The 144,179-nt window shown below is 39.9% G+C and overlaps 5 protein-coding genes across 5 annotated transcripts; 2 read left to right on the forward strand and 3 right to left on the reverse strand.

Annotated features, from left to right (window-relative positions):
• Positions 1-9,399: 9,399 nt before the first annotated feature.
• Positions 9,400-35,888, forward strand: cabp7a (calcium binding protein 7a). Its single transcript, XM_075468948.1, has 5 exons — positions 9,400-10,300; positions 25,364-25,507; positions 25,660-25,772; positions 28,827-28,977; positions 33,258-35,888. The coding sequence occupies exons 1-5, from the start codon at positions 10,192-10,194 to the stop codon at positions 33,386-33,388; spliced, it is 648 nt and encodes a 215-aa protein (XP_075325063.1). The 5' UTR covers positions 9,400-10,191; the 3' UTR covers positions 33,389-35,888.
• Positions 35,889-53,841: 17,953 nt separating this feature from the next.
• Positions 53,842-64,013, reverse strand: LOC142382827 (transmembrane protein 17A). The gene is made up of 4 exons (XM_075468949.1): positions 63,887-64,013; positions 55,122-55,228; positions 54,478-54,591; positions 53,842-54,193 (listed from the first exon to the last, which is right to left on the reverse strand). Exons 1-4 carry the CDS (start codon positions 64,011-64,013, stop codon positions 53,873-53,875), a joined length of 669 nt encoding a protein of 222 aa, XP_075325064.1. The 3' UTR covers positions 53,842-53,872.
• Positions 64,014-64,642: 629 nt separating this feature from the next.
• Positions 64,643-66,432, reverse strand: selenoe (selenoprotein e). The gene is made up of 4 exons (XM_075468950.1): positions 66,323-66,432; positions 65,976-66,052; positions 65,625-65,703; positions 64,643-65,104 (listed from the first exon to the last, which is right to left on the reverse strand). The coding sequence occupies exons 1-4, from the start codon at positions 66,428-66,430 to the stop codon at positions 64,961-64,963; spliced, it is 408 nt and encodes a 135-aa protein (XP_075325065.1). The 5' UTR covers positions 66,431-66,432; the 3' UTR covers positions 64,643-64,960.
• A 7,636-nt stretch (positions 66,433-74,068) lies between these two features.
• On the reverse strand, positions 74,069-92,881 carry scarf2 (scavenger receptor class F, member 2). Its single transcript, XM_075467411.1, has 11 exons — positions 92,216-92,881; positions 89,980-90,038; positions 89,784-89,885; positions 88,095-88,614; positions 87,388-87,606; positions 87,134-87,262; positions 86,667-86,770; positions 85,478-85,592; positions 85,100-85,197; positions 80,246-80,401; positions 74,069-79,175 (listed from the first exon to the last, which is right to left on the reverse strand). The coding sequence occupies exons 1-11, from the start codon at positions 92,323-92,325 to the stop codon at positions 77,941-77,943; spliced, it is 2,847 nt and encodes a 948-aa protein (XP_075323526.1). The 5' UTR covers positions 92,326-92,881; the 3' UTR covers positions 74,069-77,940.
• Positions 92,882-95,783: 2,902 nt separating this feature from the next.
• Positions 95,784-114,045, forward strand: prodhb (proline dehydrogenase (oxidase) 1b). The gene is made up of 14 exons (XM_075467412.1): positions 95,784-96,216; positions 97,049-97,257; positions 98,913-98,947; positions 99,036-99,179; positions 99,359-99,423; positions 99,545-99,661; positions 101,166-101,239; positions 101,401-101,482; positions 102,891-102,983; positions 103,254-103,400; positions 104,006-104,181; positions 109,800-109,898; positions 109,999-110,087; positions 110,972-114,045. The coding sequence occupies exons 1-14, from the start codon at positions 95,851-95,853 to the stop codon at positions 111,160-111,162; spliced, it is 1,887 nt and encodes a 628-aa protein (XP_075323527.1). The 5' UTR covers positions 95,784-95,850; the 3' UTR covers positions 111,163-114,045.
• The last annotated feature ends 30,134 nt before the right edge of the window (positions 114,046-144,179 follow it).

Consider the following 144,179-nt stretch of genomic DNA (forward strand, 5'->3'; position numbering starts at 1 on the left):
CAGTGGGCCTCTGTCACGGAGGAGATGGAGGAGGCAGGGAGTGTTCGCCCAGATACACTCTTCGTCTTGAATGTTACATTATGCTAAAGAGTTTATCCCGAACCTCACACACACACACACACACACACACTTTGAGTCATTTTAAAGAGCTGCCAGGGACTGCACATCCCTGGAGATGACTGTGAGTAATTGATTTTAACCAGGGAGAAGTTAGGATATTTTCTATTTCCATACAAAAAAAAGAGGTTTCAGAGAGTGATTCAATAGTTGACTTATACTTGCAACACTTGCAAGTTTGGGGAAGTATAATTTGTTGGCCTGGATGTGTCCTGATGTTGGAAAATAATAAGTTTTATTGAGATTACACCAATATCTAAAGGAACACGATACTAGAACGGAACTAATAGTTATTTAAAAAAAAATAGCCCCCACTCTTGAAGGATGTTTGTTGACCTATTTTATCTGACAGCTGAACATTCTGGCTTCTTAGACATACCTCAAAAATATTTGAAAAAACTGTTTCAGATTAATCTGAGAAAATAAATCATGGAATGATTCAGTCATTCGGAAAGAATGATAAAGATACTCATGAAATCACAAACGCAAGAAGACGAAAAAACCTTGAGAAAAGGTTGAATTCTTTGATGTCTTCATCAGTCAGGTTCAATCCTCCTTGTGTAGAAGTTGAGAGATCAGATTACTGCGATGGAGCCCTGTCACGGGCCTATTCTTTTCCTTTTGGACATCCAAGATAAATTTTCATTGGGATTCAGACTGTCGTTGAACTGAAATCTCTTTTCCTGTTCTGTGGCAAAATGCACAATCATCCTGAAAAACTGCCCTCATCGTCCATTATTATATATAGAATGAGAAGTGTCCGAAATTTTAAAACCCACCTGTGCATTTATTGTAGAGGCAATGACTGCCCATGTCCTTTATCTGACATCAACCACATGTTCAAAGATTGTGCTTGTTTGCCTCAGGTAGTCAGCTTCATATGTTTCATTGGACCTGCAACAAACTAAAGTTACGGCATTGTGTCCTTGTCCAATGCAGATTGGTGACTTTATCACAGATTAACATTTCATCATCACCCACAGTCCATGACAGCTTCTCTTTAGCTTGCTGTAACCTTGTTTTCTTCTGTTTAGGTGTTAGTTGTTTTACTGGATGGAAATTACGCTCTCTTCATCAGTTTTTTTTTTTTTTTTTTTTTTACATTTGACTCCTGTTTCTACTGATTTAATTCTATATTTTTAGTTGTGTAATGATGTGTTGACGTCTCTCTGGGTCGACTTGTATGTGTCCCTTTTACAACCTTTCCATTTTGTTTGCACTTGCTCCAATGTTTAGACACAGCTGACTGGGAACAACCAATACCTTTTGCTACATGCCAAGCAGAATAACTTAAGACGCGTTTTATAATCCCTTTTCATTGTTTCTACTGACAGCTCTCTTTTTGGAATCATATTTCCTGCCAATCAGCCAGATGCAACAGCTGCTTAAGGGCTTTAAGCACCCAACTGCAGAATAATTTATAATATTTAGACTCGAGCAGATAAAGCATTTGTTTTAGAATTACAAATTTAAGTATGATTCCATAATTTCTTGAATTGAAGAAAATTGTTATAAGACAAAAATTGACATTATGATTCATTTATTTTCTAACAAAATGGCTGAATAAACATTTTCCAAGAGCAGGTTTCATATTTTTTTAACCAGGGGTTGCATAACTAGGCCGTTTGCCAGGAATATACCACACCAGAAAAATGTTCGAAACCATGTAAAGAGCTCCAAAAGAGCATTATTTATTGAATCATACATTTTTTTTCATTGATTAATTGGCTGCATGGGAGCAAACCCTAAACATACATTAATTGATAAAAAGAGTGAAGAACAGTCTCACCAGAGTCATGGTTATCTAGACAGCTCTCACCTTGCTCCTATAGTGAACTTAAAGTTTGCTGAACTTTTTATTTTTATTCCAAAAGAAGGCTCGATTCCCACGTGGTTTCGCTTTCCACTGCCTGATGTGCTGGTTTTCATTTCTGGGTTATGAGAAGGGAAACAGACTAAGGCGTTTTGATGTGTCGAAGAAAAGGTGCCTCAACACATGCAGCTCACTCAGGAGGTAAACATGACAAAGCTTTTCTTAACCTAGTTTCCCCAACTTTGATGTTTAAGAGATGAAATTAGCATTCCGGAGGGAGAGTCGGCTTAGTGCTGTGTTTTTCTGATAACTCGGAACTTCAGAGCTTTAAGTGGAGAAATCTACCAGGAATTCCTAAGCACTTCTCGGATTGCTCTATTGACGTTCAAATGCCTCCGGCTGTCGGTAACAAGGTCAGTCTGACAGGCCCAAAACTCTACGCCAAATGTGAGATGGCTTTTTAAAAAAGTTATGTCTCGTGTGTCTATTCAGGAACATTTCACCCGGAGTGGTCTCATTGCTGGTGTCCCATTAGGAGTAATGACCATTAAAATGATTAAAAATCTGATTGATGCCTGATATTAATGGAAAATTAAGTTTAATAAAATGGCTGGGGGATAGCAGCACGGGGCACCTGATTTTAATGAGTAGTGTTCTGGGTGATAAAATGTAAGCGCAGTCTTATCTTTGCATTTAACTGCTAAGATGGTGCTATTGCACTTGGCATTGGTTAATTTGCTCATTCAGCTCTGAATGGTTATTAGTACAAAAACTAATACATTTGAAGGTGATAAAATATTGGAACTTGATAAGTGATAAGTGATGGTTTCAACATGGTAAGGTTATAAATAAAACACCTGGACTCTTTTTGACTAACTGGCCCAAAAAACTAAACCCAATACAAAACCAAACTAAGAATTAAGATGGTTTACTCTTCCAGTATATAATATTTGGGTGGGAAATCAGTTTATTAAACAAACTATTTCTGATAATGATTAGATATGTGGGAGGATAACCATTTTCAGCTTGTTAGTATTGGACTTGGACTGAAATAAACAAACAATTCAGCTAATACAATGAATACGATGTCAAATAGTGAATTGAACAGCTTGACAGATCTCCACATTTAGTAAGTGATCCATAATAAAGAACATATGGAGGCTAAATTTATTTTGTGATCATTCTCTGCTGTTACCAGCTCTTTTTTCTTCCATGTATCTGAGCCAGTTTGAGTCCAATTGAACATATACACACAGAAATATTTAAACTCCAAACTGCATTATCTGCTTGTCTTAGTTTGACTTATTACAATTTAGTAAACTTCAGTCAGATATGCTTACTTATATTCAAGTCCAGTTTGAGCCAGACTAACACAAAAATACAATTTCTAATGTCATGTAAAGTTTGAACCATAACATTGACCGCAACACAAACTCTGGCCCTCCACACATTTAGCATTTACAGGAAAGTCTCGCATAAACATAATTCCCAAGGAATATTTATCATGTCAGAAAACAAAAGCAACCGTCAAATCTGTGAGTTGCCGCTTGATGCAAGCTTTGCATTTGTAAGTGTAAGTGTTTTATGTCAGAATGTCAGAACTAAACAGTTAAAAGAAGTAGACACATACAGATGAAGCCACAGGGAAGAAGTTAACCCCGAAACTAAAATCAGAGAAGGATGGCACTATATACAGCTGATTAGCTTTATGATAGGCTGATGAAGGACTACAGATATTCAGCTTAGCAACAGAATGATATGGGCGACTTTTATATCAATGTTCCATCCAGCTTCACTCAGACATCTCTGAAAGATTAACAAAGACACCATAGCACAAGTGCAATATTTGTCAGTTGCACAAGACTGAACAGTTCATTAATGAGGTATAATGCCACTATCCGTTTTCCTTACAACAACGGGATATTTTGCCATTATTGTGCAAAAAACTGTCAGAAATAACTTTTTTTTTCACCATTTAAACTTTTGAACCGTTTCAACAGCACATGCAAGAAAGAAGTCTGTGGATTTGTTAGGTATTTTTTTTTTTTTTAGTGTAACTGTTATCTGCTCTAGTAATACATTCACCAGGGTTCATTATCTCTGTCATCGACTCTGTGCTGTCCACTGTAAAACTGGAAACCACAGAAATAAAAGAAACAAGCACGACCTCATACCCCAGACATAGTAGAGAGACCAATTCAGCAGACTTTTTTTCCCTATTCATTTGGCTCAAGTGCGGTGAAAAAAAGCTAAGATGCTGCTCCAAATAACTACAGAAAAACTACACAGCAAGACATCTTACTGAGTGAGTTCCTATATAACAATGCTGCTTGCCAAACTGGAGAGCACCTTCACAAACAGCTGTGGACTTGGTTCACTTGCAGTGTTTGTCCAGTATGGACAGACCAGAACTGTTTACGGTCGTGCACTCACAGTTGGTAGTGACTCACATTGTTAAAGGACAGTACCAATCAAAGAACATGATTCTGGCATAACAAAGCATACCTAATAAAATTACATACCGTACAGAAATAGTTAATACAAACTGGCACCATTCAAAGCAGAAAAAGACATTTGGAATGATGGAATATGCTTCCTCCCTCCCTCCTCCTTCCCTCACAACAGTACTGCCAAAGTCGGACTCCTGCAAAATTATTGTATGATTTCATTTGAACGATCAAGAACCTGTCATTGCAGGGAGGTTCCAGGATGCATTTGTTTGTCACCAGGGGTTGCTATTTTTTTTATTTCCACAAATAAAGAGGTTTTCTTTGCTTCCAAAGCCAATTTTTTCCACCTACACCTACCCTGAGCAGAGACTCCCCAAATAGCAAAGCAGCACTTCAAACAGACAACAACAGCCTTTGAAAACCATTGACAGCTCCGAGACTGGGGCTGTCCGGTAAGGAGAGGAGGAAGGAAAGAGGGGATCATTTGGAGATAAATACAGACTGAAACTCCTGAGGAGTACTTGTTTTGGCAGCTTATGTTGATCCTGCGGCTTCATTCAGAGGCGGATTCAACCCGGGCGCCCACTGACAGTCATAATTCCCGTCTAAAGTGGAACTCCTCTTCCCACAGAAAGTTTAAAGAAATGGCAGCACCAGCCAGACATATTTGGTACAGAACAGAGGAAGCCAGCTCTCATCCTACGAATAGAGGATGTGTGGATGCTGGAATGATCATGTCAGGGCCTGATGTCAAATTTGGAAAGTGCATCACTTAACAACATTAACCAGTTGTAATGCAGAGACTCAGTAGCTTGAGTCTGTTACAGGGATTCTGAAATGACTACATCTGTCTTTCCAGTTTCTCCAAAACTGTAGGGAATAGCTTTCCCCTCCATCTGTCCCCTTTAGTCTCAAGCCCTCTGGCTCCATGCTAATAATCCTGGAGCAGCTCAATGGGCTTGCAGTATGAGCCATTATTCACTCCAGTACTTTTCCTCTGTGCTGGTCAATAGCCAAGGACATAGTCAGAATTGAAAAGGTTTATTTGTTCCACAGGTCGAGATGAATTTGACCATGGAGGCAGTTCCACATAAGCCACATCTTATGGACTCTCTTGTTTTCTTTCTATAATAATGAAACAGGACATGGCCACATTTTCCACATATATGTTTATTTCTTTATATTTTTGATAAAGATTAGTTTAAAAACTGTGAAACCAAGTTGGTTAAGTTTAATTTCATAGGTAGAAAATGATCAGCAGCTGTTTTCAAAAGCATCTATGAAACTCATTAGCAGGATATATATTTCATTGTCGAGTGACTTTAATCAGCATAATAAAGATGTTTACAATTACCATCACAGTTACCCCCAGTTTTACCTTTTTATCTATTTGTTTTTTTTTAAATGAGTATCTTTCCAGTTTCTTTCTTGACATTTTGAAATCCTTTGAGTTCTTTGAAAACTCAAAGGAGCGGCTGTAGCTCAGGAGGAAAAGGTTTGACTCCGGCTTCCCCGGGTCACATGTCGAAGCGTCCACTGAACCTCACGTTGCCTACTGATGCATCCATCGGTGTATGAATGTGTGTAAATGAGTAGGAAGCACGTAGTTATACAGACTAAGACATGCTGTATGAGAATGGGTGAATGTGGCAAGTAGTGTTAGAAGTGCTTTGAGTGGTCAGCTAGACTAGAAAAGCGCTATACAAGTACAGCCATTTGACAGAGCTGGAAATTTAGGCATATGTCATGGCAACACGGACATTCATTTCTTCCAAAGTCTGCCGCTCTGGTTGAAGCTAATCATATGCTGACATCTTGTCAAGAACGCAGTGACATTCTTTGGTGGTCTCATAGTAATTTTGGTCTGCCTGCTGAGCTTGATCCTACTGAAAACAACAAGACATCTGAAAACCCACATGTTATGCACAACTCACTTACAAGGGTCATCACAGAGCAGATGTGAGCAAAGAAGGTTTCTTTTTACGTGAGAACTCAGCATTTAGGATCAGTTTGGGATAGTTACGTCTTTCCCCTCCATTTTTCAGAGTAGATTCATTTATTTCAGACACATGTGTCCGTATCAGGAAATGAAAAAGAAACAAAAAAGGTACCATGTCATTAATGATTCCCAAATAATGTCGATGTTGTGTAAGGGGTTGATTTTTTGCAATAAAGACACTGAATCACAACATATTTCACTAAATTTTGTGTTCAAATAAACACTGAACAAAAGGTTTAGGCTTATATTTAAAACCTCTAGTCTTGGATAGAGGAATTTATATTAAGATTAATGCGAGAAGACTCCTCCACAGTCTGCTGCAGGGTGATACGTTGTGAATGAGTGACATCTCTGACTTAATGAGGGAGAAACTGGACCTTTGACTCCACCAAGAAATAATTTGGCTTCAAAAGACTAAGATTATTCTGCTGGACGCTTGGGGTAATTTGCTGGTCATTTTATAGACTATTGAAGTAGTCTATTCCACTTTAGCGGATTGAAATTTGTACTTGTTGTGTTAATGTGGACATTTAAAGTTGGATTTTTCACTAAATGTTCTTGCTTTTTATTTCTTTATCACAAGACTGATTCAAACACAATTTGAGTCAGTAATATACAGTGTTACGCCCCCTAATGGCTCGGAGTGGGAAGGCGCAACATAAGGCAACAGGTTTGGGTAGGTGAGGGTGTAGTCACACAAAACCAGGAAACGTATCAACAATTAAAGAAAGTATTTATTTACAAATGGTAACACAGGGAACAACGAGGACTACAGTGGCACCAAAGAAATGAAAAGAACATAACCCCACCCCCCTTTTACAGGTGCTGAGCACCCAAAAAGTACAGCGGGTGGTGCTCACTCTTACCTAGGGTTTCTAACAAAAGGTAAACTTACGTGGATATAATATGTAGACCCCAGGGTATCTTACCTATCCTCGAAGTCCCTGTGCACCCAACAAAAGAATTAACAAGAGACAAAAAGAACTAAAGTAGGCTGTTTAACATAAACGGACAAAACCAGACCTAACTTGAGCTCTACCACAGCTCACAACACAACACCACTCCTCACAGGAAACAAACAAGGGACTATATAAAGGGGACTGGCTGATTGAAGATCTGGATCAGGTGTGGTTGAATGATTGGATAATTGAAACCAGGTGTGCACATCTGTGAAGTGAGAGAATTGAAACAGGAGGGGGAGACAAAACAGCAACACAAACCAACACCACAAAACAGAACACAATACAATACATACCACAAGACATGTACAACATACATACATAAAAGACATACAGAACACTGTACGTAACATACAGCATGTAGTACTTTGCAAAGAGAAAAGAGAAATCAATACAGTGTGACAAACTTCACCTTCAAAACAGCACCAGTTCTCACCTGCAGGTATTTAGGCACTTGGCAGGTGGACTTTTCCAAGCATCTTGGTAAACTTGCTACAATTCATTTGTGGATTTAGACTGTTGCTTTATATAATCCCAAACAGCTTTTAAAATGAGATCAGGGCTCAAGGGAAACCGTACCATCTGTTGCTGGAGTGCTTGTTTTTTTTCCACTGAAGATGGTTCCTTATAACTCTGGCTGTGTGTGGGGTCAAACTACAGAATTATTTTTGGACTGATTAGCCTTACTGATGCATTACATGATGAATACAAATGTAAAATGTACTTTCTCTACATCATGTTAACTTAGATTTTCTAACATGCCATATCATCTGCAGTTACGGCTGCAGTGGGTTTGCAGGATCAGCTAAGAGAAGGTCACAAACACGGTATGTCCATGTCTAGAATTCAAAAGACCTTAGACGTTAGGAGGTGATCATGAAACATTTTCAGTGACAAAAGAGCCGCGTGATGTTTTGAAATCTAAAAACTGTGGCTGTTGGGTATAAAAGTAGTCTGACCTTCAAAGTTTCCGCCTGGTGAGAATTCTGTACGTTGAGCATTTTTCAGATATTAAAAAGGTGCTATATTTCACCCAAGGCCACAAAGTTAGGGGTGCCCTTTTGTGTCTAGCCAGGGGTAGCTGGAGACTGCTGACACAATCAGACTGACCAATGGAGTGTTGAACATTAGAAAGTGCGAGGCAGTAAAGTGGATTATAATGTGTGGATTTTGAAAAAGTTAAAATTTTTATAACCCCATAAGGGTTGTAAGAACCAATTTAGCCATTTATGAATGATTATGACTGAGTAGGTCAAGAGTAAGGACTGGCTTCAGTGGCTGCTATATGCTTCACCCTGTTAATCGGTTTATTACTTACTTTCTCAGTTGCTCTGTTCTTGTGGGCTTTAGAACTTCTCTCTATGAAAACAGATGCCTGCTGTAGCTGAAAACAATATTGTTTATTGATCTATTATTGGAAGTAGCAGCCATGGTGGACTGACACTCAATGGAGTTCAGTAAAATGATTGTTCAATGGTTTGTCACCATACATGAGTAATTCCATATCGCCATGATACCGCATCTGAAAAACCTTGTTCAAAGCAACTTTAACTTTTGCTGGCTAGATAATGAGACAGAAAGCAGACAGCAGGAGAGACTTTTACCTTTCCCCTTATTTTGTTTCTCTATCTTACACTATAAAATACCTCTTTTGTGCAGTCCTTAAGGGTAATTTTGTAGTCTCCTCAGTAGATTTTAGTTTGGCGTCATAGCAAAAGTTCAAATGGACTACATCAGTGTCTGATCGACGCCACTTTCTGGAAATAGCGTTACGAGGCATTCATTTGCAATTATTTCTTTTAAATATTTTATTTATTTATTCTTTTTTTTTTTACCGGAAACCAACGACACACTTTTCTATGCACCGTCATCAGTCACACTTTAATCTTTTATTGCAACGTTGGCGACAAACCGGAATGCGCACAGATAGGTAGTGATTGAATATAGACAGAGAGGGGAGGGAGCGTGGCTGTTTGTGTGCTACAGCGGGGAAATGCCTACACCCATACGGTGTGTTTGTGTGTGTACATATGTAGCTTATGTGAGACAGCGAGACGAGAGAGAGGAGACTGAGAACATTTCTGAACCGCACCGAAATTCATTTCACAACAAACACTCCAGGACTCAACATCTGGATCAAAATGCGCTCCCATGCATAGGACCAATTAAGAACGAGCGTGTAATTACTGTTTCTGAGGATCCTGAAGCGTGTTGATATATCATCTAATTAAGACTGGAAACGGCAAATTTAGATTTTTATTTATTTTTAAATAAGCCTTTTCAGCACGCCGTTTCTGTGGATTCCATGAGGGTGTTTGGAGCTTAAGAAGCAGTGCGTAAGTGAGCGCACGTACAGTATCCAACAAGTGGATTCATGAATCTGTCTGCAGCAGACAATCCCCGGGACCAAAAATACACGCAATCAGTGGACTCCTAACTAACAATTTTGAAACGACTGGCCGGTTTACACCAGAGACTAATAACCCTCCACTAATCAGCTCAGATGTGGAGCTTGTCTGAGCTTATGGCGATGTAGCAGTTATTGCATTTGTGCGCATTGTCTCGGTCTTAGGTCGAATCAGTGTCTTTTTTCTTTTGTTTTGTTTCCAAAGCATAAACTTAAATACTGCAATGAGGTAGGACACCCGCCTCAATTCTCCTGTTTTCTATTCACTGACCAACAAGAAGATTAAGGCGGACGCGCTGCGGAATCTACCGCTTCCCACCTCACTCGTCTTTTCTCATCCATGGACTCGCTTCTCCATTCCCTCGGTGACCGTGGGGGGAACTAAGAACCTCTCTTTTGACATTTATTTATGACAAGGGTGCAGGTGGCAACTAAAGGTCGCAGTCATGCCGATGCATCCAGTAACCTCCACTCTGATGTACCGGGGCATCTGCACCATCCCCGACATCCTCTCCTACAGCCCCCCGGTGAACCTGCCGGAAGACGAAGTTGAAGGTGAGAATACACCTGTTCATACAGATCTGAAGGTTATACAGACTTGTGAGTACACAGGGGTTGTTAGTTGGTGACAAGTTCATGCAGCGGCAGCCGATGTTGTCAGCTCCTGCACCGGAGCTCCGTCAAAGAGACGCGCGGTCAGGACCTTGGACAGCGCTCAGAGAGCTTGAGTGACTTGAATTTCAAAGAGAGGTTTTTGATTTTTCTTTGCGATCTTTATACACGAAATTGAATGTGCAAAGTAAATCCACTTTATCAACAATGTTACTCAAATATCAGCTTACTTCCCTGCCATTCCTTGAAGTTATACATGTGGATTTGTAGCCAATTCAGAGAATCTCATTCCCCCTAACTGTGAAGCTGATTTTGTTCCAACAAAATGCATTCTTGTCATGAAGTGTTTTCTCTGAGGTCAGCGCTGATACATTAGCTCCAGAACCAGAGCCTGGTGGGTGTGAATAAGGTTTATGGAAGCTTGACTTCACTGGTCCATTCAGCCTGGCAACATACACCTTCTAGAGGTCTAAAAATGTTTCCTCTTGTCTGAATTTTTTTTTAACCGAGCTATGATCCAACCAACATGTGCAACGAATGCTATACTAATTTTTAAAGAAAGTTATCAGAATTATTAGTATGTGCATTCGATCGCTAGCAGCTGGGATTTAGAAAAGTAATTTATAGATTTTGAGAAATGATATTGCACAACTGGTTGTGCAATATTATTTGGCATCCTCAGAAGATTCGTGGCTGGAGTGCTTGTGATATAAACCTGCAACATCTGCATATTATCATCCAACAGCCCCTGAGACTCTGAAGTCCCAGTCACAAACACTTAGACTTACTAAACCTTTCATCCTTGTGACCTTAAACTGAACACTTTGATGTGGAAACAAGGAGCAGAGACATTTTTTGACAGTTTTGACTGCCTCACTGGAAAGATTCGGATATTAATGTGCACAGCAGGTTTGAAAAGTAACGCCTCCTTGAAAAGGTTATGACTAAAGTGTACACGTGTTCTTTGTTTTTTTTCCTTGAAACCCCTTGTCTGTGGGTGGTGGTGCAGAATTTCCACGCAAACAACTGGAAATGAATTGTTATTACTACCTGCAGCTTCACATGTTTGCATTGACATCTACACGTTCACGTTCTCGCTCATAGTGGTTTGCTTGTACACTACCAACAGAGAAACACACGCAATCTGGATGCCAACGAAATCCTGTTCTGTGTTGTGGTCAACATCAATTCAAAAGCTAAGTGGAGGAGACCAAATATGAATTGGCTTGACTCTCAAAAGATGTTCTAACATGTTTTACACAACAGCAGTTTCTGAAAACAAAGCTCAAAGACAACTAGAAACAAATAGCAGAAGATACATCGAGCTGCTTTCTGGTGTCACCCTGTATTTTATAGCCATATTGTATGTTTTTCTATTTGACATCCAACAAACTGAGTCTGTGATAAAATAGGAATTGGGATGTTTATTGTATTTGCACTTTATTATTAAACATGGCATTCTGCTTAAAGAGATATTGTGCACATAGATGTGTAAAAAAGAGGACTGTCTCATATTTCATTCATTAAGACGGGGGTCTTGAGAATAAAGAGTCTCAGTTTCCTCTTCACCCCTCTAGTTTTGAGTGCATTAAGCAGACGACATTTCATTCTAACTTTAATTAAATCAAAGCCTCTTCTGCCAGCTGCTTACATGCTGTCATGAGACGAAGTGAGCCATTTGGGCTTCACAGTTCAACCTATAGTGGAAGTTTGACTGGAGAGGCTTTGGAACGCTTTGCAGAGAGCGTATGAGAGTCTGGGGTAATACCCATTTAACAGAGGCTGTTTCAGCTGTTGGAGAGCAGTAGTGATCTGGTATTGACATGGCTCACAAGCTGTGAAAGAGGGAGACTTTAAAAGCAGTTCCAGAGGAGACTGAACATTGTTACTGTTGTCGTCAAGGGTGTAGCTGAGATTTTTCATGCTATTCCTGCTAGAAAGCACAACATGGGAGTGATATAAAACTCATAAAGCAGACTGTTTGAATGAGGAACAACTCAAAGAGGTCAATACATTGACGTGTATGTGTCAAGATTGAGGCTTTGAAAACTCTTTGCTTTTAGCTTTTGCAGACAAAAGCCCCGCTGCAGCAGGGATTTGAACACATTTTCTCCCCTGCATAACTCTGTTGAATATGCTGGATGTTTAGTTTGGATCTTTGTTCTGTTTGATTAACTCACTAAACCAAAGCAACTTTTAAGGGACAACTAGAAAACTGCTCTTCATTAGCTTGCCACTTAATGATCCACCCAGCTTTATGTGAGTTACTCATAAAGATTGTGTGAAGCTGATTGTATCTTTCAGAAGTGTGCTCCTAAATCTGACACAATATTTGCTGCTGACTGTATGCTTTACTCAGCATTACCCTCTGAAATTCCAAATAAGCTATTAGTATTTAGAAAGAAGTGTAGATATCCTTAAATTTCAAGGGGACCTCAAAAGTTATTTGGACAATCAAATTATATGCATAACTTGATTAGAATATGGCCATGGTTGGGTTTAAACAAAGTCAACATCAAACTGTTAAAATAGGGTGTGGAACTGAGGCTGAAGGCATTTGTTTGCAACTCAATTGGTTTTGTGGTTCTTAAACTAAATTTGGGCATATAGGTTGAATCAAACTAGTTATCTGTTTTTATTTGGGGCCTGCCTGACAAAGGCATAAGTAACATCGCAATACTGGAGAAAACATATGAATTTTTTTCCATTTCAACATCATAAATCATCATATATTTGTCTGCAATCCACAGAAAAAGTAAAATCTTAAACATTTCCTTTTTTTGGTTCAGTTTTGATGCTTTGTTGAGATATATCTATCTTTTATCACCATCAGAAATGTGTGTCTAAAGAAAGTCTAAAGAAACACACATACCTTATACGAAATGGTTAGAAAACAGAAAAAAAAGACTCAATTAAATTATTATTGTAATTTTCACAAATGCAGACGTGGGTTTCAAAGGACTCCAAACGCTGAGCAGGTATTCTAAAGAAAACACAAAGGTTACAGTTTTTGTGGTTTCTGGAGTGTTATTACCGCAAACAGTAATTAGTGTTAAATTCTAATGTCTACTGAGCAACGTTTAGTTCCTTTTGATTAGATTTTGACACCAGTGACACTAGTAGTTTCACAAATGACCTCTTGATGAGAAACTTGCTGCTCGAGTGACAGTGCCTTGTCACCACTCTCATCTCCTGAGGGACGGACGAGAATTGGCTGGAACACTGAGGTGTCACATACATCAGCTTGGCCATCAGGGATATGGAGCTTTGTCACGCAAAGAAATTGTACATTAGTGAATATGTGTGTGTGTGAGTGCATGTATAGGGACAGGAGGCTCAAGCCCTATTGGCACGCATAGCCGTAGACTTGATTTTCAATTACTGCCATGGACACTCCTGGGAATGGACCACTAGCGCCGTACTTTGCAGTTGAGATGGCTGTCACAGCTATAATTGGAACAAAACTTTTTTTAGATGCTCAATAAATGTGTGCGCATGTGTGTGTATGTGCATGTGGGAGGGTTGGGGCTGGGGTAGTTGCTGCTGGAGGGTGGTAGCAAGTACCTTAATGTCCAGTGCTGTGAGCATAAACTGAGCTGGACTCTATGTTCTCTATTTCCCCTCCTACACAAGAGGGAAAAACAATTGGTCGTATTATGGCAGCTCAGTATAGTTTAGACCTCCTTCACCACCATTTACACACATGCACACGCACGCACGCACACACACACACACGCTCGTTGTCAATATATCGCTTCAGGTGGAATTAAGTGGGAAGCCCATTTTCATACTGCCTAACAACAGCCCTATGGGACGATGCTCCAAAATAGTCCCAGGCCTGGGCTTAAAGCAGTTGCAACATTCCCCACAGCGACGCTCAAGTAAACAGGTGCCAGGAGTTTCCTGTAGACACAAACTGAATTTAAGGGCAGTGGCAGAGTCTTTAGGTCTTTTCAACAAGGTCATAATCAGTAATTTCAAGTTTAAATCTGCTCTGACTTTTCTCTCATTGTCTCTCACTCACACAGGAGACATCTACTGACACAAATGTTCCATGTCAACTGAATATGTGTCAATATTCTCAGCCTTTTGTTCAAAATCTTAGTTTGATATTTTTTTCTCTTCTCCCTTTGCAAAAAAAGAACAAAAACATCTTTAAAGTTGGATGGGAGCTGTGATTTACCACAATTTCATAAATTATGTCCAAATTCCTTCTGTAGCTGAGAGACTCTCAAGAGTTTTGCACCAAAAACCTCAAAAACACCTTTATTAGTTTAGGACCGATGTGTAAGATGTTTCGTTTTCTTATATAGTCAATACATTTTGACATTAAGAGAAGGTCTGTTTGAGAATAACTTTGCAGTATAGAGAAACCTAATGCACATTTCTATGAATCGCTTTCATGTAAGCAACCTAAATGTCGACATATTTGTCTGATACCCGCAAAAGCTTGGACCCTTTATTAATTTGGGACCAGGCTGAAAAACTAATTTTATTCATGCCTATTTGATAAATTGCAACACTAATTAATTAGTTAATTTATTTGATATACATTGGCAAACTGCTGGAAAAAGTTGAACGAAAAGATAATTCGCCAATGGTTTAATGACTGAATTTTACGTGTAAAAACAAGAGCATTGTGACTGCAATTCATTGAAGATGAAAATGAAATTATAAAGAAATATCAAATTATTGCCATACTATAATCATTTGCACACTATAGCCTTTCCTCTTGGAAACTAAATGTCAATACAGATTAGTCGTGGCTATGTTTCATGCTTGCAGGCATTATTCATCTGCACATACAGCAGAAATTAAAAGGGGAAATACAACCACACATTGGAAGTTATTCAATGTGAATGGTATTAAATGTCACATCTGATGGATATTATATGTGGAGCAACAGCCCCTATTATGTAGATACAATCTGAGGAATATCAAATGGTGCCTGAAATGAAATATCATAAAAAAAAACGTTTTGTTCAATATCCATAACGTGCAATACACTTTTTCTCATTCAATTACCTCCACTTCCAGAGTGTTTATTTTGATGTGAAAAACTTCTCTTATTAGCATGAAAGTGTATCCAGAACCAAAGCTGTCACAGAGGCCCAGCAGGGACAAATATCCCAAGGTGCAGTTTCAACTCCCAGAGTAACTGTCAGCAGGAGTCAAAATCAACGCAGCTTACAAAGTTATCTCCCTGTGTTTATACTCAAGATCAAACGCAGATAGCTTCCCCACAAGGACGGAGGACTGCTGCAAACAGGAAATGGTAGAAATAATGGGGCCAAAGCCGGATTTAGAGTAACTGCATCTACACCTTTATATTTACTTTGTTATATCACACAAAGTGGTGGCAAGAACTATCTTATCACACTGAATATTTCTGGTTGGATTACTTATAACAGCATGCAAATCTCCAAAACCTGTTATCCCTTGATAACAGATTGGATTAGTATGATTTTTGCCAGAGAAAAAGGTAACAGGCGCTTTAATGATGAAACTCTGAAAGTCAGAGCTTATGGACTGTGGACATGACTAAATAAGGAGCTTGTTTTCCTCTCGCGTCATCTTGAGTCATAAAAATGCACTTTGGATTATTTTCTGAAGATAATCAGACCTCCTTCTGTTTTTGCAAATAGTTTTGCTTTCCCTGGTTTAACACATGTTGATATAGCCTATTTTAGCTGCAGTGTTGTTGTTCCCTTGGCAGAGGTTTTGCAATGGTAAATGGCTTTGACTGACAGCTGCTCAAAGAAACACTGACACCACCGTGCTCCTAATGGCATAAACTGCCTGTGAGGCGTTGTTGATGTTTCTGCTCGACTCCTCCAGTTGTGGCAGCCGCAACATTGACTCATTTCTTCGCCCTGAGGCCGACGGTTGACTTCCATTCCTTTGGAAATACTTGCATCGACACAAATGAAGCTATTTAAAGACATCATCTGCATTTGTTCGGAAAGAAGAGAATCATGAATATAAGGTATATCGGTGCAGAATCAGTGGGCGATGTGTGGGTGTATTTCTGAGGGGTCAGCTGAGACTATTAATACCGTACACTGCTAAGATTTAGACAACAATACATAGCGAAATGACCAGTTGTGATGGAAGAGGACATGCTGGTGCATTTTCAGGAATGTAGAGTGTTCACATCAACCAGATGTGTTTACCAAAGCCAGACACTTATTTTTCTCATCTGTTCACCTCAGCTATTGACTGCTATTAGCAGGACTCTCTACCAGGGAGTCTGAATTAGATAAATTATTATTCTCTTACTGAGAATAGGGTTACTCTTCAACTGGATTCCATAAACAAAGTGCTCTGTCTCGGATTTTCTTCCTTTTTTTTAACATTCTCTCTCATTGAGCATAAAAATATAGCAAAAACTGAATCAAGATTCCCACTGTCAGCATCATTACACATTCCCTCACAATCCACACCTTATCACAATGCTGCAAGTCTGACAAATAACATTATATAACTCAGGCGGCTTTTGTTATTGATTAACAAAGAAGAAAGACATGCAGCATCAGCCATGCTCACTGCTGCACATGTTTAATAACTCCAAAGACATAAATATAAAGCAACATTTTGTGGGTTCATTGTGGAAAGCTAGTCAGATTTGTGGAGTTTGGAGCAAAGGTTTCAGACCTGTATTGAAATAATCTTAGTTTGTTGTTTTTGAAACTGTCAAAGGGGAGAGAAATGAAAATGAACTTCATTCATCTGAGGAAAGGCCACAGTTTGTGACATTATGGGTGTGTGGCAAGGTGGTCAGCCATAAAAGCAGCATGAATGAGAATAATAAATCTCACTTTGTTCGTCTCCCCATCACTCTGCTCAGATCTCAGCTGTTGCTCTCTTTCTCTGCCTGATGGAGGATTGCCTCATGCAACCTGCCTGACAGACAGACAGAAACGGATTTCAAAAGGGCTTTTTCGAACGATTCACCCACCTGGATGTGACGTATGAAAAGGCTCTATCTGACATCGATGGAAATAGACGTGAGCATAAATGAGCCGTTTTTCAGGGGTTGATGTGAGACAGCAGCACAGCTGGTGAGCCACAAGTTGTGAAACCACTTTCGGAAGGGTGTAAAAAGTGATTGAGAAAAACGTGTCGCATTGTGTCACATACCGCTTTAAATCGACTGAAAACTAAAATATTCCAGAGATAATCATTCAAACATTTTTTTTTCCATTGAACTGTTTGAATTTGTTGAGTAAGTGTTACAATTACCGCTGTGTGTTGACATAAACAGCCTTTTGCTCTTTGGAGAGAGATCACTTAGACCCATCCATCATTGGCACTCTAAATATCAAGCTAACATAGGCGAAAAAGAGGGGAAAGCAGCTATCTCTGTCTGGAGGTATAAAAGAAAAAAAAAGGAAAACACACCACCTCTGACGCTATAATGAGCTGTAATGGGCTGAAGTGAAGGACCTCTATACAAGATGAAATAGGTGGAAGGCAAGCAGCTGTCAGAACCAAAAGCTTTGTTGAAATAACTAAAAGTGCTGCCAAAGCTGGGAATATAAAGGCTGAACATCAAACTAACAGAAAATGGAAGGCAGACTGGGAAGGGGTGCCAGGTGACAAAGATCTGGCACTGAACAAAAGAAATCCTGGAGATAATGACAACAAGGTGCAGGTGTGGCAATCAGTAACCGAAACCCTGGTGGGAAACAAGAACAGGAAGTAAACACAACTGGCGCATCTCTACAAAATAAACAGGAAGCAAGATAACTGCATGAAGTTAACTGATGAGAAAAAAATAAGCCGAAGCCATGTCTAAGCCATCGCCAATACAATCCTTATTTAACATACTCACAATGTGTGGTTTTAAAACCCTAACAGCTCATTAATGTCTACAGTTACATTTCTGGTTGGTTGAGTGTTCCCTGCATCTCACTTCTGTCTCAGTCATCTTACATTTAACCTCCCCGTTGCGTTTCAAATCTGTCATCTTGAAATTTTACTGCAGGAGTAATTGTTTTGCCGTTTGTAAACACAACACGCAAACTCAAACATTCAGTCAGCTGGTGAGAGACAGTGCTACACCATGAGCTGTGGTGGAGGAGTGAACGTGGCAATGAATTGGCAGAGAGAATGACAACAGAGACAAACAAATTAAACATTCATCTCTGTTTCACAGAGCTTAGGCTCCAAGGCACAAATAAAAACCCAGAACCCTGCAGAAATACTTGAATAAATGCAGGTGAAGCGCACTTCCTCATTTCACGGTGTTGTGTGTCTGCAGCAACCACGAGGAGATGTTTGACACTTCAACGGTGTCAACTTGCCTAATCTAGCCCATATTTTTGATCTCAGTGGAAATGCAGCAGCGTAATCTTTTGGTAGGTAGGGGGTGTTTTAGTTGTGGGGGCTTTAAATTGATAATGCCCTCTGTCATGTAATTTTTCATCCACTAAATGTGCCGACACCCATTAAAAAGCATAAAGAGAGACAGCTAAGCTTTGTCCAAAACAAACAACTACAGACCCACAGATTGTGATTCCTACATCATGATTTCTAAAAAAAAAAAAAGACTTTGGATTTACATATTACACCTATTACTTAGCTGGTCCCTGCAGGACAGCTTCATGACTGAAACAGAGAAAATGCAAACAAATGTTAGCTTGCATATTACGAGAAATAGAATCAGTGCAATCTTGAGTAAGGCGTTTGTTCTTTCCCTTCCACGTGATGTAGTTTGAACAGATGACATTTTGATTGCGTCAGCAAGCACGGTCTCATAGAAATTCTCAGTTAATCAATCGATGCAATCTGGTATGCGATCCAACCTTTCCAAAATGGGGTTTGATGGAGAACAGGAGGCGCAGATTAGCGTGGAATATCATGAAATGCTGTGATCACGGCTGTCGGGTAGGTTGAACTAAAGTCATTTATTTCCATTTTGATTGACTGCCATGAAGGAGTGGATCCAGCAGACTTTATTACCTGTGAAATGAACTGTGATGAGTTTTGGAAGGTGAAGTGCTTTTCTCTTGCGGTTAATATTTCCTCCCTTTGATGAACAATGCGGCAAAGTCTCCAGCACACAGTAATAGTGGTAGAAAAACAGCATCCGTAAGTGAGAGGATACCATTAACTTGGCGGAACTGATGAGGGAGTGTTGGATAAGCTGTGATGCATAGTAGAGGCTTTTGATAACTTACATCTGACCTTTGTTTGAGGTGCTTCTTTTGGGCTTTTGCTTTGTGGGTATCGGCTCCGGCTCAGCTTGGTTTAGGCTCTGATGATGAAAACTTACAGATCAGAAAACGTAAGAGTGAAGGAAGGAAAAAAAACTGAGACGGATCGCTGGTTCTTCTTCCCCTCTGGAAAAGAGAAATGAAACAGTAATGGGCTAAAATGTTCCATCATTCGAGGTCAAGTGGGGCTTAAGAAGATGGCTGAGGTTTTTTTTCCCTCATAGAGCATAAAGCACCTCAACCTTTAAACCATTTTTTTTCCTATTTCATTTGTGCACTGGTGAAGTTAATGTGCTATATATTTCATGATGTTGGGAGGAGTTTCAATTCAAACGCATAAATGGGATTTTCCCTTAACACACAGTCAGTTTAAGCTTAGATTTTGCCATATACTCTTTTTGAATTCTTTGGAGACTTGTTAGAGGCCTGTTATGGTAATGTAAAACCTTCTGGGTGTCCAAGTCAGCCCTTATGCAGCTAAAGGCGTATTAAGGTTGCCATGGGTGTTTAAAAATAGTCGCCCAGGTTCACACAAACAGCAAAGCACAGTGTTTTTTTCATCCTGATAAGGTCTTACATAAAGAGTGGGTGCACTGGAATTACAATCCAAAGCAGCCCTATCAGATGCAGGTCTGAGTGCGGCAAACGAGGATCTCTGACTCTGGAAAAAGAAGCCCTGGATTACGTTCATGGACAGTTCACGGTTGGAAAAGCTCTGGGGTTAGCCTGTTCTCCTCAAAGCGCACCATGTGTAATAGGCTAAATTTTTCAATGATCATTGTATTTATCCTGAAAAAGAGAAAAGCTCTGCTCAAGGCATGCCCTGAAAAGTAAATATTGCCCATATTTTGTGTCTTTGAGTTTGATCTCTACGTATCATTTTCTCCATTCCATTTTCTGATGACTTATCATTTTATGATGTGAGCATCATAGCAAGAGTTCTTAAGATATTGTCTAGTTTTTAGAAATATCTAGTGATGAAGCCACACCACCTGTGTCATATTCTGTGCTGTTCACAGACTGTTAATTCTCTCTCTGCTGCTACAAGTACTGCTCCACATTGTTATACGGCAGTGTGCAGGGAGTGCTCTGCACCTTTCGCTTGTGGGAGTTCAACATCAGATACTTGGCTCTCGGATCTCGGTCTTAACTTAGGCTTTTCATCCTGTGTCAGATCACACTGCAGGGGATGGCTTGCCCTTGCATCTCTGAAGGCCACCAAGCACCTCTGTACATCAAAGCAAATACCACACACTTTCAACCAAAAATACTCACACCTCCCTGGTGGAGCTGCAGCCCCAGACACCACATGGAAGAAACAACAGGAACAGCTTCTAATTCTGTAGAAAAATCATACATATTAAGTAGCTAAAACAGTAGAATTAAACAAAGCCCAGAGTGAGATAATATGGAATTTAGGCCACAAGGGATGATATGACCTGCAGTAAAGATGGAGACTATTAAAAGTTGCACTTCAAAGGAAATTATGTCATGATTATTTTTCTTGCTTTTGGCTTTTAAAACACTTGAAAAAAGGTTCATCTTGACAATAACAAACATGGAAATGTATTTTTATGTCATGCTTCATTCCTTTAAAAAGCACTTTGTGTAATTACTGTCATGAAATGCTTTGACTGTATTTCAAATTTAAAAAAAAAAAGACATGCAACAGTTTGCACCAAAATTGCACTACTTTGGGAACAGAAAACTATATGCAATGTGGAAGTGCCAGCTTGTAGGACAAACCATTGCAAAGAACAGCAGCCTGACTCAGCAGCTTTCACGAGTTGTTACTGTTTTGGTTCTTTCATCTCGTCCATTTCCAATCGCTCTGGAAAACTTCTATGACTTGATAAACCCACTGCACGCCTCCCACCAGCAATTCAAATCCCTAGCAAAAAATGTTCTGTTTTATAACAAGGAAAATGCATTGTGGCTTTGGACTGTTATTGGACATACACAATTTGAATGAGTCACAATGGTTTGCAGGACGTTTTTAATCTCCATTACACAGAATGATTCCGGCCATCTCTGCAAGCAAAGATCAATATCACAGAAATTCAGATAAGATTGAACTGTTCTGACAGAGGCGTGTGATTCTGGCTCATCTGGGGCTCTTAGAATTAATAAGAGATGAGATAATATAGTTATCTTTCCTTAGGACATTTTAGACTTCAATTAATCTTCTTTTTGTAATCATATCAGTGAGTACTATGTACGGTATGCTTTACTTCAAAGATTTAATTTTGATTTATTTGAAGTCAAGTAGTTTTATTTATATATTCATAATGGATCCAGAATCCAGTTGTAAGATTGTTTATCATTTCAGACTTAAGCCTTTTTTTTTTTCATTCTGGCCTAGAAAACAAATTTCTTTTTTTTTTATATATCTAATTTGTTAACGCCACTCATCTTTTGTTAGTTTTTGCTCACCTCAGACTGTAATCAATAAAGAGAGCCATTTTAACATAGCATTTGCTAAATCTGTTTTGGCACTGTATTTAGGGGCTTCTGCAAGGCAGCAACATGTTTTCTCAGAAAGTGTGTGAAAGCCCCTCTTTCTAAAGTAAACAGATGGAGCAAGGACCTCAGGTGGATACTGAGGTATTGTTATTCTATAAACAATAAGATCTTGCTCAGGGAAGATAAAAAAACACAGGTGGAGGCTATTAATGATACAGAGTATACCTGCAGGAAAACATCTTGTAAGAAAAACAATGTGAAAAATAGCTACTGTGACTGTCACTTTGCTTGGTTTTATAAATTGCATGCTCAGATGTAATCCATTGTAATACATGATTGCTACGCATCCCTCTCCCTGTGGCGCAGTTTCTATTCCATGGACGTGCGCTCTGTTACAAGAAACTATTTCCCTGAATTCTGCCCGAATGAGACACTGTTTCCTGCCATCATTGATATTTTAAGGTTGTTTTCCAGCTGAAATATTTGTCAAACTGACATGCTGGGTTTTTCTTTGGCTTGAGGCTTAGCCATTTGTTGTGGTTCTGACACACTGGTAAATCATTGGAGCAGCAAATCCCATTCACACAACTCTCAGTATTGAGGTTGATTGCAAAATTTCCGTCTAGAGCTACGCCTTATAAACTCAACGGTGGCTAATTACCTGCAAACTGAGGAGAAAAGATATCTTAGAAAAGTATTTTGATAAAAGATTAGGGGATTCAGTGTCTAATGGCAAGAAAACAACAAGATAATTGGGGTAAGTATGCAGTGTTTCTAGCAGGAGAAATAAATAAAAATTTTCCAATTGTTTTTGTGAAAGCGCTGCAAAATTAAAAGATGATCTTCTCTTTAAAACTGCAAACCCCAGAGTTAAAATTTTACTTGGTTGTGTGACATGTTTTCACTGAATTTGACTTTGCTAAGTTGAAGGTCTTGTAGATGATGTCTTTACAAGTTTGGTGCCTCCAGTTCTTCTTTTTATCTGAAAGTAACTGGTGTTACTAACTCCAGTTTCTTACTGTTAAGCAGTGTTGTTGGGCTTTTTGAGTGTTGATGTGTCACATTTCCATGAAAATTGGGGAATCTAAGGAAACAATGTGCAACGGTCAAAATCAGTGCTGCAGAGGTGGAGATATTGTTTATACCTACCTATTGTTCATTTCAGTGTGTGGTGAACCATTGCTAAAGGGAGCGAGGATGAAAGTATGAAATTTGCATTAAGTGGACAATGTAAATGTAGTCTAACATTACAGATTACGGTGGCCGACACGTGCAAACGCGCTGCAAACAGCGAAACAAATCCAACAATAAAATGCTGCAACAGAAAAATGCGGCAATAACAAAAACGACCGGAGCACACGCGCTGTAAACATCAAAACACATGCAAGACAGAAACGCTGCATACATCAAAACACATGCAAGAGAGAAACGCTGCATACATCAAAACACATGCAAGAGAGAAACGCTGCATACATCAAAACACATGCAAGAGAGAAACGCTGCATACATCAAAACACATGCAAGAGAGAAACGCTGCAAACTTCAAAACACAACGGAAGTTCGCCAGGCCAGTAGGGGGTCTCGACCTGTGGGATAGGGGATCGACTATGGGAGATCTAACATATTAATGAAAGAGAAGAAAGTCAAAAGGTAGTTGTCATTTATGTCCCTTTTAAACACTTGGCCGTAATCTTTTACTTTATTATAGAAGAGCAGCGGAGTTATGTCGCTATTATAAGGTAAAAGATTACGGCCAAGTGTTTAAAAAAGACATAAATGACAACGTACCTTTTGACTTTCCTCTCTTTCGTTTCTGTCTTGCATGTGTTATGAAGTTTGCAGCGCATTTTTTTCTGGCATGTGTTTTGATGTATGCAGCGTTTCTGTCTTGCATGTGTTTTGATGTTTGCAGCGTTTCTGTTTTGCATGTGTTTTGATGTTTGCTGTGCGTTTCTGTCTTGCATGTGTTTTGATGTTTGCAGCGCGTGCGCTCCGGTCGTGTTTGTGATTGCCGCATTTTTCTCTTGCAGCATTTTATTGTTGGATTTGTTTCGCCGTTTGCAGCGCGTTTGCACATGTCGGCCACCGTAACAGATGCATATAGTATGAATCAGAACCAATACAAAGCAATAGTCAGCCCACACTTAGAATCCATGTGTTTCTCTGTGTAGTGAATGAACTCTGTATGTGAATGTAACATATAGACTGTGTTATTTTTTCAATGCACAAAACTTAAAGGATAACTGCGGTATTTTCAACATTAAGCCTCTTTTATGAGTTGTCTGCAATGTTTTAGAACCCCCCTCACCGCTTCTTTAAATTTTACTGCTGTATCCGGTATTTGCCTAATTTTGATTCATCTCAACCTGCTTCAGAATGGCATGTCATGTGCATGTCCAAAAAGGTCCGTAAAAGCACCATAAACGTCCGTTTTCAAAATCATCAACTCACCGGAGTGGTTACTGGTGTGCACTGGTAATCCATATCAAATTTCGTTGCGAAAAGTTGCTTCTGTCGTGTTTTATTTGACATTTTGTACTGGATGTTCGTTGATATTACTCCGCCACCGCTAAGAAAATAGTTCGAGAATGAACGAGCTGCCAAATAAAACACGACAGAAGCAACTTTTCGCAACGAAATTTGATATGGATTACCAGTGCACACCAGTAACCACTCCGGTGAGTTGATGATTTTGAAAACGGACGTTTGTTGTGCTTTTACGGACCTTTTTGTATATGCACAAGACTTGCCATTCTGAAGCAGGTTGAGATGAATCAAAATTAGGCAAATACCGAAGACAGCAGTAAAATTAAAAAAAGCGGTGAGGGGGGTTCTAAAACATTGCAGACGACTCAGAAAAGAGGCTTAATGTCGAAAATACAGCAGTTCTCCTTTAAATGCTTCATGAATGCAGCAAAGTAAAAGCTTGTTTAAATTGAATGGATTGTTGATTGCTAAAAACTGAAACTATGATGACTTGACTTTATGCAAATATTGCTTTGATAACTTTTTCCCAAATTAAAACATAAAATTTATTGGAATTATGTCATGCATGCAGAATTCCCCACTTTTCCAATCATCTATGGGAGCACAAGTTATTTTGAAATCAAACAGGTTTGATTCACCCCCATAAGTCAATGTTCTGCCCTTACATGTCCCGATCTTCTCTGATTATTTCCTTTAGGCTCTTTTTTGCCTGTTTAGTGGTGGAATTTGTTCTCCATTGATATGATATAGGAAATGTGTCTTTGGTGCGTGGAACAGTTACTACCCTATCCCGATTCGCATTAGGACCTCAGTTTGTGTTTGTGTGTTTCTTCTGTAGAGATCCGTGAGGCCTTTAAAGTGTTTGATCGCGATGGGAATGGGTTCATTTCAAAGCAAGAGCTGGGCATGGCCATGCGCTCCCTGGGCTACATGCCAAATGAGGTGGAACTGGAAGTCATCATACAGAGACTGGACATGGACGGTCAGGCCAATGCACAGCTTGTATTTTTATCTTTAGCTTGTCTTTGACTGTAAAAACACAGCAGCTTTGCTTGCTGTTTACCCACAAATGTTAACCACAGGAGGCAACAAACCCAGCAACAATAAATACCAACTGTTCTTCTTTTTTCGCAGGCGATGGCCAGGTGGACTTCGAGGAGTTTGTTACTCTTCTGGGTCCAAAGCTGACGGCAGCTGGGTTGCCAGACAAGTTCCACGGCACTGACTTTGACTCAGTTTTTTGGAAGGTGCTCATTATTCAGACATTATTTCCAGCTTATTAAACAGGCAGTAGACAGAAGTCACAGGTGAAGCACATTTTTCAGCGAAGAATCATTATAACGTCACCGAAACCAATTTTTTAATTGTCATTTCCACTTATTTGCTCATGGGAGGCCTAACTACTGTTGTGACAGTCCTGGTACTTAGAGCATTAGCGTCAATTTCGATGTAAAGCAGATGTTAAGACATTTACAGACATCTCATTAGTTAATGAACTTTTTATTTTGACAGTGGGATGGAAATTGGTGGGATGGAACTCTCGTCAAAATGGCCTTTGTCGTAGTTGCACGATAACAGCACAGCAGCACCTGTCAGATGGTGGGGCTTCAAATCGTGTGTAAATGAGGGGATTTGTGGGAATTCTTGGTGCACCCCGTAAATGGGAAAAAAAAAACCCTGTTTGGGAAGTCACGAAGTTGAAAGTTTCAAAGACTGAATAGCTTCACATAAGATTATGTAGTGTAGGAGACGTTATAGTAGTATCGATCATGTGCTGCTGGACTGATCCCACAGAGCCTCCGGTCACACAGACGAGCTCGGCTCAGGCTGAGCTGGAAATGAGTAACGTACATGAGCTGTCCAAGCAGCCACAGATCCTGGAGGGATATTCTAGCTGGGCTTTTGTTTTTTTTGTTTTGGTCTTAGTCATTCGCACGACATCTATTGAACCTTTTTTTTTTTAATTTTTATGTCATTAGAATTTTATAGATCACCAATGGAGGGATGTTAAAAAAGTATTATTTTCACTCCATTATATATATATTGGCTTTGGAGAGTTAAGGGTTTTTTCTTTTTTGCTTTAAATAAGCACTCTGAACTTCATTGCATGGGGTAATAGCGGGTTGGTGGGACTGATTTGCATATTCAATGATCCACAAATTTTTCACGACATTGATTTATTTAGCAGACCCTTTTATCCAAAGCAACTAACAAGTGCGTAAAACATTGGGAGGGCGCTGTGGGGATCAGTATCCCACAACCACTTGACCACTTTACTTCCTAAATTACAGCTGCCCGAGCCTAATACTAAAGACGCAACTTCATAGACTTTCATCTAAACCTTTTCAAGCCATAAAGGGATTATTCTCAAAATATGAATATGCAGTTCGATTAAGCAAATATTAGTTCATAAGGGTTTTAAAACTTTAAGCAAATAAATGATTTTACTTCACCAGTGAAAACAAGCTCAGTGAAAATATAATCTGATTATGTACTGTGTTATTGTGAGACTTATATTAGCAGACCCTATCTTGCCCACTTTTATTGCATTTCATGTATGATGCTCATACTCATTACTGTGATAAGATATTAACTGCCAAACTGAAATGGCTTCAGACCTGCATACAGTTGTTTTGTTTAACTGTAGTAAAAAAAAGCCTTTTCTTTTGTAATTCTATATAAAAGACAGTCGATCATTATAACCCAATTCTGAAAAAGTTGGTCTGCTGTTCAGAATGTAAATAAAAGCAGAATGCAATGATTTGCAAATGTCATTAACCAATACTGATTTCACAATAGACCATAGAAAACAATCAAATGTTCCTTTGATGTAAAATGACAAAGACTTCGAATATTCAATCATCTACTGTATATAAATATTGTATATATATATATATCATCAAAATATTCAGATAATCTGAGGACATTTCTTATTGCACAAGGGGATACAGCAGAAAATCAATTTTGGATAATTCTGTGATTTTTGGGCCCTCGGGCAGCACTCCGTTGATAACGGGCATAACTTTCACATGAAAATCCTTGTATTGGCTCAAGAATACCAGAACTTCAGAAATCATCGTCTGTCGACACATTTCACCGTACCGTCCTCAAATACAGGTTTAAGCTCATAATGTAAAGAAGAAGCCATATATGTAAGGTTAGGGTTAAGGTTGGACTCAGTGGAAAACTGTTCTGTGGTCAGTAGAATGAATTTTAAATTCATTTTAGAAATCATGGATGCAGCATCTTCTGGGCTCAATAGGAGAGAGAGCTTCTGGCTTGTTATGAGCACTCCTTTTAAAAGCCTGTATCTCTGATAGTATGGGGGTGAATTAGTGCCTTTAATACTGGCAACTTGCACAACTGCAAAGGCACCATCAATACTGAAAGATATATGCAGGTTTTAGCCCATCATGTGCTCCCATTAAGTTGATGTCTTTTAAGGGAGGGCCTTAGATTTCTGCAAGAAGGTGTAAAACCTCATACTGCATCTATTACAACAGCATGGCTTCCTAGTAAAAGAGTCGAGGTGATCTGCCTGCAGTCCAGCCCTTTCACCAATTGAAAGGGTTTGGTAAATTATGAAACAAACTATTTAAAAGAATTGCTGTTGAGCAGCTCGAGTCCTACGTCAGACAGGAATGAGACAACATTCCTCCGTCAAAAGTCCAGAAAATGATCTTCTCACTTCTCAGACATTTACAACATTTACTGTTGTTGAACGGAAAAGAAAGAAAAGAAAAACACATTTTTTGGGCAAACTTTTTTAAGACATGTTGCCAACAAATTCAAGATAAAGTAATACTTTTCATAAAATAGTGAAATGTCACTTTCGACGTTTTAATGTTTTCTATGCTCTACTCTAATATATATAAATATAGATTCATGAGATTGGGAAATCATTGCATTCCATTTTTATATTTCCATTTTACACAGCATCACAACTATTTTTGGAATTGGGTTTGCATATTCAATATTACAAGTGGACAAAGAAACTGACAATGTTATAATGTAAATAAAAAATTACATTAATTAAGAAGATTTCACACGGGAAAGTTTATATATTTTGACTGGATGTTGCCTTGGTGAGAAATGTGACATTCTCTCGTTGCCTGACAGCACTACAATTTCTAACGTCTTCTGCATATTTGTGTGTGTGTGCACATGTATATAGATATATGTGCACGTTTGTGCCTTGCACAATGTGTCTGTTAACGTCCGTCTTTTCATTTGTGTGCATTGGTTTCCTGTGCCCGCCAGCCCATGTTCGTGTTAATATTCAGTTGTGTGTGTATCTCCAGTGTGACATGCAGAAGTTGACGGTGGAGGAGCTGAAGAGGCTTCTGTATGACACCTTCTGTGATCATCTTTCCATGAAAGACATTGAGAACATCATTATGACAGAGGAGAATCACATAGAGAACCCAGGGGAGTGCCAAGTGGATATTGACAGTAAGGAAAACCTCCTTATATTTTAGCACCTCACTGCATTTATTCCTGTGTTTTACTTTTCCGGAATAATTTTTGCTTATTCGATGTGATCAGATCCTTCAAAATTATTATTTGACATATTGATTATCAGATTTACAAAACTGTACATTTTGTGAGCCACAATTCTTCATATATTGCTAGGAAAACAGAAAATTGGTTCAGTAATTTATTGAAGCATGTGCAAGTATCAATGGAAACGCAGTATATTAGGCAATTATAATATATTATAACAATTTTGCACAATTGTAAACACGATTTACAATTGTGTTGTCAATTCAAAGATCTTAAAGATCTACAATTCTAAAGAGCTTAAAGGTCCACATTTAGTATTAGCACTTTTATTTTCTAACACAGCCTGAACCCTTTTGGACTTTCTTGTCATTTCTTTAAGTAGTCTTCAGGAATAGTTCTCCAGGCTTCTTGAAGGACATCTCAAAGCTCTTCTTTGGATGTTGGCTGCCTTTTGTTCCGTTCTCTGTCAACATGATCCCACACTGCTTCAATAATGTTGAGGTCCGGGCTCTGAGGAGGATTCATCCCTCCATAAGACCTGTTTCCACTGATTTTCAGTCCACATCTTATGTCTTTTGGCATAACTTAGCTTCCTTAAGAATGGCTTACTGACAGCCACCCTTCATTGGAGACCATTTTTGAGGCTTCAGTGAATGGTAGATGGATCGACTGAAGGTCCAGATGCATCTGACAGGTCCTGTGTCATGTCTTTGCTGACTGAGATACTGTCTATCTGCTGTAGATAGTTTTTTTAGGCCCGCTACTACTTCTGTCTTCAAATTGTTTAGTTTTCTGTCTTTTTTGGGACATGCTGCATATTATGTTGAGTTATGCTAAGTTGTCGGCTAATAGCTTCATGCTAATAATCTTGTAGGTGCAAAAATGTTATTTTTGACATTTCTTTGTAGATGCAACTAAAGAAACAGGAACACACTGCATGTCTTTGCAACAGGCTGCATGCAGCAAAGATATAATTCAGAATAGATTATTTGCCAAGTTGTCCGTTTGTGTAGACACAATACTGGTACATCCCTAGAGTTAGATGCCTATTTCATGTTTTAGTCATCGGCCAGTATTAAGTGGTACCTGAAAACAGTCAGATACAAGAACTGGACTGAAAATGAGTGAAAAAGCAGCCAACATCTAAAGAAAAACTTAGAAAGACCTTCAGAAAGCCTGGACATTTATTGCTCAAGACCACTTTAAAGACTGAAAGAAATTCTGGTTCTTGGATGCAAAATGTAACGATACGATGGATGAAACAATAACTGTATGTCCATAAAAAACATCCTGGTTTTCCACTGGTAGTAGGTTTAACGACATTATTCAATTGAAAATGGCATTTATTAGTAAGACCCAGATTTGAACATATAACATGCATCAGCAAAATCTCCCAGATAATACAGCTTCTCATGATGAAAGTGGAGATGCTTCTGGAAGTTTGTTACCAAAAAGTTGAAATTGCTGATAACAGATAGGTGAGCAAGGTCTGTTATCTTTTCCTTAGTATGGGTTGCCATATGACATTTCTTTTGATAAGTCCTAAAATGATTTATTCATTAATTACATTTTTATCTACTCAGGAAAACTGAAATCTTGAAATTCAAAATCTCTTTTGCACGTTTCCTGTCCAAGACAGACAGCAGCTCTATGGGCACAACAACAACAACAACAACAACAACAAAAGCATAACAAATGCTTATACAGTATGGATAAACCACATAGTCAACAGCAGACATATGCATCAAAACTAAAGAACATAAAAAAAGCCATATATAAAGGTTGTCATCAGTAATACAGATCAAAGATGGGCAATTACAGTAAAGTCATCCGTATTATTTACAGTCAGATGTTTCTGCTTCCAAACTGTCAACATTTGTTTTGAAGTTGTTTAGCTAATTCCAAGCAGTGGGAGTAGCATACTTAAACACCCTTTTCCCCAGTTCATTATGGGCTTTAGGGATAGATAGAAGAAATAAATCTTGAGTGACAACAGTAACATGTTTAAGTGATACAGCTCAGAAGATAGGGTGGAAACAATAGCTTTTTTAAAAATAATTTATTTTTATTTTTAAGTAGGGTTGGGCAACGATTAAAATGTTTAATCTAATTAATCACATGATTTCCCATTTGTACGCATTTGTACGCAAAATCTAAAAATGAATTCAAAAGTAGTGTATAGCTTTTAGCATTTAATTTTATTTTAAATGTACTGCCATAACATTTGTTGTGCAAACACACTTTTAACATCAGCATTTTTATGTAGAAGCCTCGCTCCACTGTCTGTTTCCTTGAATGACTTGCTGGTATCAGTTGTGTGTTTTGCCTTTAAGTGATATTTTAGACTGGAACTAGCGGTGATAAGACAATTCAACTTGGCAGTGTTTACAGATGACTTTGGTTCTGTCGACTCCACCGTCTGGAAGAACTTTAAAATGAAAATGGGCGAGTAAAAGTTCCGTACCCTTCTCCATGTTTGGTGGATCCGCCGATTACTTTCTTTTCCGGTTCTGCAGCAGAAAGCAACAGACTTTTACAAAATAAAAGCCTGTGAGCAACAGACTTTTACATTAATGAAATAAATAATAAAACTTGCATAATTAAGAAGTTAAAGCGATAATAACGAGTTAACTCACCCAGCCCTATTTTTAAGTCTATAGGAGGTAAAATCAGACCATCCAACCTACGTTTACAATGTAAGATGTTTAAGGGTTTTAAGGTTTGTGATTAACCTTAGAGCTCCATGGCAGACTGTATCCAAGCATGTAAACACTGTAAAGCATGTATGTAAACAACTTCTCCATGATCCAGCACAGACACAAAAGTTGTGGCAGGAAAGACGAGACTTATTTCTAAAAAAAAGGAGAAAAAAAAACCCGTTGCAATTGTTGCAGTTGTAAATTAACATGACAGGATAATTTGGATGATAAGTTGACCTGAAAAGCAACATACAGATGCATACATTCTAACATTACCAAAGCAACGGAAGGATTTGTGACGATGACTGGACAACTTAGAAGTATGATTAATCAAAAGCAATTGCTTAAAATCTGAATTGAGGAACAACCAGAGAAGACTCTTTCTGATACTGACACTTAATAAAAATCAGTGTTGTTTGATTGTTCCCTCTTCAGGACAGTTTTAATCTATTAATTTAGAATGAATTAGTTTCAAAATCCCTCAGTTCCTCAATTGTACTCTACTGAAATGTCTCTTTAATCACTTAAAAACATGTATAATGTTCCTTAAGATTAATGATTTCATTGTAAAAATGTCCTCACTACCAGAGCTTTACTAAGTCTCATGATTTTTGCACTGAAGAGGTGCAATCACACAAGGTGAAGTCCTGTCATCATCCTCTGCAGATAGTAATCAGCTTCAGCCAGTCATCAGCCGTGTACAGAATACTGTGCCCTCTTAATATGAGAAATCATGGCATTGTTTCGTCTCCTCAGGTTCTTAGTCCTCACTCATAAAAGTTACCTCATGAGTGCAGCAGCACCATCTTCTTACACAGACTGTTCCCTGTTGGGCTCATTTGAAATGCAGGAAATCCCCAACTGGAAAAGAAGTTGATGCAGGTGGAGGGAAAATGGCTGCAGCAAAACATAATAACAACTCTCCGTAGCAAGTACGCCTTTATGGGCAAATTTACAGAAGGATGTATTCAGTGCCCTTTTCTGATTTCCAAACTGAAAATCTATTCGTTGGTGGGAGAAAAAGAAAACACTTAAACATGTGGGGTATTTTCCTCCCAGAAAACCTCCAGGGGATATAAAGAATTATGGGGAGTATAAACTGGTTCTTTTTTAAAAAGCCAGATCATTCCAATCAGAAGACATTTAATGTCTACTTTTGATGAAAATAAAGTATAGTAGATATACACATTCATATTCAAACTGTTTATTTTCATTCAACTGCTTTGAGATTACACTGAAGGCATATTTATTATTTGACATGCCAGTCAGGTCCTAATCCGTTTGTTTTCTGTTTCAAACCTCCAATCAGCATTTGAATCCAGATGTAATTACCCACAAATTTTCTTGGCATTGTTCATCCCTTATTATTGTATTCATCTAATCTCACGGTTTTGTGATGAGCTCTTTCATTTGGAAATTACAATCAGATATCTGTCAAGCATAAATAAATAATATCCAATTCAGTGGACCCTCAGGTTTATTTTTCGTCTCTCTGCTCCCTCCTACCTCTTCTTCTACTTTTTATTCCAGGCTCCAGCCCAACGCAGCAAGTCAAGCAAACCTGTGTGCGTAAGAGCCTGATATGCGCCTTCGCCATCGCTTTCATCATCAGCGTCATGCTCATCGCGGCCAATCAGGTGCTGCGAAGCGGCATGAAATAGAAGCTGTGGCAATTTTTGTGGCTTTAACCTCCACCTGAAGGCTACTTTAGCTACCAGAAAAATGACTGGGGAGACTGAGCTACAGAAAAAAAACAACAACAACAAAAAAAACCCAGATAAAACAGACAATAGCACAGCTGCAAAACAGAAAACAGGTGACTGCAGAGGAACTGGAGCCACCAAGGACACAACACATGCAGGGGTTTGTCTTGGTGACAGAGACAAACTGATGGTTTCAAGAACAACAGAACAACAGGACCTCACTTATAAAGAGACAGCTGTGTGTTTATAGTGGACAGCTGACTATACATATCAATCTTCGTAATAAACAACCTTGAGTATTCATTAGCTATGTGCATTGAGCAGTGTTGAATATATTTTGGTGGCAGCTATAGAGACAAGTGTAGTGACTGTCCAGTTTTGTATTTGTTCAATTTACCCTGTGGTTTATTATAAAACAGTACAGAGAATCAGTGGGATATTGTGGAAGTGTTGGAGGAAATGCATTACCGAGGTTGTAAAGTGTATTATGTGTGGGGTTTGGAGAGCACGGTGTTGCACTGTGCAATGCTGTTCGAAAAACCACTTGGAAATAACAATAGCCTCGTATGAAACGGAGATAATGGGGAGGGTTTGCAGGTAGATGGCTGTGACTGTGTGCATGCTTTCACTCATTCACAGTCTGCAAGACTTCAATCTGAGTAGGACGGAGTGGGGTGAAGGAGGTTAACAGTTCTCAGGAGGAGCGAGCCGAGATCTGAATGAACAGGTAACTGGCTGGAGAGTGGCTGGACATGCAGTAATCTGTCGACTCTCCCTGCTTTGCAGGTCTCGGAGGATGACCATCATCTATGCATGAAGTGCATGGAATTAAGCTGTCGTCTTGACACATTTGTAATAGTTCTTATCAATGTAGTAATCATTATGACTGTGTAACAGAACTGTTTTCAATCACTTAATGACAACTGTGAGCAAAATATGCGGCTCGGCGTTTGAGCAGTCATAACAAACGTATACAGCCGCATGAAAAAGAAGGGCTGCAGTAGGACATGCTCTAAAAACACTTTTCAGGATTGCTAAGCTATGGATGTCTCGCCTTGCAGGGTACTTGATGATTATCTCTCACTATCACAAAATAGCAAATATATTCAAGATCTGTCACTCAACCATTTAGAGAATATGCATTAAAACTGATCTAGTTGATAGTGGGGATGCAAAAGTGAAGGAGTGCACTTTGTTCTTTATTTCCCCCTCTGGATACGTTGCTGTAGAGCAATAACTTTATGCGAAACAAACATCAGAGCAATCTTTAACTGTTAATGAACCTTCTAATTGTTGACAGCAGCAAATTTTCTATTGTACTTGCAAATAAGAGTTTTGGCAATAGGACATATTTTAATGCTCTGCTGTTCAACAGTGGACAAAATTCAGTTTGAAAGGGGCCCAATTGGTGTAAACCACTGCAATAACATATAAATATCTGTCAGGCACCACATAAATATGATTGGATTCATGTGCATGCATCTGGATGACGTCTGTCACTATCAATGTCTATTGTCCACATATTCTAACATTACCAAAGCGACGGAAGGATCTGTGAGATAACTGGACATCTTAGATGTAGGATTAGTCAAAAGCAATTGCTTGAAAACTGAACTGAGGCAAAACCAGAGAAGACTCTTTCTAACACGTACTAAAAATCTCAGTGATTGTTCCCTCTTCAGGAGAGATTTAATTCTACTATGTCTATTATCTATTCTATTAATCTAGAATGAATTTGTTTTAAAATTAGGCAGATTTGTATGAAAACGCCAAAATATATAAGTAAATAAAAACTCCGTACAAAGTTCTTCATATAAAAACACTGCAACGCTAATAACTAAATTATTCACATTTTACATTTGCTGTTGGCAGCTTCATGAACTTGGTGCCAGCAATGATAGTAGGCTATCCTTTGGCCCAGATCCAGGCCGGATGAGGATTATCTGATGACCCTCAGCAACACACTCGTAAAAATAAAGAAAAAAATATGACCATTTCTTAACAAATACCTTTGTTTCTATTTTGCACTTTAAGGTGTGCTGCAGAGCACAACAACAACTCACCTCCATGATTGTTTCCAGAAATCTTTTAGACATGAAGGATGTATTTGTTTTTGTGATAAGAATAATAAATAAATAGAATAATAATGGATGGCAAATTAAACAGATTTGTTTTCTGTATGAGGAAAAATTTCAATCTGGAATGAAGTTATGATAATTTGCTTTGTTGCCTTATTGTTTGAGACACTTTGACATTGTGTATACACATGAAAAATGGCCAGAAATGTTCATCATATGTCACCAGAGCAAAAATACAGAACTATATTTATTTTCTCTTACAGATGGAAAACTGTACAAATGTGCTGATAGTCTGCTGAATGTTTTCTTTTCATTGTACTGTACTCTGATACGTGTCCTTGGGAAAAATGTTTATTGAACACGTGATCTCTGTTCATGATGTCACCTCTGTCTGTGGAATGGTATTTCACATTAATAAAAACCATTTAACAATTGTGTCTTTGTTAGCTGTCTCTGGAGATGATTCTATGAGATGCTGAGGATCGGTTTCACGGTACTGATTGACGTCTTGACATTTTCGATTGAAATCCACGGAAAGTGATGGATTTTTCAAGGTTCACTGGATCTATGGATTGCTTTTTCCTATTTCTAAACACTTTAAGCAAAGCTTTTGGCCCCCACCTGACCTGTCACATATATCCAAACGAAATAACCTCTGATATCTATTATGTTCGCTGGCATTGTTCAGGCTGCTATTCTCTGGCAGTCTGAAGCAGGCTGCTGGATAATGGTTGCAGTAATGCACTGAGAACTTCAGGTTTGTATGTTAAGCCACCGTAATGGTCTGACTTACCTAGAAAATCACTTTTATGAACTAAAAGACTCCAAAATAAGACCTTTGTGAACTTGAAACTTGAAATTATGCATTACAAAGTACAGACTGGATTATTTCAGTAGCAGTCTGTAATGGCCTGTGATGCAAGGCAGCTAAAATCCTGAGAGATTTTGTAAGTCAACAAACTGCATGTACACTTGTTAAAATTCGTATTGTCCTTTGATGTTAACTGTTTGAAAGTCTTGATCCAAAGTTTTACTTTGTTCTGATGGTGATCTGTATAAACTTGTTTCTCATTTATTTTGTAATCTTTCGCGTAACAGCTTTGAAATTCTTAAAATCACTTATCATCTATATCATCCAGTTTATTGTATCTTAAAAGCAGTCTCATCACTTTTAAGATGCAAATAGGACATGATAAAGGGCCATTGTTGCTTTCCTGAATTATCAGCTTCTTGTACCAAGCTGATAATAATTTACATTATACACTCAAATAATAGTCTTACCCCACAAAACCTCTGTACTATATACTATCAAGGATATTTTCTGTATATTTCGGTTGAATTATTTTTGTAAATGTGTATTTAAATTGATTAATTGTCCTCTGGCTGATTCTCGGACATCACCGATAAATTCAGATGAACGAAAAGGTTGTTCAGCTGATCATCAGCAAGTTATCCAAAATAGCTCAGACATGCATCCAATGATCTTTACCTTGGCAGGCATATACAGATACAGTGTAACCCCGTGTTTCAGTTTCTAACGGCAGAAGAACAACAAGGAAATGCACAGGCTATGTGGTAAAAGGGTATAAAGTCAAAACAAAGGAAAAGGAGGAGGAGGAGGCCAAGACCATGGCAACACATTCCCAACGAAATGAGGCTGAAGCAGTTGGACTGTGGAGCAGAAGGATCTGTGAGCAATCCTATCCACATTAAAAACAGTGCGAACAGTAAAATCTGAACCCTGATTTAATTGGTGACTTGCCCAAAATATTCACACATAAAGAATGTGAAAGTTTGTGCATGTAAACCGTATCCACAAAAACTGTGTTGCAAATGTTGGGGGTAATGCTTGTGTACCAAATCACCAACAAACAACAAGAAATCAAAACAGAAACAAAACTTATAAATGTAGCATTTTGAGATTTTAATAACTGATATTGGTCATTTCTTATGACAACATTGTCTCATCACCATTAGATTCATCACCTTTCCCTTATTTGTGTTGTAATGTACTTTTACATTTTTGAAACATGTGGCAGTGATATCTTTAAAGAGTCAATTCTTTTGAACTTATTTACAATAAATAATCATTTGTGTGAGACAGCGACTATAACATCCCCCTGGAACTAAACATTGGTGTGATAATTGATATTGTATCATTCTGACACCTAAAATGGCCAAAATAACAAGACCTAAGCACTTCTGAAAAGTGCAGAGAAATGTGCATTGCATGTGCATTGAAATAGCAACTTGAGACATATTTTGGATATATAGAGAAGGGAAAAAAATGCTGTTGCAAAACATTGTAGCATTGAACGAACCTGTCATGGTGTAGACCGTGCATTTCCATGCATTAATGTAGACCATCAGGATCAATGATAAAGATTACTCTGTGTGTCCTTACACATATTTTCTGCTTTATTGTTCTAAGTCAACAAATGGCAGCACAAGCCTTTGCCAAAGTGAGTTACTAATTCATTATTCCCAGAGAAAAAGTGTCATGGAGTGTGTCGACGTGGAGATGAAGCGGCTGCCCACCGCTCCAGTGTATGGCATCTCTCTCCATGAGTGTGTGACCTTGTGCATGTGCTGTTGTGTGTCAACAGGTGCCAACCTGGATGGGTTAAAAGCACAGGACAAATTTTGTGTGTATGCATGTATGCATGACAATATATCTGATCTTAATCTTAAAGGACCCCGAATGCAGATTTATAAATGAAACTGGATTTATTCCAAAGAAACTATAACACAAAATGCAGCCGAGCCAGAATAACAAAAAACTTAAACTGACAAAACAAAACCTTATGAATGAAGAAAAACCTAACCACGACGGACAAAAAAACAACTTGACTTGAATCCTAACAACAACCCTGACAAGAAACAATCGCAACGGCATAGATGACAAGGACAAACCTGATTTCAACATAAGTGACAGTGAGGATCTGACAATGAGCATGAACAAACCGGGAGACTATACAGAGGAGGGTGATTAGTGAGTGAAGGCAGCTGAGGGAAGAAACACAGGTGACGTGAGTGGAGCTGACGAAAGTGAGCTGAAAGTGTGTTTAAATGGCAAGACTAAAACACAAAACACAGATGGGACAAAAACACAAGATGTAGATCGTGACAAAAAGAAAGCAGGAAAACATTTCATTTCATTTGTCTCAAATTGTATCAGATGCTGAATGCCCAAGGGTGAGCATCAAAAGAAAACAGCTGGTATGATATTAATCTGAGAGAAACAATAAAACACTATTGGTGACTAGAGCTCAAAAAATGAAGTTCCACAATAGCTCAGGAATCACAATGGGAAAAGAATGCATCATCTGAATGATGAAGGAGTGCTGAAGTCAGGAGCCTTTTTTTGTTCAGAAGAGAAGGCAGATTTATCCCAGATCCCAGTGGGATCAGTGACTCAGGGTAACTTTATTACTCAACCACAGCGCAGAAAGAGCACTATTGGATCACTCTGCAAGGGGCTTTATGACTAGCGTCTTTGTTGAACCCAGGCGCTGTCTCACTTCACGCCAAAGCTTAAAGGATTTCATTTAAAAAATGTCTTGATCCATCCATCCATCCATTATCTTCCGCTGGTCCGGGGATCGGGTCGCGGGGGCAGCAGCTTAAGCAAAGAGACCCAGACGTCCCTGTCCCCGGCCACTTCCTCCAGCTCTTCTGGGGGGACCCCGAGGCGTTCCCAGGCCAGCCGAGAAACATAGTCTCTCCAACGTGTCCTGGGTCTTCCCCGGGGTCTCCTCCCAGTGGGACGGGCCCGGAACACCTCACCGGGGAGGCGTCCAGGAGGCATCCTAACCAGATGCCCGAGCTACCTCATCTGACTCCTCTCGATGCGGAGGAGCAGCGGTTCTACTCCGAGCCCCTCCCGGATGACCGAGCTTCTCACCCTATCTCTAAGGGAGAGCCCAGACACCCTGCGGAGGAAACTCATTTCGGCCGCTTGTATTCGCGATCTCGTTCTTTCGGTCACTACCCACAGCTCGTGACCATAGGTGAGGGTAGGAACATAGATTGACCGGTAAATCGAGAGCTTCGCCTTCTGGCTCAGGTCCTTCTTCACCACGACGGGCCGGTGCAGAGCCCGCATCACTGCAGACGCCGCACCGATCCGTCTGTCAATCTCCTGTTCCATTCGTCCCTCACTCGTGAACAAGACCCCGAGATACTTGAACTCCTCCACTTGGGGAAGGATCTCATTCCCGACCCGGAGAGAGCATTCCACCCTTTTCCGGCCTGTCTTGATGCTGTTTCTAAAAAAAAAAACAAGGCACGGTTTGACAGGATTTTTAGCGCAATTTCAAAACCAAGAGTTGCCATGAGCCCCATGGGAAGTAAAGGAACAACATGAAAACAAGCTGTGTGAACCCCGACAGGAAGTCATTTGAAATTGTGAAATGCCCCAAAAAAATGGGTAAATCAGCATGATTTGGTCTCTAGACTACCTAAAGAAGCACAAGAGTTAAGCCGATTAAGTGCACTACCACTTATAATCAGATATATGGAAACAGAAATTAACTGGAGAGTATGGAATAGTTTATTCTGGGGATCTCCCATTTATGCTCACAGAGGATTAAAAAATATATATCAAGAGAGAAAACACCACTAAAGCTAATTGTTTGCCAGTCAAACATGTGATTGACATTTGTGTGCAGGCAGCAAATGCTCATGCAAATCTTTGCAAAGCAAATGCTGAAAGTGTTCCTCAATGCAAGAAATCAAACCTGCACTTTCATGTTTCACTCGGTTCTTACTTTCATCCATACTCTGCCGGGCACTTCAGCACAACAGATCCATTATCTCATCCCAGTACGGTTCTAAAAACATTTGCACTGTTCAACCCATTATATCGTCAGGAGACATCTGTGGTGTTTACCAATCATCATAAATTTGGACTGCTCCTGCTGCATTCACATATCTGCTTTGTGATATATGCAGCAAACTCTCTGAGAGCGGAGCACTGTAATTCATATCTGTGCATTTCGGCGCATCTGATCACATTGTTTTTCTGGGGGGGGGGGGCACATCAGCCTGCAGTATTTTCCCACGGTGAGCAAGTGATCAAAAGAGCTGCTTCTCACAGCAGAAGCAGTAAAAAAAAGTTGAGACTTTTCTTATCCGTTACTGATGAGACCGTTTAGCCTCAATTGATGAAAACAGGGATCAGGGCTTTGGACTGAATTTTCTTTCATTTTTCAAAGCGGAGTTGAACGTTTTTGAATACTTTTTTAAAAATAATTTAATAATCAACAGCAGGCAATTGTAGGCAGCAGTCCAGAGGACCAAAGCTATTGACGAGCGTTCAAGATGATAATTCTGAGTCATGAATGAACATGCTGCTTTGTAAAATATATCCACTTTTCTTACTTTGTGTATGACTGCTCCACCTATTTAAAAGCAGTTAAACTGCGATAATGCTTGTGACGTCAATACAGTTTCATAACCGTTTATACTGAGGAGATTATGCCACTGTAGTGTAGGAATATAACTTGATGAAGTCATACAGGAAGTATATTATGGATATACAAATATAATTCCATTATTCTTCCCAACAGCTCTTCAAATGTGTCACTTGTTCAGGTCATGGCAGTTTATAAAAATAAGGAGAGGCACAACTGGCAAGCGATTGGGAATTCCTTTTTAATGCATGCCACCATTTGTAAGCAAGTATAAAATTCGCAAGACACCTCTGCCTCCCATAAATGTATGTTGCCAATCAAACATTGTCTTGCGTCTTTTCAGTGATAAAAATGCTAAAAGGCTTTAAGCGGCTTTAGGCACAAACCACATCAGTGATTTGGCATCGTGCTGGCAAGGGACAACATTTAATCCAGGCATGATACAGAGAGAGACTAATTTCCCAATGAATGCAAAAGAATATAGTAAAACTACAATGAACACATACAATACTGTGCCTAATATATAGAATAAAAACCACTTGTCTCCAGTCAGTCTCCAATAAGAAACTACTGATCACACATCAGTCACACTCAAGCTGGCACTCCCTCCCGGCTTATGTATCCTCCAGCACATTCACAACTCAAGAGATGCAGAGTTATCAGCAAACTTCCAGGAAATCGAACAATGATCAATTTCATTCCAAAAAATATATATGTCATTGAAGTTGACCTCGAGGTCAAGACCAGTCTGACTGTGTGAGGGAGGATGGTTGAACCTCGTTGATGCCATCACTGCTAAATTTGATGGGAGCAGATGGAGCACGCGGCACATTTTCTGGCCAGGTGCAGCTGCAGCTGCCAGAGGTTTTCACTTAATGTTCTTATCAACCTACTATCATAAATATAGGGGATGACTTTCACTGCTGGGTTCATTCCGTTGTATTGTGACACATCCTTAATGAATGTCGGTAATCTAATTGGATCAAAAATTTCCAAACACATTTGTAAGACACATCATAGATTTGTTGTGTTATGACATTTGAGAAAACTTCAACTTTGCAAATGAGTCAAGTCCAAGATCATTCCAAGACCTTATACAGTGAGGGGTTGTAGTTTTATCCATCCTTCACTGCTACAATAGTGACAATTTAGCTCTGAGCGCTGTTTGCTGAAGGGCAGTTGTTTGTGTTTTTCTTTGTCGCAGTAGAGTGCCAGATTTCGCTCTGTGGCAGTTGTGGGGAAATATTTTGGCTGACACTGACTGCCTTTAGACTAGTTTTAAGGTTGCACAGTTTCATTCAGCTTGAAAACTAATGTTTCTTGAAACATTTTTGTTCAGTGAGCAAGAAGACCATGGGGAACTTACCAAAGAAAATACCCTGGAAAGAGAATAAGAAGGCCTCACAAACAAATATTGTGTGGGTACTTCAAATAAAGCATAGTATTAAAGTGTAAGGCGCATCAAATATGTGCAAATCATCGAAAATGTGGTAGAACAAATGATTAATGAGTGATCTGTTATACATTATGAATAAACTACAAATGATTCACGTAAGCACCCCAATAAAGCATCATCATATAGAATTGGAATGATAAATTGTGGGATATTCTAACGATTCTTTGTAAACCCTGAGCATTGATGTACTATAAGTTTCCATTAACACAGAAGGCTGAGAGGTGTTGTTCTGCTGAATTAAAATAAGTCTGATCATTTCACCTTTAACAAAGCTCTTAATTGAAAGCTTAAGGTCAGAGCAATCGTACGAAGTCCAGATCTCAACATTTAAGGACCTGACCCTCTCCCAGCCATCAGCTCCAGTCAAATCCCTCAGCAGGGAATCAGGGATGGATAATACCCTGCAGTGTCAGACATTCAGAGACTTTGTGCTGAGGAGGAGCTGCAGGAGATGTGACAAACGCCTCTTTGTATTCTGTTTGCTTACTCCAAACATGTAAGTACACTAAATACTTCTCAGCCTATGTCCTCAGCAATGTTGGTTAAGAAAACCATAAAAAGTAACTTGTGATGTTACAGTGTTCCCCACAGAGAGAAGGAAAGTGGAAAGTTGCCAGTGTGTGCAACTGCAAGTTTAAGGTTAGGTAACACAGTTCTTTGGTTAGGCATATTAGGTTATACACTTTGAGAACGTGGTTACTCTGACAAATCAGAACTGCCTGGTTAAAGTAAGAAAAATATCCTGGTTTAGGAAAAAATTTTTCACTACACTATCATTAAATTACATTGTTGAAATGTTGATCTTTGACTTTTGCAGTCCATTTGTCAAAAGTTACCCACATTGCCCTCAATGCTTTCATTGGTGTGTGAGTGAGTATGACAGAAAAAGCACTACATACGTGTAATAACTGTGTAGACTAAGAAGTGCTGTGTGATTGTGGTCGAGTGTGGCTTGTAATTTAAAGAACTTTTAGAGGTCAACAAGACTTGTTGGTTGTCTTGGAGGCAAATAAAGATAAGTATTCATTATATGAGCCAGTAGGCATGTAACCACATATATAACCACTGCCACTGCATCTCACTGGTTATTCTTCAGCTAAAGGATAATGGATGTTTTCAGTCGAGTTTGTGATGCCCCCGAAGGTTAACTTAACACATCATAATGTTATGAAGAAAACTCCTGTTTTGCCATTATTTTATAGCATAATTCATTAACTGAGAAGTAGATTGTAATCTTACTTTCCATCTGGTAACACTGTTATGAAACTGACCCATGTGGTGATTGTACAGATCTCCTGCTGGGTGGATGGTGTGTGTGAGAAGCATCCATATTTAAGAATTTGAGTTAATAACTTCCACATTTGTGCCACGGTTTAAACTGTGACAATGTGAATATTTCAGCAATTGGACTCAATTTTTTGTTTTTTCTCAGTGAGCTTGCTCACCTGTACAAAAATCTGGAACAGCCTTCCAGAAGATGTGAGACAGGCCTCAACTCTGATAATGTTTACATCCAGGCTGAAAACAGTTCTATTTAGCTGTGCATATGACACCTGAAAGTATTTTGTCTGCACTCTTCACTTTTAAAGTAAATAATTAATGATTATTTTTAATGTTTTTTATTTGTTTATTATTATTTATTTATTTATTTTTAATGATTTTATTGCCTTCTTGTGATTTTATGTAGCTGTAAAGCACTTTGAATTACCTTGTGTACTAATGGTGCTCTATGAATAAAATTGCCTTGCCTTGCCTTACAATGAGATTTGTGTATAAAACTTTGGAAAAAGTAAAAAATAGGAAATGTGATCCATTTCATTCACTCTTTCTTGCTTGTTGGACTTATCCTCTGCTTCCCTGCCATTTTCTTCTTGTTCACTCCCTTAAACCCTTAAAACTTTGATTTTGACATCAATGCTTTGGTCCAATGGTCCTCCTGCTTCTTTTCTCACCCAGCCAGTCAGTCTCTTTCCCGTCCTTTTAAATCATTCTTCTGCTGTCAGTCTCATTCTAGATCCCGGGTCACTCATGGCACCTCCACCCCTACTCCAACTGCTCCACTGATGGAGCCTCAACAGAAGCACCACCACCGGCATCAAGACTTCATCCATCTTGTCATGTTTGCAGCACCGGATGTCTAACCACCAAACTTTATTCCTTTTCTTTGAAAAAACAACTTTTATTACAATTATTTCTACACCAATACATTTATGTCAACCTTTCATTTGATCTGAATCAATATGTTTGGAATCAATATGTTTAGAAAAAAAAAGCAAACTAAGGACAACTTCAAAAATTAAATACAATATTTTGTCCGTTTAATGGTTAGATTAAGGCTGCAAAGCAAAAATCCAATTTGTTATTATTCATTAAAATATTACTCCAATTATGTTTCGTTATTGTGTATATCTATATTCTATATCAGTGCCTCCCCTCAAGTATTATACTGCCACCTGCCACAGTCAGGATAAACTCTTTAAATATTTTGCCATATTGGATAACTCTCTGGGTTCACCTATAAACACCAAACAGGAAATAACCCACCTCCCCTCTCTTGGAGACTCTTACCTTCTGCCTGGACATCCTCCCCGATCCTTAGCCTCACCCTAAACTATTGTTTGAAATAAACTCATTTTTACACAAATCTGCTTCCTTGGTGTTCGGTTTTAAAGTCCTCCTCTTTGTGGCTCTACGAGCCATGACAATAGTAAATAACATTTCAATCATTGATACCTTTTTCTTTATACCATGAGTTAATTTTATGCGTCCGTTCTCAGCCAGAGTGACAGAGCAGAGCAGCGTCCGGGGAAGCTTTATTTCCTTCCAAAACCATCCTTCCAGCATTCAAACTAAAACATTTCTGCAATCTTGAGACATCTGATCATAAAGCTGCGGTGACTTAGAAATAAGCTTGGTCTCTGTTTAATTCATCCAGGTGATTAAATTTACATCACTCCTCTGCCCGCCAGGTTCTAGGGTGTCATGTTCTGTCTGTCTTGTGCAATTGTCTACAGTGGCATTATCATTCACGTCATGCTTATGGACTTGAGCCAAGACTTTGATTGGATCATGAGTCCCAGAACTTCGAGTTTTAATTGAATTGTCTCCCCCGGAGTCTACCAGTGGCCCGTGGGTAGAAAATACTAAGCAGAGCATTAACAATATGCATGAGACGGGTAAGGGTGCATTAACTTGAGGCTTTAAAGAGGTTAATAGCTTGTAAATATCAAAATATAATTTTTCTTCTTTGACTCTGTGATCTGAATACATCCAGCATGATTCCAGACAGTGCAAAAATCCAAATGTGTCATTACTCACAAGGGTATAAGCATGCATAACAATTTCATGAACTGGGCGATGATAGATGTGACCGTATGAAATGTAATTTGTGCCCTCCTGATCATGCATTTTCATTTCTATATGTTGTCAGACATTATCTTTCACTATGATGTACTTGACTTCAGTTGAAGAATCGTCAGACAGGAAGGGAGCTTATACATTTATTTATCATTCTTGCAAGGTTTTCTAACAACTGTTTGTCAGCTTGGAAGCCGCTCAATCATCCATCACAGTTAAAGCAGGTTTTCCCATAAGCGCCAGTGGAGAATTCTCAGAAACTCTGTGCCTTCTTCAGCTGTCGCTGTCCCCTGACAAAAATACGCAGCCAGAAAATGCAGAACACAGTTCACAAACAAGTGCTTGTGGGAGAACTGTGGGTAATAAATCATGTTTCCTGAATAGATTATTGTTGTTCAGAATTTGATTGCAATTGTTGCTCACACATATTTCTGCAAACATACATTTCAGATAACATTACATTGACTTGTTGTGGTGCCCATTCGGTGACATTGATTGAAAAGCTCTCATTGAATGGCCATGAGATATCAAATCGCAGGAATGACTAAATACGTATCAGCTATGAATTCATATTGCATGAATATGAATTCATGTTGGTAAGTTATCAGCTAAACAGTGTTATAAATAATAAGTAAAATACAAACTTTCAACAGCCTTGTCTCAAGATGATATCTTGATTTTTTTTAAATGTGTCATCCATTCGTGTACAATGAGGGGATTGCACCGTGCCCTGTTATTTTGTTGTCATAAAAAGACATTCATAGAGCTTGAGATTCACCTAAATTAAACACAAAATCTACCTGAGGTGGCAAAGCAATGTCAAGAGCATTTCAGTTTCAAACTCAAAATTTGGACAGCAGTTAAGATGGTCTTTGTGTTGTACAATCTAATAAATCTCAGTAAGGTGTCGCCACATCCTAATGATCTCATTCCCATATATTAATAACCCATGGCAACGTCTCATTGCCCCACCTTAATATCTCGTGGCCATCCAAAAAGATATTATCTTCCAAATCAACCAGATGGACCAGATTCTGTATCTAATACTTCCCTAAATTCTACTCTTTTATCTAATCTTATTCTAAAATATGTCTTTGTCATTAAAAATAATTAACTATTATGTGCATGTGCTTACAGTCTCCATGAGGCCGACAATATCCCGATGATATGACATTATAAGAAGTCCACAACACAAAATAAAGCAGTTTGGCATTCCATTATAATGTCATTCATCATCTGTTTGGGCAGCAGCTTCAGAGCTAATCACTCTTAGAAACTGGACAAACTGATAAAGAAGGTTGCTTTATAAGGCAGCTTGGGACTGCTCTGGAGCCCCTGGAAATGATGTAATGTGCAAAACACATTGTTGTTTGTTGCTTAACATAATAGACAAAGTTAGGGTTTCACAACCCTAGTTAGGTTAGTTAGTGATTAAAGCAGTGTGTTCAGTCAGAGGCTTCTGCAACTCTGTTGCTACAAAGAATGGCAAACAGCCAAACTCAGTAACTGATGATCTAATGATTATTATCTGTTTATTTACCTTTTGGAGATCAATAAGGTATCATTCTATGTTGCATGAATGCTCCCTTACACACAAAAACTAAAGTAAAAATAAAATACTTTTTGAAATTAATAAGTAAAATGTTACCATGTCAAAATGTCTTTGCTATAACAAACTTTCTGACCAGTGGGCAAATGTGCACATCTTGTGAGGCTGAGCTGCCCAAAGAGGTAACAAAAGTAAGCACACACACACTTAAACCCAGCCGATCAATTAGCTTAACTGCTTTTATCGTCTCAGAGTTTCACCGACCAAAGTGTACTACTTTTGTCAGAACACACCCCCAAGGGATATCAGAGTCCAGCTTGAATCAAATGCCAGCAGGACTGTGAGTGCTTCATCCCTGCATTAGAAATGGAAGTCTGTTGCCCTGCTGTGTGATAGAAGGGCTGGAATGAGCCCTCAAAATTTTGATTCATGATCATGGAAATGTCTTTTGTAATTGAGCGAAAAAAAATGAAAGAATCAAAAGCCATTAACTGCATGATGTTTAATTGAAAATGTCCTGCTTCACCCAGCGTATTCAAGCTTTGCTGAAATGAAAAGAGTTACCTGTGCAACATGCATCTACACAATTAAAAATCTACGTGAAACCGATTCATACTGGTTTTGATCCATTAGGCAGCCCATATGAAAAATACTTAAATAAACTGCAGCATTTTTAGTTGAGATGAGGTGAGCTGATCTGGTATGTGACGCAGATGTGATTGTTCTTGTCTGCCCCCAAAACTCTGGGGTCATCCAATCAGCTTGAATATTCATCCAAAGCTCTGATACTGTTCCCAAGTCCTGTAGCACAGAATCACACATCGTCAAACCTCTTAAAAGCACACATCTGTGTCTTTGTAAGTACTGGTCTGCTGCAGGGATATTTCTACGGTAATGATACAATGATAGTTCATGTTTTCAGTTTGAAGCAGCCAAAGTTACTGAAGATCTATTTTGATAATACTCTCATTTTAAGGAAAATTCTGCAACACCAAGAACTGTCCTTCAACAACCACAGACCAACCAGATGTTGTTGACCAGTGTAATGAGGAAGAATACATAAAAAAAAAAAAACTAGAGCTTATAAATGTTTAACAATGTTTTCTTGAGAGGAGATAACTTGCTCTAAATTTTACTGTCTACATGTTGCGTTTGTCCTTAAACCTTCATCGGGTAAAAGCGGAGCTACATCATACCTGGTCGCCAACATTTCTCTGTAAAGTTAAAACCCAGTGATTATATCAAAGTAGACACACATTTCATTGTCCCAGAGTAAAAATGAAAGAAAAGCATAAAGTTGGAAATACTGGGGCAAATACTGTGTTAGAATACCCTGAAACAGAGAACCTAAAAAATGTTGTGCCAGTGACATGAATTCTTGATTTCTTCATTTTAAAAAGGCAGGAGTGTTTAGTTGTTAGTCAGTATTTGAGATTGTATCTTACCTTCAAATTGTGGTAATGTCACTAAACATGTGTGGGAGAAGGATGTCATGACATTCTCATGACTTCTGGCCTAGTTACATCGTGTGCCTTGCTGACTGGTTCAGAATATTGTTGATAGTTAGAATGAGTTGTTTAACATTAGGCACCTCCAGAGAGTGCCACGTACGCTTGTTTTGATAAAGACCAGCATAAAGAGAGATCACAGAAGGAAGACGGCGGACATTTTGTACATTCTGAATGCATATTTGCTGTGACAGTTTGTTCAATAAACTCCCCAATGGACGGCTGACCAACGCGTGATTTGACTCTAATTTCTCCACAACACATGCCAACATTGTATACTTTATTTACTTATGTGCCTTGTGAGATTTATCTATAGAGATATTTTGGAGACCAGTTCAACACAATTTAACCTTTTATTTTCTGTCTTCCACTCAACATCTTTATTTTCAAATGTTATCACAGTCATGAACTAAAAGTTGAAAATCTCTATTTTGCTGCGGGCTGGCAGTAACTGCTGCAACTATGAACTTCTTATTCCTGCAAAGCAAGACTAAGCTTTAAAAATACAAATTCGATTCCTTGCTCTCAGAGTGAAATAAACTTCCCTATATTATGAGCAAACTCAGGCAACATTCAAGTGTTTGTTTGTTTTTCTAGATCCCTTCAAATTATAGCTAAATGCTCCCCCACCTTAAAGCAAATATCAAAACATCATTTTGTGATTTTCACACGAGATGATTTTGTGTCATCAAGCTCAGCAGATTTAATACAGATAAAATTGTATTTCTGCATTGTACATTGAGTTCCCATTTAAACCACTGGGAGAAGTGGATAGCCTTTCCTTTCCCCCTCAAAAGGTAATCAGACCCAAATTGAAAATATCCTACTGCCAATTTCAGTCAGGCTTACAATATTCCCTGCCTGCCAGTATGATGTCAAATTTTCTGCTGGCTTTAAAGGTGGAGACAATATGAGTGGCTTTTGAATGAGATTTGAATTCCATCACCCAACATCAATTTGGGTTTGTAATTTGCAATATGTGTTCCGTAAAGGCACTTGTGCTTATACTGATTTGAATAGTATGAGCAGCTGAGTCAAAGGTATGGTATCAAATAATAGAACCATATATGTTTCCTGTCAACTATCATATTTACACTTCTTTGCAGATGCACCACCAAACACTTCTGGGTGAGTAAGACAGATTGAAGAATGTCCCAAAGGATTTAGCAGTAGACTCAGAGCTTCTCCTAGCAGGCCCTACAGGTTCAAGATGTACTCTTGAAAGTCTTTTCCTTCGGTTGCTAATGGAAACAGGTTATAGAGGGTTTAGCAGAGGGCTGCAGAGATGGGTCAGCTGTCAATGTGTTGCTTGTTAAATGACTTTTCTTCCCAGTATGGCATATTCACTATGAACTGATTGACCAATTTTCGATGTCTTTAGACAATCAAAACATTGTAAATGATATTAAATGAAGAAAAATACTGTTACAATCAAAATCAATCAGCTAGTTTTTCTGAATGGATTTAAGTGTGTTGTTGTGGTCATGAACTTAGTGTAGAAAGGCTTGAAGGCTTAAAAACCTTCAGATGTTTTTTTTTATTTATGATTTTGTTTCTGCTCTCACTCCAAAAGAACCCCTGGCATCAGAAATCAGTCAGTAAATAAGCCGTGAAATGGTGTCTGAAACTTACACGGATATATGTTTGCATAGAAAAAATAAATACTGATCATAAGCACAGAAAATGATGCTTAACTTCTCCACACTTATCCTTTAATGATTATGCTGTGAAACAGCAACGCTTCGTTCCAGTTTATGAATGAAGGTGAACTACAATAGGGTTAATGCTCATTGTTTAACCACCTTGGATGAAGGGAACATTTCCAGGTGCCTTGGCAGCACCGGCGAGCTCTCCACCATGAAGGATCAATGAAATAAGGCATGAAGATGTCCCTGTGATGTCTTGGATATTGCTTCTCATCCGTGCTTACGAAACCTCATCAGTCACATTTTGTGATTACCTCTGAGCTGTACTCGTTCTTAATTAAGTGATGAAATGCTTTCTAATGCCCAGCTGATGAAGATCCATGCTGCTGTGTTACGGACAAGAGACGACTAAATAAGTGAATGAATAAATAGGTATGCAAAAGAAAGCATAAAAAGCACCAAGGAAACCATATGTTTAGTGCATTCAAAGAATGTGTCCTCAATCTACCCAAGGCTATGATTTACCAGACACTAAAGAAAGGCAATTTGATAAGGGGAAGATATGAGAGGAGCTGCTACAGACTTGAGTGCTGCATCTCCAGGGGGAATTTATATTCCCCCTTTTTTTTTAACCACCACCAGCTGGTTAATCTTCTTCAGCACCAAAACGAGTTCCTATGTATTAATACAAGAAAAGCTGAATGGGAGAACATTTAGTACTCTGGAGAGAGGAGGGTGTGAAAGAAAAGCTGGAACACAGATCGCCTGTCATACCTATGGCAGTTTTGGAGGAAAATTACACAGGCGCTGTTATGTCTCTATGTAATATGATCCCCATTTTTGTTTGAATTATGTTGGTTTGTAACAAGGACAGAGGAAATTTGGTGAATGCTCAAAGAAGTATCTGAAATATACCAAGTATTAGTTGAGCCACTGATGTGTGAAGTTTTGTCAGAGCAAACGCCTCTCTGGCTTGCCTCCTTTCCCTGTATTTTTCATGCAATAATTAGGACTGATATATATTTTCTGCCTAGAAAAACTAAAGTTCCTGTTGTTACATGGTGTGTTAGGGTGACCCCCCCCCCCCTTTTCTTGTTGCTGCTGCTGTTTTTCTCCATCTCTCTGCAGGAGGGTTGTTAGTGGGATGGGCCACACCTGGGCCCGGTGTGCTCTACCCTTGGAATAGCTGCCTCAGCTTGCGGTCGGGGGGGCTCTCTTGTTGCTGTCACCGAGACAGACAGCACCTCAGCAGCATGAGCTCGTCTTATAGTTTATTTGTTTCTTTTGCACATACACCACCACATGCGCCCATACATACATTACACCACTGAATCACTGATTTTCAGATGTTCTGTTAATTTACTTGCGTTTTCTTTCAAATAAATTAAGTTTTCTAGCCCGCCACCTTGTGTCCGTCTCCCTCTGTTGCAGCCAGTGAGCCAGGCTGTAACAGTTAGTAATAGAGTAAATTCCCTGAAATATACAAAAAGCATCAGAGATATCAGGACCAGCTCCTATTCATGTTTATTACACACTGACCAACCAAATCCGCAATGGATTTTTATTTTCTTATTTGATAAAGGTAATGAGTGAGTGGAAATGAATCAGCCTTTGCTGGCAGGTCAAAGAGAAAACACAAAGAGGACAGAAATGATAGTTGTCAGGAAGCCTCCTGACAAATCAATTTGTGTGAACTTTCAGGAAAAAAACCCTGAAAAATATCTTCAAAACTTGGGAATGATCCACTTGAACGCTCCATATTATGTGCAAATCTGTATACTCTCAGGTTTATGCATAAATATGTCCATAAATCTATAGCATGTAAATCCTTCTGAGTGATGACTGTTGGCATGTTGTAGAAAATATCATACTTCTGCTGTTCATGTCAGATATTCACAAGATAATACATCAAACATAACAAATCACTGAAAGAGCTGTTCTCGTCCACATTCTCTGAATTGTTTTCTTCGTTTTGTCATTGAACAATAAGCACAACATCCACAACTTCATGTCTTTATAGGAATGTATGTGTTAGACGCATAAGTTCTTGAGATATTGTGATCGCGACAGACCTTTGATATGTTTGGTGTAGTTTTTTTCTTACTAATTCAGGGTGTTCTTGTTTTGAACCATTTCAGGATTTGGGTCTTAAGAAAAATCGTTAACATAAAAACATATGTTCTTCAGATTTCTTCTTTGCAGCAATATTGTATGGGATCATAAGTTTTGGCTATCTTTTAAGCATCTCCCTTCTCACCTCCCTCTGAGATGGTTTTTCTGTTCTCGATGAACAGCGTAGCGGCCACTGCGGCTTGTTGTTTCTTGAATGTAAAGTGGAGCAGAATAAGGATTTTGTTTCGCAGAAAATGTGCCTCTCAAGTAACCATCTTGTTGATTATTTATAATAATAAATACTAAGGCACCAAGTACTGCCTCTCGGCTAGCAAAACAAGTGCAACTCCTAAACTAACAACAATCTGTGTTCAAGCAAGGTGGAAAAAAAACCTAGTTGACAAAATATGCAATTGATTTTTATGTACGCACAACCTGGAGTTATATATATCATCAAATAATACATCACGTTCATCTGTTGACAGGCCTAACCTTTATTCCTCTGCGAGAGGCTTTCCTGATCGGGACGTGCTGCATGATAATCTGTCCTCATTGGACTTTGCAGCACTGTCAAACACTCACCAGCCCTCTTTTGATCACTGACTGCCACTCTGTGGTCATAAATATTTAACATGGTTCTACTGCAGTTAGATTTACCCTCTTTCACTTTTAAAGACCAGTATGAGTTAAATTTCTGCATCTCGTTCATCAAACGTTAAGGTTAATATTATATATTGTAGGAACGACAGTCATAGAGTGGAAAGAAAATCTATTTAAGCATCACAAGATTTCCTCCTGAAATGAAAGCGTGCTTTGCTTTAAATCTGCGAAACACTAATCTTGCCTAGTGGACTAAAAGAAATTGGATCTACTTCAGCGAAACAATTCTGTTAGGATAACACTTCAGCTTCCATCATCCATTGAGATGAAATAAGCGACGGAAAAAGAAAGAAAACCCCATATCTTTGTTTGATAATGGCAGCTTCTGGCAATGTTCTGTTGCTGATGCTGTATTTTTCCCATTTCCCCTTTAAAGTGAAGTCATTTCATGACAGTTTGGTTGACACGGCATGAGGCTCTGACATTCGGAAGTAGGCTAAAACTGTTTTGTTCCCTTTAAAACACATCTGTCATGGTGCATCATTGTCAGAAGCCATACAGATAGATGTACAACACACATGTCTGTGCAACAGTGCACCCAGAGGACCAGCATGTAATGCAGCAGCGTTGTGAATAACATAAGACATTTATTATTTAAAAAAAGATAAAAAAAGTTTGTTTACATCTTTGGAATGGTAAAATTTAGTGAAAGTAACATTGCTTTAATGGTACATGTCATGGGTGGATGAAATGGGCAGCACACTGCGGCGGTAGGGGATCCCGTAGATGGGGCTCATCCCCGTGTGACGGAGGGTCTCCACCTTTCCAAACTGGCGCAGATGGAAGAGAAGAGTCAGCTTCCGTGTCATAGTCCTGAGTGCCAAGAAAGATGCCAGAATCTCAGCAAGCAGGAAGACGAGGTAGAGTGAGTGGACGGCTCTCTCCAGGGGCAGGATGATAATTCTTTCATCGGTCACGAAGAACAGCAACACAGGCAGCTGGAACGTGATAGACAGGAGCCAGAAGGCTGCCAGCTCTGGCACCTGAAGGCAGGGAAGGAAGGAGGGAGAATTTGGGCTGGTGCAGACAATGTAGAGATAGAGCAGTAAGCCATCAAGTGATTTGATTGCAGCCACATGGAAGTATACAGATACACATGCAGCTGCAGGCCCAAACACACACACAACAGCTCAATGGCCAGTTATAGCCAAGAAAATAGCTGTTTATACAACCAGGTAGAATACTTAAGCAGCTATTTCCTCGACTGTGTTATTCTATAAAAGAGCTTTGTTTTTGAGGTTTAAGAATATATGTGGGTTCGATTTACCTTTTCTTTTAGGTTGCCGATGTAGGCCAGATAAAGCCGGATGACTTCAATTACTGTGACCAGGACCATCCCGGTTATGAGCAGAGCCTGGTAGTACCCAGGAAGATAGTAGTACTGAAACAGAAACAGAGATGTAACGTGAGTCAGTCAGTGCTCTTGCTCATCACAACGTTTTGCTTACATCTGAGGGGGTTACCTGGAGGTGTTTTGCTATACCACTAGAGGGTGCCACAATCTAAGCTTTCTAATTGAACTTCTGATTTAATATCTGCAACTTTTGAGTACAAACTCACAAAATGTTTGGCTCTGTTCACATTTGTTTTATTGACCTCATGGTGATTGTACTATTTGGATCTTTTCTATATGCAGGGTCAGTAAACTACATCTTGTAAAGGCTCCATCTTCATTTTTCACAACTAAAAATCTAACAATCAAAAGCTGTTTTATGTAACTTGTCCTTTTTTGCAGCAAGGGATCCTTTTAAGATGTAAAAGACATGAATTACTTAGTCTATCAAACCATTTTATGAGCATAATTTATTCAAGTGAATACTGTTTTTTTTTTTTAAACAAAATTCTTAATTTTGCTCAGTGAATTTATTAATAATGTCTGCAGTTAACTCTTTTTCCCTCTGCACAACTAACCTTTACTTCCAACATGAACACAGCAGAGAACCACCAACAAGGAAAGTAAAACACGTTGAAGTACAGGAGCATTTGGAGGGGCAGGTGAGACACCAGCTCATTGACCACTGAAATGCAAAAAAAGAAATCAAATTCAGTTACAAACATCGGCAAGAGCCAAAAGTTGATGTAGACATAATAAACTAGTGTAATATTTTATCATATGACAGCAGGGGATACTTGAAGCTTTTGAAGCTCAACCTCTTAAAATAGTCATGTAGGCGTAGTTTGAAGTCCAATCATGGCAAATAGTAGGTACTTAGTTTGGTAAATACTGCAGGAAATAATGAATAATACAATTATAAAACATCCAGAATAAATGAACAATGTGAAAGATATGAATAAGCTGTTTACAAACTAAAATTTACTCGACCTGGTTGACATGCTACATACATGTTTTGGGTCTGTAATAAGAAACTGGAGCACCTGAAGAATGCCAGAACAGTCTCACCAGAGAAAAAATATAATATACGTTTTTCTGTGAGATGGTTAAGTTGTAACCAATTAGATTAATTAACTTCTATTAACTTCTAACTTTGTATTACGTTTCAAATCGACCAATCCATGTACATTATTGCTAACCCTAACCATACTGTACCTTTAATGCTTAATCCTAACCATTCACTGTTGGGAGCGCAGCATCAAAGTAAGGAATCAGGAGTGGGCGGGAAGTAGAAACATGCAATGATTGTGGAAAATGTTACATAGAATGAGTCTCCAGCTAGTGATCTATTGTAAGAGGGTTTATAGATTAGCACCATGTTGATACTTACAGACAACTGTGGCCAAATAAACACAAGGAAAATAGTTGATGTCACAATGATAAAACAAACAACATTGATTTGCTGACAAAATGCAAGCTGCATCTGTGCAGGAAAGACAGAAAAATGTCGTAGCTGTGTTGTTTTTGAGCTTTTCTTTTGAAAAGCACAGTGGACAGGGGACTTATGTTACTGTCACATTCTCTTATAAGATCAAGTTGAGAAAGCTCCTGTTAGCTCTGGGAAAATGTCAGGGGTGTGGCTTGGCATGAATCATAAAAGACTTTGTTTGACATTGTAGACTGTTTTATGTTACTATGATTTCAAATCCCGCACTACCTGCTCGGTAAACTCTTATATAAGATGATACTAGGGCACGTGCCAAAGTAAAAAGTGTCAATGGAGGATGTGCAAACTCCATTGCGCCTTTGTGCTGCCCACTCAGAGGAATGTTTTGCCAAAAGAATGAAAGATTATGGAAAATTTCATATTTCCTATAGTGTGCCGTGTATCACTGTTCAATTTTATCATTCGAATTTAAAAACGTCGGGATTCTTCGTGTAACTTTCTGATTTGCAGTAGCACGGGGGGTGGCCTGTTTACACACTGCATGAGAAAGGTTTGACCCGGAGTGGGTGTAATGCTAAACTGATGAAAGATAAAACCATCCAAACCATACAGAACCACATGAGATGTCAACAAAAGATGTTGCCTGCAGGACAACAAGAAACAAAACAAAACAAAACAAAACAAAAAAAAACAGACAAAAAAACCCCCAAAACAATAACCAATGCGGACTGGTCAGAGATCCAATGGTTATAGTGGCAACACAGCGTCCAAGTAAAGCAGATCAGGTCCAAAGTGGTTGCCCATTTAGGTCTCCATTGCATTCAACTCCCATTGCTTCCAGAGGTTTCCTCCAAGTGTCTATAAATAACTGAGTTTTGCCATCAATAAAGTGTCCAAGTTTCAGCATGGTCATAAGGTCGACAATCAAGGACTTCCATACAGAAATAGATGGAGGGTCTTCCCCCACCCACTTTAACATTATACTTTTCCTAGCTAGCATTAATAGTGATTGAACCACTTTCTCATTTTTTTCAATTGAAACAGGGATGTGACCAAGCAAACACATAATTGGATTTTCAATCACTTGTTGTCCTATTGCTTTACTTATATCAGAGCACACTTTGTTCCAAAATTTCTGAATGTAAACACATTCCCAAAGACAATGGTACCTTGTACCCACGTGAACTTTACATTTTTGACAATTTGGTGACATACCCACATTATATTTACTGAAAATGTTTGGAGAAATGTAAACATTATGCATAATATTGTACTGCGATTCTTTAAACTTGTTGCAAATTGAGATGTTAGATGGTAAAGCAAGAATTCTGTCCCAAACCTGTACACTTATTTCACATTTAAATAGCACTCCCCACTATTTCCTCAACCAAGAAAGTTTGTCCACACTGAGGGAGTATATTTCTGAATAAAATTTAGAAATAAAGTGTTTATGTTCTTTATTATTGATCAGGAAAATTTCTAAGTGATATGAATCTGGTGTAAACTTAAGAGATTTATTTTTTTGTTGTACATAATGCTTTATCTGCAAATATTTATAAAAATCCTTATTTGGCAAAGAATATTGTTCCTTGAGAGATTCAAAAGATTTTAACTCTCCTTGTTTGAATAAGTCAAAAACTCTATGGATCCCGGCCGAGTGCCAGTCTGCAAAACTTGTTCCTAAAGTTTGTGGAGGGCAATTTAGGTTACCCACCAGTGTGGACAAAATTGGAAATGATCGATTGCCTTTAAAGAGTTTTCTAAGTTTATCCCATGCCTGTAATACATTGCCTAATTAAAAAATATTTTTAATTCTACTTGATAGTGCATTTATTTTGGTGCCAATTAAGTTGACAGGTGATGATGGTTTACAAAGCACTAGTTCAATATTAAGCCATGGTGAGTCTGAATTTTCATGTATCTACGCACTTAATATCCTAGCTTGTAATGAAAGAACATAATATTCTACATTGGGTAGGTTCCATCCACCCAATTCTTTAGGCAATTGAAGTGTCTCCAATTTGATTTTTGGTTTTCTTCCTGCCCATATAAAGTCTGCCATAGCTTTATTAATATTTTTAATGTCCTCAGATTTTAATATAACAAACAACATTGATATAGGATATAGTATCTTAGGTAGAATAACCATTTTTATAAGATTAATTCGGCCTAGAAAAGATATTGGAAGAGCCTTCCACCTTGTCATTCTTTCACAAACACCCTTGATCGTCCCATTTATATTTTCTGTGTATAACTGATTTAACTGTGGGGAAACTCTTACTCCCAGATATGTAAATCCCAGTGGTTCCCAACGGAAGGGCTTCACATATAAAGGTTCTACATTTCCCGTGTCAGATAAGGTCATAATAACTGACTTTTCAAAATTCACTTTGTAACCAGATATTAGACCAAAATCCCTAATGCATCCAATCAGGACCGGTAAAGAATTAGAAGGCTCTGTCAATGTTAACAATATATCATTGGCGTATAGTAGTATTTTATGTTCTATCTCCCCAATCCTAACACCATGAATGTTTGGATTTTGCCTGATAGCCATGGCCAGTGGTTCGATGGCCAGGGCGAACAACAATGGCGACAGGGGGCTGCCCTGAGCTGGACCCCTGCCCAGCTTGATAGGACAGGAGAGCAGACCGTTAGTAAAGACATATGCTGTTGGAGATTTCTATAATAATTTGATCCAACCCACAAAATTGTGACCGAAACCAAATCTTCCCAATATTTCAAACATGTACTCCCATTCAATTCTATCAAACGTCTTTTCAGCATCCATTGAAACCACTGCCCCTGGCGTTTCATTACACTTTAAAAAATGAATAATATTAAACAGACGTCTGGTGTTGTGATTAGAATTACGACCCTTAATGAAGCCGGTCTGGTCAGCTTCCACTACTGAGCACACTACTTTCTCCAATCTAAGGGCTAATATTTTTTAAAGTATTTTGTTATCTACACCAAGTAGACTGATAGGTCTGTATGATGAGCATAGTTCCGAATTTTTGCCCTTTTTAGCAATTAGTGTTATATTGGCCTGGTACATAGAATTTGGGAGCCTGGCTTCTTCAAAGGATCTATTGTAAAAGACTGCTAATTTTCCCTTTCGTAGTCTTAAAAAATTCTACAGATAACCGTCTGGGCCAGGACTTTTCGCAGATTGAAAAGAAGCAATTGCAATGTCAATCTCTAACTGGCATATAGGAGACTCCAAAAAATTAGCTTGAGCCTCAGACAATTTGGGAAATTTCAGATCATTCAGAAGGAAGCCAGAATTAAGTTTTAAAATGTCCATCTCGGAGCTGTAAAGATTTGAATAGAATTCCCTAAAATTATTATTAATTTCTCGATTTCCTATATGCCTTAATTATTGTGGTCCTTAATGGCAGTTATATATGTATTTGAGGGGGCATTTTTTGCATCCATCCATCCATCCATCATCTTCCGCTGGTCCGGGGATTGGGTCGCGGGGGCAGCAGCTTGAGCAAAGAGACCCAGACGTCCCTGTCCCTGGCCACTTCCTCCAGCTCTTCCGGGGGGACCCCGAGGCATTCCCAGGCCAGCCGAGAAACATAGTCTCTCCAACGTGTCCTGGGTCTTCCCCGGGGCCTCCTCCCAGTGGGACGGGCCCGGAACACCTCACCGGGGAGGCATCCAGGAGGCATCCTAACCAGATGCCCGAGCCACCTCATCTGACTCCTCTCGATGCGGAGGAGCAGCGGTTCTACTCCGAGCCCCTCCCGGATGACCGAGCTTCTCACCCTATCTCTAAGGGAGAGCCCAGACACCCTGCGGAAGAAACTCATTTCGGCCGCTTGTATTCGCGATCTCGTTCTTTCGGTCACTACCCACAGCTTGTGACCATAGGTGAGGATAGGAACATAGATTGACCGGTAAATTGAGAGCTTCGCCTTCTGGCTCAGCTCCTTCTTCACCACGACGGGCCGGTGCAGAGCCCGCATCACTGCAGACGCCGCACCGATCCGTCTGTCAATCTCCTGCTCCATTCGTCCCTCACTCGTGAACAAGACCCCGAGATACTTGAACTCCTCCACTTGGGGAAGGATCTCATTCCCGACCCGGAGAGAACATCCAGAGCCTTGAGAAACTCAGGACGGACCTCATCCACCCCCGGGGCCTTGCCACCAAGGAGTTTTTTGACCACCTCGGCGACCTCAGCCCCAGAGATGGGAGGTCCCACGTCCGAGCTCCCCAACTCTGCTTCCTCATCGGAAGGCGTGTCGGTAGGATTGAGGAGGCCCTCAAAGTATTCCCCCCACCGACTCACGACGTCCCTAGTAGAAGTAAGCAGAGCCCCGCCCTCACCATACACGGTGTTGACGGTGCACCGCTTTCCCCCCCTGAGTCGCCGGATGGTGGACCAGAATCTCCTCGAGGCCGTCCGGAAGTTGTTCTTCATGGCCTCCCCGAACTCCTCCCAAGCCCGAGTTTTTGCCTCAGCAACCGCCGAGGCCGCGTTCCGCTTGGCCTGTCGGTACCCATCAGCTGCTTCGAGAGTCCCACTGGCCAAAAAGGCCAGATAGGTCTCCTTCTTCAGCTTGAAGGCTTCCCTCACCACTGGTGTCCACCAGCGGGTTCAGGGATTGCCGCCACGACAGGCACCGACCACCTTACGGCCACAGCTCCGGTTGGCCGCCTCAACAATGGAGGCACGGAACATGGCCCATTTGGGCTCAATGACCCCCACCTCCCTCGGGACATGGTTGAAGCTCTGCTGGAGGTGGGAGTTGAAACTCCTCCTTACAGGGGATTCCGCCAGCCGTCCCCAACAGACCCTCACAATACGTTTGGGCCTGCCAGGTCTGACCGGCTTCCTCCCCCACCAGCGGAGCCAACTCACCACCAGGTGGTGATCAGTTGACAGCTCCGCCCCTCTCTTCACCCGAGTGTCCAGGACATACAACCACAAAGTCGATCATCGAGCTGCGGCCTAGGGTGTCCTGGTGCCAAGTGCACATATGGACACCCTTATGCCTGAACATGGTGTTCTTTGTAGACAGTCCGTGACGAGCACAGAAGTCCAACAACAAAACACCACTCTGATTCAGATCGGGGGGGCCGTTCCTCCCAATCACGCCCCTCCAGGTCTCACTGTCATTGCCCACGTGAGCATTGAAGTCCCCCAGCAGGATGAGGGAGTCTCCCGGAGGAGCACTCTCCAGTGCCTCCTCCAGGGACTCCAAAAAGGGTGGGTACTCTGAACTGCCGTTTGGCATAGGCACAAACAACAGTCAGGACCCGTCCCCCAACCCTAAGGCGGAGGGAGGCTACCCTCTCGTCTACCGGGGTGAACCCCAATGTACAGGCGCACAGCCGGGGGGCAATAAGTATGCCCACACCTGCTCTACGCCTCTCACCGCGGGCAACTCCAGAGTGGAAGAGAGTCCAACCCCTCTCGAGGAGGCTGGTTCCAGAGCCCAAGCCATGCGTCGAGGTGAGTCCGACTATATCTAGCCGGAACCGCTCAGCCTCGCGCACCAGCTCAGGCTTCGTCCCCAGCAGAGAGGTGACGTTCCACGTCCCAAGAGCTTCAGCAACCGAGGATCAGACCGCCAAGGTCTCCGCCTTCGGCTGCCGCCCAGCTCATACTGCACCCGACCCCCATGGCCCCTCCCACGGGTGGTGAGCCTGTTGGAAGGGGGATCTGTGTCATTTCTTCGGGCTGTGCCCGACTGAGCCCCACGGGCACAGACCCGGCCAAGAGGCGCTCGCCAGCGGGCCCCACCCCTGGGCCTGGCTCCAGGGGGGGGCCCCGGTGACCCGCGTCCGGGCAAGGGAACACGGTGTCCAAACATAGTGTTCATCATAGGGGTTTTGTGAGCTGTTCTTTGTCTAGTCCCTCATCTAGGATCTGTTTGCCATGGGTGACCCTACCAGGGGCTTAAAGCCCCAGACAACATAGCTCCCAGACTCATTGGGGCACGCAAACCCCCCCACCACGGTAAGGTGACAGCTCACGGGGAGGCATGTCCTTCTGCATTTTTTGCAATTTTGGCCAAAAATCTGTTGGGTTTATTGGCTAATTCAAAGAGCCTTTGTTTGGCAAATAAAACATCCTTTTCAGCTTTACGTTGTACCAAGTTATTTAAAACTGTTCTAGTACCTTTGAGCTCAGTTAATGTCTCAGGTGATTGTGTTTTATAATAATGTTTCTCCAACTTTTTTATGTTATTTTCCAGTTCTGATTGCTGTGCAAGCTTTTGCTTTTCCTTATAAGCTGTAAATGAAATGATTATACCTCTCATGAAAGCCTTATAGCAATCCCATAAGATTCTTGGGTCACTGTCTTCAGTGTCATTAATCTCTAAAAATAATGTTGTTTGCTCTACTAAAAGATTAATAAATTTATCGTCCAAGAGAAGCAATGTGCTCATTCTCCAGGATCTAGAGCGCTCAATAGCCTGTAAGGGATGCATACTGAGAGATACTGGAGCATGATCTGAGAGACTTATAATACCTATGTTTACCTGTGTAATCAGCTGACAAATATGTTTAGACATAAAGATGTAGTCTATACGGGATGCAGAAAGATGAGGATTTGAAAAAAAAGTAAAATGTTTCACCAGTGGATTGTGAAGGCGCCAAGTATCTACTAAATCAACATCCGCAAGTATCTGCAACAATAATTTAGAATTTTTGGTCAAAACTGATTGTGGGGGGAGTCTATCGGATTCTGGACAAACTGTACAATTAAAATCCCCTGCCAATATCACATTATCACACTCCATGTTTACCAGTTCTGTTAGCAGCGTTGTATAAAATTCCTCATCCTGCACGTTTAGAGCATACATTTCCGAGAAGGACATTTTCGCCATGCAACACCCCTTTGACTAGTATATATCTCCCTTCTTTGTCCTTATGGGAGGAGATAGCAGTAAATGGGATATTTTTGTGTATTAGAATTATAACCCCTCTTTTATTTGTAGAATAAGAGGAATAAATTACTTGCCCCACCCATTCTCTACAGTATTTCTTATGCTCTTCATCAGTTAAATGAGAAACTGTACTAGGTGCACTCTGCGCTCAAGCACAACTAAAGGAGAGTCCCGAATGTTGCCCCCCCACTGAATTAACTTAAATATGAACACAGTGGCTCACTAATATTCAAATTGTGTCATGTCAGCATTTCTAAAAAGCCTGATGAGTCCTAAACAAAGACATAGCTTCACAGCCCATACCAGGCCTAATGCTACCCATCCCCTGAACACACTTAACGTTTTAGCTCTGGAACCACGTTGCTAATTGCAAGCATTGCAAGAGAAGTGATACATGAAAACCACAGTGAATACGAAACCCTTGCTTGCACAAATATCCAGCCTTGCCACCTGAATCATCCCTTTTACAATGCTTGCTTCTGTGTAATGTAAACACTCAGAGTGTTTCACAACAGTAATTATACAGGAGATATGTAGGAAAAGAAAGGAAAATAACCACCTTATCAAACTTGTCTTAAACTGTCATATTGCAGAAGAGTAATTATAATGCAACAAAGTTTTGTAGCAGTAGGCAGCAATCAAGTATCGGTATTTAGAGGAGCTGAAAACAGCACATTTAAGACTGACATAAATAAATAAATTAGACAAAAAGGAAAAACAAAACACTTGAAGAGCAACTAAGTTCCAGGGAAAGTATTTGTAAGATATTCTAGATGAAGTATTTTTGAAAATAACTCTCAACTACTTACAGCATGCAAGTGATTTACTTGAGAAAATGCAGAATAGCTGTGATTGCCTCTGTTTTTTCTAACCCCTGTTATCAAATTTAATCTGTTTCAGTTGTATCTACTTATATGTACTCTATGTTCTTACTCTACTTTATCTAAATGGATTCTACAATGCACTGTACCAAAATAGTCTCACAGACCAGATGCATCCTCCTGCTCCCTGGTGAAGTCACTGTCCGCTGTCCTGTTGTTTGTGAACACAGAGCCTCCCATATAGGCCAGGCCCATCTGCAGGTTCTCTGGTACGGGCGAGTAAAACACAGGCATTGTGGGTAGAGCTGGTGACCATGACCGAGTCAAAAGGTCAGGAAGTGTGATGGTCCAAAAAATGTGTTTGTGTTTTAGTGTCAGCTACTAATCCTTGTTGTCCTCGGTCACACAAATGCACAGTTGCAGACACACAGAGACACTAGTGGATATACAAAGATAAACGCTAGCAGACACTCTAGTGCTAATCAGATTACAGTGAGGGAGGCGGGCTAAGGATTAGGTTCAAACAGCAGCATGGCAGTTTGCCGTGCATGATTGTGATGGCTGCATCTACAGCCACACAAATGCAGTAATGTACATCAAACATCACAACTGCCATACAGTATAATATAGAATGTTACACTTGTATATTCTTAAAATTTAGGATTTGATTTACAGAGCAATGCACAATTGGTTTCGGTTTGGAATTTATTTATTTACACGGACATGACACTGTATACTAAAATTTGGTTACTTTGACCTTTTTTATGGGATTTTCTTGTTGTTACTTTGTATACTTTGAGTTTGATTATTTTTGGTTTAAATAAAACACACTTGTTCGACTTTAACCCGTGCTTTATTGTCCTTCCACTGCTCTCTCCATCACAATGATGCACATTGAAACTACTGCTTAGTAAACTATTTATTCTTTAGAGATGGAATAGGGACAAAACATGTAATGCTGAGTTAGCTTTCAAAAGAAAACAATTCCTGGTAATTAGTAGCTTACATTCAACAGGCATATCAAATTGATAGATTTACATAATATTTTGTGTGTTTTTTTTAAGGTACTTTATTGAAACATAGAAAGTAAGTAATATGGCACATGAATGACTAACACCCTGAACACTGCAGCCAATCAGCGGGTTTTCAGAATGGTGCCTGGCTCATTGCTTTGGCCTTGAAGCACCATTCGTCATGAATGAGACTGAGTTGCAGCGGCAGGGTATGGCCACAAGGTGTCATCATAACTCATCCCTGGGGGCGTGCAGGGGGAAGTGCTGGAACTCCTCTGGCACCTCTTCCCCTTTCTGGGACCTCTTGTAGAAACCGAGTGAGTCCAACAGGCTGCCGATCTCGTCTGCCTTCATTTTCTTCACTGGGACAGTCTGATGTTTCAGAAAGCACACACAAGAGTCCAGACATGTTATCACCAGGTCACAAGGGCAGGAAGTTTGTGTTGCACATTAGTTTAACAAGACATTAAATCATCAAAATTAGAAAAGAAAAAACGTTAAAACTATTCAAGTGTGAGAGGGTTTTATTCATACAGAGAAATAGTGGTTCTTTGTGGATTTAGGCCAGCACTAAATCAATTCCTTCTAAATGGTTTCAGTGGAAGTTTTTATTGTCTCATTCTGGGATGATAACAAGTAATGGAGCTTTGCCACAGCAACAGTGAATAGCAATTTCAGGGCAAACTCTGTTCCAAGTCATATCAGCATTCTTATCAACTGCCATGTTTCAGAAAGAAAACATCGCTTTGCTTGCAGAAATGCTTTATCTCGCTCCTTGAAAGCTGTCTGCCTGTGTTACTTGGTATCTGTTCACTACATCTATCTGCCCTGAAATTCTGGCACTCCCCGTCTCAGGGTAGATGAGTGAAAGATGCACGAGCTCACAACTCACCTTTACAACTTCGTCCTTCTCATTATAGAATATCAGTCGGGGATTCTTCTCCTCCGATGAGTCATATTCCAAGTTGTGGCTGCACAGGAAAGAGGAAGATGAAAGGAAACAACAGATAGGCAGTGGAGGGAAGAATAAAATATAGCCATCTGTTCTGCTTATTTTTAGACTCACTTTAAAGTATTTCAACTTGAGAGACCAGAGACTTGGAAAGCTCACAAAGCTGGCACTGGACTTGAAAGGAGCACAGTTTTGTTTATAACATCCTGTATGAGAAAATCATAGCTGTTTTTGTAGATGGGTCAGGTGTCATCAAGAAGGCTGAGGAACATGACAGGAGCAAAAGGATACTATAAAGCATAGCGCTCCATCAGAAAGTGATGGAGTTCGGGCAATTTCTTTATGCCTCATCCGACCACACTGGGAGCCTGCAGGGAGGACAACAGACAGCCTTTTAACAGCATTGTGCGCGCAAGAGTTTGGTGTTATCAGAAGTGTCAGAAATGGGTTTCATATCTCAGCAGAATGCAAACTGACATGTCGGTAAACAACTCATGACTCTCTCACTCATTTTGCTCGCTGAAAGCCATTTCTGTCTCCTGTCCTTTTGTCATGTGTACGTTTACTGTAGACATGACAAGCCGTCTAGATGACATTTGAAAGTTATCCGTGTTGGACAGATTTCTGTCTGAACTCACCAGTAGTTTCCCTCGGGCTATAACCGGCGTTTCCTCAACCGCTGTGTCATTGTTGGTTTCAGATGCCCAAACGGCAAGTGCAAGAGTGAGCACCAAGAAGGCCCACATATTTTTAATCATATATTTGTATCCTTGAGTGCTTTTGCCTGCAGTATAAGCAAAAATAGGTAACCCTTTAAGCCACTTGGCCAGGTTCTCAGGGTGGACAAGACCAATAAACATTCACATGGGGGAGTTTTGCTTACCTGAGCTGAGTTACTTTACTTATTTTTGTAAGTTTTGTGTCAAAAATGCTTTAAAGAACTGGGCTGCTGGTTTTGCCACTTGCTGCTCATAAATGGAGTGTTGCAACTAAAGTCTTGGTTATTAGTCTGTTTTTGATTTTTGCAAAGGCCGTGCAAAGGCTCCTGCCTTTGGAAATTTATAGTCTCTTCCACATTAGATGTCACTGGGAGTCCACAGAATCCACAGAACATCTGCGCTCTTATCATCATTTCCCATACAGAATATTTTCACCACTGGGAACCAGCCACATGCTGAAAACCAAACATAAGTTACAGCCTATTTGAACTGTAGATATCTTCATTTCTTCCTTTTCCTGAATTAAATTGAAAACAGTGTTTGGAAAGTAAACTTAAAAGAAGGGGATTTGGGATTTATGAACCCCAATTTAAACTCATAAGTTTATCAATCTTACTGGGATTTTATCTTATTTATTTATCTATCTTTACTGTTATAAAAAAAAATCACCTCAAATGGTGTAATTAAACCATTTTAATGAGCTTATCATTGGATAATGCTGTTTACCTTAGGCTGTTTTTGTCAAATTTTAACACCTAGTAAGGATTTTCTTTTTGTCCTGATACATTAAACCTTAGAAATGAAAGAGAGTGCTCTTTCTTTTTCACATTCACATAATAGCATATTAGCACCTTTTGATTTGACATAGCAAATCACTTAAAGCAGCCCCAACAACGTTGGTGCACATCGGTTAGAAATGTTGTAAAGTGGCATCCATCTTTGGAATGCGAGTCTAGTATAGACTCATCTATTATCTCTGATTACTTCCATTTTTATGTGCTAAGCTAAACTAATGTTTATATCTTTTCGCTTCAACAAATTTCTTGTTTTAAGAGACATTTTATATATTCACTCTATTTATCTGTCTATAAATTTTGACGTCCAAAGCACTGGCTTCATCTAGATATAAACAAACGATGATAAGCTACCAGTCTTTCTTTTAATTTCCCTCTTTTATGTCTTTGCCATCCTGCTGCAGTTTCGTGAGAAATCGTGTTTAACTGCAATAAGTTCTCTCTATGAAGTCAGACCTTGTGACAGCATAGCACATTTGCTCCGTGTCAACACCCTGGAAGGAGAAAACACCTCTCCCCTCCTTTATTGAAACGCTCTGTGTTGTCAAAGAGCAAATTCATTAGGTCACCACAAGAGGGTGGTAACAACCGCATGTAAACTTCCTGGCAGTTTGGCGGGTAAAATGTACGTCCAATTTCTAGCCACAGACAGTTATGTGTCCAACAAAAATAAACCATTCCTGCCTGGAATGCTGAAGCAAAACCATCTTGCTATCTCTATCTTTTCCAGACACAGAGCTTTACGGTTTGGGAGTCCTAAACTCTGCATGTACTGTTTGGGATTATGTGTCAAAAGGCTGTAAAATAGTCCCCCTTTTTAAAAGGGTTTCCTTCCCTCGGCAGCCGTTGTAAATCTGTAGGCTTGTCCTCTTCCCTTTCTGGACTTTCACGTTTACATCTTTGTCTTTTTATGTTCCTCTCCTCTTGCTCGCAATGCAAGTTCAGCGTAAAACAATTTACATAGTTGATGTAGAAAAGAAGAAGCTGACGGTATGAGAGAGCAGAAAACACAATGAGCTGTGGGGGTGGGGTGAGTTTATATGTGTGGATGCATGCCATATGTGTTCACAATCAGCATGTTTCAGCTTACATCATGTGACATCTGCCAAAAAGGGGATGTTGTTATTATTAATGTGCTGACAAAGGGAAAACACAGCCATTTATAACCAGACGGCTCAGAAGTTGAAACACAGATGATGAAAAACTTCACAAAGTTTGTACTGAGACACTTTTTCCAGCAGGAGTTTAGTAAATTGCAACACTTGCAGCTGGAAAAAGATCAAACGCTTAAACACTTCACTTAGATCCTGCTTGCTTTAGAGAGCTTGTTATAAAGAGACACACTTCCTGTTTCTCCAAAGCACCGGATGCTGCCCACCAGCCAGCGGGATGTTAGTTTGTGTGGCTCTTTTACTGTGATATGTTTTGTGAGTGTTTTTGAAAAAAAAAAAAATTCAACTGTATCTACTGCTGTGTCTGAGGGCTGGCTTTTAATTGTATGATCAAGCATAAACAGCAAAAAGAAATAGAAAAATGTACTTTCAGTTAGCTGCAGGTTTTTCTATGTGTGTGTGGGTGTGGGGGGGGGGGGGGGGGGCTGTCTGGATCCTCTGGATCTGGATCTGTCTGGATCCTCAGGGCAGCTGGTAGGAAACCCTACTGCATGTCTGCCTGCTGTTCTGCAGTCTGCTAATAAAAAAAGAGGCAGGGCTGAAGTAAGCGGCTACATTGAGGACTCTCAATAAGATCAAAATGTCTCAGTATACTGTACAATAAATGGATATTACCATGGCAAAGTTTAGGTTTGACATGCACAATAATTGCTCTTCTTGGACATTATATTATTCATTCAGGCCAGAATTAATTATACTTGAAAAATATACAAACTCTTGAGCAGCTGCATGTGAATTTCAAAAACAGCACACATGGAGGTATGGTCGTGTTGTAACAACAATGTATTTTAGTCCTAACCTTGATGTTTTCCAACCCCAAATAAGTGAAAACATTGGCTAAACCCAAGCAGGAAGTGATTAACTTTTGTTGGAACATTTTGTATTTGTATGAAAACCAGCAAAATGGTATCAACAGGGGCGACAGTGGTGTTATGAAAGGACATTTTTGCTTTGATCGTGACCTTTTTTTAACCCTAACCAATTGATGACATTGCCTAAATCCAATCATTAAATGACAGATGTTTCAATAAAAGTGTGGTCTTGTCATTAACCAAACATAACTCAGAACATAAGTCTCCTTATTAGATTTCTTTAAAGCAAAGACTTTTGAGACTGACCTCTGCTCTAACGGGAAGATGCTCATTTGAGTCGCATTTCCCTCCTGTCACTTATAGAGGTAGTGCTTCACAGGATGGCATTATGGGCTGTATTTAAAGGTATGAACAAATTTATGTTACCTTTATGATTGTTTCAGCTGAGGGACTTGTGACAGTGTTGGTTTTGCCTGTGGTAAGCTATGGAACCCATGACTTAGAATAAGTGGCTCCAGGGGTGCAAAAGGCTGCTGGACTTGGCAGAAGATGCGTCTTGTACCGGCAGGGACGAGGACATTTCCCTGCAAATTATTGGCTGTTTTTAACTAACTTCAGACTTTACATTATTATTGTAAATGCTATCTGGCTCATTAGAAGGGAATGGACAAATCTGGGTGCATAAACACAAATAAGGACTGCTTACAAAAATATCTTTACATAAAGAAAGTCAACCCCACTGACCCAATGAAAAGACCCTAAACTGCTCCTAATAGAACTGTCTAATCGTTGACTTGAGTAGGTCAGCGTGATCCTCATACACTGTTCTGTGTCTCACCCTGACTTCTGACCTTCCTTGTGGGTGGAAAATCAAAAGAGAATTTTCCCCGTGGTGGTCAACCAACATATCAGATTGCTAAGGCAACAACAAACAACACACTGCTGTCCTCGGTTGTAACGCAGCAGAGCCTAAACTGCGATTAGTGTTGAGAGCACATTTACAAGAATTCGGCAGTGACAGCCTTTGGCGTGGTATGTGGGTCACGTAGAAATAGTTTAGCTAACAACGATTCAAGTATTTGTGTACTTCAGTGGAGAATGGGATGAGGTGAAAGATGGTAGCAACAAAATGTGGGCAAAGGTTTGTTGTGAAGGTGGGAATGGGGCAAGGTTGGTGGAGGGAATTGCACAGATGGATATCAAGTTGCTGGCCACATTAGAGAAGCCAAGGGGCTAACAGACAGCAAGGACTGCTCCCTCCCTCTAATCTGTGTCTGGGTAATCAGAAACACATGGCTCCCCATAATGACTCTAGTGTTTTACTGTGAAATAGAACAAGCCTGAGGGTATACCTATACACCTATATATATTCCACAGGTGTGTATACACACTATCACAAATACATAGTCATTTCAAATGTATAGTTCACTTTGCATGCCAGAGGACTGCAGCAAACACTATCCACTGTAGACAAGGTTTCCACTTTTTTAGGTAGTTTTCAGATAAAGCAAAATGTGGACATATTCCTGCTGGCCAAAAAAGCATCGACCTGTTTAAGTTACAGGTTTAAGTTACAGGTTTTAGTAAAGTTTAAGTTACAGATTTTACCGTTGGAGTGAAAGTTCGCATCTCAAATAACAAAGCTGTTGTAAGCTACAGTTCGCCGGTCACAGACTGGGCTGATTGTCGGGACAGCTGGGGTTCAGTGCATAAAAACATAAGCCATCTACTTATTTTTCTTGTGTTTTGGCAGACACCTTGGGTCTTGTGATCATTTTCCATCCCAATATCTCTCTTTCTGCTGCTCCAGGATGGAGTAAGTGAGAAGCAGGGAGGAAAGTTTAAAAAAAAACAAAAAAACACTTTGGTTCAGCTTTTGGAATTATGTGAAAGCTGAAACCTCATGCAGGCCACATTATGAAGTCTGAAGTCCCACTTTTACTGCACTGATAGCGGATGGATGGGTGTGTAGGGAAATAAACTGACAGGGGGAGGGGGAAAGAGGGAAGGAATGAATGGGAAGAAGGAAAATAGACTACAGTAAAAGACACAAGAAAATGGAAGAGGGTTTAAAAGAAGAAAGAGGAAGAAAGTAACACTTAGAAAAAGGCATCTGACTGATCTGCTTTCTATTAGCCATCAAAATCTTCTCCGCTAATACAGTCTTTGAAATTATGCTGACAAAGGGGGAAAATCCAGGGTAATTTGAAGTTCCAGACAACTGTTTGCACACCCCCTCCATGTGAGGAGAGAAGAGAGAAAAAAAAAAAGAAGAAGAAAGAAGCCTCAGCCTGGATGTAGACAAAGGCTGTGGTTGAACTATATGTCTGACTATTCATATTAATTTGTATTTACACATTTACAGAACTGTTCATATTGAAAACTGTATGTATGTGTCTTTCACACAAGTCCCATGTGTCCCAACTCTGCTGGACTAATGATGCATCAGCTCAGCTCAAGGAAGAGGAAACGGATGCAGTAGAATGGTTAAACTGATATAAATGTTTTTTTAGGTTCTTTATACAGCATTAAGCACAATACTGATGCGCTTCTCTATCCAAAACAAAAACTCCTTCACTTTTCTGACCTAGTTTCAATACTCGGCCGTCTTCTCTCAGCATCTGTTTGGGAGATCGCCTTGCTTTGTGGTTGCGCTTCATTTGTGCATTAAGAGCTGTTTATTTTAATTCTCTGCCAACTAAAGGTAGTTCCATGTCTATTATAATGACAGTCTTAAATCACAGAGCATGTAGATGCCACTGGAAATCTATGAACACACAACCAATGCTGGCGCCGCTCCCCCTGTCATTCTGGTTGCATGCTGACCTCAGTTCTCAGTGGTTTTGGCTCAAGAAAAGCGCCAGCTCCATTTCCAGTAAATGTAATTTCATAGAATCTGCATTTCCACAGGGCTGAGAAACAACATCTATCGTGTAAGAAGGACTGCAATTAGACAGCGCTTTTCGCAGACACAGCGTCGACAGGGATAAGAGATGAAAACAGCATTTTCAGACCTCCTCTGGCTGTGTCTGATGCAAGGAAATGACAGCATTTTAGAAAATTTCGCTGCAACAGACACATTGATTTCAGACTTTGAAGCACTCAGTTATTTGAACGCAAACAAAATATGATTTTTTACTTGCAAAACATCAAAATCTCATACTCACTTATACATGGATGTTTTTAAAAAACAATTTCTGGAAAGTTCACGAACATTGCAAGTATTAGGATGATTAGTATTAGGGTCATTAAACGGCTCAGCGGGTGTAATGGTCATTCTATAACCAGAAGATCTGTGATTTAATGCCAGGGCTCTTCACAAAGTGTCAAAGTATACTTAGGCAAAACACTGAACCCCACACTTCCCCCATGAGTGTATGTGAGTTAGTAAACAAGAAACAAAAATATACAGCATGTAAAACTTAAAAACAAGATTTATCTGTGATTTAGAAGTGCAAATGCATAACAACGATTTCTAAGAGCAAAAAACTCTCAAATTATTTGCAAAAATACTGTCTATGGCAACAGTAAATCTCACCCTTTCACAGTGCTTTCCATTGAATTCTCCCAACAGGCTAAATTCTCTATTCTGAATTTACATGGAAATTGGAAAAAAAAACTAAAACGTCTTTGACTCAACGGTCAAATTAATATTTTCAGTCACTTTCAAGTGTAACTTGACTCCACTTTCTTTCTGCTTTGCATTGCAGAAAATATTTGTCTTTTTCCCCCTCACTCATAAATTTCTTTTCTCCTCTCCTTGCAGGGACTGAAATGGCTACCAGATGTGGTTCCAATCTGTTCCTGTTGCCATGGAAACACAAGGACTGGAATAGTTTTTTTTTTTTTTTTTCAAGTCCAGGGTTTTTGGCTGACTCATCGGGCCTGAGTTTTAAAGCCTCACTGCTCCAAAAGACATGGCACACGAGTGCACCTATGCTCCAAGTCATGTTTAGACTGGCAGCAGGGATGTCACCGAACCCCATTCTCACACGCCTTTACACTGACTTTTTGTCCAAGCTTTGAATTATCCTGTACAGTTACTCCTTTGTTTTCTTTTGTCTAGCAAACATCCAAAACCAGGTCAATAAGACGAAAAAAAAAGAAAGAAAGGAAAGTTCTCTTAGCTAACTTAAAAACCAAGTATCGTAATAGTTTTCATAAGCATCACTCATCCAAGTCAATTCACAAACAGCAGGGACAGAAATCCATCAAAATAGACGCTAAGCAACACAGTTTATCCTGCATTGCTGTGCAGCGGTGACACGCAAAGAACATTTTCAATCTGTGACTTTACCACAACGTGAAGGATGAAAAGCTAAAGAACATGTGTTGGGACACTCAGCTGGGAATCTTCTCCATCTGCGAGTTTAGGACGGGCAGATGGAGGCAGTTGTGTCAACATTCCTCTTCATTCTGGATATAAATCTGACTTCAAGATGTTGTCACATGAAAAGTGGGACAATTTGAGGGTGTGCAGATTTCCAGTATGGGATTGGGCTGACAAGTCATTAAAAACAAAAAGAAAAAACAAATTAAAACTGATTTGGAGAGTTCAAGGCGTGGTAGCTGAGTCAGACTTAAGACCAGGTACAAAGGCTACAGGGTCCAAGCAAGAAGAGCCTAAACTAAATAATCTTGTCGTCTAATAACGGACAAACAGTGAATACAGGATCTTTGTGAATCTGTATGTCATGGAATTTTTTGCTACATGCTAATATTTGCATACAAACTGATATTAAACAGGTATAATGAGAATCATTTAGGTTGTGTGTTAGCATGCTAACATTCGCTAATTAGCATTTGACATAAGCTTGGCGGGTATTAAAGTGCTAGTAGCCTACTTTGGCAATTTTAATGAAAGTGATACCAGTCCACAACAGAATTTAATGAGTTATTCTTTTACACACACTCAAACTCTCCATCAACTTTCATTGAATCAAGTTTTATCTAGTTTTATGAGTCAAGTGCATACATTTATAGCCTATGTCAAGAGTGGAATAAGATACAAAGTTTCTTTCTCTTATGGTTCCAATTACCCATCACATGACCTGTGTATCCATCCTCCTTCATTGCCTTGTGGCCCAGTTTTTGCTATAACCCCCATTTCCGCTTCAAAAGAGGACACATATGCAGCGCGTGATTAGCCTCTTAGCACAAAGTTTCTACTGTTTTACCTTCAATGAAAGAGCTCTTGTCCCAATCCGTCCTGAAGGAGCCAAATCAACAGTCCCCTGGTACCCTTAGGCTCTTTGAAGGGCTGCAGTGACAGAATGCTTCAGGACTTGTACAGGGATTCAGCAGTGTACCATACAGAGTGGCAGGAAAGGGTCAAATATCAATCAGCATCCTAAGGAATCTTTTCAGAGATTTCAGAAGATGTGTGTGGTAATAATAGGACACTTTTACACCTTATTGTGTGAATGTACATGGGAAACACACTGGGAAAAGAAGCCAAAGGGGTGTCAGGACCCAATAAGAACAGAGGAAGCAAATAAGAATAAGGTGACTCTCACTGTAAATTAAATGAGTAGGTTTTTCTAATTCTTGTTTGACCACGGCTACATGTATTGCTCTTTTTATTCCAAAGAAGTAAATGAAGAAACACCAGTTTAACAACCATACACATTTTGGCAAACAAAGAGGCTAAAAACAAACGAAAAAACACAAAAATACCTTACAGTTGGTGACGTTTTTGCAGCTTTTCAGGCCCTTCTTTACAAAAATGCTCTATAAGCCTATAAAAACAGGCAAGGACCAGTCAGACAAAAAATCGCAACTTCATAGGTATACAATAGTATGGATTTAGGTATATGCAGTTGTTTCCACAGTGGTATTATGGTAGTATTGTACAATTCTTTCTGTGTGATTTTTTTTTTTATGGGAAGCGATTATGACAAATGGAGGGAACATGAAGGTTACAGATTTCCTCTGCAGCCATAATGCCGTATAATTACACTCTGCGTCATGCAGTTAAGTGTTACACAAACAATAACATCAACAGAGAACAATTACAAAGCCAATGTAAACTTTATAGATGAAAAGTACTCATACGGCAGGTTTCCTTCAGAGCCCAAAATAAGCAACAAAGAAAAACAAAAAAAAAGCAAATACAACATGAAAGCCAGTTCATTGACACCAAGAAAAACAGAAGAACCTAAAAGTTCATATAAGCACAGCTTACAAAGATAATAAAAAAGTACACAATGTATACAAGTAAAAATGTTTTAAAAAAATAATCAAAGAAATGTGTTGTACCTCAATAAAAAGACATACTACCAAGACATTTTGTGAATGTGATATCCTTCAGCTCAAAATATGGCAGATTAACATCAATTTCTGCTTACTTTTCCATCCATTATAGCTCAAAAATATGTATAAGAACTTCTTTGAAAACAACAATCAACTAAACACTGAACTAAAAACTGGATTATACCACTTTAGGTATGCCACCCAGAGACTGTTTTAGATGTACTCATTTTAGAATCAACATTTGAAATAAGCATTGGCTGTACGATCAGCCAAGCATAGCTTCTGTTGCTGAAACCGATCCACAGTTGAGGCACATTTTACACACAAGGCAAAGTACCATTTAGTTTCAGTTTTACCCAAAAGCAAGGAAATACAACATCTTATTTAATTTAGCACGAATCTGCTAACTTCAGATTATGTAATCCTTGAGGAATAAAATACGTCAGACAAGATTTTCTTCACACTTTATCCTGATGGCATCTATGGGAAATGAGAATAATCTAAAGGTGACAATGACCTAATGTTTTGGGTAAACTGAGATCGCACAAAGACTCAAGATATAATACGTCTCTAGCATTATCAGTAAAAACAGTGACTGTTTTGACAACGTTCAAATTACCAAAGAGGACATAGTCTTTCTGTAACAAAGCATAAAAAACTGAAAATGTTCCTTAATTATAGAGAAAGCTTGTGAATTTAAAGTGATTTATAAGAATGACATGAAGTGAGGAAACGGGAGAGCTTGGGGTTTAATTTTGGGTTTAGTGGTTTTGCTGACTGAATAAAACATACAGTAAGAGCACATTCTGGTGATTGTGGTGAGATAGCACTAGTAAGAAAGAGGTTAAAAAAAATCTTTGTAAAAAGTTTTTGGAGAAAGATCAAAGATTTGTGATTGAACAAGCCATCACTGAACGAGAATTACAACTAAAGGATGAGATGTAAAATTAAAAAATGCTATATTTGTGTATGGTAGTGCGGTAAAGAGGAATTAAATTCCCCTCCCAATGAAAATAAAGTTTTTAAAACTTGTTAACATGTCTATAAGATGTTTATTTTATGAGTTACAGGACGCATTATTTGCTAAATCTGCCATACATACTATGGCTGAAAAATGTCACTTTGAATCTGCAGAGCACCACCTACAGTCTCAGAAAGGTGAAGTCAGACATTCTGTATGTTCTACATCAAAGATGGGATGACCCAATCCCTACTTGTTGGGTGGGGTTTTGCAGCTGATTTGCATGCTCTGCGCAGAACAGATTAAATAACTAAGTGGAGATATATATGTCTGGCTGGATTGTTTAAGATCAATTGAACTGGTTAAGGTTAGGCTGCATGGCAGAGTTTACTGCTCTTTCCTGCAGGGCGCAGCAAGAGGCCACCCAGTAGCGCTAACTTTGTAACTTAGCTTTCCTTTCATAAAGATCACTCTAAGTTCAATTGTATTGATGAAATACCCCAGTTTCAGAAATGATCACTGCATAGCATAACAGAGATAGAGCAGGCAGTGTCATCTGTTGGCTGGTGCAGATGTGGGTGGAGCCAGATTAGCATCCTCACAGATAATGAGGAATCATACCAAAGCCATTTTAAGGCCATGAGAAGTTTTTTTTTAAATGACAAAAACTTAAAAATGTGGATTAATAACTACTGCTGTGGTACTTTAAAAGTGTCTTGTAATTATGAAAGACAAAGCCTTAATATAAAATTATTAACATTGTGACACTCGGTTTATTTTTATTGTAGGATACTATTTCTAGTTATTTGGAGGTTGAAGGGAAAAAAACATTGTCCTAGTTCTATTTCCTGCTGTGTTTTTAGGCCCTTTGAAAAATCTCACTGTAGCTTTAAAACTTTTATTCATAACTATTAGTACTTAAAAATGCTTGCATCTGCAAATAATAAAGCTTAGTATTGGGACTGAAGATTACTAAGTACTGAGCTGCTTTGTTATAGAAATGCATTCCTGCGTGTTGGTCCCCCCAAGTAAAAAAGGACAAACAAAAGAATAGCTTGCAATCGTCAGAGCACCTAGTTCTCTAGTACCTGTGAAGAGCATACATGAAAATAGCTGTTTTTCTGGAACCTGCTTTTTAAAGTACAGTTTATCAATCCATATATAAACATAGTTGTGGACGCAATGCTGGGGTATAAAGATGAATTCATGTAATCAGATAATGTCTTTGAGCCACTGCTCACACAGTTGTGTCTGGTTTAGCCACAGGTTGTGGTGTGAGGTTGATACATAATGGTTACGCAAAAAAGGATTCTTGAAGTGTAATACAATCCTGTATAGAGAATTATTATAATACACCTCACCAATGTGACACAATTGCACCCCTGGTTTAAAAGTTTATTGCTCTTGACTGGTCCTGAACTCACAGCACACCTGTTATTCCTTGGTAGAAAACTATGTGGTGGTTAACCTTCTAACAAATTGATTTCAGTCTTTAGTCTGTAAAATCCATCACAAACTTTGTGCAATCTGTTGTAAAAAAAAACACTTACTTCACTACCTGTGGTGGCATAATGGCTGTCTTTTGCTGGGGTGTTTTACTTTCAGGTGTATCCAAGGTACCCTCCTTGCCTTTCTTCCTGGGTGGCTTTTTTATGGGAGTTTTCTTTGGTGTAGCATCCGACATGTCCCCTGTCCTGGAGCCGTTCAAGTCCTGCTTCTCCGGGCTCTTGGCTTCAGGGGTTCCAAAGTTGTTGGTGACAGGTGCTACCATCTTCTGGAGGCTGTTCGAGGTGGGCAACAGGGGCTTGGTGGAACCCTGCTGGTTAAGTCCACCTGAGGTGGTTCTCTTGGCTTTCTGTGGGGGTGTTGGCTTCTCCCAGCTTCCTTTGGTTGGAGATAGACCATTGGTCTTTGTTAGTCCTGTCCCTTCATTCCTGTTGATGCTTTGGGTTTTCTCCTTGAGCTGAGCAGCTAGTAGCGTGGCAGCCTCAGAGTTCATATGAGGATGAATGACCTTTGGGCTTTTGGGAGGCTCCTTAGGGGCCTGCTTTGGATTGTCAACACTCTTCTTATCAGGTGAGGAGCTATGGAAGCCACTAATCTTCTTGAGGGCATTCTGAACAACACCATTGATGTGCTCCATATGACTCGGGCTGCTGTGCTCATCCCCAGACTTCTTACCTCGCAGAGGTTTGTGTTTGCCTGGGGAGCCATTGGCATCCGTCTCCTTCCCCTCCTGTTTCTTCTGATACTCTCGACTCTTTTCCTTCATTTTCTGCTGCTCCTCACTCTTGGAAAGGCCATCACTGGAGCTCCTATTTTTCTCCTTGGATAATGCATTTGGCTTAATTCCCCCTTGCTGCTCTGGCTGTGGAGACCCTGTCGTGTTACCATGTATCCATGACACTTTGGGCTTTGTAGATGGGTCTGGTGGGCGTGGTTTGGGCTTGCCAGGTGAAGGTGGTGGCTTTCCATTGCGCTTGGCTTCTGGTGTGGGAGTGCCATCCCAGTCCTTGCCACTGCCCTCATCCTCCTTAGACTGCTTGGAGAGGCGGTTAATGCAGGCATACTGCCGGAGTAATGCAGGTGTGGATTCAGAGCCGCTGTTGGAACCTTCGCTATCAGAGGACTTGTGTAGGGTCTGTTCGCTGCTGTCTGGTTTGGTGACACTCGTGTCTTTCAGTGTGGTGTACTGGCCTTCATCTTTTTCATAAGGGTCCTCTTCTGGCTGTTCTGCAGCAGGGCTGGGGCTCTGCTTTTCTTTGCTTTCATTGATAGATTCTGTCAGTCATTTATAGAGGAATAGTAAAGGATATTGTTAGTTCGATGCACATTCAGATTTTACTTATAAAGCCTTATACGGTCTATTAGGGCCATTTCAGACCAGGGCGGCAAAGCGTGGCGGAACGGAAGCGATTTTCACCGGCGGAGGTGAAAATACATGGAAACAGATCTGTCCTTGCACAACGACGCGGCGGTAGTCGGGCGGTAGCGGCGCGGAGACGCCTCCGTCCCGCGCTGCTTTTGGAAAATAGAACTCGAGCGGAATTTGGACGGCAGCGGCCGGCAGCGGCCGGCGGCGGCCGGCGGTGTCCCGTTGAAATGAATGGGGAATGCAGACAGGGCTGGAGCAGAACTACCGCGGCCGCGGACTGTCCGGTGTGAAAAGCCAAGTTGAACACACCGCCTGATAACCGGCGTAAGACTGCCGTCGTTTCGCTGCCGCCACGCCACGCTCTGGTCTGAAATCGGCCTTATGGTGTATTCTGGCAATCAATCAGCCATAAGCAATTTGTAACAACAAAACAGAATAAAGTGATAGTAGAGAACAAAATATATACATTAAATATACGTTGCTTTTAAAGTGAGAATCTGATTGTTACTTCTATAAGGAGACCTTCTTTATCAACAGAAAATAACTAACACATGTTAAGCTTGATATCTTCATTACTTAATTTGATAATGCAAACTAAAACTTTGGCACCATCAGTCAACGGTACAAAAAATCCCCACAGTCAATGGAATCACACTTTAAGGAGTTAGTCATAGTATATGGATAAGTGCCTTATGCTGAGTAGACCATTCCATTTCCTGTTTATACTTTCCTTGTTCACAAAGTAAAACCTGGACTTAGATGGAATATGATTAGAAACTAGTTATCCCCATAATGAGATTTGCAGAAATGCATGAGTCACTGCACAGTTACACCAGCGAGCCTGACCTCTTTAGAAACATGTACTGCTCTGTCTGTGTGAATGCGTATGAAGGCCCCTTGTGCCAAAGACAAATTGAGGATTTATGTGCGTCATTCCAGATAACCAAACTGTTTATATATTCATGTGATGACTAACCTTCATGTGGAACACTGTAAACTGGCCCCTCATCTCCGCTCTCAAACGAGGAAAAGGACTCCTGGGACGACCAGGAGGAGGGGGACGGCTGCTCGGCCACAGAGGGGGGCTCGATGAAGCTGCAGTTGAAGGTGTTCTCTGGGTCGTGGTGGGCTACTGAGAACGGAAAACAAATGCAGAAGCCAAAAGGTCATTTAGAGGGTTTTGGACTGTGTTACAAGAACAACAGTCTGTTCTCACTCAATCTCAAAGCAGAATTGTAGAAAGCATTGGTTTATGTGAGCCCTGTGGAAGAAAAAAATATATATTGGCTTTTCATTTGAACAAACACAGGCTTCAACATTATGGGCTTTTAAAAGTGAAAACTGATATTTCAACAAAGCTCTTCATTATTTTCACATTTTGATGGTTTTTCGATAAACCTCCACTGCTGAATGGAATTAAACTTTTCCCCAAAAACTTCATGATTAGTGAGGGGAATGATATACAAGAAATGCAAACCATTCTATCTACAAAATGCCTGATCAGTTCGAGGATTAACAATATTGCTTTTGGTGGGCTGGCAGCTCTGCTTACCAAAACTATAAACATTCAAGCTATAAGGGAAATAAACTGACATATTAACCCTCACATAAGAAAGCAAAAAGAAATCGGTAGCCTGTATAATAATTATGTCAGAAAATATGATTAATTCCCTTTAAAATTCACTGAGCTGTGACAATTGCAAATAAGCATGTCATTACAACAGCCACAAAACGGACAGGGAAATATTTGACACGCTGTTTAAAAGCTAAACAAGTTTAACTATCTTTTAATGGTATGGAATGGTCGTTTCTAGAATTTCGGTGTTCCGCAAATGACTTTCCTCCACTGAATCATCTTCTTCAACTTTATGTGGGCTAAATGGAGCTTCTTCTCACTGTTTTCCCTGCGATATCTTCATCGTCCCATCCCCCACCAGACACTGCAGCATTCTGCTGACCCTCCAGTCTCAGGACAGCTGTGGTTTCTGAGGCATACTTGGGTTTAATCTTCCCATCTGGTGTGAACAGTGCAGTTCTGGATTAAACTGCACTGGGCGTTAACTCGACATGACCGACCACATCAGATGCTCCTGTTTACATGCCCGATGACACATGAGTCCATCCGTTTGTTTAAACCTGAGATAAACCCTCCGTGGAAGGAATCCTCTGACTATACCAAGACCATGCTCAGCAACAAACTGTAGCCTCTTTGCTGTTGTTTGACGATCACAACAAAAAGTGCTATATTACGAGACCCACAGCTCGATATTTGCAATCTCTTTGGCTTCAAGAAACAGCATTAGGTGAAAAACTGACTTTGCATTTCAACTGTAAAACTTAATTATAGGTTGCCTGTATAACTCAGATTTCACAAAGCCTTTTAAATTCCCATTGCGACTCCTATTGTTTTTGCATGCAGTAATAACATTTTGTCAAAGTCTGCAAAAACTCCTCCACTGAATTTCATAAAACTTGGGTGTGAAAACATGGGCAGAGGAAAAATTCTTTAACTTTACGATCCCAATAATTTCCTTCCTTGTAAATTAGGATACTGGTCCAGGCAGATGATAAGTTCTCCAAGTTTCCATCACATATAAATAAAGCCAAACGAGAAACACCAAAACACTTCAATATTCTGAATTTACATTTTGTCGACGATCTGTTTAGAAGTTCCTCTCACCAGAAAGTGTAAACCAAACATGTCTGGTTGATTTTCGTTATAAACCAGTCTGATGTTTAGTCTGCTGCTTCCTGTGAACATCCATCTAGTTCACAACATGTTACTTGGAGCTTAATATCTTTTGCTTTTAATAATTTCCTAATAACTTACTTTAAATATTTGACATATTGTTTATACATTACTAAAGAAGCTACCTCAGGTGGACAGTATATTTGAGTCCTTACTCTAACAAAATGACTCATTCAATTCATTTTTATTTTTTCTCTAGTTTATGGGAATGTATTTCTTTTCAAGTATTTTGTTACATTTTGCCAGAAGACATACTTTATACCTGTTGGCTAAATATTTGAGTTGTTGCACATTCTTAAAAAAACAGGCAGATGTGTGAAAAGGGTCAGAAACAAAGCAAAAATAAGAAATACTTTGGCATCAAGAGGGGACTTTCACCAAAAGGCTCCAACTTCCTGTTTCCAACATGCTCTTTCTATGCTGTAGTGGAGTCAATGTGAGATTGATGTAATGCACAAAAAAAAAAAATCTGTTCAAGTTTGTGTGGTTGATGCTGATTAATAACAAGCTACTACAGAGCCCAAGAAAATATTTAACAAGAGGTGAGTATGATTCGAAACATTCTTTGTCTTAACTTTAATGAAAAATACTGTAATTATTGATATGATAAGAATTAACCAATAGGAGTGCTGTTTGGATTGCTGCCCATGTGTGGGGCCCTCACTGTACAACAGCTGGCAGGCAGGCAGAAACTCTGAGGGACTGAGGAATGCAGAGCAGCTAACCTATGCAATGATCTTAGCCATACTAGTTGACAAACCAACACATGGACATTTACAGGATTAACTATATGCAGTGATGAACAACAACTGCCCTTGAAAGCTGCTACTTTGAGACTGTGGGTCTCGTGGGGCAGCTTGTGCTACAGACTGGACGCCACTGTGATCCCTCCCCTGCATAAAGGCCTACACAACAGGGTATTATTGACCCATCCCAGCTGCAGAGCTCAAACACCACAGTTGCTCAGTAGGGCTGACAGAGTAAAGAGGCTAGAGAGGTGGTCCACAACTGGAGTACCTAATCCAGCTCTGGAAATCTGAGTTAAGACTAGTGGAATAATTTGCCAGAAATAATAAATTATTTATATATTTCACATTATCAACTCTTAGCCTATGTTTTCCATCTAAGATGATGATTTTACAATGGACTTTAGAGTGTGAGAAAGTTTTCTTCCTAATTTATTGCCCAATTCAAAACTGCATTCTGCATGTTGCTGCAAACACATTTGCAATCCCGAGCCAACTTCCCCTGAATAAGTAATAAAGAAAAAAGCAGATTGTGCTTCCCTTGCATTGATTCAAGAGGCAACATTTGAACACGGAAGACGCAAGGAATGCCGGACAGACGTGAATATGCAGGGCGTGGAGTAAATATGCTTAGAGCGGAATGCTAAACTACAAGCAAGCAGTCTTATTGTTGCCAAGAGGGGAATAGGTGACAAGTGTTTCTGTAGCTATTACCCTCAGGCTAACTATGCTAAAAGCAAATGTTATCCTCTGTCCCCTAATTAATCCTCAACCCCGATTCCTTCTTCAGTTTTGTCTTGCCACATGTGTTGCCGCTGACCTTAGTGTGGATAAATCACAGCTCTGACACTAACTTGGGTAAATTTGACCACTTCCTGTTTCCAACCCCATTGGGCCCCCTCTGGAATGTGTGTGTGCAGGACTGTGTAGCTCTAGACAGACTTAGAGTTTCTAAATGCTGGCAGATCCTGCTTCAGTGGGCAGCCCAACAGAAAGCAGAGCAGCAGAAATTTAGATAAGACCAACGAGGGAGAAGAAAAGAGACAATGACCATTAGCAATTGGTTAAACTTGGTTATAGTGGGATGCTTTATAGTGGGAATTCTGATTGGTAAAAGTCATGAGAATTTCTTTATTTGCAGTCTCCACACATTCATTTAAGCTCTTATTGTATTGTAGAGAAGTTAGAGCTTGAATAAATGCCTGGAAAACTGAGATGCTTCTCACTGAAAAGAAATGGGGTCGTCATGTTTTTGCTCCTTCCACACCACATCGACACTGAAAGCCCTCTTTCAAAACATTGACTTGCAATTCTTAGCCGTGCTCAAGCTCAAACCACATTTTAAGCTGCTCCGTGTCACTAAGCGGTTAGTTGTTCGTTTAGCCTTTAAAATGTTGGACAAGAGTCGAAGTTCCCAGAGTGCAAGTATCCTTGGATGTATGTCTTCAGATTGTGTCACAAAATCCAAAAATCTTCACATTTGAGACTTTATAGAGGGAACGTTTCACTTTTACTCGTACAACATGAGTGATGATCATTTTTTTCTCAGTGGCATTTTCTTTATCTTGCAACAAAGTGTGGATGTGCTGTCTCAAACATTGGAATATTTTAAGGAAATTGAGATAATGAACTTTGCATTCACAAACACACTTTTAACTCTGAACAAAAACAGCTGCGACAAACTGTTTGTGATGGGGTTTAAAAAAAAAAAAATCAGCATATCTCCTCTGTCTACGCTAAAAAGAAAACTGCGGTCACACACAGATCTGTCACACACACCACGAGACCTCCGCATGGAGCAGCGGAGGTGCAGCGTCCACCCAAACAGTGCAGCCTTTGATAACACGTCACTCACCACCAGACGACCCCCGCCCCCAACAACCACTTGCCTTCTTTTAATAACACAGCCTGCTTCTCAGTACAAGAAAAATTTTGTTGGGGAAGAGGACGATGGAAAAGGGTAGAGAAAATGGGGGTTGGGGGGCTGGACCAAGTTTAGGGTTGTAATAATATGAACACATGGCATTTCAGAGTGCCAAGAATAATAATGGTCTCTAAAACCAGTGCATTCCTTTCAAATGAAACCCCATCCTTGCCTGGCAGTCACCATACACTTTTCAACCCTATTCATCATCTATGCAATAGAATAAGGTAGCATTGAAAAAAAACAAAACAAAGTTGCTCACATCAATTGCCATTCTTTGCTATCACTGTCTCAGTGTTAAACTGGAAGCATTTAAAAGTCTTGAGTTATGAACACCAAAGACCAAGATTATATAAAATGCAGCTTCTAGTAGGGCTGTGGTGGGATATGAGAAAAAGATTTGGGGCTTACCGACTACTTTGGGCAGTTTCTGTCGCCTCAGTGGAATACGGGGAAGTTTGGTGCTGATTCTGCTGAATCGTCCACACAAGATCCGTTTGGCCTTTTTGCTGTCGGTAGAGTTGTCTTGGTTAGCATCGAAAAGGGATGACGCCACGGAAATCAAAATGAATCATTCAAAAGAGGCATTTAAAACCTGGGCCTCTGCCTCTTCTGAGGGCTCGAGGGCTGCTCGTTTTCTATTCACACAGTAATGTCAATATATAAAAGAGTACTTAGAATAACGTTCATATACATTCATTTATTTTCAAAACCTGATATTCGAGAGAAAAAAAAGGAAAAGGTCTGTATCTTTCTCATTTTCCATTACAAGTCCTATCTGTCACTCACTTGTGGTTGTCCTTGTGTCGACAGAGGCAGCAGCAGCACAGGAGTGAAAGGAGGACAATCAATAAAAAGGAGACCAGGGAACCAGCTGCGATCACACCCATCCGCTGGTTGGGCTCTGAAAGATAAAATGCAGGGAATACTGGGTGTGCCACATTGGTGAGAGAATGCCAGTTTCAAATAATAACTTTCTTTGTCATAGCTAACTGTGAGAACCGTGGCATTTGGGGAAGTTTTACAATTTTTAGAAAACTACATTCATTATGGCCAGATTACCGGGATCCATTAAAGTACTACATTTAGGATCTTTGTTCATGTGATGGCTTTCCTAATACTGATAGACCCTGGTGTTGCGTAAATCCTCCCAAAAGACATGAACACCACTTACCCTTTCATTGTAGATTTCCTGCAATCTGCTTCCTCCTCTCACCCATTCTTTACTAAACGCCTGTCATCATAAGTCATCTATGATTTATTAGCACCCCTCCCTCTTCACGTGGGATACACCCCAAAGATAATAAGTGCTGTATTGCATAAGTATGGACATCATTTTGCAATTGCAGGGACAGAACAAGAGGAGAACTTAACTTTTCGGTTAAGGGGTAACTGGATGTGACCCTTATATCTTTACGCTGTCATATAAATCGGAGATGGATTGCTGGGCAGTCTTGGCGTGGTATGCTGAATTCGGATGGGGGTGATGTTAGGGTGAAAAGCTGTCACCACCATCATGTCCACTGGCCAAAATCCTTGCTATCTTGCACAGTGATATTCTCCATGTCTGCCTTCTCCTTTCAAATCGTGATTTTTTTTCTTTCTTTCGTTTCCATTTCTCCAGCCCCCTTTTCATTTCTTCTTCCTCTCTTCCTGTCCCTCTACTCTGGCAGGACAGGAACAGAGCCAACAAACACAGCCATAAAAAGGACACCGGTCTTACTCTGGAAATGCTATCAAGGGCCCTGAGTCTCCCACTACACAAGAGACATGTTTGTTGTTACTCAGTGTGCACTGCCAACTGTTAGACAATTAATAAAAAGTTCTGGACAAACACTTCGAATTATTTCAGTGTGTGCAGTATATAGAGTATTACTTTGTTTCGTTTTTTTGTCACTGAAAAAGAGAAAAAGGAAGAAAACTAGTTTCCATAACCGCGGAAGATGAGATTGCTCTTATAAAACGAAGGTTTTCTTACGGAGATGGCAGGCACCAGACACACTGTCACAGTTCTTGTCATGACAGGAGCAGGTTTGGTTGCAGTTGACTCCATACTGGCCAGGTTGACAGGTCATGTTGCAGCTTAGGTAGGGAGGAGAGACAAAAAAAAAAACATGGTCTAATGTTCATTCCAAGTAACAGATGCTTAGAATGGGACAGAGGAAAGAAAATGGATCCTACGCTAAGGCGTTTGTTCCAGCTTATTTTTTGTAATGAGTTCCAGTTTATTTTCTGTAATGAGTTTATAAGAATTTCACCATTCCGTCTCAAGTGTATCTTTAATCCACACAAATATGTTTCAAAACATATGCTGAATCCTTCAGTTCCCGGACATATGTGTAACAAATGTACTATGAAAGCCATCAAACCTTTTCACAGTGTACTGTAAAGCTGCCAAGGTCATAAACATGTGTTTTTCTGGCTATGAAGTGTCTTGTGACTTACTAGGTGCCATAAAAGCCTGGGTCACACAGGCATTCTCCAGTGACAACATGACAGATGCCATTAAAACAGTGACTGCAGTTGTTCTCGCAGTTCTCGCCGTATGTGCCGTTGGGGCAACGCACCTCACACCTATGACACACAGAAAGAATGCCATGATTACAGTTATGAGTACTGTTATGTACTGGTATGAGTACTGCAGAATGGGTGTTTATTATCATGGTCCTGAGTTGCATTCTGTGTGTTTGTTTTCTTACCTGTCCCCAATCCAGCCAGGGTTACAGTGAGAACACTTGCCATGAATGGGGTCACAGTGGTGGCCGTCCTTACAGGTGGGACATACTTCCTGGCAGTTTTCGCCAAAGAAGCCTTTGGAGCAGAGTTGATCACAGCGCGTGCCATTCCAGCCTCTATCGCAGGTGATGCATCGCCCCTCCGTCACCTTACAGGGCTGCTGGCCTTTGCAGTGCCCACATCTGGTGGCATCCAATAAAAACAGAATGAAGGTAACTTGTCTTGTTCGATCTCCCTTCTCATCCACAAGGTAATGTTTTAAGGATCAGTTCCTCTTGCTCATTCTTGCTCTCACAGTCATTTAAAGAGTGCGATAAACAACATGGAACGCATGCTGAGCTCTTTTTGGCAATTGCATTGTGTGACGCAGTCCATGGAAGGTAAAGCATTTAACCTGAATTGCTTTTACATACTGGCTGACGATTATGGGATAATGCGAAGACAAGCTTCCCAATCTCACTTTATTTTGCCCCATTAAGTAACATGTTCAGAAATATTAAGGGTTATCACCTGCAGCAATAACGATTCTTATTTCCTATCATAACTACAAAACTGTACTATAATATGTATCAGATGAGGAAACTGAAAACTAAGCATCTGTAAAACTGCATGTTTCCTGTGCTTTTTGAAATGGTACATTTTCTCTCTGCCAAGTTTTTTCTTTCCCCACCTGTTCCTGCAGTTTTGACCATAGAATCCAGCAGGACATGGTTCCCTGCAGAACTTCCCACGATATCCTGGCGTGCAGGTACACGAGCCGTCAGCCTGGTTGCACTTGCCGTGGACGCACTGGCAGTATCGTTCACATCTTGGACCCCACAGCCTCTCCCGGCACTGGCAGCGTCCAGTGAACTGGTCGCATGGTGAATTATTACAGTTACACTGGATCGCACAGTTCCTCCCCGTCCAGCCAGGATTACACAGACACCGCCCGGTCATCGGATCGCAGACGGAGTTGATGCTGCAGTAGCAGATGTTGTTGCACTGAGGACCCCAGACACCGGGGTGACATGTGCATTTCCCTGTGTCTTGGTCACACTTGCCCTTTTGGCATAGACATGCATTCTCGCAGTTAGGACCCCAACGATTATGGTTGCAGGTACACTCGCCGGTCAGGTCATCACACTGGCCATTGGGGTAACAATGACACTTCCCCTTGCAGTCAGGGCCCCAGAACTGGGTAGGACACTCTGTTAAAAGACAGTGCAATCAGGAAATGTGAAAAGGCTTGTCAGATATCTTTAAACAAAAGTAAGAATTACACTTAGATTATGGACTTGGGCACATTTCTACTTTGAACTACAAGAAAAAACAACATATAAACAACACCTAACATAGGGATGCTTGCAAGTTTGTCTTATAGAAATACATGAAATTACAACAACTTCTTAACACCATGTTGTGTTTTCAGAGCACATGATTTGCAGAAAAAGCAGGACTGAAACTGACAAGGCTCTGTTCCACTGACTCGTTGACCAGTTTGACAATCCCTCTGTGAAAGGGCTGGATATTGATTCATGCAGATGAAAATTCAAGTAAAACCATATATTTGTCTTAACCGAACCAACTGTTTTTACAGCCTGAACTGATAGAAAATAAGAGTAAGAACGGCAAGACGATCGACTCAGGAATCAAACTAGGGTTTTCATGTTAAAAGCCTTACCCAAATCTAATGAAACACGCCGAAAATAAACATTACATGCCCCCAAAAGTGGATCATTGCATACTCCCCAAGGACAGTTGTGTGTGCCACCATGACAAAGCTGCAAACTGATTGTGCATGTGGTACTAATGCAGTCACATATCACGCATATCTGTGAGATCAGTTTTCATTTTTGCTGTGATCACAAATTCCATGTATGTTAAGCATACGTTAGCATGCTTTTACTAAATGTGGCGAAAACAAAAACGGTTAATGCTGATGCTAAAATCATTTTGCAGTCATAGTAAAAGGATGATATGAAATAAAAACAAAGGATCACAGCGGTTGGTAAAGTATGTGTTGATGGGAACAATCTACTCAATCTACTGATATAAAATTGGGCCATTTTACCAAAAAATGCAAAAGATAATCCAAATGTTTAGCAAAGCCAATGAGGCTCATTCACTGAGCAGCATGAGTGTCAGGCCATAATTTCATGGCAGCTCCTTCAACAGTAAATCTAAAATAAAGTACTGGATCAACCAATCCCACGGACTTTGAACCTACTGTGACTATAAGTAGCTACTAAGTGCCCTTTAAGACATAGTTTCCATTCTTTTGAACTTTAAGTGCCAAATCAAGAGATGCTGGACATTAAAAAAAAAAAGATTGAATTGAAAACATAAATAAAAGTTGCAGTTGTATAAAATCACTTACTAGTATCACAGCTGGCTCCAAAGTATCCATGACGACAGCGACATTCATTAGGCCTGACACACACCTCATTTTCCTTGCAGGTAAAGTTGCCCTCACAGAGAGCTAGTGTTAAAAGGAAGTGGCCATTTTTATTCAGTTGGCTTACACAATGAGACATCTGACATGTGCTGATAAATGTGAGCACTATTGTACATACGTGTCAGGCATTCATCCCCTAGCTGCCCCCATCCGCTGCAGCACACCAATCCTGATGACCTGGAAAAAAAAAAGGGATCAGACACAGAATGAGAGAGGAAAGATGGAGCGCTGCATGAAAATGAAGTAAAACAAATGCAAATCAAAGAGGTAGCATCCACACCCAGCTCACGCCTGCTTGATCTCTCAGTTCTTATTGATGTGGCTGACGCCAAACTCTGCAAACGTACACAGAGCATCACAGTACATGATGCCAATGCTCAGCATATTGTTGAACAATTCAGTCTGTTCAAGATGTGCACGCTCCAAATAATCTTTGTATTTCATCAGGATCTTTAGCCCTCCTCTGCCTCTGTGCAAGGAGCATTAATATTCAAACACAATATTTTGCAGACAGCTTTAGGGTTGACAGGAGAGGACGGATGGGTCTCCTCTTCCTCCCACGCCTGTGACCTCTTTGGGCCTCAGTAACACGTCAGCTTCCCCTAAATTCTTTGAAGATGTCCATTTGCTTTCATTAAAGGCGTACGGAGCAGCACTGTGTTTTATCCTGCCAAAACAGGCACGTGTTGAAGATCATGCAGCTAACGTCTGTAATCTTCGACTCTTCTAATCATAATTTATTGTAATAACATTACAATTACTGTTTTCTGTAATTAATCTGTAATTTCCTGTTTCTTTCAACCCCACATAAAGCGAATTCAGAAAGTTTCTTTTTTGTTTTTTGTTTTTTGGGTGGGGCTATCAGGTTTTTCTAATCCCAAACATTTTTAGAAACACTTAAAGCTGGGAAGCAATGAGTGTTAACAGGCACCATCATAGTTACACTGTTTTGCTACTCCTGCTAGATTCAGAAGCAGATTTATTTATGCGAGGACACATATTGGAAATGCTGACAAGTAGTGATAAATACTGAACTACTTCCTTCTATTCATGTGATTCAAGGCAGAAAAAATAAAACCATTATGAGTACAATAGAAAAAAAAGTGAGTGGTGAGTGGAGAGGTCACCGTAATGAATGCTGAATACAAAAGGGAGGGCAAAATGTCAGACTTTAAGAGCAACAGATATCCCCGAATTATCACTAAATAGCAATTCATTTGTTATCAGATGTCACCACAAAACAAGCTTTTGAAGAACGGCTCCTGAACACTTTCATTCTGAGCAAACTGGAAAATGCAGCGTGTGGCTTTTTTGATAAGCTGTTTTTTACATGGGTCCAAGTGCTTCACAGGAAATTAAAAAAAAAAATGTGTGTATCCATCCATCCAAAGGAGGTCAAGCAACTTGGAAAAAATAAAAGATGCATTTAAACAAATTCCCCAAAATAGAAGCATATTTTTTTATGAGCTTTCTAGGAGCCCTGGATTAGCCTACGTTTTCTTTCTCTGGACGGGCGTCCAACCATCTTGGACTCCACAGTCACTAATTGTGGACTTGGATGCTGTTCTTGTACACCAATAGCTGGACATGCACAGGCTCAGTTAAGGATCTTCAAGAATTTTTTTCTTTTCTTTTTCTTTTGATATTTTAAACACTGAGACGAGGCAGTCTGGACATATGGATTCCGTGAATATAAAACTACCACATCAGCCTTTTTCCATTAAACCTCTCTACAAACTTCCCCTAGCTCTCCAAAATTAAAACTTTACTTTTAAAAGCTCGTGAGCGACAACACTGTGTTATAAAACTGTGCCACGAGTGCTGCCAGCGCCAATCGGAGCGCCCCCTACAGAGCAAATGAAAAAGCTGAACCAGATGTAGGCTGCACATCTGTGTTGCTGCCTATTCCAGCGGACTCCTCCTGCTGTGGCTACAGGGGCACAGAGACCTTATGTATTCGCAAAAAAAAAAAAAAAAAAGGTCATAATGGATATATTGAAAAACTGCCTTCATGTAAAGATAGATACACGTTATATTTTATGAGACATTAACGACGACTTTTTTCACGAGAGTGAGAACCGCTATTTGTGCACGAGGCCAACGCTGCAAACAATGACAGTGATGACAAGTCACAAGTGCCACCTTTTAGGGGGTTTTTTTTTGGTTTTTTTTCGTCAAGCAAGCGGTAAAGCACAATTTCAAGAGTCCAATGACGCCACTTTTTTTTTTTCTTTCCAAATCTCAAGGAAGTGTTCTAAGAAAATACGCTTACTGGGCAGACAAAGTCTGAGGCAGAACATGCACACGCTGAAAACATGTGGAATAAAACTATTTCCCTTCGCGGTGACTCTTACCCAGGTACTTTGCACACATTCCTGCCTTTAGGGTTGAGTTCTTGGCTGAAAACGGAGCAGAAGGAAAGACAAACCACCGCAGCAACAACAAAATAGTTCTTTACTTCCATTGTAAAAGCAGCAGCATCCTTCTAGACGCCGTTTTTATTCCGCATGTCCCGTCTCCAAAGTAATACTGCTGGTACTCCGCTGAACTTTTTACACTCCAATTTCTCTCACAAGCATAATCCAGATGTAGACAATCTAAGTGAGCAACTAAATCCGTCTTCTTCGGATGTTTTAAAGAGTCTTACAACTACTTGAGCCACGGGAGAAACGGATCAGGGGTGGCTGTCCCGACCACAATAAAGAAAAAAAAAAAAAGAAAAGAAAAGGAAAGAAAAAAGAAATCCCAATTCCCAAATCAATCACAGCATTCTTGATGCTCCTGCATTGCGCTGTTCATTCCATGAAAGCTTCTGTAAGAAGCCATGAGGCAAATGGCTTCAGAGTCACAAGTAAAACCAAACAATCGCCAAAATAATTCCCTCAATTCGTCTGGAAATGTGTGGATAGCTGGTAATTTTTGTAGGGGGAGGAAAAGTCATGCAGATGATCTCCGTTTCGCCCTTTTGCTTCCAGAGGAGAAGCGCTTTCTCCGTAACTTTGGTCCTGTCTTGCGCTCTCAGGAGTGGCAGGAGGGAAATTCCTGATTTGTTACTCTATCTTTGGCTTTGTGCGCCATGCCTCCGCCACCAAATTTACATAGGCCTGTGTGCAACACGGTCTGCTACAATGGCCTCTGTAAAAAAACAAACAAACAAAAAAACAAACAAACAAACAAAAAAAACAGTCCTAGTTTTAACAAATATGACAGAAAAGTCTTATTCGTGATGATTGGAAATAGTCTATATTATCATTTTCAGCATTTAGGTCTCATCTTAGATTTATTGGAGCAAACAAAAACTGTTCAAAATAAATCAAAAGGGTAGTCTAGATATGATTTGCAGAGCAGCACCCTACTTAAAAACTGTATTCCAAACTCAATTTCAAAGTGCTTTTAATTGATGGAAGGGAAAGTGTGTTCCGCTGTCCCCAGAGTGTGGGGGGGGGGGGGGGGGGCTACATGTGAGACAGCAGCGCCCCCTTGTGGTATCAGAAACGAACTGATGCTGACATGTAGAACCTATCTGCATTAAATCCAGTGAAAGCAAGTGTCAGGCCTCTTAATCCGAGACAGGCATGATTCAGTTATTTTTTCCAGTGGCAGAAGGTGTACTGGAGACTTCTCAGTTAGGCAAAAGTAACAACAAAACAAAGTAAAAACACTTGATTACTGATAACAGTCCTCCATTGAACATGTAAACAAAAGGGGGAAAAAACGTAGTAACACGTTGTAAAAGATAAAAGTGCTTGTTTTGTCCTGCTTAGTCACATGTTATATGTGACACCGTTGGATTGTTACACTGAAAAGTGTGTAGTTGAGTCAAAAAAGAGTTCTGATACAAATATCTGCAGTTTTAGTGCTTTTTCTCTGGTGTTTTTTTTTTTTTTTGGTCTTTTAGATCTTTTAAACATTTGAATGTCTTTAAGTTTATCATCTAAGACATCCAAGTTTTTTTTTCTTCTTTTTCTTATGTTTGATCAAAATCACTTGACTTCTGATGTACTGATCACGTGACTTCTTTGTGTGAATACACTTCAAGCATGGCTTCTTCTTACCACATTTTACAAGTGAGGGGGGCTTATAAGAACACTAAAGACTCTTGCTGATTTTTTTTTTTCCTTTTTGAAATGAAACCGTATCAGCAGTTTAGAAGGAAAAAGAAAATCACTACTCATTGGAGCTGTTTACGTCTGAAATAGGTCTGAAATGTGACTTTGACAACACATATATTTCCCTATAAGGTTAAGTTAAGTTAAGTTGACTTTATTGATACCCGAAGGTAGATTGGTCCTCTGCTTTTAACCCATCCAGGTTGGCACCTGTTGACACACACACAGGGTCACACACTCAGAGACAGATACCAGCCTGGAGAGGTGGGCAGCCATGAAGGCGCCTGGGGAGCATGGGGGTACGGTGCCTTGCTCAAGGGCACCTCAGCTGTGACAAGGAGGGGGACTGACACCCCTCCAGCTATCAGTTCCACCAAGCGAGAGTGGGAATCGAACCGCCAACCTTCTGGTTATTGGACAACCGACTCTAACCACTGATCCACAGCTGCCCTAGGTCTGAAACCACTCACCTAATCAATGACAATGTTTATTTGTGGGTTTTAACCTTGTCATACCAGCTCAGCGTAAAATCGTAAACCTTTAATTAACTATTCATTAAAAAAAAAGTCTAACAAATGTGCTGTGGTAGAAATATTTTCCTCTGCATGCAGTGGAGTGGAATCATAAAGCAGCAGTAGGCCTACCTCGAGTTGTATTTTGGTACAGTAATTGACTGCATGTACTTCACTACTTTCCAGCAATTTTTAAAAATAAATGGTTGCACATTTCATACTCCTGGCGCCTCTTGTTTCCTCACGATGAAGAAACAACGTTTCAAAACAGAAAACTGAAAGGATTCACTTTCTCTTTGCAAGCTTTTTGCTCTTTCTTCATGCATTCCTCCACGTTAGAGAACTGCTAAGTTATACTGATGGTTTCGGATGTTGTGGATATCATTTATGATCTAGAAACAAATTAGGCCATTCAGTTGGGTAATTCATCGCCACTGCTATGCATGGAAAGAAGAGTCCCGCACTTGCTATGCCATTATTCAAGCATGGGATTATTTGACTTGCAAATGATGCCAAAAGAGAGACGGGTTTTCACTCAGTTCTTCTCCAGTGTAATACTCCCCTACGTAAGCAAGGTGTGTTTCCTTGAAACACATTTTCAATTACTGTCTAAAATAATCAGTGGTCTACAAGGGATTTACATAATTAAAGTGGGCCTAAAAGAAGCAGTACTGGATGAATAATAGAACAAAGTTTTGCTCAAATAAACCGTGACAGAGGCTGCATTGCAAAGGCAGACATCACACCAGCGTTATTTAGAGCCCTGCTGGATTACTGAATCATTTGCCTCCTGATATGTACACATAACACTGGGTGCAGGCTTTTCCATGACGGTAAGCAAAATGCTGCTCTCAAAATATTATATATCTTATATATCTTTTAGCTTGTATATATATATATATTTTATATCTTAATATATTTTTATACATTTTTTCTTTTTTTTACCTCCTACTTTGTTTATATATTATATTTTACTTCATTTTTATTGCTGTTTTGCACCAGGGATAAGAGGAAACACTGTTTAAATTCTGTGAATGTCCTGCACATATGGCAGCATTGACAATAAAGTTGACTTGACTTGAAAATGACATCTCTCAGAGAGAAGGTCAAACGAGCAACAATGTGCGTACCAAGGCAATTTAAAAAAAAAAAAAAAAAAAAAAACCACGCAAAACACTGCCAAAGCTGGTGATCTACGCATCACATGCACAAGTTTGGGAGCGAGGGATTGCGTCACAGGCTCTCCGCCAACCAGGTGATGCCCTTATTCTGACAGTTTGACCTCCTGTTTATTTACTCTGCCGCGCGCACGAAGCTAATAACGCGCTTTGCTAGCAGTACCACTTGCTTGGACATCATCGTTGCCTGATGTTTTGTGGTAAAACCGCGTCAGCCCTGCCGTGGGTAAATGCGGACGCTCACTTGAAGCGGTTACTCTCCAACCGAAGACTCCGCTCCTCCGTCACCTCCTCCACCTCCTCCGCCCGGTCGGGGCAGGCGGACTGTGACAGGAGCCGCGGCGGCGCTACGAGCGCCTCGCAGCGGCCACACACTGAGGGCCAGTATGGAGGGGCAGGGGGGCACGGACAAACCACCTCTGTCGCCAGTCCAATCTCTGTAGACTTTGAGCTCACACGGGAGGCTTATAGGAGCAAAGACTCATTCGAGCTCCTCAGAAGTTTGGTGGTTTTCAAACTTTGTTCCTATGACTTCCTGGTCGATAAGAATATAGAGGTAATGATGATCCAGCTCCCAGTGCAGCTGAAGGATAAAGCGTCAATTCTGTTTGTGTGACTTTTAATTCAGCTGAATCAGTTTTATATTGAGTAACATTATAAGGCCAATGAAGTTGTGTGGCAATTTATCGGCCTACAGTAATGTGTAACATAGCTCTTAACTTTGACAGCCCTGTATTTATGCACAGATAGTCCATTTTTGACAGCCATAGCTATATTCAAGGTAAAGGAAACATCGATATACTACAGCACACTCTAATCTTCGAGCTGACTGCAAACTAAATGTAATATGTCATTTATAGGTTATGCTACGAGTCCATTGTCCTAACATATCAAATTACAACCTGTTTATCAACCTTGCAAGTCAGCCTCTCCGCTGTCTGCTTTGCATAAGAGCAGGCAGATGTAATTGTTGTATGGATCAGCATTCAGTAAACCTTAAATGGATAAGGTGCAAATCCTACTTTCCATTCATGAGAAGATTATGTCTTTACGCCTATGTGTGCACAGGGGTGCGAGATAGACTAGATGGAGACATTATTCCTTCTACACAACACCTCACTAATAATAATAATCAAAGATGGCTGTAACTGTGAAAGCACTATCACTGTTGTTTGAATTGCTCTTTTTTTTGTACTTGTTTTAGTCTTAGAAATCAAATTACAGTTTGGGTGAAATCAAAACATCGCAAGGCGTAAGCCCGTCTTTCATTGGATGTTATGAGTTTTTGTAGATCCAGTACAAAAAGAGGCTATTATTGAGGAATTACAGGCTCCTAATATACTCGTGGAATCTCATAAACTGGTTATGCTATCCTCCTATCTGCTCAGATAATGGATCTAGGAAAGAAGATCCTGGGTCAGAAAGTCTTTGAGCAGGTCATGAAGATGACCTTCTATGGCCAGTTTGTTGCCGGTGAGGACCAGCGGGCCATCAAGCCGCTGATCCAGAAGAACCAGGCTTTTGGCGTCGGCTCCGTTCTGGACTACAGTGTCGAGGAAGACATCAGCCAGAAGGAAACGGAGCAGAAAAAGATCAGGTGTGAAAGTGTCAGTACAGCCATGATAGATAATAGATGTTTGCTCAGTGTTTAAAATGTATTTTTCAACTGTTAACCATCACAGATAAGTTAAATCCTGTATAATTTTCTCTAATTGTCTCAAACAGATAACAGATATTTGCTTGATGAGCAGGATTTTTTTGCCACATTTGTGGCTCCTCCCCCTGGACTGGCTGACTGGAGCGATATTCTCACTTGTTAGGCATCCTGTCACATGGGCCCGCGCGAGGCAGTAGCTATCTGATCCGTTCTCTGATGTGAACTTGGATGACGACACAAACCTTATGCAAACAGTCTCTGCAGGCGGCGGCAGCAGCAATGTCACTCTGCTTGCAGCTCTGGGCGTTCATGCATTTTCGAGTAATTAGGACATCTTATGGTCCAAAAGAAATTTAAGACATTTTGGCCCATTTGGGAGTTGCTTCACAGTCGAGTAAGTGAAAGAGAGGGAATATTAACATGAGCATTTCTTAGAAGTAAAACAAAGACATCGTCAGATCTATTTAGCATAAGCAAATTGAGAATTTATAATCCACACATTATCTCTAGTTTTGATAAGGTCAGATGCAGTGAGTACACAACCATGCTTTTAGGCGGTTTAATTTTAGGTTGATGTTGAGTGACAGCTGACTACGCTGTCAGCTTTTGCCAACCAGAATGTCCTCTGTTATATTTTATTATGTTATCACTTTCTTTAAGCTAGTAAGGCTCCCGGGCAGACCTTTTACCATGATCCCTGTTGTACTGTAACATATATATTCACTAGTAACAAGATGTCACGCTGCAGCTTTGATGTACTTTGTCTTGAGGATGCCTGCCAGGAAACATCGAAAGAGGTGCCAGAAAAGGATTGTTTCCCTAGCATACCGCCTTCAAAATTGCACGGCTGGAGGACAGTGTGCATTAAACCGGCTTGATCCGAGACAGAAGGGTTTGACAAGCTCACCTGTGATTCATCAAAATAGCATCAGAAAACAATAGACAGTTCCTTCAAGCAGAGCAAAAGTATAAGGAACCGAGACAAATTCCGGATTAACGTTGAGAGCGGGTATCCCAATAATCCGTCAGATGTGTTAGAAATGCACAACATAAATTAGGTTTCTGATTTCAATCTTCTGATTAGATATTTACTCTAAAGTAAAACCAAAACTGAATGTAATAAAACAGTAAACTACAAAGCGAGTTTCTTAAAGGACTTAAAATATGTCTGAAAGAGCACAGTTGCCCTGAGTGTCAGATGGATTGCATTGCAGTATGATTCAAATCTCTGCAAATCTCTGTCATAAGCAATGTTGAAGAAGATCATTTTTATGCTGAACCTCTGACATCAATCTTGCTCACTGTTAAGTCATCTGTTTGGAAACGTGAGCTCCGTGGTGCCTTATGATGAGGGGGGAATAGGTCAAGTTTGGAGTGATGTTTCAGGTCTCTATAGTGTCAGCAGCAGAAAGCGGGGCCGTGCAGCAGATACTATACGGGGTCACTAAACACAATGTCAGTCTCTGGCACAGCGCCAGAATGTTCACAGAAAACGTGCTTGTTCCCAAACTGAACTCTGATGATGCAACTTTCTTTTTGGAATATTTCCCCCAAACAGAGCAAATCAACAGTTTTCTCTTGTACTTCTATTTCAGTTCACGTGTGTCTGCTGCGGGGAACGAGAGCGTAGGTAAGCTGCCTTGTTTTGTTCTCATTTATGGACACAGCGTATGATGCAATTAGGAGTAATAAGCATGCAAATTTGTTTTTGTCCCCAGGCGGGGACCACAAAGAAGAGGAAGCACACGAACTGTTCGATGACAGTCGGGGGGGAGTGCACAGAGCACGCTCGTACCGCAACACCGATGAGATCCAATGTGACCAGCATATGGAGACCTTTATAAAATGCATTAAAGCATCCGGTGGGTAAACAGAAACCAAGTGATCGCGAACAAAACTTGACATTATATCTGTTTTTGTACTTTTTCTTGAATAGCTCTATGTTAGATCATGAAGTTGCTGTTGCTTTTAGAAATATTTATCCGTTTTTGATATAATTGCCCATTTAATCATCCATTGTCAACTAATGTCTCACATACAGGTGGGAGTTCAGTGGAGGGTTTTTCTGCCATCAAAATGACTGCACTAGGACGACCCCAGTTTCTGGTAGGCTCTGGCTCTGGGGGGTGACTAAAAGCTCGGCGTGACAATCTAGCACATACTCTAGCAGGAGGGATGGCCTGGACCAAGATCCTGCCTCTTTTTACCTTTTTTTTTTCTCTAAAAGCTTGAGTTCTCAGAGATCCTGATGAAATGGCAGCGGTTTTTCACATTTCTGGCATCACAGCAGGGGAAAGATGGCCCGGAGACCTTAGAGCAGAGACTGGACCTGACACAACTGCAGGTACTGACTGCTTTACTCCTCCACATTTGTTGTGGCGATACTATGACGCGTGTCGTCACCAAACATTTCATACACAGCATGGGACTATCGTCAAACATGCAAATGAGGTCCAGTTCAGGGACCTGTGAAAGCCGTATGCTGCTCCTTCAGCAAAATTTGGGGTCTCTAAAAACAAGCCGAATGGGGGAACGTGTGCACCTGAAAGTCTGACCTATCCGTGCAGATGTGTTTGAGACGGGCGAAATTGCCGACCTAAGCAGTGAGGTATTGAATTGGAGCTGGAATTGTAAAAAATATATCCATCAGAGTGAGTGTGCCATAATTATTCTATACAAAACTCTCTGCTGAAAAAGATGGAAGCTGACTCAAATCACAAATCAAATTCTTCTCGGTATTTCATCAGATTTGTCTCATCATCACATCTCCCACTCTCTTGAGCACAGAGGAAAAGCTGGATGGATATACGAATAGATGTGGAGCTGCTGCTGTTAAAATGCAGAATGATGTCAGATGTGTCAGGCGGCAGGATTCAGTCAAGTCAGTCTTGTCTCTCTATGGCATTAAGCATTAATAGACTCTGTGTATTTCACCTCAATCACTTTAATGAGGCTAACTGATGGAATTCTCAATATTGGTTGCAGAAATCCAACAAGACATAAAATGACATTAATGAGCTGTTGCACAGTGAAGATGGAACATATCAACTGTGTAAACTGGCAAAGTCTGGAAGTAAATTCCCACTGTCATTATGCTTCTTATTATCTTTAAGACCCCTATTCATAATGTGCCTATAACAAAACTTTGAAGAGGCCTATTGAGTCCCCACACAGGAGACACGTAGTAGCCATGTCTGCTGATAAGTAGTTTTTTTTTTCTTTCTGTCTTCTAATTGGGCAGCTTGTGTTGTTTTGTGCTCATTGTATTCATGCACTACTTCTGATGCTATATTTAGCACTAATATTAGGAATGGCATCTGAAGCTGGATTTGCTAAAAAAAAAAAGAAAGAAAGAAAGAAAGTAAGTCATCTCAGCTTTCCTTGCAGTGCATCTTAGCAGTGACAATATCCAGCTGAGAAGAAACAGCAGCAACAGTTGTATAGTTTAAATCGAGATAAGCGGTCTGCTTCCTCTCTTCTTCAAGTAGTTTCCCGATCAGTCCTTCAAACTAGAATGGGGAGTGTGGAATTGCTCTTTCAGAGCAGGGGGCTTAGGAAGTTGCAGGTGGAAAGAAATCTTACTTTGTTACTTTCTAAAGAGCCAATGACCTTATTTTTATTTTTTTAAATCGTTTTACCGTTCCGTTCAGGTTTGTGTGAAGTAGAAGTAGAAGTCTGAAGCAGATTATTTCCCGTATATGGGGGGTGTTTTCATTGATAATGGGGAAATGCTTTTATAAGACCTGTACATAAAGGCATTGAGAACATTTTAATGTCACAAGTTAATAAGTCTTGCCTTTGAAAGTAAATCTAATCACAGTAATCTAATGATCTTCATATCGTTACAGGAATTTTTGACCAAACTGGGAGCAAAAGGTGACTTCTATGGCTGGTTTACTGAAGAGAAAGCAGAATCTTCAGGGTAAGCAAGAACCCTCGCTACCAATATCAATCTAAAATAAGTCTTTGGGTATATTGGGAAGATAGATAAGAAAGTAGAAATAGAATAACAAACTAACCAACACTCTAGGAATGTTTTAGTCTCAACTGTATTCTTTTTGTATTCTTTGTATTTCCCAACAGATACATCGACGTGCTTGACTGGAACAGCCTAATAGATGACAGAGCAAAGATATCCAATCTGCTTGTTGTTCCAAATGTAGAGGTCAGTAACATAGTCCACCAATACAATCCATCAAATAAAATTCACTCAACTGACACAGTAGAATGGTTAAACTCAGGATATTTGACCCGCTGAGGAGAATGTTTCACTTTGTGGCATTTGAAAATGAGCGAGTGTACAGTTTACATCAGGCAGGATGTTCTAAGTATCTGCGGCACATCATTTGAGCTGATAAAGTGAACAGGTGAGTTTTCTGATACAGTCATTGCAAGGCCATTTCAGAAGCAACTGCCCCTTTTTTTTTTAGATATGAACAAAAACTTAGCTCTATAACCACTTCAGTTCAATTCGGTTTTGTTCATTTGGCGCCAGTCCACAACAAAAAGTCATTCTGAGGCATTTAAAAGACACTCAACAATTAGACAATTGACTCTGAGCAACCTGTCACTTTGGGTGGTGATGCGTGGCACGGAGAAGGACACGGATGCAGATATCCAAAAAATACAACAAAAGGAGCGGCTGAGCCGGAATACAAAACTAGGACTAGGACTATGAAAAAACATGACTATGACTATGACTATGAAAACAAAGGACTTGACTTGACTTGGTGTTGTGAGTGAAGGTGATGGCAGGGCAACAGAAACTAGAAAACATGGCAAAACTTAATACTAGACCTGAACTTGAAGACTAACAAAACTAAGACATGAGAGAAAACTAAAACATGACAAAACTAAAAACTAAACAGGAACTAAAAACATGACAAAAACCCATAGACATGACACAACCATTTGGCAACAGAGGGGAGAAATACTCCCCTTTAAGTGGAAGAAAAATCTTATTTTGTTACTTTTTAAAGAGCCAATAAACTTATTTTTTCATTTTTTTTCTTCATCTTTTTACGGTTACATTCATGTTTCAAGTAGATTCTTTGTTTTAGAAATTGTAGTGCTGATATTTCGAGTGTGAATTGCTCTGCTGGTTTCAGAAGATGCCAGGGTAATACATACAGAATCAGCCACAACATTAAAACCACTGCCAGGTGAGGTGAAAAACACTGATCATTGATGCCTTTAGTCCTCGTATAAATATAGACATTAATCTAATGTACAACCAACCGAAAAAAACAGAATTGTCAGAAATGTGTTAGAGTCTAAGTGGTGGCATCCGAACACCCAAGACACCAATTTGAAAAAGCCAGAGTTATAGAGGCTCCACCCCAAAAACCTCAGGACATAATGGCTCCATAATGGCACCTTCCAGTGCCAGGCAGCACATGATAACCCTTCAGGGAACTATGTCTGTTTCTAATACTGGGGCTGATCTGTGTACCTTTTTATCTGAGGGGTGGGAAAAGTATGAAGCACTCTTCTGCATTCTCATGTTGTGTGATTTTGGGTTCTTTATGCTTTGTAACATTTCTGTGTTCATTGTCTCCTTGTCGCTACCACAGCGAGGTGAACTGGAGCCTCTGATGCTGCGGTTCACGATAGAGGAGGAGAAACAAATGCAGAGGATACTACAGCGCCTGGACATCTTAGCAAAGGTAACCTCAAATCAACTGCAGACTGATGGCTGGGTGCATGTCTTATTTGTTATTGATTTATAATGGGCAAGCACTTCAAGCTTAACCAAATGCCATGTATTGGATTAATAACAACGTGATTCTAATTCATAATAGTTGCTTTTTTCTTAATGCTTGTACAATACGCGTATACACCATAATGAGAAAGTATTTTTCTTTTCATTGAATGAAACTGTGTAAGAAATATGTACGGTGACGTCAGCCAAATTAACGGAAACTTTCATGTCCCAGCATGCCTTGGAAAACAGGGTTCGCTTGATGGTGGATGCAGAACAAACGTATTTCCAGCCAGCTATCAGCAGACTTACTCTGGAGATGCAGAGAATCTACAACAGAGAGGAGCCTGTTATTTTCAACACCTACCAGTGCTACCTAAAGGTCTGGACGATAACAACAAAGGCGATAACAAATGAAACAGGCGTTGACACTGTCAACATATATCAGATGTAGTGCTTTATTTTTCTGAATGTCATATGAGAAGCAGACATTCTCTCATGTGATAAACATCTTGTTTTGACATTGATAGACTTATTATTGGCCTTAATATCAAAAGTGCATAGGCTGAATAAATATGTTTTGCTCCTAAAATAGATGGCACAATGGACATACTTCCTGTTAGATGAAATAAAGTCATTTTATTGGTTCTAATTTGTCCCAAATTGTTGACATGTGTAACTGATGCTGCCATCGCCGAGATGAGGCAAAAAGAGAGGGTTGCTATTTTTTTCCATTTGACTCCTTTATGTAGCAACAGAATTATAAAGGGATTCCAGCTAAATCCATTGAACTGATTATGCAAATGATATGTGAACCTACTAATGTCCCCACATCAGATTCATCATTGTTTGCTTAAAGGCACTAATGGTCATGCTAGGAAGAATAATGTACCAGTACTATTCTGTATTACATAACTTCCGGCTCTGTAATTCCTATCTTATTGTGGTCTGTTGATGAATGCTTGATCTTTCTTTTTTGCTCTGCAGGAGGCCTATGACAGTATAACTATGGATGTAGAACTGTCTAAACGTGAGGGTTGGCATTTTGCTGCCAAGCTGGTGCGCGGGGCGTATATGTATCAGGAAAGAGAGAGGGCCAGAGAGATCGGATATGAGGACCCTATTAACCCTGACTATGAGGTGACCAACTGGATGTACCACAGGTAGGAGCCAAGGCCTTTTAGTTTATTGTAGTCAAGCTCTCATTTCCTCATATTTTTTAAGAATCTAGCAAAACTTATTGTTAGATGACAGTGACCAGATTAGATCCACCTATCTTCAAATCAACCACTAAAAATGATTCTAAACTTGAAAGCCCCTATCAAGGATTGTTGAAACATTATTATCCTCTTTAATTGTTCATTTTCAAGTTAAAAACACCAGCCTGCTCCTCGTTTCTGTTGTAATCATGTTTCAACAATCCTTGATGGCAGCTTTCAAGTTTAAAAGTGAGATGGACCCCAACTGCGTTTCTTTTAGAGGCTGGTCTGCGATAGACAGCGACAGAAAAATGATTCATCCCATGATATGCAAAGTTATTTCTCAGTATGCGAAAAGAGAGAAATCAACCCGGCGCTCAGGTGTATCACGAACAGTCCAAAGTGGTGCTCTTGGGGTAGGGAAATCCACGATATGAAAATAAATAAGTCCCAGGCACTCAAAAAGTAGAAAAGGAAGAAGGTATAAATAAAAAGCCTTTATTGACTTTGGCTAATCATGATAAAATGCCAACATGTTTCAACCACCACCGTGGTCTTCATCAGGGCAAAGCAGAAGTCACAGACTGAACAACGGTAAAGACAATTAAACCCCACACCTGGATCAGGTGTATAATTAGTGTGCCACCAATAACAATTGGAAGAGTAAGGCGCACCTGTCATAGATGAGGGAGGGAGGGAGGGGGAGGGGGGGGGGGGGGGGGGGGAGGCATAGATCACAATACAATAATAGTTGTATAAGTACCAGCATGACAAAAACAATAAACTCTTTAGATATACAAAATAGCAAATGGGCAGATAACATCAGAAAAACCTACAGACAAAATATCATAAAAAACATTTAAACTCGATATCTTCATTAAGGCCTGGATACCTAAGCGCATCTAACTGGTGGATCCAAAACGTCTCACGTTGGTTGAGCCTGCGGATCCGGTCGCCGCCTCTATCTAAGGGCCTAATGTGCTCCAAAGCCTCAATTTAACAAGGAGTCGTTCTTATTGTGCGCTTGTAGGAAATGTTGGGCCATCTGGTAGTCAGCATTAACAGTGCGTATCGCATATTTATGCTCAGCAAGTCGATCACGTAGGCGTCTTTTGGTGCGTCCTACATAGAACACACCTGGGCACGGACAGGACAGACGATAAATAACAAACGTGGTGTTACAATTTATAAAATCTTTTATTCTATATTCCTTATTGGTTTTAAAATCAGTAAATGCTTTTGAAGGAATAAGATGAGCACAATGAGGGCAATTATAACAACGGTAGACTCCCAACGGTCTCTTGAGCCAACTCTCCTTTTTAACAGGAGGAAGATGGGTGTGTACGAGTCTGTCGCGCAGTGTCGGAGCTCTTTTGTAAGAGACTAACGGGGGTTCAGGAAAGATCTGTTGCAGATCAGGGTCCGAGTTAATAATGGCCCAATTATTCCTGATGATCCGTGTAACCTGTTTGGCCTCTGAGCTGTATTGTGTAACAAAAAAGGGTCGAGATAGTTTATTTCTATTACGGCTCTTTTTAATCAGAGTGTCTGAGCGCTTCAGAGCCTGCGCTCTTAACCGGGCTTGCGCCACCGTATCAGGCTTGTAGGCTCTCTTCCTGAAGCGGTCAGTCATGTCATTGGCCTGTCTTTCAAACTCCGCCTCATCATTGCAGATGCGGCGTAAACGCTGGAACTGACCAAAAGGGATGTTATCAATAAGGTGCTGTGGGTGAAAGGAATCGGCTCTAAGAATGGTATTGCGAGATGTCTTTTTCCTAAAGATGGTGGTGTGCAGATTACCTTCTTGGTCAATAGAAATAGTGAGGTCTAAAAAATCAATTTTGTTTTGCGAGTACTCAAGGGACAGTTTAATATTAGGATTAATAGAATTAAGATATTGGTGAAATCCCTTAACTTGAGTCTCGGTGCCATTGAACACAAATAAAAGGTCATCAATAAAGCGACCATACCATGTTAAGCAATGATAGAAAGGATTGGTAGAGTTAAAGACATGAAGTTTTTCCCACAGTCCCAAAAATAAACACGCGTAGTTGGGTGAAAAGCAACAACCCATGGGAACACCTATTTTTTGTTTGTATAGCTCATCAGTAAACACAAAAACATTATTGTAAATAATAAACTCAGTAAGGTCCACAATAAAGTCTGAAGGTGGTCTAATGTCCTTTCTTTCAGCCAAAAAATGTTTTAATGCATGTAAACCCTCTTCATGGTCAATATTAGTATAAAGGGACTCAACATCCATAGTGATGAGATATTGAGACCTCACATTCCCAAGCCTAGATAGGATGTTCAATATCTCATCACTATGGATGTTGAGTCCCTTTATACTAATATTGACCATGAAGAGGGTTTACATGCATTAAAACATTTTTTGGCTGAAAGAAAGGACATTAGACCACCTTCAGACTTTATTGTGGACCTTACTGAGTTTATTATTTACAATAATGTTTTTGTGTTTACTGATGAGCTATACAAACAAAAAATAGGTGTTCCCATGGGTTGTTGCTTTTCACCCAACTACGCGTGTTTATTTTTGGGACTGTGGGAAAAACTTCATGTCTTTAACTCTACCAATCCTTTCTATCATTGCTTAACATGGTATGGTCGCTTTATTGATGACCTTTTATTTGTGTTCAATGGCACCGAGACTCAAGTTAAGGGATTTCACCAATATCTTAATTCTATTAATCCTAATATTAAACTGTCCCTTGAGTACTCGCAAAACAAAATTGATTTTTTAGACCTCACTATTTCTATTGACCAAGAAGGTAATCTGCACACCACCATCTTTAGGAAAAAGACATCTCGCAATACCATTCTTAGAGCCGATTCCTTTCACCCACAGCACCTTATTGATAACATCCCTTTTGGTCAGTTCCAGCGTTTACGCCGCATCTGCAATGATGAGGCGGAGTTTGAAAGACAGGCCAATGACATGACTGACCGCTTCAGGAAGAGAGCCTACAAGCCTGATACGGTGGCGCAAGCCCGGTTAAGAGCGCAGGCTCTGAAGCGCTCAGACACTCTGATTAAAAAGAGCCGTAATAGAAATAAACTATCTCGACCCTTTTTTGTTACACAATACAGCTCAGAGGCCAAACAGGTTACACGGATCATCAGGAATAATTGGGCCATTATTAACTCGGACCCTGATCTGCAACAGATCTTTCCTGAACCCCCGTTAGTCTCTTACAAAAGAGCTCCGACACTGCGCGACAGACTCGTACACACCCATCTTCCTCCTGTTAAAAAGGAGAGTTGGCTCAAGAGACCGTTGGGAGTCTACCGTTGTTATAATTGCCCTCATTGTGCTCATCTTATTCCTTCAAAAGCATTTACTGATTTTAAAACCAATAAGGAATATAGAATAAAAGATTTTATAAATTGTAACACCACGTTTGTTATTTATCGTCTGTCCTGTCCGTGCCCAGGTGTGTTCTATGTAGGACGCACCAAAAGACGCCTACGTGATCGACTTGCTGAGCATAAATATGCGATACGCACTGTTAATGCTGACTACCAGATGGCCCAACATTTCCTACAAGCGCACAATAAGAACGACTCCTTGTTAAATTGAGGCTTTGGAGCACATTAGGCCCTTAGATAGAGGCGGCGACCGGATCCGCAGGCTCAACCAACGTGAGACGTTTTGGATCCACCAGTTAGATGCGCTTAGGTATCCAGGCCTTAATGAAGATATCGAGTTTAAATGTTTTTTATGATATTTTGTCTGTAGGTTTTTCTGATGTTATCTGCCCATTTGCTATTTTGTATATCTAAAGAGTTTATTGTTTTTGTCATGCTGGTACTTATACAACTATTATTGTATTGTGATCTATGCCCCCCCCCCCCCCCCCCCCCCTCCCCCTCCCTCCCTCCCTCATCTATGACAGGTGCGCCTTACTCTTCCAATTGTTATTGGTGGCACACTAATTATACACCTGATCCAGGTGTGGGGTTTAATTGTCTTTACCGTTGTTCAGTCTGTGACTTCTGCTTTGCCCTGATGAAGACCACGGTGGTGGTTGAAACATGTTGGCATTTTATCATGATTAGCCAAAGTCAATAAAGGCTTTTTATTTATACCTTCTTCCTTTTCTACTTTTTGAGTGCCTGGGACTTATTTATTTTTATTTCTCAGTATGTTTGGTCTTTTCCTAGCCTGACTACGTCATACTCACGATTCTAGTCAGAATGTGAGTCTGATACCGCTCAATAGAGATTTGAGTATGGGGCGTGTTTCAACCGAACCAGGAGAAAAAAATGCCTTTTCGCTCAATTGGATAGACCTACAACCAATCAGAGCAACGTAGTATGTGACGTAGATTAAGCAACACACACTTGTTGTAGGAAGGACGGCAAAAACATCTTTTCTATCGATAAAAGCCTTTATCGCGTTCCTCTGTTCGTCTTTCAAAACTAATGCAACGTGGAGATCCTGTAGAATAGACTCGATGGCAGAATCTACACACCCTAGCTCTCCAGCGGCAGCCATGTTTGTTTCAAACGAAGTCAAACCAAGCACTCTTAAGTGACGTAGTCGATAATGTCCCTGTTGATCATCTGTCCATCATCGTATAAAGCCCGCCCTGGCAATCTGATTGGGTCGACCGATTCTTGGTCGGGCATAATGATTTCCCAACTGAGCAGACCGAACTTCCAGACCAAAACTTTTATGGGCGGGGCTAAGTTCGGCTGGCACCCAGGCTAGTCTTTTCAAGCTTCTCAGACACATCGGATTAGGGCTGAGCGATATGGCAAAAAATATCATCACAATATTATATACCCTGACCCTAACCCATTGATCAATCTTGATCTTGATATATCACTGACATAGTTTGGCCCCTTTTCATCAACTACTTCTTTATCAGTTTGGGAAGATGGCACGAGTTCAGTCTCAGTCTCACTCCCACTTTTTGTAGCTTTCTTCAGCAACACTCATTCATTCCTATGTTTCTGCTCAGTTTCCCTCCTCGTGGGAACTTACCACAAGTCCTTTGTTCTTTTGGGTTTTCTGGGCAGTTGGCAACCAGCTTAGAGGTGCATTACTGCCAACCAGTGAACCGGAGTGTGCTGAGGTATACGCAGCATATAGATGGATCGACTGAAAATGTCTTGTGCTGATCACCGAGACCGGTGTGAATTTCATTGCGATCTAATCTGGAGATCGTTTTATCGCTCAGCCCTACATCAAGTTACATTAATGCAAGCTCCAAGAAGCCACTTCATGGAGTGCACGGAAAGATGAAAGGCCAGTCTCAAAGTTTAGGCTTTTGTAAGATTTTGAGTTGACCGTCAACAAAGGACAAACTGAGTTAATCTAATGAGCCACAGCGCGGCATGGAGTAGATTCAGAGTATGCTGTATTCTTGTAGGGAAGCAGAATGAGCAGAGGTCCTCCCAGTGCAGAACAGTTTAGAGTAGAATTGTTAGCTCATGAGAAAAAAATGGAAGCCCAAAATCTGTGCGGCATACTGTGTATGGCCTGTATGATGAATAATTTCCTCTATAAGACACTATATTTCTGTGTGTTACATGCTGTATGTGTGTACTTGTGTAAGGTGCTTGGACTATGTGCTGGATGAGATTGCACTCAACAGAGAGGCCAACGTTATGGTTGCCTCCCATAATGAGGACACAGTGAAACACACCTTGAGAAGGTTAGGTTTCTGTGATGAAAGCCAGTAACAATTTATTGTCTTGTACAACATTTTATTCCCATAACCAAGTTGATACCGAACGTCTGTTTCGCTCATTCAGAATGAACGAGCTCGATCTCTTACCAACGGAGAATAAGGTGTACTTCGGACAGCTGCTGGGCATGTGCGATCAGATCAGCTTCCCACTGGGTGAGAAAAACAAGCAAACATGCCCTCCTACACAATTACACCACGACGAGGCATCAATCTCTCCTGTCCACGAGGAAGATTTGACAGTTGCAGTCCAGTCTCTGTTAGCCGCACAACTCTCAGCTGTGTCTGATGAGACCTCTCAGTTACAAACACGCACCCAAAAGATTTCATGGACTGCAAGCAGGGCACATGTTGAGGCCAGTCTGCAACCTGTGATCTGACATATGAACTGAGACACCTCAGTATTGAGCAGTTCTCTTAACGAAGCATCCCTGTCAGCTCTCACCACTTTGTCACTTAAAGACAGACACAGTGGCGGCAGGCAGTTGTCTCTCAGTGTGGCGCTCAAGCTGAAATAGCCTTGACCGGTATTGATGCAAACAGACACGCGCCTGTTTCTTTCTTGCCAGAGAGACAGAGCAGTCAGAGTCTTTTAATCCAAAGACAACAAAGCTGACTCGAGATCTTTATGATTTTTTATTCTTTTTGTGCACCAAAAATGCCATTTTTAGTTTTTTATTATTGATATTTAGTTTTTAGATCTGCTGTTGCCCAGGATGGTCTTGTCACAACTTTGTTTTATTGCATCATGGTTTGATGTTCTGCCTGAAACTGAATTAAATGAGATCAGATTTATCTGGAGAGTAAGGCCTTTGAAAACAGCATCATTGGGTGTCTGACTGGCAGCTTTTCAAATTGAAATGCTGGCGCAAAAGCTGCTGTCTTTTTTGATTAGATTATCAAAAAAATATGGAAAAGTTAGGTTTTCTGCAAAGTGTAGCCACTGAAATAGCAACCGAACACATAAACAAAAAAGGAGAGAATGTTCTTTATTGATGCCCTGTTACAAAGCCCCTACTTCCTTCTCTCTTCAACCTCAGGACAGGCAGGTTTCCCCGTCTACAAGTATGTCCCCTATGGCCCAGTGAGTGAGGTGATGCCCTACCTGTCTCGGCGGGCGCAGGAGAACCGAGGCTTCATGAAGGGGGCCCAAAAGGAGAGGAACCTGCTGTGGAAGGAGCTGAAACGCAGACTTGCCTCTGGGGAGCTTCTCTACAGGCCAGCGTACTGACAACACAGACAAAGACACTGAGTGGAGAGTGTCAGCTTGTGTTTTTTTTCTCTCAGCAGCAGCCATCAACCAGCCCATCTGCAGCAGCTGTCCGCTCCACCTCTCTCCCTCTCTGTACGTGTGCTGGAGCTTTCTTCCCGATGGACTGCATGTCGCACTTCTCTTCTGTCTTCCCACTATTGTTTCTCTCACTCTGTACTGTATCATTGTTACCCACCTTCAGCCCCATCCATGTGCCGCTCTGTATTTATTTTTTCGTCCGCCATTGCGTCCATAAGCATTGCTCATTTTTTGTCGCCCCGTTGTCTATAGAGCTCTGGTATCCATCAAGTGGGCATCTTTACTGCTCCTGAAGGACTGCCCAAAATGTCAACGAGGCTGGGCTGGGCATCTTTCTTTATTATTAGCCCGTTTGTCTTGCAGAGGGGAAAACAATAAGAAAAGTAAGAGGGTTGATTTAAATTGTAGCAAAGGAAAGATTCTATATATGGTTAGCTGTTGTTATATTGTTTTTTTTCTGTTTGGTTTTTCACTTTTAGTCATCCACACTGCCTGGAGGAGCCTTGTGTTTGAGAGTGTGCTGTCATGTTTAAAACAATGCCGGTTTATGGATGAGTGAGAAAGTATGAAGCTCGCACTGCATCTTTCTTCCTTTAAGAGTGCGAGGCTTTCCTTATTGTGTTTACTCGAAGAAGCTATATCCTTGGTCAGTGAGGTGTTACAAGTGAAAATACAGCCTTAATTCGCACGAGCAGTGAGCAAATCTGTTTTTAATTGAGGGGCCCGCCAGCCTGGCGTGTTTTTTTTCATTACATAAATAATATGCAAAGCAGTAATACGACAGAGGGCTGTCTTTTGCTCTTATTGTCTTTTGATTAATTACCACAGATGTAAATGTGTTTGTTGGTTTTACATGTATCATATGTGTGAAAGCACCCAATGCATAAATGTGTTCTGAACAAGCAGCAAGAGCCTACATCTTATCTTTTTTTTTGGATTTATCCAAAAAGGACTGCGTATTGACTGTTCCACTGAGCTATTTGCACTGTTTGGGTTATGTTTGGTTTCACAAGAAAAAAAAACATTTTGCTCAGTTATTGATATGTAATTAGTATTTGAGCAAGGAAGTAACCAAGCTTCATGAAAATTATCGCCTTCATTTTACGAGAGCAGTCAGTGCTCTGTAGACCATCATTTAATTACCCATGATGCTACACTCAATACAGATCACAGAAATTGGATGCATTAATCATTACTCAAAAGAAACTTTAGTGGCTGTGGAGTTTTACTGAGGCAAAACGCCACGGAGCTGTCACTGCTGCTCCATTCGGTTTAATTAAGAATCAAGCTGGCTTTTGATTTAAATGTGCCTTTGGGTATACATTTGTCAACAAACCCCTTCTTTTAGTGGGCTGGAGTTTTTCTGGTCGACTTCAGTTGATTTAGAAGACATATTATGGCGTGAAATATTAAACACAATTTCTAAGCCTGTCGAAACCAGAATGTGCCCAACATATTATCACCATCGCTTCTGCCCACATTAAATCAGACAGGGATGTAACAAAGTCAGTACAGGCTAACATTACATAAATAATGCTGACGTTGGAATTCGAAATCTGTAATGGAAAGTATGCAGATTGCTTTGTGCTTCTTGTTGTTTTTTTTTTTTTACACATTCTGGCTTCTTGGAACAGTTTGTTTGGGTGTGCCCTTGTTATTCTAATGGCATAGCATGCCAGTCTGGTCCTTTACAGCTACAGTCATGTCTAAAAGACAGTATGTCCATTGGATTCTAAGGTTTTTACCTTTCAGGACAGAATCGAAACTCATCAGGTCCTCATCAAATCTTAAAGTTTGGTAGCAGTTGTGTTTGTGAGCTTACACTGTCAGTAAATGCCAATTATTCTTTTAACATAAACTGAGCCAAAAATCAGCGTAGCATATAAAAAACTAAATTGACACTTGTTCCTTCTATGGGAATTAAAAGGGTAAGTAGCAGCTTAATGCTGCTTATCATATGCACTTGATGGATTGAGCGTCATCAAGTGTGAGCTAAAGACAGAAGTTTTGGTAGTTTGCTGGTCTGGAGGCCATCTGTCATTCAGTAATTGAGCAGGATCATGATTCAGAATGACTGAAAAAGAAAAAAAATCAAAATGTTGCAATGGTCCTGTCAAAGTCGAGACCTCAACCTGATTGAAATGATGTCAAGATAAAGATATTGCTGCCAAAGGTTGTTCTGTAAGCTACTGATAAATGGGCTATACTCAGTGTTTAATGCACTGCTTTTGTATTTTGGCTTAGTTTTTGGAAAAGAAATACTGGCACTGTGTAATATGTCGTGTTGAGGTTGTATTTACCTGATTTTAAAACCTGCTGAGGACCTGATGATATTTTCAAAATGCAGTCCTGAAACAGCACTTTCTTCTTTGCATGGTTGCATGTAATGCTCCAACGGGCTGAGCACAGAGCATTATTATTCCAAACTGTCACGCTATGGGACTCTGTTTAAGTTTTATGTTTTAGTTATTATGTTTTAGGTCACGTTTTGGTTCTTAGTCCATGTTTAGTTTAGTCATGTCTTAGTTTCCCTGCACTCTGTTAATTAAGTTCACTCACTTCACCTGTGTCTTTTCCCTCAGCTGCACTCACTCTCCAATCACTCTCACTCCCTAATTAGTTTCCAGTCTCCCCTCTCAGTTACGCCACGCCACGCCACCACTTTCTGTTAAGTATTTATCCATGCCATGCTTAGTCTTGTTTTTGGTCATAGTCCTGTTTATGTTTTTTTGATTCCACAGTTTAAGTTTTTGATTCCGGCTCAGCTGCGCCTTTTGTTCTTTGTTTTTGCTTTAATAAATCCAGTTTTCCTTTTTAAGTCTGCATCCATGTCCTCCCTCCTCACAAACCCTGACAGAAACTTTGAAAGGTTTTTGTTTTTCTGCAGCACAATAGATGAATTGGTTTATTGTTTCATTCCTGCTGCCCCTTGAGCCCAAATCAGAGATTGTGTGCCAAATACATGAATTGACTTTAAGGAGTATGGTGGCTTTGAGTCCCCTGAGAGTATCATGTATTTTATCTGTTGACACCAAACTGAGAGGTAAAAGAAAACTGTTCATCTACACTCAGTGCAGCAGCTGCATTCATATCCTCAGAAAAGAGATGATGTTAAAGCTTTGTTTCACTCCATCAGAGCTCAGAGGGTTTGCCAAATTATTTTGGTCAGGGTTGGCTAAAAAGTGCCACAAAATATTCCTTTCATTCATCACCCCAATGTTTTTATTTTTTTTATTTTATTTTTATTAAACCACACCTAAATCTTTGCCACAACTTAATGGTCTCACCTCAACATTTTAGGCTGAGATCCAGAACAGTTTTAACACTCAGCACCAGTCACAGGGTGTATTCAACACGTTTAGTCCTTTATTTACTCTGTGCAAATGAATATGGTGAAAATAGAGGCAAAGCAAAGGGAGGAGACTTCCACAAATAGATGGTAGACTGTGTTTCCTGACATTGCACCATAATCACAAAATATTTTCAACATTGTCAGCCAGACTGAAAAGCACAGTGTAGAAATGTAGAAAATGCTACATGACATCCTGTCAATATTTAATAACAACATCTAAGACTAACATGGCTCAGATGTCAAACAAGAAAGAAGAGTTGTTAACTTTGGTCCGGGCACTGACATTTCCCAGCAACATAATTGGCCACTCTTAAAAAGAAGGAACAAACTCAAAATCCCAAGAAATTACAGAACAGCCAAATAGCAGAAACTTTTCGGCTTTGTCCTAATTGGTGAATATATATATATCCCGCAAGAAGTTTCTGAATAAAGAGTCTATATTTTGTTGTTAGGGATGATGAAATAGGCTTACCTTCTTTATTTGCCAGCGTTTGCAAGATTATTTATACCATTATTACGTTTGTGTAAGGCCAAGAAATCTACATTTTTAATGTCCCAGTCTTCGTATTTATCGAGACAGTCTGCATTTTTTTTTAATCTTTCTATCTTTGAAGCTATACAACAGGTATCTTTTCTATAAGAGCTGACCACTGGAACTCAGCAAATACTTGATGAACAGAAAAAAAATATGGTTTTCAAATTTAGATGACAAGAACTGCAATGAAAAAAAGGAATCTTTCATTCACTCCATCAACAGAAATTTGCTGCACATCTTCCCAAGTTGTTTAGTACAGTTAGGTGTGTCTTTAACATAATTATTTTCATGAAAAATGTAATAAATCGATATTTAAAGCTTGTGAGCAATAGATACAACCACAAAGTAAAGTTGATAAATGACAGTTCCTAGACATTTTCTGTGAGCCAGAGCGAAGGAATGCATACAGGAGGGGAATGAGCAAAGAGTGAGCCTGTGGAAATAAAAAATAAAACAATTTCTAGTCCAGCAATGAGCATTACGATGGAAAACAGCGGATTTCAGCAGAGTTTTATTTACTGTGAATATCCCCAGCTGTGTCTGTGCTGCTCAGCTACAGTCCCCTCCAAAAGTATTGGAACAGCAAGGCAAATTCCCTTGTTTTTGTTGTTCACTGAAGACATTTGGGTTTAAGATCAAATGATGAGTATGAGACAAGAGTTCAGAATGTCAGCTTTTATTTCCTGGTATTTACATCTAGATGCGTTAAACAACTTAGGATATATCACCATTTGTATTACACCACAGCATTTTTAGGTGAGCAAAAACAAAAGGAACAAATAATCTTAAAGTAAATAACATTTAATATTTGGTGGCATAACCCTTGATTGCAATAACTGACTCAAGCCTGCGACCCATCGACATCACCAAACTGTTACATTCTTCCTTTGTGATGCTATTCCAGGCTTTTACCGTAGCTTCTTTCAGTTCTTGTTTGTTTCAGGGGGTTTCCCGCTTCAGTCTCCTCTTCAGGAGGTGAAATGCATGCTCTATCGGGTTACGGTCAGGTGATTGACTTAGCCAGTCTAAAACCTTCCAGTTTTTCCCCCTGATTAAGTCCTTTGTTTTATTGGCAGTGTGCTTTGGGTCATTGTCCTACTGCATGATAAAATTCCTCCCGATTCGTTTGGATGCATTTCTCCATAAATTGGCAGACAAAATGTTTCTATACACTTCGGAATTCATTCTGCTGCTACCATCATCAGTTACATCATCAATAAATATTAATGAGCCTGTTCCAGAACCGGCCATGCATGCCCAAGCCATGACATTACCTCCACCATGCTTCAGGATCATAAGCAGTTCCTTTCTTTCTCCACACTTTGGCCTTTCCATCACTTTGGTAGAGATCAATCTTGGTCTCATCAGTCCATAAGATTGTGTTCCAGAACTTTTGCGGCTCATCTCTGTACTTCTTTGCAAATTTCAATCTGGCCTTCCGACTCTTACTGCTGATGAGTGGTTTGCATCTTGTGGTATGGCCTCTATATTTCTGCTCTCGGAGTCTTCTTCGAACAGTGGATTGTGATACCTTCACCCCTGCACTGTGGAGGTCGTTGGTGATGTCACTTACTGATGTTTTGGGGTTTTTCTTTACAGCTCTCACAATATTTCTGTCATCAACTACTGTTGTTTTCCTTGGCCAACCTGTTCGACGTCTGTTGCTCAGTACACCAGTAGTTTCTTTCTTTTTCAGGACATTCCAAATTGTTGTGCTTGCTATGGCTCTGATTGATTTTCCTTATTTTCTCAGCTTCAAAATGGCTTGCTTTTCTCCCATAGACAGCTCTCTGGTCTTCATGTTGGTTTATCCTCTTTAACAAGAAATTCAGTCTTTATAGGTTTAAACATGCAGAGCTATTTAATGTTTGAATAATCAACCTTAAAGGCAACACCAGGTCAACAAGAAACACCTGTCAGTCACATGTTCCAATTGTTTTGCTCACTTGAAAAATGAGTGGGTTCAAACAAAGGGTGGTATGTCCTGAGTTGTTTAACACATCTAGATGTAAATACCAGGAAATAAAAGCTGACATTCTGAACTCTTGTCTCATACTCATCTTTTGATCTTAAACCCAAATGTCTTCAGTGAACAACAAAAACAAGGGAATTTGCCTTGCTGTTCCAATACTTTTGGAGGGGACTGTACATCAAATGAAACTAATGCGAGCTTGCCTCACATCGCTACCTGTAGTTTCAAGCCGTGGTTATGTGTGCAGCTATTTTCATGTGGATAGCAATCACAAGCGGACTGTTGGTCCCATCAAGCTGTGTTGGGTAAATTGGCACTTGTTTGTTCTGCGTAAGTGCACAGTAGAACCCAAGGCAGTGAAATAGTTGTTTGACCTGACCAAATGTGATTTTTGCATTTCAGCTCCATTAAGGCATTTCTCCCATACTTTTTTTTTTTTTCTCATAACACTTGGCAATGAAAGTAATCTGTGTTGTTCATCTCATTTATTTAGTAGGAAATGCGATGAATCATTAGCCTAAGTAGTTAACCTCATAGCCAAGACTGAGTCCCGCACTGAAGGAATCCCCCTGGCTGCCGTAAAGCCCTGATGTGAACCAATGAGTAAACAAATGAGTCGTAAAGATAACAGATGGGATCTGCAATGACTAATCTCAGTGGCTTACATAGAGAGGCAGAAGTACAGATGATCAAAAAAAGCAGTAAAGAAAAGACAGACTGGAATTTTTTTTTTATTTTTTTTTTGGGGGGGGGGGGTTATCCTGCTTTCTTTCAAATCTACATGATGCAAAACACTTTTATTTCAGACACTAACGCGTCACATCGTGCCACTTCCACCGGCATCAATGTGCTATTAAACAGAGATCACTGCCGAATCTCCTGAGTGAATTTGTGTGGCAGAGCGTTGAGATTTTTCACAGTTTTCAGACAGAGAGAGCTGTAAAAAGAAGCAAAAACACATCACATGCCTCATACATCTCTGAAATTAAATTTTTTTTCTGTCACTCAGAATGACACAATTGAACGGTGTGTGTTTTTAGTTTTGTCTGGAGGTGAGCAAAGCTGCCCAGGGAAAATTAAAAAACACAATGACGCTGACGTCTCTCATTCTTGTCTTCCATAAAGTACAGATCCTCCCTTCCACCCAATCATTAAGTTTCCTACCAAAAAACAATGCCCATCTATCACAGATAATTAAACCTTTTATATCCTCTCTGTTTGACATGCATGCTGTTCTCCTTTGAAAGTGGTGCAAGACGAATAAGCCATCCCTTTTGTGTTGAGCAGGAAACTGTGCTGCCACCAGTTAGAAAAGGAGCAGAGCAAGTGCCACATAGTAGCTGTGGTCTACATAACCTCATTTATCACCTTTTTTTTTAACCTTTTTTATCATTATTTTTTTTTTGAAAGGATAGATTAAAGAAAGAGAGAGGAAAGGAGAGAGCTTGAAAACATAGACACCAATAGCCAAAAATCAGGTAACCAACTGCTGCATCTGTGGAGAGAAAAGAAAGAAAACTGCGGCCATACACGGGATTGTCAGGAGCACCTGCAGAAACATAAATGGGAGGAAAACACACTGAAACAAACAGCAACAACAGCACCAGCAGCAAGTATATGAGAAGGAAAATCCATCCATTCATCCATCCATTTTCTATACCCACTTAATCTGTCGGTCGGGTCGCGGGGAGGCTGAAGCCTATCCCAGCAGTCATAAAGTGAGAGGCAGGGTACACCCTCATCAGTCCATCACAGGGCCACACAGAGACAAACGAGACTAACAACTACACACACACTCCTAAGGACAATTTGAGAGACACCAATTAACCTAACATGCATGTTTTTGGACAGTGGGAGGAAGCCAGAGTACCTGCAGAGAACCCACGTATACACGGGAAGAACATGCAAACTCCACACAGAAAGGCCCCAGCTGAGAGTTGAACCAGGAACCCTCTCGCTGTGACGTGACGGTAATAACTACCACACCAACTACAGGAAAATCACAGTAGTTAATGATTATCACTAAAGCCAAAAGTCCCATTGTAATAGTAGGGTGAGCATGTGAGTGAATGAATGCTTTTGCACATGTGTGTGTGTCAATTATATGCTAAAGGATCCACATGAATTATGTATAGTGATGGGGGGAGGGGGCTGCAACCACCCCCACTCCAGAGATCAGGAGCAGACAGGAAAGGCCCCTGGGCTTGGGCAACCAGTAACCCCATGAGGTAAGGAAGAGAGAAACCAGACAGCCCATCACAAGAAAGCCTTGCTCCAGCAGACAGCAGAGCAAAGGCTCCAGGTAGAGCCCCCACAGCCATGAAGCGCAAAAGCCAGGGAACTAGGGGCGATGGGCCAGGGCCCCGCCTGGCGCCATCCCCTCAGTGAAGCTGAACGCAGGATCAAGTGCCCCACGTGCCCAAGGACCACACCTCCACATGGCAGAGGCATAACCTCATTCATACATAACCTCATTCTAACACACAGCTAACACATTGAGACAACCATGTAAGCACAAATGTGTTAAATATAGAGATTGTATGTCAATATCTCCAACCATGTATAGTCATGCGAAAAGACGGCATATCCTCCCTCAATCTGAAGGTTTCATGTTTCAGGATATAATAAAAAATATCATCTAGTTATAATATTAGTTCAATACAGCCTCAGAAGAACAACATGTACTATTTTATACCAGTCTATTACTTATCTAACAAAAACCAAAACTGAAATCAGAATCAGAATCACAGAAGCCGTCTGTGAAACACTATGTACATGCATTTTGCTCAAGCAAAACTTGGTGTTCATTATGGCCAAACATCTCAACTTTGGTCTTGTCTGTCCAAAGAAAATTTTTTAAATTAATCAATTTCTTTTTATCATGTCTTGATACATGAAATGTTCAAATGTAATAAAGTTGTACTTTCCTTATCACTAGCCTGTATATACCTCCGTTTACTGACAGTGTAGACTCACATCTGCTGGCACCCGCTCTTTTTTTTTTTTTTTTTTTCTCCCATCAGTTCCTATATCTATCAGTGTGGGGTGTGAGATGATTTTTGAGCAGCGCAGTGTTTTGATCATTAGTTTGGACTCATGGAGTGCTGCAGCAGTGAAAGATGAGAGCAAAATCTCATGGGCACCTTTTCGTTCAGTAAGAAAAAGAACAATTCCCAATCAAAGAATGGATTGGACCTGATGCCTGGAGAGAAAAACGTCTTGGGGTCTGTTTGAGTGTTTATTTGTGCCTGTACATATCTGAATTGAGCTCTGCTTATACAGTGCAGGGACTGAAATCAGGATAAAAAATACTTGCACAACATCAGCCTTGTTTCCAGGGTTGTTGCTATTTTAATTTTCTAGCAATAAATATAATGTCGACATTTTCCAGCCCAAAGAGCTCAGTGCTTCTTCGACCTTTTAAAATGCTTTGACTTGAGCATGTAGGGCTTTGAAATTAATTCTTTCTTTAATTTCAAATCATTATAATTTTCTAGCACTAATGAAGTTGTTTTGATCCTCTTGTTTTTTGTGTATGCAGACACGAAAACCACTTGACCCAGGTGTACAGTCTCAAAGCATCAAATGAAACTGTTAGAAAAGGAGCCTTTACCAATTTAACAAGTGAAAAACGCCATATTAGCGGGTGTTGTGGCGGGGTTATTCATAGGAAAATGTTGCAACTCTTATTGTCTCTACCGTAAGACAGGATTCTCATTTTTTAAGCTTTTATCAAGTAAAACTGTAGAGCAGTTACCAAGGAAACCTTCAAATGAAATGCAGAACTTTAAAAGTCAGCTGGGTGTCACAAAAGAGAAAAAAAGGGGAAAAAAAAATCAGCACTTATCAAATAATTTTGTTATTTTACAATTTACCCTAAAAATGGGCTGTATGATCCCAATGCCTATCAGCATTAAGAACCTGGCGTAACTCCAAACTCATCACGTTTTGGTTTGTGAGGAACGTTTGGGCTTTTAAAAAGATTTTAATGCCAAATGTCTTTCATGCAAACCACGATCTTCTCCTGATGTAGCTTTGTTGCTCGTAAACAAGAAACTGGAACTGTTGTGTGTTTGTAGTTGGAGCATAGAAATTCTATGTATCTGTTTCAAGAAATGAAAAATGGCAACATGAGAAACAATGTAATCATTAAGTTTTTTTTAGAAACACAGAGTGCAACATTTTTCATTTACGCCTGGGTTGGCGGCAGCTTTGTGTCTGTATGTCAGAACACAGTGTTGAAGCCTCGGTTTCCCTCTGTGTCTTTTAGGTTTTCCTTTCTCAGTTACAGCAGAGGTGAGAAATGTTTTTGATGAAAATACATTTTTTCGGCATTAATTACATACCGTGAGTGTAAATGAAAGCTCTGACACAACATTCTTTATCGTTGTCCTACACCTATAGCTATTAATATGTTTGTTTACTACTTGATGCAAAGCGGATTGGGGAAAAAGCTGCTAGCTTTGCTCTCGTTGAAATGGATGTATAACTTGCATGAATAAATCCTCTATGAAATTCACAGGGCAGTGGGGATTGCTTTGTTTCTACTGCCCTCAGAAGAACAAAAAGAAAAGGAAAACAACTTTAATTTGTGTAATGTCAAAAATAACCAATGTACATATTTTTCTGACAAACGCCGTATGTGTGGAAGCATTTGCCCATTTGATTATGCCTGCAAGTACGCTTGTGGCTTTTTGTTTGCTTCCTTGCATGCGGGTTATTAGATATGGTTGTAAATCCCAATACAAAGTAACATGTTACCAGGCAAACGCAGCATGATACTCTTTGCTTTGGGCATCCAATTGTCATCAGTAGGGGGCTCATTCGTGTGAAAGAGGGGAGCAGCTGGACTATTTTTTTCTTCATTTTTTCTACTTTGTTGGGAGCAGAAAAGCAGTCATCAGCCAGATTAATGTTTGGATCTGTGGGAGAAAATACTGATATTGATACTTGTATTGAATCTCTCTGGCTAAACCAAAGCAAACCATGTTAATTAAACTTTGTTAGTCCATCGTTGTTTTCAAAAATGTATCTATTTAGTTTTTTTTTTTTAAATTAAGACATTAATTTTCTTTGAAAATAGTTTAGTCCTTGAAAGTTTTGTGCATCCACACGTTAAAGCACACATATTCACACACTCTCACTCTCAGTAGATTTCTGTCCATTCAGTTATATTGGTAACATTTGTCCAGGTTTCTGTAGGATATCCTATGATTTCTTCACCTTCACTTTCTTCACCAAATCCTGATGAACAATAACAGCACATTTATATTGTTGAAACAACACTTTAATTCAGTAGTTCTTAACCTTTTTTAACCCCCAGCTATATCAGTCAATAACTTGTCCACTTTATTTGGCATTCCGGTCAACTACATCATTCAAAAGATTTCTAATATTTTCTGTAGCCAGCATTTTCAGCTTTTTGAAGACGTACTGTTGGAGCTGCATGCCAATTCACTTGGTGTGCCCTGGCAATGAACTGCAAGTCCACTTTCGATACTTTGTCCTTGCTCTGAAAAAAAGTCAATTATTGAGAAAACATCAAAGTTATTGTCTGTGAACCATAACAACACTCTCTGATCCATGCTTCGGTTTTGTCAGAGCAAGCAAGTCGCAAGAACAAAATGTTGCCCTGGTACATTTCCAAAAACCACAAATGTGAATAATATTTATTTATCTCATGTTGACATTTCTTGAGATGCGTACCTTATTAACCATCAAACAACTCCATCTCCAGAGGCTGCCAGGGTACAGGAGAGAATGGTTCTAAAGCAACAGAAGCAAAGTTTGACAATTTGTAAATTAATAGTGGACTATTAATGGCTATCTGCTGTGAAGTTGGTGCCATGTTGGTCTGTAATTGTATTTTCAGCCCAGTCTCACCAGAAAATGTTTAATCCAAACATTTGTCCAGTATGGAAGTGGAGAGCTGCCTTGCCTGCAATTATCTATTTTGATGTCGATGAATCAAAGATCAAGAGTTGGTTATTCAGTTATTCAGCTTACACAGCCTGTTTTTGGTGTGATAAGTTGATTTATCTAGTTTTCCTTTAAAAAAAAAATCTATTTAAGCTTGACAATTTTTGGCTTCCATAGTTCATTTGTGCAATATGCAGTAGGCTTAAAATTCACAATAATAAGTTGAAACATGGTTATACATCCTGACGATGCTGTTTTCTGTCATGTAACTTCGACGTGACATGATTGGAGGTGAGATGCATGAATGTATGAACTTATAAGTTAAAGACACATAGATTTTTGTCACTATGTATTTTGTAAACGCAGACTATTAAATCGGGAAATTTTGAGTCGGAAGGTGGAAAAGTTGAGAAAGAATGAAGATTAACTAGATCTGGAAAGTCATTGTCATCATCTATGAAAACATGGAGCCAAAACACTTGATGTGGTGATGATTTGAGTGCAGGAAACAGAGAAAAAGCTAATTCAATGTACAACTTTTAAGCCTTGTGTAACTGCCGTATTTGACACTGTGGAACAATTAAGCTGTTTCATGCTCCGTCAAGAGATCACATTGTAATTTTCAGGTTTGTTTATCTGTTGTGCAGAGCTTTAGTTACTGTTATCGGAAAACAGAGTCTCTTCAGTCAAAGGCTTCTTCAGTTTGGATGCAAAACGGACCGCTACAGGAAATCTTTCCTGCCCACAGCCATCAGCATCTATAATAACTCCTTGATTTAATTGAGCTACATCAACATTTAATTTCCCTCTGGGATAAATAAAGTATTTTTGAATTTGAATTTTGAATTGAATTAACAGAATACAATGATAGTAGCTTCTAAATTGTTCATATTAGATACTGGCATCTTGGAGTGGCTATCGAAAGGTGGTCATGGGGATCGATACAAAGACCCACAGATGTTCCTGTTATCTCCAGATTATTTTTGTTCCTTTTTCCACTATATTGCAAATGATATAACAATAAGTCAGTGGTTTGATTCCTGTGTGGAGGTGTCGTTCTATTGCCTCAGTGTGATTTCACTTTTTGTTTTCAGGCACTATTTGGTAAGGTTTAGGCACACCATTTTTGCTTTCACTTTGGAAAAATCAAGGGAATACCAAAAGTTCAAGAAAATATATTGTTGTGTAAGCCCAGCATTACCTTAAAAAAAACGCCAGAAGAACCGAAACTCTGCTTTCCTCTGAATCAGCAAACTTCAAATCTTTCCAAAGAAGCAGTGAGGCTGTAATTTCCAGCTGGAGCAGCCAAGCTGATGGTGGAGAGGCTTGCTGCTTTCAAAAGTACCACCATGTAATTCATGGTATTACAAGCCTCCGTCATTCAATAGGTTTTGCTCATTTCACATATTTCTGAGACCAGGCAGCTTTTGCTCAGGCCTGGTTTCAACCATTCATGTTCAGGACGGGTTCAGTTCATCATTTGGGTTCGGTTCAAAGTCTTTGCACACATGAAACACTGCTTTGGAGCCAGCGTTTGGTTTTTCTTCTTGGGTTAAAAATTACTCTGTATAAGAAGAAACAAGATGTCTGTAGGTATAAATTGTTCATTCTTCAGTAACAAAACACAATTATGATTTGAACATGATTCCACATGATGGGCTGCAGAGTGGTGTGGTGGTTAGCACCGTCACCTCACAGCAAGAGGGTTCCAGGTTCAACTTCCAGCTGGAGGCTTTCTGTGTGAAGTTTGTATGTTCTCCCCATGTATGCATAGGTTCTCTCCAGGTTAGGGTTACTTCCTCCCAGGAATTTTCTCTCACTGTCTAAAAACATACATGTTAGGTTAATTTGTGTCTCTAAAATAATGTCCTTATAGTGAGTGCAGAATATTTCTGCCTATATATCCAATAAATTCTATACACAGTTGAACTCAGCAGTTTGATACAACATTTCTTACAGTGAAAACATATATGCTATAGTAATATACAGTAGATGCATTGAATGGAAATAAAGAAGGAGTGCAATTGGAGGTGAGCTGGAGTCGTGTCAACAGTATTCACTTATTCAATCCCTCTCCAAACAGGATATGAATAATTGCTTGTTTTATTTCAGGGTGATGAGTCAGAGATTGCCTCTCTATTGTTATACAACCTCAGGCTGAACGTGAGGTGGCAGCCAGCGAGGGCTCTGACTTTTGTGTATAAGAGAGCCAAGTCTGGCACGTCTTCATCGATTTCTCCCTCCCCTCTTTGTGTTTGTGTAGGCTCTGCCACAAAGGAAGGCGCGTGAAGAGGGGAAAAAATGGAGGTCTCATCCGTTCTCGTTCAGTGTTTGACACCCACATGTTCCTTGAAGCCGTGATCAGGGTCCCTATATGAACAGCATGAATCCCACATGTTTTTGCCTCTCTAAATGCTCAGTGGAGGTGAGCCTCTTGACGTAGGAGAATTATACCGCCCCCGAGGCAAACACCAGGGGGCAGTAGTAGCCTGCAAGGCCCTTACATGAGCCAATACCCAGCTGCATACATGTGTGGAAAAAAAAAAAAAATCCTCAGCAACATCTTCTCCTCTACAATCCTCAGTCCAAAGAAGCCTTTTTAAAAGGCTGTATGAAAACTCATCGTGCTTTCAAAATGACCTATTTTGGGAGATTGGTTGCCTGGCTTCTCTCTTTTTTTTTTTCTCTCTTTTATATTTCCCATCATCTCTCTTGATTGTGATGAGGATTTTGAGAAGATGGGGGAAATATTGGCGAGTTGCTTGGGCAGATTTAAATACACGGAAGCTCTGGCAATGGATTAACAGTGTCTGTGCTAAAAATAGAGCTCTAATACCCAAATGACTCTGACTTTCCCTAAATAACCTAAAGAACATATGGCCACCGCACAGCCTGCATGCACACACACACAGAGAAACATAACGTTTTCTTCCCTTGTTTTTCTTTCTTTCTTTTCTTTTGTAAATTATTTTGCCTAATGTTCCTTTTAAGGTTTTATACCATTTCATAAAGCTTCCAAACATGCTACCATCCCTCCATTCTCAATTTCTGCAGACAGGTACCATAGTAAACACAGTAATCCCCTCCTCCATGTTTTTAGGATTAGTATCATCTTTATTCATAAGCATAGCAGGAAGACTGCTGTTGCGCTTGTGAAAGGACACTTAGGCTGCACACATGTACACACGCGGACATACACAAACGGCCATTAAGCGTCACGCAGGCCGGCTCAAACACACATGTTCTTGTCTTCTTTCTATGCTGACATGATGTGCGGGTGGTAGATTGATTTGGTCCAACGATAGAGAGAAACAATCAGATCAAAGAGGGAGACAAAGTGAGAGTGAGAGAATAAGCAAGGAAGGAGGGCGGGGTGAGAGCAAACTCTTCCCTTTTTGACTTGATGGATTTACCTCTCATTCAAAGAGACAGCCTTATGACACATGGGAAAGAGATTCGCTTTTTCTTCCTTTTATCTATGGAAGTACTACAGCATCTTCACATCACACACATACACACGCATATTATCATGGTTGTAAATACACATCCAACTCTACTTTCTTCTGCATCTGCTCTACACACACAGACCTCCAGTGCTCATCTTTCTCTGCTTTCCTACTTTTCTACTATCTCCCCTGTTCTTGTTCTCTCCTTTCAGCAATGGCTCCGCCTAACAAGCCTGGGGCTCGGGGGGTTGCATTAGCGGGGCCTTTGGTCTGCGGTCCCCATTACTGAGCTGGAGGAAGGGTTTCAGAACAAAGCTATCTCTCTGATTGCCTGTGTGATAAAAGAATAAAGCTGTTAGGAGAGGAAAAGGAGGAGGAGAAGGGGGAGTATCATCATAACAGCCGTTAGGGTTCCATAAGTTTGGCTTCTGGGGGCAAGATTTTGCACCGTTGCACCGTTTGCACCACTGCATGCTCTGTACCCCGACTGATAAGACACAAGCAAAGTGAGCAGCGCTTCCAGGTATGAGTTTGTGAGGTATCTTGGTGGTATTTTGTTCTTTATTGTATGCCTGAGCTGTATGTTTGCTACTTTGCATGTTTGCTTGTTGTCCCAGGTGGCGATTACCTGAGCACTCATTAGCACTCATGGTGAAGATCATCATTACAGACTTGCCCGCACTGCGTGGCTCCCCTACTTCTCAAGTAGCTCACTCCTAATATCCACAGTGCTCAAAGACACATTGTAAGCTGAGCAGCCAGTGAGCAGCAAAGGGCACATACACTGTACATAAAGTGAGACTGCTTTGCTTTTATCAGGGGGAAAAATAAAGTAAGATAACGCAAAATATTAGTGGTAAGTTCAACAAATTCTTCCACTGAAAGCTCTTTGAAGTCGGTAGATGCGCAATGCTGTTGGTCTTTTACGCATTCTTTCATCTGTGAGTGAAAGCTGCTTACAAGCTGCTCCGGCAGTTTACAAATCTGTCTCTGGAAAACAATTTCTCTTTCACAGATCTCCCTCACACCCATTGTTCTCAGTCTTCCGCGTCCCCTGTGGGCATTACAGCCAGCTCACCCCTTCATCTTACAGCCTGCATCAAATTCACTGCCACTTGACTGATGCTGCTGCTTTGATTAACTGTTTTGTGTGTATTACTAATTGCAATAACAATTCAGCAGTGTGGTCACTGTTTTATTACACTTCAAGCAAAGGTGATGATGAAAATATTCCATTTGGGCCTCCTTTGGGGTTTATAGTGTGTTTGAGGTATAACAAAAGAGCTGAAGCATTGATTCAGTGATCCTGATGCAACAGTGTTCTGCTCTTATATGTCGTATCACTACTGTGAAAGTTGTTGAAACCCCTCAAAGACTTCTTTGCTCAGTTATATATCAGCACCATGCTAATGGTGACATGCTATCTCTGGGTATTTTTTTTGTTCTTCTTTTTCATACTGAGCACTATGAAGTGTCCAGTGTATATGCCATGTACTTGCTTATCCCCTGATTCAGTTTTCAAATTGCTCAAAGATTCCAAATCTATTGTGTTTAATGTCGGATTAACAAGCATCTGTAAAATACACTCAGCTCCAAGTTCACTATCTTTATTGAAAGATGCAATATACAGCACGAGGTGTTGCAACGCACCGCAGCATCACAGGGCAGACCGATCGGAACCAAAATGAAAACATAACTTGGTTACAAGGGTCTTTCTAGAAGAGGAGAAGCTGAAAGTCTGATTTCAGTACAGCATTTATTGACTGGGGTTTCCGTATGCTAATTTATCAGAAGAAGAAGAAGAATACAATATTGAATACTCCTTTCATCCCCCAATGGGGGAAATTCAAAATTCAAAAGCTATGATTACAGACATTTGAAACTGTCCTTCTGACTTTCTTTCTCTCATCAAAGGCAGTTGACATAATAAATACGATGTGATGCAAACCGGTAAGCTTGTATTCATCAATGTTCAAGCATAACCATGTATTTTTCATCCCTAACCCTGTTTATATAATGATTCAAATCTAATTCATGTACCATTTATGCCTCACCCTAACCAGCTATGAATGAGAGCAGTTGGGAAAGCAGCAATGAAAAGTTGTTGGTAAATACTGGAATTGAACTTGCTTGACAGTCTGTGGTGTCCACCGTCCGCACTCTCCTACCTACTAACGATAGCTTTTTAAAAACACTCTTAAAACACTTCATTTTTTAAATTCTGATCATTGAAAATAAACAAATTCTTTGCAATGTAATTTTGTAGCCAAAAAAGTGTATTAACTTAACCATTTTCGAGTTGTTTTTTTTTGTGATACTATGTTTTACAATGTGGACCAGCATAACTGGTATGCAATTTGGTGTGAGACTGCGTCCTAATATTACACGCTCTTACTTCTGCATCACCAGCTGTGCCCTTTTCCTCATATTTGGATTGCAGTAATGTTACGTAGTTTTTAATAATAAAAGAAAAAAATGTCCCAGCCAATACAGCCAAATAGCCCTCTCCTCCCTTAATCTCTATGCAGAGACCGAGTACTATTGGGTTTTAGAGTTGTACAATTTCCTGTGAGAATATATTGTTCCATAGGTGAGACTATTTTTTTTTTACAATTGTTTTTGCATTACCTCAAAAATAACCCAAGTTAGACGATGGTAGTTGTCTCAGAAAATCCAGAGACCTGAGATTACCGCACAAACCCTGCATCCTGCATCTGGTCTTTAACCATAACTCATGTACTGTAATTCCTGATCTCATTACAATGCCTCCTATTGAATTCAGAATTCCGTCCAGTAATGACCTTAAGAGCAATGCACCTTTCTACATTATAGACCATGGTCCATAATGTAACCTTTGTAGACCTAATGTAACCTTATATCACCAGTGGATCTCTGAGGTCTTCAGATAAGAGCTTTGCTTTGCTTTCGAAGGGATTGCTCAAGAACTTAAGTACCCTCCCTTATGGACTTGGGACCTGTGGATGTCTTTTAGAAGCAGGGCACATATTAGATGATGTGTCTTTTGATTTATTAAATTAAGTTAATTTAAATTTTATTCATAAAGAACAAATTTACAACAAAAGTCATCTGAAGGCATTTTAAGGATATGGTACAATTAAATTATAATTCAACTGAATCCAGTTCATAGCAATCCAATTAGAATCCTATGAATTACAATCACAACATCCTAATTAGTCCAACTCATATAAAGTCAATACATAAAAAGTTGCCTAGCCAGGAAAACCAACAAATCACATCGAATCATCATCCTTTTTTTTAAAAAAAGTGTCCCTTTCAATATTGTGTTATTGTGCTTTGTTTTATATATAAATATAAATAGATTTAATTCCTTACATGAAAAAAGCTCCAGTCATTATTTCAGACTGGCAAGTTACTCGTGAAAATGGAAAAGGAAAACTCCTACGAAATCCCAAAATGTATGGAAGTAAGACTTTTGTACTAAAAGTGAAACTTCTTTCCTCCCTTTTTTGACTATCAGTCAAAAAAGTAATCTTGAAAAGCTGAAAGCTGTCATCTAGTTCTTATTGGAACTTAAAAAATAGTCTATAGAAGTACATCTGTATTATTATTCACGACCGATATCACGTCACTTCACCCACATTTCAACGTTGACTTAAGAAAAGTGGTAGGCTGTGAAGGATGTCATCTCAAGACGTTCTCATTATCTTGGTGCATTCCCAGGTGTTATAAATGATTGTCATGTGATTTCAAGATAGTTTAGTGAGAACTTGTGCTCTTAAACATACAGTTTTTATAGCTTGGCTCCTCGCCAGTGAAACTTTTAGATCTCTGTACGCTGTGCTGCACTGAATCAGATGGATGAACTTCAATCAGTCCATAAGTCACATCAGCATAAAAGCCCACACTTCAGGGGATACTTTCCTGGAGCTGCTCCTGCTCTCATTTTCAATGCAGAAAAACAAAATGAAGAAAAGGGCCTCCTTAGGTTTTTGGATACAGATTTGCAGTGTTATGCTAAGAGCAGAGCAAACACAGCAAGAGTGGTTTTCCCAGTTCATTTGAGAGTGACATGTACAGGGTTTCCTTGATGGAAGGAACTTAAACACTTCGCTGATTGTTTTGCTCCCTTCTGTCGTTCTCCTTGACAAAGATGGAAATTTCTCCTGACACTGGCGCAGCTTAAGTAGGAGGATGCAATGAGGTGTGGCTGAGGTGTACGAGACTATTTCTAAAAGCAAACAGAGGCGCTCGCGACCATTGAGTTGCATCTGTCTTTGTCTGCGGATCTGCTTTGCTGTCTTTTTCCACTCATAGCCCAAAATACTCTCCGACACGCAGGCTCACACATAAATTTGTGTCATTCTGAATCCTTCATCCCAATTCCCGCTCCCTCTCAGCAGTTTAATCACTGCAGAGGATTGTGGGACACAGTGATGATAGACAATATTAACAAAAGAAAAAGATATTAGTTGGGCAGCAGTTGACACAGATTCCATTCTCAGCAGCCCGAAGCGCAGCTGACCTTGAGTTTGTGTAATAGCAAGATATAGAAAGCGGTTCGCTTGTCCAGCTCAGCAAAGGGCCCTCTCCCCCTCCCTTCCACAACAACTACATGTACACACACACACATCCACTCACCTATTTCAATTTCCTCCACTTAACTCAGTCTCACATAAAAGTACGCTAAGTCTTCTCTAATCCATTTAGCTTTTATGCTGTCACCCCCTTTCTTCTCCCGTCTCTGTAACACACACAAGACTAATCTCACCGATTCGAACACCTTGTAAAGAAGAGCCCCCTGCTTACTAACTTGTACATGTAGCACAATCTATTAACATATACTGTAAGCTCTTTTTGGTGTCAGTGAAAATTAATTTTGCATCTTTCTATTGTAAGCTGGTACACTATGTGATGGTGCTTCGAGCTTTTGTCCAGCCAGCCCCCATCACTGGCTAGACACTTGAGCTCCAATACTGACCCTATAATCCTGGAGATAACCATGGGTGTATATCTGTAAAAAGGAAACATATCGACAAACTTTAACTTTGATATCCAACAGAACTTAAATCCATCCCACTGGATGACAGATTTGGACTACATTTTAAGGCAAAACTCTAAAGGTGAATAAGGGAAAAAATTGTTGTTTTATAGATATCAGCATCAGACTTCTCTAGTTGACAACTTACACTCTGACATAGTATGTGCACATTAGAACACTCACACACAAACTAATACATGCATCCACGCAGTGTCTCTAGAGCAGCTCTACTTTAACACCAAAATCACTGGTTTGGAATGTCATTTGATAATAATCATATTACAAAAATGATGGGCAGAATATAACCATTTACGCACGATATCCATTACAGTTAATGGACATATCTCCATTAATAGATGAAAAGGACAGAAACCATTTTGACCAAGCTTTGACGAAAGTATTCATTACACTGAAGTTGATCAGAGAATATATTTTATACCTGGTATAATCATCCTTATGTGTTCTTACATTATGCCTTCCCCTTCATGTTTCAGGAATAGGGAAAGAGGAGTTGGCGGAAGGTGCTAATGCATACAATTTCATGCCAGGCATTGCTGCACGTTGTTTTACATCGCCATTGCACTTTTCTAATGTACACAGTTTGGTTTACATGTTATTGAATACGTTTTTTTCACAATTTCAAAAATTTTCATGGTAACAAATGCAGCCAAGTTCCCTCTACAATATTCTAAGCTGTTGAAGTTACAGATGGTCCAGGTATGAGGAAAATGATGGGTCAATCAGGGGTCGTCAACAACCAGGTGAGCAAACCAGATTGACTCGTGTTATAGTATAATATTAAAAAATGAGAGCGAGACAAATAAAGACAAGTCAAATGAGTTCGATTGTTAAACCTAGGGAAAAATCTTGTAGTGTGTGACTCAATGTCATAGATCAGCTTTGTACTGTGAACCCAATAGAACTTTAAAAGTCCCACACAGGAGAGAATGTTGTTTAATGTTAATGTTTATGCATTTGGCAGACACTTTTATCCAAAGCAACCCCCTTAAGCGTAGGGTAAGGGGGTCTTTCCTAATGACCCCTACTGGAGGTAGTACCTTTCATGCAGGGGATTTGAACTCAGGTCAACTACACAAAAGGTGGCAAGCTTACCACTACACTATCCAGAGAGAGGGATCCAATGAATGATGCGACGACTTGTGGTCTAAATTTGGCTTTAAATAATTTAAAGGTAGCCACTTCCAGCTTAGGGCCTGCAGCATTGTCTTGTGTGTGTGTGTGTGTGTGTGTATGTGTGTATATATATATATATATATATATATATATATATATATATATATATGGAGAAAAAACAGCTGAATAGAAAAAATATCCCTTGCTCTGCTACATTGATGCTCTGATCCTTGTTTTTAATTAGTTTAGAACATGTCAATGATAACATTCAGCCCACTGTCAGAAAAGTGCTTTAATTGCTACATTTCAATACTTGTGTGCAAAGCTTTTTTGTTTATTTTTGAAAGCAATAGCTAAGAAGAAAAAAAAACAAACCCATAAAATATTTAAAATTAAAGCCGACAGTTGTGTTGCCAGACACCCTTGGTCATAGAATAATCAGTAACAAACGTTTGTTGTTTCCTGTCAGCATGTTTTCTTTGACATTTTGAACTTTGGCTCTTTAATAATTAGATTTAGTGTCTGTGGGGTATTATGCTTACAATATTCTAAGTCCATACACTTGCTCTGTTCTAATTTCATTCTCATTTTTGCATTTACATCACTTTCAGATGTAACTGGTCCCCAATTATAGCTATGCAAACCACATATAGAGCTAAATGTGCAAAACTCCATACCATCTATTCTTCAGTGCTTCATCAGTGCTTTATTTTCTTCTTTTCATGTGTGAAAAAAAGATATATTAAAAAAGTTTTTTTTATTTTTTATAGATTTTACAGAATTCCCTCTGACATTTTAAAATGATAAAATGATTTTGAAAAAGCAATCTTTTCCTCCTTTTCAGCTTTGTGCCTTGAGAATTTGACCCAGGATACCCAGGGTTCCTCTTTGACACACAACTGTGTATTCATGTCAAAACACCACCACTATGAACAGAAAATAAAATGTGGTAAGGAACCTCATTTTCCTATTTCAAATAATACCCTGTTGGAGTTGTGGAGTTTTCAGTCACACAAAACAGACAATTAAAATGACATGATGGTGAAGCTCACGGATTTAAAAACTAGATCCCTGTAAAGGCATCAAATTGGTTCAAGCCCTTGTGAAATCCAGCACTGGTGAAATGTTAACAATGGGTCTAAAGCAGATAAGTAAACTGTGGCACGTAGGAGTAAATACGGATTAAAAGGTCATCTACTGCTTCGTAAAGTGAAGTAGAAGCCGAGGAAACAGTTTGAGGCAGAGCAAGAAAGAGACAGCGGGATACTGTACGTCTGTTACCATGAATGTGTGCACATGGTTGTGTGTGTAGGGTTGGCATATCTGTATTCCTCTCACTTCCTCTGGGCACGGGGGGTGCAGCCGGTAGGTGGAAGGTGGTCTGGCATTTAGGCGTTTGACAGTATCAGTGGTGTGTGAGTGAATGTCGAGAGAGTGTGGGTGTGCAAGCGTGGGTGTGCAAGCGTGGGTGGGTGGGTGGGTGGGGGGTGGGGGGGTAGTGACGAGGGTGGGAGGGATTTCATCTGAGCCACAAAGCAGATGGTGCAGATGTGAGTGGGTGTTTGCAGTCTCAGGTTTATCCAGCAGCCCTGTGGAGGTCCAGGGATTCATCTCCATCTTACTCTCTATTGAGGATTCCACTGCTTACTAGCTCATTACCAGCCTCAGGCTTAGCTGTGAACATTTATAACGCCTGACTGGCACTATGCCAGGCCACATATGGAGCAAAGTTTAGCTTGGTAAGAGTGCACGCTTTGAATTCTGAGAGGTGTTGAAGCAATGCATCATCGTCTTGCAGTGCTCATCACAGAGGGGGAGATGAATTATCTGTGGGATGGGAAGAAAAGGTTTGTCAGATTGTAGCTATGTCTAAAAGAGGTAATGCATGTCAAGGTGTGATGCTGCTGACAGCAACAAAAACTTTTATCTCATCTCTTGAACCACACATACACCAGAGTAGAGCTATCTCAATGCTATGCCTTTGAGTGAACATCCAAAATAATTTTGTTTGTGCAAAATTCACATCATAAACAAATGTATCATCCGATTTTTCCACATATAAATTTTTCAATCTTCCCATGAATCAGCCACCTAAGCAATCAGCCACATATGAGCAAATCAATCACTATTGATCCATAAGAAAGCATCCAACTGTTTCCTCCTGACACCATTCTGCCCTTCATCTAACTCAATAGGTAAACATCATGGGAGAAATACTGTAGATGCAGCATCTGATTTCCCTGCCTGCAGGGAAGCCTGGGGCACATTTTCATCATTACTTCCATGTTTTCATTGTACTCTGGCCCATTTTTTGACATATTGGTGGCGTTTTCAGCATGACAGATATGTGTCTGCAATCACCTGCAGCAGTCAGAAGCAGTGTTGCATCAAGAAATCTGTTTTTTGCATTGTAGTCAGACGAGTCACATCTAGCTCAAGCAGAGATCAAAGCGTACAGGCTCCAAACATTAACATATTTGATGTGGCATTTACAGTTAGCAACATGGGAGAGTAGTAGACTATTACTGACTAGTAGAAAAATACAGAAACAAACTTTTTTTCCTTTTTAATCACAAGTTTGAACTGTCTGACTGCCAAAATAATACTGGTGAAAATTAAGAAAAGCAATAAAAATGAAAAAGAACAGTCATTTGATTAAATATTTCAAAGTCGAGACAATGTGATGACCTCGTATAAGGCTGCACCATGATTATTTGTTTTATAAAACATGTAATTTAATTTGACCGGCAAGACATGAGAGACAATATGCAGACATGCAATTTAATATTCCATCCAGAGAACCTAATAGCAAACTGATCAAAAAGTTATGTTAAGTACAACAGATGTTTCCACACGATGACGTCCCGCTTCTATGTCCGCTCAGTGTTCATTGGGCCACAAACGCTTAAAAAGAGAAGCAGAAAAAGATGCTAATCCACAGATGATCATGCAAAATATTGCTTTGAGACTCCTTCACAAGTTTCTACAAAGTCATTGGACTTTTATAAATTCCTTCCCAATCGTGATTCTTTTCTTTTTTACTGCCATATCACTCAGTAAACACATGTGAACATGTGTCTACCCGATTATATCAACTTAGGTAGGTTCAGGGTTGTGGAAGTGTAGTGTGTCATCATTACTCATTAAAGCATGTGGGTGTGAGGACTACAAACACAAAGTGATAAATTAAAATCATTGTCACTCATCGGCAGAGTGTGGACATGTTTTTTGTCTTCGGAGATTAGTCAAAAAATAATTTTGTTTCTCTGATTTATTGTTTTGTTTGTGTTGTATGGTAGGGGGGTGGGAGAATGTGAGCAATGAAGCCTATCTGTGCTGCTTTTGGGCGATAGGCAGGGTACAGCTAGGTTAGGTTGCCAGGCCATCACAGGGCCAACACAGAGACAATTAACCATGTACTCTCACATTCCCCCCGACAATTCAGAATCACAATGTTTTGTCCATGTTTTTGGACTGTGGGAGGACAAAGGGAGAACATACAAACTCAACAATGTTAACTACCATATCACTGTGTAACCCTAAATTGAGTAATTAGAGTTTGTTTTATACCCCTTTATTCAAAACCACCTAGGGTCATGTGCTGGGATTTGGTTTTGATTTATTAAAGCATAGCTACAATATATCGTCACTTCTTCTATTCAGTCGTCAATCATTGGTTTTGACAGGAAAAGGTTTTCAAAATTCATGAATGTATTGTATGAGTGTTGTGAAGTTTGGGGGGAATTTTGGTCAAGACTTTTTTGTCAAATCCGAGATGAAAGAATTTAATATCATACAGAAATTTGAATTTAAAAAGGAAAACATGGGCATTTGATCACTTTATAGCCCTGAAAGTATAATAATTTTACAGTTTTTAAGCATTTATTGCAAAACTGTGATGTTTTGTGCTCTGGGTCAACTTATCTGTAAAACATTATAGCGTAAGACTGCGCTGTATATGAGTGAATGCACTTCCAGCTTAGATCCAAGAGTCAAGCACCAAAATTTGATGGTACACCTTCTTACCAAACCCCATGAAAAAAATGTAAAGTTTAATGCTGCTCACAGACAAGCAGACAAAGAAATGGTATTGAAAATATGTAAAGCTAATTGAATTAATATTGATAATTCTTTTGAATATTTTTGGTCTAATGTTGACACTCTTCATCTTCTATTTTTTTTTTTTCAATGCTTTGCTCTTCCTTTCCTCTTTTCCTTTCTCGATATCTAACAATCTTCCTGTCTGTCTAATGAAAATGAGCACAACCAAGAACACGAGCCATCCCCTGTGGACCAAAGGACAGTGGTACCGGCCTGTTCATTAAAGCCTGGATAATACACAATGGCCCACCTACACACATCCAGTGGCCGGCACACAAGTATCTGGCTGACGAATAAAATGGAGATCGAAAAGAGAAAAAAAAGAAATTGTTAGGGCTTAATGGGTGTTGATCCAACTGCCCCTCCCCTCATGTGTAGAGGCACTAATAATTTGCACATTTCAGACTGCACAAATTTCTCCTTTTCTACTGTTAATTTACAACTCCCCAAATTCAAATCCTCTCTTCCTTAATATATCTATATGTTGGTTAGTTGCTTTGCCAAATACCTTTCAGTGTAAAATGAAGTGTGATATAATTACACAGCATAAAGGTTACCGAGGGGAAGTCATGGCTCGGCATACTAAGCAGTGGCTTAGTAAATCAACAACTGCATTCACTTTTTTTCGTTGTTGTTTCAGCCACTAAAATAGCATTCATATAGAAAGCAAACTTATATTTGTTGTGTACAGCTATATCACAGTAATGTTGCCCTTAGCTAAGAACAGAGTCCCTCTTCTGTCGTGTGTTTTACAATCTAAGGTTCACTGTTTTATACATGCAACTTGTCAACTCATGCATACGCATTAGTACATCTAACTGTGTCTCCTCTGTACTCAAGAGCCCTCAGCTGTTGACTTCTATACTTTCTTTCAATGAAGAGACCATATCCGTTCTTTGGCTGAAAAAAGGTCTTTTACAAAGAGAGGGATGAGACGGGTGTTGAGATTTTTTTCTGGCTATACAGAGATGGAGAGCAGATATAGATATTTTAAATTAAGATGTCAGTTTTGGTACCGTTTCTATTGGCCTGAGATGTTGTACTCCAGTATTGCTTAATTTAGGCTGCACTTACCAATTTTTCTAACCTGAAAAAAAAACGGTGGTGTGAAAAGTGTCAGTCGTTGTGAAAAAACAGAAACAAAGTGCCAAATGAGGCCATCTTGCTGCCTCCCTGGCAGCAGCTATCGTACTTTGGTCCACTCTCACTACTTTCATCAATCCTCTTTCCAGCAGCAGGAAAAAACAACTTTGTGTTTCTTTTTTAAAGCTCCAGTTTTCCCCCTGGAGATGACCTGACAGACTAGCTTAGTAAGAATGAGCTGGTGGAGACAAGCAGTTGTACGAGGAAGTGACCACTAGACTATCATTACAACCACAATCTTGTTATCTAAATGGACAGGAAATTTATTATACAGTAAATCAAATTCTACATTTGTCTGTGTGTTGAAATAAAAATTCTATTCGGAAATTAACACTGCTCTTGGTGACTGATTTGAATCCTCCTGAAGTAGTTAAGCTTTCTACCTATTTGAATAGTTACATTATAATGCAAAATACATGTCTTGTGCTCCCATCTTTCCTTAATTATGCATCACTCTTTTTCTCTGTGATCTACTCTCTGTGTCGCTGATCAACAAAGTATTTACAGGAAATTCAGGACCAATGCCTTTTCATGCATGGGGCTCAGATAAAAAGAGTCATTCAAAGAAAATTATTGTTTTCTGTGTATTTTTCCCCAGCTAAATGCAAGTGAGTCCCTGATTCTTTTCTTCGTTTGGACCTCTGTAATACTAAGTCAGTAATTGTTGCCAAGCAAAAGTTTGATTCAGTTTATTAAAGGGGAACTCCGGGGCATTTGAAGCGCGTTTCCATTGCTAGAGGTTGTCAAATACTGATAGTAGGACACAGAGAGGTGCAAATCTGCGCTCCCTGTGTGGAGATCGTGCTGTTCGCACAGCGTGTCATGCGAGGCTAATACGTGGTGGCTAAGGGACAACTGCTAACCCTTCCATGTAAAACAACAACTTGCACACAGCAGAAACGTCACACCACTTTATAACCCATCCGACAATAAAGTCACAAGCCTTACCATCAAAACCATATGCATGGTTCTCACATTACTGGCATGGGGACGTTACAAAACAACTTTATAAACAGCATGTAACTCACCGACTGGTTGTAGGCTCCCGCATGTGAAAGCCCAAAAGAGTCGATGGACGATAATCCCATATACAAAACAATTATATTCTCTAGAAAAACTGCGTTCAAGTATTTAAAACATTACAACAATATCACTGGGCATGTATTGTTCCGCATCACTAAAAATAAGCAATGAAGTCTGTTCTCAATCTGAAGCTTGAAGACACTGCTGTTTTGCTTGGACCCCTTAGCATCATATATACCACCCCAGTCTCATGACAAAATGTGAAATAGTCAAGTGAAGTTAATCTGCAGATTTGTGTCCACAGGCACGGTTTTCACTGTTTTGTTTTTGTGCTACGGAACATGAAAATAACTCCACAAGGTCAGAGCATTTTGTTATTCTGCTTTTGGATGCTGCATCACATTTAAAAGGTGACAAAGTTGGCATTTTGGAGATTGGAGGGGTTGGAAGATGGCGGTTGACTGCACTGTGGGACAATCAAATCAATTTGAAATTTTGGTTTTGCATTCTGTAGCTGTTTCCCCGTGTTTTGACAAAACTGCGAGAGTTTTGTCTTTACTCAATGCAAAGTAGCCTACTTGGAAGATCAGTTATCAAAACCAAAGTGAACAAGGTTTGACGAACATCATGGCTTGCATTAAAAATTACTGCACTGGTAATAATCATGAAACAGACTGACAAGTCTGCATTTGTGCTGATTGATTTTGAATTCAGTATTTTTTCCATGCCATGCAGCATGACTTTCAGGCTAATATAAATCAGTAAGATGTCCGTTTTCTGTTTTTTTTTTTTTTGTTATTTAAGATTACTAATCCCTCTAAAGAATATTTTGATATGGTATGTTACACTGTATGTTTTAAAGCAGGCTATGAGGTCTTCTAACCATTTAGTATGATCATAACCATAATTGTAATGAGTAAACTTAGCCAAGTAGTTTCTAATAAGTGAAACAATGACTGAACATCAACCAGTTTCTAAAATGACAAATCAAAGTAAAGTTACATTACATCACTTGGTTATTTGACTTGTCTGACCTCCAAATGGTGACTTTGTGTCGTCCTAATGTGACACAATCGTTATTTTGTGTTTGGACACAAATCAATAACGTTTTCATGACCATTTCACGTTTGGCTGTGGGACTGAGGTGGAGATACATCCTTCAGAATGTCTTTACCATTCCTTTTTTAAGTTCTGGGTAAATAAAGCAAGTAGTGTATCTCTGATGTTCTGGATTAAGGTTCTGAAGTGGCGAGTCAGTAAACTGAACCAAAAGCATTTTTAAACCTAATCAAGTAGTTGTGGTACAGAAACCTTCTCAAGCAGCAAATGCAACTCAAGTGAACACTGAAGTTAAAAGAAAAAGGAAACAGCAAAGCAGTGAATCTTTTTTCACTAACTCAGGTAATGTGACACACTTTCTCGCAGCCATATTACAGGCTCAAAGCTACTGGACAACATGTGAACAGCTGGCTGTGTTGCTAAACATATGACTCGTCTCTCTCTAAAATGAACTGCATGAGAATGAGTGCATGCTTCATTACTGAGTGTCATTTGTCTGGGAGCAGCTCATTTCACTATTGATGAGTCAAATCAATTGCTGATTTTCCAGTTTGTTCTTCTGTGATCAGCTGGTTGTGGAGACAGTTTCCACTGACAGCAGGGGGGGTGACTGGTGTAGATATCAACACAAATTAAAATGATTTATTTGCAGTGGAGAAAGGGTAAAGTTGAACAAATATGCCATGGAAATTTTCAGTAAAAGGTTCGTTCATCTTAGTGTGGCGACTCATCAAAGTAAACACAACTTCCTGTTATCATCTCTATACATTCTCACATTCATCAAGTTCACCCTCTGGCAACCTCACACTTTCACTCACACATTACATAGGTATTCAATCATCTTTTTTATTGTGTGTTGTAAACTCTGCATTGACGTGTCTCTTGTGGCTGCCACATAACATGTGTTGGGAATTCCCATCAACTTTTAAAACGGCAATAAAAAGAAGATTTTTGCTATTTTTATTTGATGCCCATGCAGTTGAGGATTGCTGCAAGTTATAAACCTGCTGGTACAGGTAAAGGTTATAGGTGAAGGCTGGGTGGTGGGAACACATGATAGTTTTATTGGTTTCACATTGCATTTAAACACAATGCAGGAAAAAAAAGGCTAAAAAGTATTTTTTGTTTCCAGTAGATACAAGTACTGAAGCTGAAGGATTTTACTGGTGACTGTAGTGGTTAACATTTTAGGTTGTGCTCACAGGCCCATCACATCTCTGTCACTACAAACTGGTGGGGACTTTACAGCTTGAAGTGTGCTTTAATTACAGATAACGAGCTGCAAGCTACATATCAGTTATGTGCAGCCAAGGTCGCTTCTTAGAAGTGCCACCTCAGGGGGATATATGACATCCTAACATGGATAATCTGCCAATTGTACATATGAAACATCATCACTTGTATGATTACCCAGGATGTACAGCAACCAGTACAGCGAAGTGCATGAGGACCCATCTTCCCTAAATCACCCCAATGTCAGTTCAAATCAAATAGACTGAGTCCAATTAACCAACAGACCAGAGGCCATGCTATTATCTAATCTGAAAATGTATACACAGAAAGCAAACAAGTATGCTATATGTGAAATTTCAGATGGTGCCGTCATTTAAAGAATTCAGTTTTAACCAAAGCCAAAATAGATACCTTCATCTAATCAAGTAGTTTTGTTGAATAAACCAAACTACTGAAAACAGAAAGTCTAAGAGAAAGTACAAACATGAGGACAGTGTCCTAGGTGGAAGTCTAAACCTTAACAAGTTCACCTCCCTTTCCAAAAAAGCTCGGATGCTACAATATGCAAAATGTTTGAAAAGACATAATGCAAGGATCTTCAAAGATTTCAAAGCATATAGTTGACACTGATAACAACTTTAATGGCCATTCAATGGGCAAATGAAATTGGCAGCAGATGTGACATTATGTGAGGATGGCTGGTCACAAGATTTTGCAGCTCATTTGAATCAGTTAATATAAAAAGGAATTTTACTCATTGTAGTTTGGTCATGTTAAACATGTCAGGGAATAGGACGGACAGTTTGTGCATTACCATGTACCAGTGTCAAGTTTGTAGCCACACATATGTGATGTTCAGAGTGATGATTGATGGCATCTATATTGGTACAAGCTGCCAAATTATTCCCACTAGCTCCTTAATAGACAGAAGTTAGTACAATTTATCCTCTGCTCATTGTCTTACCCTCCGGACCACATCTAGCCTCGATGAAACTGATTACACTCGGAAATATACATAAATCATACTTTGTCAATTGTTGAACCAATTCATTATGTATTGCCCCCTACTTGGCTTAGCAATTACATTGCTTCACAAAGGTAAGTTCAATACACAAAGGCTCTGTTTGCCATTGGACATTATCCATGCCTGCTACTGTACTGTGTGTGTGCTTGTGTCTTTTTCCACAACTCCCAGCCTATGCATCACACAGGCTCCCTGCTGTATTTATGTCTTTACCCCTATATTTGTGTCCTTCCATCAACATCTCAGTAATGTCATAACACACCTCCGCACTTTTCTCCTACACATACCCCACCTCCTCTGGAGAGGACCTTAGATTCTACAACGAGCCAATTAAGCTGACGGGTAGCTGCTGTGCTGGCACGAGCGTATGTTTACGATCTCATTATAAACAGTCTTCCTTGTCCTGATAGGGACCACCTCATCATTATTCTATGCCAAGAGTAATTCCCAGGTCCTTAATTTGGCAAGGCTCTGAGCCAGTCCACCAGGTATCGGAAAGGTATACTGAGATTGTTAGTACCTGTGAGTCAGAGGTACTGATAACAGGTTTTGCTTCTGGTGGTGTGGAATAAAGGTTGAGGTTTAACCCATTCGGAGCTGAGACCTCCTCAACACGTGGGCGCACTCGTACGCTGCATCAGATCTTAGTGGGTTGAAGTGCTGCAGCATAGTTAGAGATGATGATTGTCCAGCCATGACTAATAAAGTACACGAAGGTTTAAATTTATGACATTAATGGCGTTAATGGCATACCTTGGCTGCATATAGGAAAATGTGGAAACTAACATTAATTACCTTTCAAGAGCTTCAAGATTAAGAACAGAAACAGAATTCATCTGGCCAGGCTCCAGAGTATTAGTTTGGGCCAGAGGTCGAGTTAATTCCGACCCGCCAGCACTCACAACTGGCAACTTCATATAGATTAACTTGGTTTAACGTAGATGTATATGGCACAGAGTGATTCTGAAGGCTTTTCTATGTGGAAAAGTTGTTTCAGTTTTCTCCCAACTAACTTGGAAAAGATTACCAAAATGTCTCAACTCATTTTATCTGACTGGGTGGAATACTGATATACTGTGATAGAGGGTTTATTAAGACACCTGGCAAGCACTTCTTGAAAGTACTTTTCCAATAGTTTCTACTGATGACTTCTCTCAGAGCACCATGAAACAAACCACCTTGCACCTAAGGTTACAATTCTGTGGAAACTGCAGTAAATATCAACAAACTAAACTAAATGATACGATTGCAATACATTGGATGCATGGATGGAGATGAGCAAATTATGCGGCAAGTTTAGCTTGAGAAGTTAAATGTGAGAACATGCCATTATTTGACTCCACTATGCAGTAAATGACATGAATCAAAACTACCGACATTTTTTCACATAGGTACAAAATACAAACTTTCAACAGCCGCATGTCGAGACTAAATCAAATTTATTCATGAAGCACATTTAAAACGCAGTTGACCAAAGTGCTGCACAGAACATTACGGAAATAATAATGAAAAAAGTAAAAGATATAAGCAGAGACAGCAAAAAAGACCACACCAAGTAAAACCTTTTGAAAATGGCTAACTTAAAAAGTAAGAAATAAAACAAAAAGGCTTTAGAGTGTTGAGAATGACTAAAATTCTAAATGCAGCGAAAGGCCAAGGAGAACAAAAATCTATTCAGCTGTGTTTTAAAGCTGTCAATTTAATTGACAGTGGAAGACTGTTCAACAGCTTTGAAGCTGCCACTGAAATGGCATAATCTAACTGCAAGGAAAGCTGTTGTCATGACCTATAGTTCTATTTCTTTAAATAATTAGTTACTACCAACCAATAATGTAAACCTGGCAAAAACAAAAGTGAAAAAAAGTTCCTGTTTCCATATCCTGGGGCTTATTCCACACATGCTTGTGCAGACTCTGTGGCTCTAATTGGAAACATTTGGCAATGCCATCTGAGAAATGCTTTTACGGGTCATAAAATCATTTATCTTTCACGATCA

Source organism: Odontesthes bonariensis, chromosome 6, assembly GCF_027942865.1.
Source record: "Odontesthes bonariensis isolate fOdoBon6 chromosome 6, fOdoBon6.hap1, whole genome shotgun sequence".
In the NCBI taxonomy this organism is placed as follows: domain Eukaryota; kingdom Metazoa; phylum Chordata; class Actinopteri; order Atheriniformes; family Atherinopsidae; genus Odontesthes; species Odontesthes bonariensis.

Coding starts and splice junctions, on each gene's coding strand:
- cabp7a (XM_075468948.1), top strand. CDS start 10,192: ATGCCGATGCATCCAGTAACCTCCACTCTGATGTACCGGGGCATCTGC. Junction 25,508..25,659: donor ACAGAGACTGGACATGGACG/GTCAGGCCAATG, acceptor CTTTTTTCGCAG/GCGATGGCCAGGTGGACTTC. Junction 28,978..33,257: donor GTGCCAAGTGGATATTGACA/GTAAGGAAAACC, acceptor TTTTTATTCCAG/GCTCCAGCCCAACGCAGCAA.
- LOC142382827 (XM_075468949.1), bottom strand. CDS start 64,013: ATGCCTGTGTTTTACTCGCCCGTACCAGAGAACCTGCAGATGGGCCTG. Junction 54,592..55,121: donor TGTTCATGTTGGAAGTAAAG/GTTAGTTGTGCA, acceptor TTTCTGTTTCAG/TACTACTATCTTCCTGGGTA. Junction 54,194..54,477: donor TCGGCAACCTAAAAGAAAAG/GTAAATCGAACC, acceptor CCCTGCCTTCAG/GTGCCAGAGCTGGCAGCCTT.
- scarf2 (XM_075467411.1), bottom strand. CDS start 92,325: ATGGAAGTAAAGAACTATTTTGTTGTTGCTGCGGTGGTTTGTCTTTCC. Junction 89,886..89,979: donor AGGGGATGAATGCCTGACAC/GTATGTACAATA, acceptor TTTTAACACTAG/CTCTCTGTGAGGGCAACTTT. Junction 85,593..86,666: donor GTCTGGTGCCTGCCATCTCC/GTAAGAAAACCT, acceptor TTTATCTTTCAG/AGCCCAACCAGCGGATGGGT.
- prodhb (XM_075467412.1), top strand. CDS start 95,851: ATGTTTTGTGGTAAAACCGCGTCAGCCCTGCCGTGGGTAAATGCGGAC. Junction 101,483..102,890: donor TTGTTGTTCCAAATGTAGAG/GTCAGTAACATA, acceptor TCGCTACCACAG/CGAGGTGAACTGGAGCCTCT. Junction 110,088..110,971: donor TCAGATCAGCTTCCCACTGG/GTGAGAAAAACA, acceptor CTTCAACCTCAG/GACAGGCAGGTTTCCCCGTC.